The sequence below is a fragment of the Dioscorea cayenensis genome, chromosome 4, assembly GCF_009730915.1.
Source record: "Dioscorea cayenensis subsp. rotundata cultivar TDr96_F1 chromosome 4, TDr96_F1_v2_PseudoChromosome.rev07_lg8_w22 25.fasta, whole genome shotgun sequence".
NCBI lineage: Eukaryota > Viridiplantae > Streptophyta > Magnoliopsida > Dioscoreales > Dioscoreaceae > Dioscorea > Dioscorea cayenensis.
Genome location: NC_052474.1, coordinates 21,723,782 through 21,845,067, shown reverse-complemented (window position 1 = coordinate 21,845,067; position 121,286 = coordinate 21,723,782). Strand labels below are relative to the sequence as shown.

General features: G+C 32.7%; 14 protein-coding genes across 24 annotated transcripts; 7 read left to right on the top strand and 7 right to left on the bottom strand.

The window, feature by feature from the left end:
* The first annotated feature begins 1,432 nt into the window (after positions 1–1,432).
* LOC120259438 (fimbrin-2-like) lies at positions 1,433–11,632 on the top strand. The gene is made up of 14 exons (XM_039267038.1): positions 1,433–1,644; positions 1,723–1,896; positions 1,971–2,197; positions 2,285–2,456; positions 3,620–3,658; positions 3,882–3,950; positions 4,079–4,195; positions 4,838–5,052; positions 6,196–6,351; positions 6,468–6,667; positions 6,861–7,018; positions 10,087–10,183; positions 10,965–11,056; positions 11,170–11,632. Exons 1-14 carry the CDS (start codon positions 1,558–1,560, stop codon positions 11,350–11,352), a joined length of 1,986 nt encoding a protein of 661 aa, XP_039122972.1. The 5' UTR covers positions 1,433–1,557; the 3' UTR covers positions 11,353–11,632.
* A 3,412-nt stretch (positions 11,633–15,044) lies between these two features.
* On the top strand, positions 15,045–26,217 carry LOC120258404 (type II inositol polyphosphate 5-phosphatase 15-like). Its single transcript, XM_039265792.1, is given in 13 exon segments — positions 15,045–15,964; positions 18,199–18,451; positions 18,591–19,395; positions 21,067–21,191; positions 21,336–21,420; positions 22,610–22,754; positions 22,944–22,981; positions 23,086–23,353; positions 23,549–23,672; positions 23,748–23,922; positions 23,925–23,981; positions 23,983–24,108; positions 25,483–26,217. Coding segments are annotated over 13 exon segments (3,363 nt in total). The 5' UTR covers positions 15,045–15,159; the 3' UTR covers positions 25,840–26,217.
* A 2,515-nt stretch (positions 26,218–28,732) lies between these two features.
* On the bottom strand, positions 28,733–30,212 carry LOC120258785 (acyl transferase 9-like). Its single transcript, XM_039266220.1, has 2 exons — positions 29,799–30,212; positions 28,733–29,566 (listed from the first exon to the last, which is right to left on the bottom strand). Exons 1-2 carry the CDS (start codon positions 30,210–30,212, stop codon positions 28,733–28,735), a joined length of 1,248 nt encoding a protein of 415 aa, XP_039122154.1.
* A 4,482-nt stretch (positions 30,213–34,694) lies between these two features.
* LOC120257885 (ras-related protein RABA5d-like) lies at positions 34,695–37,190 on the top strand. The gene is made up of 2 exons (XM_039265175.1): positions 34,695–35,082; positions 36,854–37,190. The coding sequence occupies exons 1-2, from the start codon at positions 34,752–34,754 to the stop codon at positions 37,168–37,170; spliced, it is 648 nt and encodes a 215-aa protein (XP_039121109.1). The 5' UTR covers positions 34,695–34,751; the 3' UTR covers positions 37,171–37,190.
* Positions 37,191–39,627: 2,437 nt separating this feature from the next.
* Positions 39,628–40,423, bottom strand: LOC120259252 (auxin-induced in root cultures protein 12-like). The gene has a single exon (XM_039266828.1). It carries the CDS (start codon positions 40,403–40,405, stop codon positions 39,692–39,694), a length of 714 nt encoding a protein of 237 aa, XP_039122762.1. The 5' UTR covers positions 40,406–40,423; the 3' UTR covers positions 39,628–39,691.
* Positions 40,424–42,891: 2,468 nt separating this feature from the next.
* On the bottom strand, positions 42,892–47,627 carry LOC120257896. Its single transcript, XM_039265188.1, has 3 exons — positions 46,982–47,627; positions 45,423–45,710; positions 42,892–43,176 (listed from the first exon to the last, which is right to left on the bottom strand). The coding sequence occupies exons 1-3, from the start codon at positions 47,567–47,569 to the stop codon at positions 43,141–43,143; spliced, it is 912 nt and encodes a 303-aa protein (XP_039121122.1). The 5' UTR covers positions 47,570–47,627; the 3' UTR covers positions 42,892–43,140.
* A 1,676-nt stretch (positions 47,628–49,303) lies between these two features.
* Positions 49,304–62,533, bottom strand: LOC120258391 (UDP-N-acetylglucosamine--peptide N-acetylglucosaminyltransferase 110 kDa subunit). 9 transcript variants are annotated; one of them, XM_039265771.1, is made up of 15 exons: positions 62,186–62,271; positions 61,154–61,297; positions 61,008–61,065; positions 60,249–60,322; positions 60,082–60,155; positions 59,944–60,008; positions 57,728–57,820; positions 57,549–57,650; positions 57,270–57,434; positions 57,066–57,154; positions 54,983–55,104; positions 53,540–53,727; positions 52,133–52,417; positions 50,463–50,610; positions 49,304–49,990 (listed from the first exon to the last, which is right to left on the bottom strand). In XM_039265771.1, exons 4-15 carry the CDS (start codon positions 60,314–60,316, stop codon positions 49,638–49,640), a joined length of 1,752 nt encoding a protein of 583 aa, XP_039121705.1. In that variant the 5' UTR covers positions 60,317–60,322; positions 61,008–61,065; positions 61,154–61,297; positions 62,186–62,271; the 3' UTR covers positions 49,304–49,637. The 9 variants fall into 9 exon arrangements, with proteins under 9 accessions (XP_039121705.1, XP_039121708.1, XP_039121704.1 ...); XM_039265774.1 differs by having other exon boundaries at positions 57,549–57,646; positions 60,251–60,322; XM_039265770.1 differs by having other exon boundaries at positions 60,249–61,065.
* A 991-nt stretch (positions 62,534–63,524) lies between these two features.
* Positions 63,525–74,877, top strand: LOC120258929 (ALBINO3-like protein 1, chloroplastic). Its single transcript, XM_039266409.1, has 12 exons — positions 63,525–63,975; positions 65,529–65,639; positions 66,931–67,005; positions 68,035–68,095; positions 68,471–68,544; positions 68,645–68,749; positions 69,257–69,364; positions 70,773–70,876; positions 71,986–72,213; positions 72,300–72,441; positions 72,529–72,666; positions 74,386–74,877. The coding sequence occupies exons 1-11, from the start codon at positions 63,604–63,606 to the stop codon at positions 72,661–72,663; spliced, it is 1,515 nt and encodes a 504-aa protein (XP_039122343.1). The 5' UTR covers positions 63,525–63,603; the 3' UTR covers positions 72,664–72,666; positions 74,386–74,877.
* Positions 74,878–75,883: 1,006 nt separating this feature from the next.
* LOC120258889 (zinc finger CCCH domain-containing protein 25) lies at positions 75,884–79,315 on the bottom strand. Its single transcript, XM_039266351.1, has 4 exons — positions 79,108–79,315; positions 78,727–78,836; positions 78,431–78,624; positions 75,884–76,554 (listed from the first exon to the last, which is right to left on the bottom strand). Exons 1-4 carry the CDS (start codon positions 79,278–79,280, stop codon positions 76,102–76,104), a joined length of 930 nt encoding a protein of 309 aa, XP_039122285.1. The 5' UTR covers positions 79,281–79,315; the 3' UTR covers positions 75,884–76,101.
* A 1,892-nt stretch (positions 79,316–81,207) lies between these two features.
* Positions 81,208–84,431, top strand: LOC120258890 (zerumbone synthase). Its single transcript, XM_039266352.1, has 2 exons — positions 81,208–81,352; positions 83,434–84,431. The coding sequence occupies exons 1-2, from the start codon at positions 81,222–81,224 to the stop codon at positions 84,230–84,232; spliced, it is 930 nt and encodes a 309-aa protein (XP_039122286.1). The 5' UTR covers positions 81,208–81,221; the 3' UTR covers positions 84,233–84,431.
* Positions 84,432–91,170: 6,739 nt separating this feature from the next.
* On the top strand, positions 91,171–95,116 carry LOC120258896 (BTB/POZ and TAZ domain-containing protein 1). Of its 2 annotated transcripts, XM_039266360.1 has the most exons (6): positions 91,171–91,411; positions 91,521–91,657; positions 92,604–92,913; positions 93,949–94,271; positions 94,353–94,494; positions 94,974–95,116. In XM_039266360.1, exons 1-5 carry the CDS (start codon positions 91,268–91,270, stop codon positions 94,492–94,494), a joined length of 1,056 nt encoding a protein of 351 aa, XP_039122294.1. In that variant the 5' UTR covers positions 91,171–91,267; the 3' UTR covers positions 94,974–95,116. The 2 variants fall into 2 exon arrangements, with proteins under 2 accessions (XP_039122294.1, XP_039122293.1); XM_039266359.1 differs by lacking the exon at positions 94,974–95,116 and having other exon boundaries at positions 91,172–91,411; positions 94,353–94,735.
* On the bottom strand, positions 94,924–102,147 carry LOC120258784 (protein ROS1A-like). Its single transcript, XM_039266218.1, has 17 exons — positions 100,869–102,147; positions 100,661–100,751; positions 99,782–100,541; positions 99,458–99,537; positions 99,061–99,145; positions 98,842–98,933; positions 98,649–98,717; positions 98,487–98,523; positions 98,310–98,392; positions 97,703–98,149; positions 97,571–97,607; positions 97,419–97,476; positions 97,201–97,340; positions 96,494–96,559; positions 96,249–96,363; positions 96,121–96,159; positions 94,924–95,045 (listed from the first exon to the last, which is right to left on the bottom strand). Exons 1-17 carry the CDS (start codon positions 102,145–102,147, stop codon positions 94,924–94,926), a joined length of 3,600 nt encoding a protein of 1,199 aa, XP_039122152.1.
* A 2,828-nt stretch (positions 102,148–104,975) lies between these two features.
* LOC120258916 (protein-L-isoaspartate O-methyltransferase-like) lies at positions 104,976–112,370 on the bottom strand. 2 transcript variants are annotated; one of them, XM_039266387.1, is made up of 5 exons: positions 112,221–112,261; positions 109,375–109,446; positions 109,015–109,285; positions 106,433–106,597; positions 104,976–105,413 (listed from the first exon to the last, which is right to left on the bottom strand). In XM_039266387.1, exons 1-5 carry the CDS (start codon positions 112,236–112,238, stop codon positions 105,169–105,171), a joined length of 771 nt encoding a protein of 256 aa, XP_039122321.1. In that variant the 5' UTR covers positions 112,239–112,261; the 3' UTR covers positions 104,976–105,168. The 2 variants fall into 2 exon arrangements, with proteins under 2 accessions (XP_039122321.1, XP_039122322.1); XM_039266388.1 differs by lacking the exons at positions 109,375–109,446; positions 112,221–112,261 and adding an exon at positions 112,262–112,370.
* A 4,899-nt stretch (positions 112,371–117,269) lies between these two features.
* Positions 117,270–120,819, top strand: LOC120258783 (protein terminal ear1-like). Its single transcript, XM_039266217.1, has 6 exons — positions 117,270–117,954; positions 118,041–118,206; positions 118,304–118,756; positions 118,934–119,056; positions 119,917–120,058; positions 120,189–120,819. Exons 1-6 carry the CDS (start codon positions 117,270–117,272, stop codon positions 120,510–120,512), a joined length of 1,893 nt encoding a protein of 630 aa, XP_039122151.1. The 3' UTR covers positions 120,513–120,819.
* Positions 120,820–121,286: the final 467 nt, after the last annotated feature.

Here is a 121,286-nt window from a genome sequence, read left to right as displayed (position 1 = left end):
TGTCTCATAAAAAATAGAATAACACACACATATGTATATATTTTCTCTCTTGAGTTCTCATGTACAATTTTAATGTGTATTTGTTTTTTTTATAATGTGTATTTGTTCTCATGTGTAGTCTAAATAAAAATTCTCTCACGCTCTCTTTTTTCTCTGTATACATATATATTTGACAAATGTGGATAAGCAATGTGTTTTTTTTTGGGAAAGAGGAGCGGGGCGAACCCACTAGAAGATAAGCAATGTGTTAAAAACAAGTACAAACAAGAGGCTGAGCTCTATAACATATGCACCCTCCTCCGTCTTTGAGTGTTGAAATTAAAACCAACTTTTTCAGTAAAACAAACACTCTATATATGAGATTAAATGCAAATAAACTAAATGAGTGTTGAAATTAAAACCCACTTTTTTCAGTATTATAAACACTATACAAAGAGGATTCAATGCAAATAGATTAAATGTTCATTTATGGTTATTTGTTATAGTTTGGTTTGAGAATCCTGTTTAAAAGGAAAGGAAAAGGCAAGAGCACAAGAAGCAAGTCAATGTCCACCAGAAGGTTGGTAAGAGTGAAGCAGATGGTGGCCCAAGTCCAGTTTGGTCCATGTGACACCACCTCTTTTTGCCATTCTATTAGATCCTCTTCAAATGCAATAAAAAAGAGTGTCATTGTCCCATTAATCCCATCATTAGCTCCAAAGCAATTAAGCATGCCTTGTCCTCTCTAATACAAAAAAAAAAAAATCTTAATTAACATTTTCCTTCTTTTTCTTTAATGTAATTAAGCATGAATTGTGTCCTTTGCTTCAAATTTTAATTAACAACTAATATTTAATGTGTGTGTATATGTGTATATATAATTTGTTATTATTTTTTTTTTATTTTAGGACATTTTTAAGTGATATACACAAAAAAAAGTTATATTTTATATATGGAAGAGTTTTCTTTTTCCTATATATCTCTCTCTCAAAAAATCACCTAATTGCAAGTGTACTTTTCTAGAAAACTAAATATCATATATATTTCTTTAAATTCGATTTAATCATTATTAAAAGTTTTTAAGAATTAAACATAACTAATAAAACCAGTTTTATTTAAGAATAAACATATATAAGTCATTTAGTTATACTTAAAGGAACATACTTAATTACGCTAATTTTCAGGGTTATACAGGAAAAAAAACTCTACTGAAAACCTGAAAGTTTTGAAAATCAGGGAGTGAAAAAATATTTTGAATTTTCCAGGGGGAAATTAGCAAAAAAAAAAAACTCATTCAAACAAAGCAAGCCTTTTAAACGGTGCGATGATGATGATTATGATGATGAAATCGTATCTTGATGAAACGGAAAACAAAGTCCTAATTTTGAATCTCAACGAAATCCGTTGGCGCTTTCCGTCGAAAACTCACGCTTTTCTCTCTTTTCTTAGTACTACTACTACTACTCCTCCTCCTTCTCCTCATCAGCACTGTGCCCCAGCCCCAGCTCACCATCCCATCATCACACCACCTCCTTCTCCTCCTCCTCTTCCTCTCCGCCGCCTCCAAGAACCTCGGCAATGGCGGGCTTCGTTGGGGTCCTCGTCTCAGATCCATGGCTCCAGAACCAGTTCACCCAGGTCGAGCTTCGCTCTCTCAAAGCTCAGGTAAGCATTGCATCTTCTTTTGATCGCAATGGCGGTGGTAATGGCGGTGAATCCTTACTGGGGGTTATCTTTTTGTAGTTCTTGGCTATGAAGGATGATGGTGGTGGTGGTTTGAAGATTGGTGACCTAGCTGGGAAGATGTCGAAGATGAAGATCGGGGGTGATGGGATCAGTGAGGGAGAGAGGGATTTGTTTGTGAAGAGATCGTATGAGAATCTTGATAGCGAAGTGGATTTTGAGCTGTTCTTGAGGGTATTGATGTTTTAGATTGGGTTTGGTTTTGGTTTTTGATTGGTTTTTTGATGTTTTTGTTTGGTTTTTGGAAGGTTTATTTGAAGACGCAAGGGCAAGCTGGGGCGAAGAACTCGTCTTCGGCTTTCTTGAAGGCTGCCACTACTACTTTGCTTCATACTATCAGTGAATCTGAGAAGGCTTCTTATGTCTCGCATATTAATAATTATCTAGGAGAGGATGTGTTTTTGAAGAGATATCTCCCTATTGATCCGCTCACTGATGATCTGTTTGAGATCTCCAAGGATGGAGTGCTTCTGTGGTGATGTTTCTTTTCATTTTTGCTTGCATTTGTGTGTTGAATGGATAGAGATGAAGTGCTTGAAGTTGGTTTTGGTTGTTTGTTTAGCAAGCTTATCAATCTGGCTGTGCCCGGGACTATTGATGAGCGCACGATTAATACGAAGAAAATGTTGAATCCTTGGGAGAAGAATGAGAATCATACCCTTTGCCTCAACTCTGCCAAGGCCATTGGATGTACTGTCGTCAACATTGGGACTCAGGATCTCGCTGAAGGGAGAGTGAGTGAATCTTTTATACTCTTTATTGGTGATATTTAACTCGATTCTTTTATTCCCTGAGGCCGTGAGAATTTGGAAGGAGCCTTTTCTGTTGATGTGGATGGAAGTGAAAGTGACAGTCCAGATGGTTTCTCATTGAAGCTGCATATAAGAGAAATAAGAATATGCTTCTTTCTTTCCTCTGACATTCTATGCATAAATTTTTTGTTTTTGTTTTTGTTTTTGGTGATCTAAAATGCACAAATCACTTTTACTGGCATAGGTAAATTTTGCCATATCCATTTTCTTTTTTCTGATTTTAAACTTGCTTTGAACGTTATTGCTGTGGAGCATATATAAACAAAAATGTAGACTTAGTTAAACCTTTTGGCATTGATTTTGACAGAATTTTTCACACGATGGACTAGGTATGTTCTTATGTACAACATACACATTTTCTAATTGAATGTGTGTGTTGTTGTTCACTGCTAACTTTTAGTAGTTGGGCATCATGGAATGCTGAGGTATACTAGTTGAAAATAACAAACTATTGTAGAATTTTATATTGGTATATTACTATATGAGGATCACAATCATTTGTGCATTGAACTCTAGACAAACTAGATACCATGTACACAATCTGTAGTTCAAGACAGTATTCCGGAATAACATAAAGTGCATCCAGAAAGGTTTCTCCGTCCTCTTGATCTTTAGGAGGAATATTAGCCATTTTTGTATTATTTAATGTTAATACTCTTTGCTGGAAACATAAAGTGCATCCAGATGGTATTTCATTAATCGTCGTGGCATGAACTAAATTCGTCAAACTAGTAACACTCTTTGCTGGAAACTATATATCATGGTGATTTTGAATGATGTATTGTTGATAAAATTCCGTTTTTTTACATTGATCACTTCAGGTCTCTGGTGCTTCCTATTTATTTATCATTATTATTATTATTATTATTATTATTATTTATTTATTTTCTATGCTGTTTAATTTCATGCTGCAACCTGTTCTCTGTGTTTGAGGAATACAAAACTAATTGTAGCTTAATGTTGTCCTTAAATTGATACACTAGTTTATTTTCCCTATGATTTTTTCCTATTGCTTGAACTGTTGACTTTCATTGTCACTTACTCTATTGTGGAACACTAATAGTTGTTGTCTTTTGTTCTTTCAGCCTCACCTAGTCCTTGGCATCATATCTCAAATTATCAAGGTATACGCGTATGGTGACTTTGGAACAATTTTTTTATTTTATTTTTTTGTGGTTACCATATAGTATTTGTAAAGATGATAGGAAATATTTGGGATTCAGCATTCTAGATGATGATAAAACATCTCTGGGGTATCCTGATTATATGCTTGTTACTCATCATGTTTGCTACTGTTTTATTAATGAAGAAACTATTAACAAACACTCATGGTCTTGCTATCATCAGATTCAACTTCTGGCAGATGTTAACCTTAGTAGAACGCCCCAGTTGGTCGAGTTAGTTGATGATAGTAAGGTGGGCTATCATCTCCTCTGTTGTAACATGTAGCTTCAAAATTTTGTCACTATTCCATTGGTTTGTGGTGCTGAAGTCTTATCATCATGTCCTTTATACATTAGTATTTAAATTTCTTAGACCTACAGGATATAGAGGAGCTGATGAGCCTGTCACCAGAAAAGATTTTACTCAGATGGATGAATTTTCAACTTAAAAAAGGGGGTTTCAAGAGGCTTATAACAAACTTCTCATCGGACGTGAAGGTTGGTCAATTCAATATCTGCAAAGCTAGGGATTCTTGTTATTTTATCTTTACATTACCTTCATTCTAATGCATAATTCCTTTTTCTGCACAGACCAGTGTGCATGTGCGCATGTATTTTGTAAGTCTTTTTTGTGGAGTAATTTTGAGAGAGACAGCTTTATCCTTGACAGTTTTCTTTATCTGGTTTCCATCCAATTGTTCATAATCATACGGTTGTATTTGCCGATCAGCTTCCTACATGAAGTTTTGTTAAAACCACATAATGTGGCATCTTGATAGTTTTAGTCTTCTTTTTTGCCATCATAATTTATCTGATATATTTCCATTATTAAAAAAAAAAAATATAAGGTGGCAGTCTCAGCAAAAATAAGCCTGAACGTTGGTTCATTTTTAACCTTGTTGGTTCACGGATGTGATGAATATTTATTAGTTCAAAGCATCTTGCTTCTACTATGGCAGTGGCTTTTGTCTTTTATAAATGATCTCAGCTCTACCTTGTGATGAAATCATTTTCTTCTCATGCTTCTCAGTCCATAAGCAAGACAGACTTATAGATTGATAAACAGAAATATGAAAATTGATTGTGAAAATTCAATTGATTGTGGTAATCATGGTTTTTCTCTTTGCGTTTTTTTCCCAGGATGCTGAAGCCTATACTTGTCTACTAAATGTTTTGGCCCCAGAACACAGTAATAAATCTTCCAGCATGACAGTGAAAAGTGCTCTAGAAAGAGCCAAATTAGTACTTGAGCATGCTGACAGAATGGGTTGTAAAAGATACTTGACCCCAAAAGATATTGTGGAAGGCTCACCAAATCTAAACCTTGCATTTGTTGCTCATATTTTCCAGAAACGGTAAGGACGATCTGTTTAGTCCATTTACTGAATGATATTTAACTACTTAAGTATTAGGTACTCAACATAACTTGCCTAGATAAATGGCGAAATGGGTTGGTAGATCTTATGCTTTCAAGCTTTCAACACATAAATTAGTCCTGCTATCTGCATAGAGAATTATATTTCATTGTTTCTCTCAATTTATTTTTTCATTATAGAGCATTTAATATTTCCTCTGTGGAAAGTTTCTCTTAGTGACCGAGTAGGCTGACTTTTTATTACCAACGTGGGTTACAGACTTTGCGCATTTTGATAATGAATGACTTGATGATATATAGGTAATAAAAGCAGTAATATGATGAGGCCTTTGTAAGACTTGAGATGGAGATGGGTACAAAAGTGCGACAGCTTTAAAACCCTAATAGATTCTCATTGGTCTTGACACTCTTATTACCCTTCAAAGGTACACAAACACATAACTATAAGCTCAAAAATTCCTAGAGCTGTAGGAAATCCACCGCTGTTGGGCCACCCCAGGAATCCCATGTTAGATTTGGGTTATTTGGTTGCTCTTTTATAAGTATGAGATCTACCTCTTTTATGTACTAAACGTGTAATTTTACTCTATTTGTCTTGTATACTTAATGACCATTTATATATACCAGATAAATCTATCATGCTATTCCCATGAGCATTGATGCATTTGTATTTCTTCTCTTTCAATGAAAACAGAATTAGAGCTAGATCTTTAAAACCTATACATTTGACTCAGGGGCAAGCATTTTATTTTGTTTTTCGGAAGTATTATCATATACGCTTGGACACTCGAAGATTTGGTAGGATATTTTGACTATTATTGCTTTGGCGCCATTGAATGCCTCTCTTTAATGATCCATCTGCTAATTGTGAGATCATGTTCTTGGATGAAAATTTGTCACTCATCAAGTATCTAAAAGTTGTTCCTTGTATTACAACTGTAAACTATACAAGTACATTCATTTGTTGCATGCCTAGTCTAATCTGTATTTGGTTTGTTAAGGAATTTTCTTTTTATTTAATCTGAGTCAAACCAAAAAAGGTCATTAAAGTTTGATGTTACTATGACAATTACAGTCAATTGCTTTGTGGCTTTGCTAAACTTATGTTATTCTTTGTATGTAGGAATGGGTTATCTTCACAGATGAAGCAAATATCATTTCTAGAATCAATGCCAGATGATGCACAAATTTCCAGAGAAGAAAGATCATTTCGATTATGGATCAACAGTCTTGGCATTTCAACTTATATAAATAATGTGTTTGAAGATCTTCGAGATGGGTAAATTATCTCTATCTTGTATTTTGTACTTGTGATTTTCTTGAGCTAAGTACAAAGAACATTCTAGTTGGCAGAATCATCTGGCCATGCTTATTCATCATTGTATATCTTTGCAGATGGGTCCTTCTGGAGGCCATTGACAAAGCCTCACCGGGGGTAGTCTGTTGGAAGTTTGCTAATAAACCTCCTATCAAAATGCCATTCAAGAAAGTGGAAAATTGTAATCAAGTTATAAGAATAGGGAAGCAGTTAAAATTTTCGCTTGTTAATGTTGCGGGGAATGATATTGTTCAAGGAAACAAGAAATTAATATTAGGTAAGTTTCCATTCCTCCGCTCAAAATTTTATACTAGCACCTTAATGTGATCGGACTGCACCTAAAAAATATAAAATAAGAACTTGGTTTTTAAAACTAGATTGATTGTTCAAACTTCCATTGGCAGTGATATTTTACAGCAACATATGCCTCTAATTTTAAATTTTCTTCTGACTCATATATCTCCCTTCAGCTTTTTTGTGGCAATTAATGCGGTACAACATCCTCCAACTTTTGAAGAACTTGAAATGCCATTCTCATGGAAAAGAGATTACAGATGCAGATATATTGAAGTGGGCAAATTGCAAGGTTAAAGATTCGGGAAGGCACTCTCGAATGGAAAGTTTCAAGGTATTATACATTTCTGATTTGTGCAAATTCCATATAGAATTTCTCCCATCAAAATTTTAATGTCAATTAGAAAAGTAAAAATTTAATATTAAGTTTTTAATTTTTATGAGTATTAATTTAGTCAAAATTCAGTCAAACTTGTTAGAACTTTTCTCTTCAAAATAATTTCCGTTCAGTCTTAAGTCCATTATCCTAGCCCTAGACGATAACACCCTAAAAGAACTTGAGCAAAAGCTTAGTTTCTAGAGAATTATGGTGTATGAGTTGCACTCACTAAATCACTATGGATAAGCTCAAGGGTATTGAAGATCTAGTGTGAGATTTATTAAATGGAACATTGTATGTGTTCTCATGTTGACAGTAGTCACATTCATGATCCTTTGGTTAGAACAATGAAGTGTGCAGCTCATAGACAAGATTTTTAGGAACAATCAACTTTAATTTCTCCATACTAAGATTTCCAAATCTAATATGTCAAAAAGAAGCTTTATCATTAGTAGACACTTATAGCATAATTTTATATGCGCACCTCATATGTATTATTTGAGTCTTATTTATGGTTGGTAATTTTTATGGATGTGATGAGTACCTGGGCTACTTGAACTCTAATAGGTCCTGTTTGACAAACCTATTAGAATCTCAAAGTTAAAATTAAAATTAGAGCAGATTTTGGGACGCATTTAGGATTTGACCTTGGGTACCTGAAACCCAAACCTGCATATATATATATATAGCAATTATTTAAGCATTCCATATATATACCTGGGCTACCTGAACTCTAATAGGTCCCGTTTGACAAACCTATTAGAATCTCAAAGTTAAAATTAAAATTAGAGCGGATTTTGGGATGTGTTTAGGATTTGACCTTGGGTACCTGAATTCCAAACCTGCATATATATATATATAGCAATTATTTACGTATTCCATATATATACCACTATATATATATGTATCAATGTATGTGCATGTTTATATAATACATCTATCTATATATAGAATATTTAATTAAGTACTATTATTATTTGAAAATCTTTAGCTGCGTTACTTCAATATAAATACTTGCTTTCTTGTAATCTGTATATTATTATTTCAAATATGTGTTTGTAGAAATTTTCTCATATTCAACCCAAACTTTAAAAAAAGCAATTATATTTAATTTTCTTCTATTATTGCGGAGTGTGGGGTTTGAAATCTTGAATATTTGAGGTAGTTTTTTGTTTCTCATTTTTTTATTAGTCTATATGTGTACAATATTTGTTTGAATATTATAGTTTGTACTAATTAGTTGACAATATTTACTAGTTTCGAAACACCATCTTCGTCTCACCCTCTCCAGTTCAGAATGAGGTCTCTGTGCCTCAGGCTCCATTCGTCCCTCCACCTGGTCAGCGAACCACCAGTTTAGGGAAGAACTAAGGCATTGAAAGACCTTCCCCTAATGCTTCCCTTGCCGTGTATTTTATAATCATGACTTGTAGAGTTTTAGGAATTCATATTGATTTTGTTCGATAATTTGATTTATATAAATGCATTGCATTATGTATTTTTTATATTAAAAAATATTCAGTAATTTATAACTCTTTTATTTAGTGAAGAAATTTTGTTTAAATTTTTTTTTTTTAAATTTTAAGATTGATATACTAAAATTTGCTAAGGTTATAACGATGATTATTTAAAATAAACTAGTGTTAATTTTGGAAAGAAATATGATTAAGTTTTTTCTGCTTTACATATTAAATGGAAACCGGTTTAGTAGGTTTGTGACGGGTTTCATATTCGATGGGTTTAAAATTTAAATAAAAGTAATAAATTGGTTTGGGATGGATTTGGATTTGGGAATTGTATTTTTCATTATTCTCGCGATTTTGTCATCCTGGTCTTATTTAATCTAAAAAGTCAAAGCTAATAAGATGCGAGACTCAAAACTTATATTATTTTAGATCCTTATTTATTAAATAAATTTTTTGTAGGACTATTTATTATTCTAATATACTTCTTTGTACATGTTAGTTTATTTTTATTAACTACATTGTAAACTAATCAAATAATAAGCTCAAGTTGATAGGATGAAAGATTTAGGTTCATACAATTAAATTCATATTTAATAAATTAATTGATGTAGGGTTATTGGTTAGTGCACCAGAGCTAGTGCTAGAAGTTTAGAGAACAAAGAGATCATTTACACTTTTATTAGTGTGGACGACATATGCTTGTAACTTGGAGACGTTCTTCAAAAACTTCACATCTTTTGGACCAAAGACAACTTAATGGCCCATGTTGATGGCATTTACCACTGATAAGATATTCTTTTTCATACTTAGCACATTAAGAACACTTTGGTGAGTGATAGGCTCCTTATGCTTCCCTTTGAAGATGATTGTGTCTTCCTTTTTCAGCGGATGGATAGTGTTGTGGGTAGTGACAATTGTTTCATTGTCTTCATACCCTTGAAGACTAGCAAACTTTGTTTTGACACCGGTGAAGTGGTGAACCACAACCAGAATCGATAATACAATTATTATAAAAATTGGCTGAGGCCAATGCATATGTAGCCGTAAAGGCATTGCCCTAGCGCTCCTACTCGTTACCTTCTTTCTTCACAATGTTTGCACATTTCATCTTCATCCTATAATATTTTTTAATACGCTCATATTTTTGACACCTATAACTTCTGCCGTGCTTCATTAGAAGACTTTCCATTTTCTTTCCTTGCATCATTCTGTTTTACATATTTCTTGCTGCTTAGGAAAAAAAAACGCCTCTCTTATATTAGAAAAGATAGAACTTTGGCTATTTCCTGAGCAAAAGACCCTTCAAAAGCAAACAGATTCTCATGCTTCACAATAGATGGCTGATTGGCTCACCTTCGCACCAAGGAAACAATTAGGGAAACTAAAGGTTACAATGCAGGAAAACAACAATAATAATTAAAAAGAGCGGTTTAAATTTTAACACAGATCTGCTATCTTATCATGATCTGACTCCCTCTTACGTGTGCTTAAATCTTTACAAAAAATTTCAACTTTTAGCTTGGAGGGTGATTGTTGATGGTCTTTCTGAAACTGCAGGACAAAAAGCTTTCCAATGGCATTTTCTTCCTGGAGTTGCTTACTGCAGTGGAGCCTCAAGTTGTGAATTGGAGTCTTGTGACTAGAGGAGACAGTGGTAAGCTATGTAAAATTCAGACAGAGACAGTCCTTTATTTATTTCTTTTGCTTTCTGGTTGATGGCCATCTCCTATTATTATTATTATTATTCAGCATAGAAATTTAATATGATTTATATGAAGGTCAACCATATAGTCACATTGGAATCAATAGATAGTTCTGACAATCTGTTACATTTGGTTACATGCTTTCTGAGATCTGCACACATTGATTATGCTTTTGAGATGCAGTAACAATACTACTGTTGTGTTTGGCTGCTAAAAGGTGATTCCCCTCTGTGGCTTAAAATATGCTAAATCTTGCCATAATAGAAACTTGGAAGTTCATCATAATAATATAAATGAGGTGTTGATTAACTCATACATTATCTGGCCTATTACATAACACATTATCGTCTTGTAAGTTGCCATGCTGTGAGCTTCGAAGACTCATGGATGAATGACTGGTGCATTTCAGCAAAAGATTTGTTTTTGCAGATTGCCTTGCAAAAGGAAATATTAGATTATACAAATCCTCATGATGGGATGGAGTTATCCAGAAGAGTTGTACTTATTAAAACTTGGCTTCCTCTAATGCAGTTTTAGTTCTTGGTCTCTGCCAACAAGGTTTTCAGCCTCTCTTGAGGCACTCTTAGTGGTTCTACTGTAATTATCTTAGGGATCTTGAACTTTGGACATTGTCCACTGCTAACCGCTAAACTTTGAGTTTTACCAATGAGGCAAGTATGTCATTGAGAATTTTATGGTGTTACAAAATACCTATCTTTTGTTTTAATGCAGATGAAGAGAAAAGAATGAATGGCACTTACATTATCTCAGTAGCAAGGAAGCTTGGATGCTCAATTTTCTTGCTTCCAGAGGACATACTGGAGGTAAATCAATCAATGAATTATATTTATTTATTATTATTAAAAAAAAAAAAGTCTTTGAGTTCTTTGTATAGACTAATAAATTTGCATGCAAAAATGATGGCATATTTAACCAGGTGAATCAAAAGATGATGCTTACACTGACAGCAAGCATAATGTATTGGCATTTGAAGAGGCCAGTCGAAGACCGAGCAATGTCATCCGACAGCGAAAATGGGAGCTCATCTGAAACCGTCTCGAACTCAAACATCGATGATTCTGCATCCGAGTCATCCACGGATGATACAGTGAGCAGATAGTTGCAGATATCCCGGCAACTAAGATGATGCCACAATCTAATTGATCACCTCTGATGTATATTCTTTGACCATTTATTCCAGATGTTCAGAACCACTGTTGCTGCACATCAGTTATGCCCAAACCCAGAGTTAGTGGCAAAGCTATTTTGCTTGTACTATGTTGTATCAAGTCTGTTGTAATTGATGGGTGGATTATTTTTACTTGCTGCACTGCATTCTGATAATGTATTCTATGTACTAACCAAAACATTCTCTGATTTGTCACTAGTTTTCCTTGTCATTCCTGATCAGGCACTCTCTTCAAGATTATCAGGTATGGATTTCTTTTGTTCCCTTAATCGATTGCTTAAATCTTCAATATATATATATTGTACCGGTAATTTAGGAACGTATCTAGATTTAAAAATCTAGATTGTTTCACAACAACTATTAAATCATCATCTAATGGCGGTTGTTTTAATAATGAAATAGTAACCGTTAGATTGGTGATCTAACAGCTATATAAGGACGTCCTGAGATTCATTTTCTGGAGACTTTCTAGATAATTTTGGAAAACACTGTTCATCTCACCTTTTACTGTACACTATTTATAAGTATAGTGTTGTTGTTTATTAAATAGTACAGAATCGTTGGATTAAAATTCAACGGCCCATAGCAATGTTCATAGATTACGAATATGTGAACGTGCGTAGAGGATCGATGCTCTATATATGTATTGTTACCAAATAGTGAAGAGTTGTTTATATTGTGTTTGAGAATGCTTAGTAAGCATGCAGTTACTTGCAGTTTGTGCAGGACAGTCATGTGATGGCTGTGGCTTATATTCAGAGAGAAAATTCAAATGGATTTTTTTTAAATTAAAAAAAATATATATTTTCTTGGTATTTGGAGGTACTATGGTTTATTTTTAAATTTCTAATTTCATATTTTTATTATTTATAGTTTTAATATTTATTATTATTTACCGTTAATAGGATTTTGTTGATTGTATTTACAAATTGCAAATTATGGAATTGAGATAATATATTTGTGGACATTTTCTTGTGCATTCTATTAAACATGTAAATTAATATTGAAAATAATATATATTGATTTTAATTTAAAAAATTGAAATAAATAACCAGAATAATCTTTGCATAGTTGTTGCTAATGTCCTAATCATCCATATGACATGTGAGCATGCTAGATCCTATCCTCTATTATTGGAAAAAAAGAAATGTGATATTTGAACTAACTCATAAATCACTTACTAATATTAGTAAGCATCTTTAAATGGCGTGTCGCCCTGTGTTAACCAACTACACCACGCCACCCTCATTAAAAATCATATTATTATTATATAAATATTTTAAATTTTGTTTTAAAATTATAATTTAACCCTCAAAATGAACCTTAAATTTTAATTGCCATAATGATCCCTATATATGTTTGTGTATACCCTTGAAAATATCTATAATTTTTTTTTTACACAGGACGATAAACATCACGGTCTCCCCATTGGGGAAGTCAAGGACAGACGCCAGAGCATCGCTCCACAGCATCTTCACTCAACCTCCATGAAGCTCTTGGGGACCCGATACCACTAGGCTATTAGGCCGGTGGTTATCTATAATTTTTCTACTTGACCTCCCAATGCAATTGTAATTGTAAATGTTTTTATGTTTCTAAACTTTGTTTGCACAACCATGTTGACAAAATTCATATAAATTCATTAAAAAATATTGATATTTTTTTAATATTAAATTAGTCAACTGTGTTGACAATAAAATATTGGAAAGTAAATTTTTTTTTCCCTTTTGATACATATAAAAAATTAAGGATATTTTTCAGTGCATGTAATACCAAAAAAATAACAAATAAAAAAATAAATAATTGTTGTAATTGAGAAACATATTAATTTTATATAGTTTTGAAATGAAAGAACAGAAGATAAAAAAAAAAGTAGGGCATTTTGTTGTTGAATGATTGAATATTGCTGTCCTGGTCCCTGGTCCACTGCCAGTACATTTTGACAGGTGTGCTTTGTGGTGGTTATGAGTTAGGTCTCATTGTTTGGAATTCTTGTCCCACCCCCCCCCCTCCTTACCTTTCTTTATTATTATTATTATTATTATTATTATTATTATTATTAAGAAATAAGTTATATATATATATAATAATATAAACAATAATTTAAAAAAATATATTTTTAAATGTGTTTGAATTTGTAAAATTATAATGAGAATCATCTTCACAATAAAAAAATGGTATTTTTCTTCTTTATTAATTCAGGGTGAATGATCAATTTTATCTCACAGTAATGGATTTAAGTGCTTTTCTCACTTTATATAAAAAATATAATAAAAATTTTATTATATAAAATTAACCAAAAATTTCAAAAACTTCTTAAAATCTTTCAAATTTATTAAATCATAAAAAAATAAAAAATAATATAAATCCAAATGCTCCTCAAACTATTTAAAACTTTTATTTTTAATCCAAATTAAAGTAAAATTATAAATATCCCATGTATCTATCTTCTTAAGATATTGATAGCACGTATAAAAATATTTTAAAAATAAAGTCAAAAAAGCAAATGGAAAGAGAGAGGGAGACTATGGTTAGCATGGAAATATACAGGGAGTTTATAGTAATTTTCGCAAGATTAAACCAATCATGCCAAAGAGATAAATACTTAATTAAGACTGATTTACATTGTCAATGATATATTACCAACAAAATGAAGTTTTTAAATATATTAAATAAATAAAATAATAGGAATGTCATGTCTGCTTAAACTGAACATTATTTTAATTTTAAATATTTAAATATGGCAATGCATGGTTTACTAAATTTTTTAAATAATAATAATAATAATAAATAAATAATTACTTATTGGCACGTTCGTTTTCAATGGAGAATGATTTGGTTACCAAGTCAACCGTGCAACGCCGTGCTTTCTCTGCATTCACTTTTGTTCTTGTTTCATGTTATCATGCTTCCTTTCTTGCATATACACCCTTGTAAAACTTTATTATTATTTTTATCTTCCAAGATTTTAATAGAGTTTTTACTCGTATATCCCTAAATATTAAATGACAGTTTAGTTAGCGGTAATATAGACGTTTAGCATTGCACTGATGCTAATCTAAATATTAATATCACATTACCAACTTGAGAATATTACTCACCAAATTCAGTGTCTATTTTAAATTATTAAATATAAGGTAATCTTATAACACAGTAATGTATTATTCCCAATAATAAAAATTCCCAATTAAATATCGTTATATCAAATTACCATAATATTTTCAACCATATAATATTTTCATTGATATTATTACAGGTAATCTCATTAATGTCATGTATAACTTTTTAAAATTTTTTACTAATGGATACACTATTAAAATATACTATAAATTATATAAAAACTGATTTTTTTTTTATTAATAGTACATATAGAATTTTATTTAAATTCCCAAATTACTTATACTAATGATATATATATATATATATTTTATTTATGTATGATGAATATAATTATTTTGTTTTATTTTTTTGAAAGAGTATATATATATATATGTGTGTGTAAAAATATCGATTTAATTAATATTTAAAATTTTTATAATTTAGATATAATAGATAAAGATAAGATTAATTATTGTAGAACTATATATATATATAAATTTTTTTTTAAGGGTCTCAATGGAAAAAGAAGATAACATTCCCATTTTGCCCTTTCTCTCTCGCAAGTTCTCTTCTTCGCTTCATCATCGCCATCATCATCTTCTCCAACGCCAATCGGAAGATTTCTAGGGTTTCGATCGCATGGACACGCGGATCTCCGTCGAAGACGACGACCTACTCCCTCCATTGGACTCCTCTGAGCAGCACCACCCCCAGCACCGCCGCGCAGTTTTGTCCTACAGCCAGCCTCTCTCTCCTGTCCGCCCCCCCGCCGCCGCTCGCCGGAATCACAGCCTCGACGATGACCCCCTCTTCACTGACCATTCCTTCAATCCCTTCTCCAGCAACCCCCAACTCCCTTCTCCTCTCGCTCCTCCTCACCTTTATTCCAGCCCCTCCCTCACCCTCGACCGGGCCATCTCGGAATCTGGAGGTGGGCTTGGCGTCCTTCCTGAATTCATTGGCAGAGGCGGCGGCACTGGCATCTTCAAAGTCCCCACCCGCGCTGCCATCCACCCCGGCCGCCCTCCCTCGCTTGAGCTCCGCCCCCACCCACTTCGCGAGACTCAGGCCAATTCTTTCATCCGGACTATTGCGTCGGCCGCTGGATCCCAGCTCTGGGCGGGGCTTGAGGACGGTGTCCGGTACTGGGACTTGAAGGATGTGTTTGAGGGGTGGGGTGGTGAGGTTTTACCTTGCAAGGTCAGGAGGGGGGATGAAGAGAGCGCGCCTTTCCGGGAGTCTTGTGAGACGCCTCCTACTCTTTGTCTTGTTTCTGATGCTGCTAGTGGGTTGGTTTGGACCGGGCACAAGGATGGCAAGATCCGGTCTTGGAGGATTGAGGAGAAAATCCCTGGAGGTGCTAAGGATTTCTGTCCTTTTAGAGAAGGCCTCTCCTGGCAGGCACACCGTGGCCCTGTTCTATCCATTGTTATCACCTCCTATGGTAATGATACATGTGAATTTTACGTTTGAGCAGTGTTTTATTTTTCTTTTCAGTTAATCAATGAGAGCGCTGATGGATGAATGAAGCTATGCTTTTGAGGAATTATGCTAAGTGCTATATACATGTGAGTTCACGCTGCAGGTTGTGAGTTGGCAAAGAAGTTATTTTTTGAGTTGTTAGGTGTGAAACTTTTAAGTTGTTTTGCCATGTTGTGAGATTCATTGCTTTCAATTATGGTATTGAACAAGGATTCCCTCTTGAGAAAGCTTGCAATTGTGGACTTCTAGAACCAAATTTTAATTTTTAGTCTTGCAGATGGAGTTTTGGTTCCCATATTAGGTTTCGGTTCTGGAGTTTTGCAAAAGTGGACAAGAACATGCACTGATTAGTTCTGTTTTTGTGAATTCTTCTTTCTAAACCATCATTATTTTTCTCGCCCCATCAATCCATGTGCTTTAGTTTCTTCTTTGCCTTTTACCTTTACCAACTTGAATCACCTTAACCATTCGTATGTTCTGTTGTATTGTGATGTTTTATATGTAAATGCTGAGCTATATTCCAATCTTATCATTATTGAGATTCATATATGCTCTCACAAGTGTTGGTTCTAATAGTTTCCATATGTGCTTTGCAATCATCTCAAGTTTCTTGATAGTAATTTACTTCTTTTGTAAGTCCACTTTAGGCTTCTTAACATTTTTCTGCTATATGCATCAAGAAAATGTAACCTTCATATAGAGCGAGTGAAGAATATGACAGAATTATTTTTCTAAACCATTATTTCTTCGTTCTAATTCCAACAGCAAAGACTCATTATCTTGGGGATCACTTGAATACTTTGTATTATCAGATAAGATTTGCATTTTGCAGTAAACCAATAATGATAAATCCAAGTCTTTTATTGAATTGCTGATTCAATGAGGCAGGTATAAATTTAGTTCACACTATTTATACAGGACTTAGAGCTGGAAAAGGTTTGTCTGCAAAGAAGCCTGATAATTGGCTAAGACTGAGATTAAGTAGTTCTCATTAGGTCCAATTGTTTTCTTTAATCTCATCTTTCTTCTAGTCCTTTTCACCTCTGAGTTTTTTTTTTATTATTTTTTTTTGTGCCTTTTATTGCTTTTAAAAGGAATAGATGAGTAACGTGAGTTCTTTCAAATTTCAAATCTGAAACCATATGAGCATTTACAAATTCAATTCAGTCCTTCGGTATGTCAATTAAGGTCTTCATTGAATGAAGATAGTAAGTGCCCATCTTGTTTTGTTACCCATCTTCCTTTGTTCTGGTTTGTTGGATTCATTTTAGTATACTTTTACTCAGAGACCCTATTTCTGTTATATTAGAAATTGAGGGTACTTTCAACTTGAAGTTAAACTAAATTCACCTCCAATCTTACTCGCATGGAAGAATTAAAAATTGACTCTTTTTTTTTTTGGGTAAATCAAGAACGTAAAAGATCTTCACTAATTCTGGATTCCTTAAATCTAATGGATGATGCATGGTCAAAAGAGTTTATGTAAGCCTTAATTTCATTAATTTTCTTTACTTGCATAAATTATGAATTTACTTTGAACATCTGTGACTACTAACATGTTCTTAGCCAACATCTGTTAAGTCTTTTAACTCTGCCATCAGTGGGATGTCATCCAATTAGCAGATGATTAATGGTTATATAATTTCTCGGCACCCTTTTGATAATTTATCTTGACTTGAGGTACTAAACTTGCTATATGATTGAAGGCTTGAAGCTACTCCTATACCGTCACTCATCACTCATGACCGGTCTTTAGAGACAATTATTAGTTATTGCCTTTACAATGTAGGTGTATTTAGTTGACATTTGCAGGAAGTAAGAGTCTTACTTTCATCTTTTGTCTGCGATATACTCTTCCTTTTTTTAATTTTTTTTTGGTAAACCAAATTAATTTTCAAGAGTATTAGTGACGATAATGTGAACTTAACCCTATCTTGTTTGTTGGCAATGGCAAAAAATTTTCCAGCTCATGAGTATTTTATATATATTCTATTCTTTCTAGTGTGTTATACACCTTAAATTCCACACTGGTTCGTATCTCAAGGTGTTTGGTTTGATATTAGCACAAGCTCTTTACTCTATTTTTTTTAAAAAAATTGTCGCCAAGTCTTTGTTGTGTTCGTGGCTTCGTGTTCTGCTCCCTTAGTGTATCGGTTATTCTAATGTAGTTTTCCTTTTGGTCACAAAATCTTTCAGGTGATCTGTGGTCAGGATCAGAAAATGGAACTATAAAGGTCTGGCCATGGGAATCCATTGAAAAAGCTCTTTCTCTACCAAAAGAAGAACGGCATATGGCTACTTTAGTAGTGGAAAGGTCATATGCTGACCTTAGGAATCAGGTCACTGTTGGTGGTGTCTGTAACTTGCCTGCTATAGATGTGAGGTTCTTGTTGTCTGATAATTCTAGATCTAAGGTATGGAGTGGTGGTCACCTCTCCTTTGCCCTATGGTAGGTCATTATTCTATGCTTTTCTCATTATTTTGTTTTTGATAAATAACCACTACTATCTTGTAATTATTATTTTATTTGAGATGACTATCCCAGCTACTTTCACCCTATGAAAAGTAAGTCTTGTTCATCTCTGTAGGGATTCTCGAAGTAAGGAACTTCTGAAAGTGTTTGGCATAGATGGCCAAATTGAGAATAGGGTTGAAGCCTCAGTAATGCAGGATTTGTATTCAGACGATGAAATGAAATTGAAGATTATTTCGTCATCAAAGAAAGAAAAGGCCCAAGGTGCTCTTGGCTTTTTCCAACGCTCACGTAATGCCTTGATGGGAGCAGCGGATGCTGTTCGGAGAGTTGCAGTCAAGGGAGCATTTGGAGATAGGAGAGCTGAAGCCATGACCATCTCGATGGATGGAACAATCTGGATGGGCTGCACAAATGGCTCAGTTGTCCAGTGGGATGGAAATGGGACTCGGCTGCAGGAGTTTCAACATCATTCTTCTCCTATCCTTTGTCTTTGTGCTTTTGGGACACGGTTGTGGGTTGGTTACCTTAATGGCAGTGTCCAGGTGTTGGATCTTGAAGGAAATTTAGTTGGAACATGGGTTGCACATAGCAGTCCAATTATAAAAATGGCAGCTGCAGGTTCTTATATTTTCACATTAGCTAGCCATGGTGGTATCCGGGGATGGAACCTAACTTCACCAGGCCCTCTTGATGGTATCTTGCGAGCAGAGTTGTCCAGCAAAGAATCATCATACACAAATCTAGAAAATCTTAAGATATTGGCTGGCACTTGGAATGTAGGTCAAGAAAGAGCATCTCATGATTCACTTATATCTTGGTTGGGATCCAATGCATCAGAAGTTGAATTGGTCATTGTTGGTTTGCAAGAAGTGGAAATGGGTGCTGGCGTTCTTGCAATGGCTGCGGCAAAAGAAACTGTAAGCTATTTCTGCTCCATCTTTTCTCACTATTCGTTTTTGTTGCCTCATAGGTACACTCTCATATAGAATTTTTTTCCCTGCATATTGCTACCCTTGTTAATGTAAGTAAGTGGAAAAAGCCAGGCACCAAGAATAATGTTTTGCACTATGATTTGGAAAAGTTACAAAAAGAATACACTTCTATTGGTATTCATCTAATATTGTGGGCTAATTTTAGTTTCATTTCAAATGAGGTCACAATTGGCTAATTTGTCCAATCTACACCCTTTTCCTTTTCCTTTTTTTTTTTATTCTTCATACTGCGCCCTTTGTGTGCCTTTCCATGCGCATTCTTCATATTCTGTCCTAGAGTCAGCCTTCTATTTAGTCTTTTATTAGATTTATCTTGTAAATCATGAAATTACTTCATAAATTCAACCAAAGACCTAAGTGTTCCTTCTTGTTCAATCTCTGTCCCTCATTGATAGGTCATAGGTGTGGCACAAAATTATTTATGTAGATAAGTGACCACAGGCCAATACCATAGTGTGTTTGGGCATTTGTAACTTCCAATGCTAAGCTTATTGTTCATGTCACATCAAGGACAATCATGAAGCACCCTGTATATAGTCTGCCTGCGGGACACCTATGTATTACTCATTTTATCCTATGATACTGTACACAACACATTCTTAGGAAGCTACTTAGAATCTACCAATACTGAACCGAATCTGATTATGTCTTGTGTGACCCATTGAATCTCAACTATTGTGGCACTATTGTATAACTTTTTCTTGTGTTACATGTGGCTGGTGATATTATTTACTCTTGTCACATGCTTTGTGATGACCTTGCTCATTTTTGAGGTTTGGTTGCCTTTGTATTGTGTGCTCTGCTTCCTCCAAAAGTAGGCGCCCACGCTGTTTGCTGGTCTCACGATGTGCTTGTGACTATACAATTGAGCAGTTCTTGAATTTGGGGTTTTCTATTGCCATTTGCATCATAGTGACACTCTGCCTTCGTGATGTAAATATTATATGGCATATGATTCCCATTCTAACGACACTTTTCCTTGTGGGCGATGCACACCAACATGACTGACATTAGAGCCCATGGTGGTGCGAGTTGGAGTTGGGGTTGGAATAAGTTGAAATAACTGGGATCTGAGATTTTGAACTTTGATTTTGGTTTGAAGGCTAAACTTTATCCCAATTTGACAGAAATTTGACTTAATATTGATTAAAATAAACACTTTGTAAAAATTATATTTACAATTAATGGTTGATTCTTGTCAATAAATAACATTTTTAATTATTAATTAATAATTTTTTTCATTTAATGAATTACATTCTGTGAAAAGAGTTATTCCTACGCCTAAGTTATTCAAAATTGGTATTTGGTTTGTAGAGGTTTGAACAAGTTGAGGCATACAGTATATACTTACTGTGGGCCCAACCAATCAAGGAAATTACTGAAATGAGCAAAGGCGAAAGAGTAACTAAAACTACAATGCATTGTTTAAACTTCTTGAATGCATTTAGTCTCTTTAAAATGCTGTACCAATCTTCAAAACCCAAGGATTTTGTGTGATAATTTGGTGCTTTGGCGTATTATCTAATTTTTTTTTCCTTGGGTTGATGTTTTGTTCTGTTTGTGATTTTGGTACTGAGGGTGTTGCTCTCATTTTAGGTAGGTCTAGAGGGCAGTGCTAATGGACTTTGGTGGTTGAGTGCAATAGACAAGACTTTAGATGAGGGATCCTCTTTTGTGCGCATTGGGTCCAGACAGCTGGCAGGGTTACTTATTGCTGCATGGTGAGCATCTTGCTTGAAGCCATCCCAATATCCTAATGCTCTTTCCGATTTGAGTTTGTATGATAGTCTTATGGTTCTGTAGTTTGATTTTTTCTTTAAGGCATTAACCATGTTGATGTTCTACCCATGCAAACGTTCCCTCAGGGCTAGAAAGAAACTTAGCCCATATATCGGTGATGTTGATGCTGCAGCAGTCCCTTGTGGGTTTGGGCGAGCAATTGGCAACAAGGTATAACTTTTAGTGCTGTTATTCTCAAATGCATATTATTTTTATTGTTAGAATGACAGTTTGAAGGAATTTACAGGAGTTAAGTTTAGAGTTGAAGCATGCTTCTTAGTGGTAATTCATCATGCAAAAATCAAATAACATTAAATGAGTTTGTGCATGGAAATGTTTTTAAAGCAGTATATGTTTGTTATCAGGAACTGTTTTTATAAGACATTATTGCTCTGTTATTTACATACAGCAAAAGAAAGCTTCCTTGTTAGTATAAAATAAGGTAAAGCTAGCAAAACTTCCATATCATGTCAGATATGAATAGGGAGATTTTTCCTGACCAAGGGCCAGTTTAGAATGATTAGATTTGGTATATGGAACTAGTTGGGATAGTATAGAGAAATGTAATCTGGTAGTCATTTAGATTTGCTTTTTGTATTGTTAGATTTTAATCAAACCTTGCGTTTGCATTTCATATTCTGGAATATGCATGACATGCCTTAAAACTGATACACATATCAGTAGCAACATATATTCACCTCAATACTCGGTGCGGGTCTGAGCCATCAAAATATTGAGATAGCCTATGATAATGAAAGTCAATTCCTTCTATACGGATCAGGGTGTAACCTGTTTCTGTATCACACTTTGTTGCCCCACATTCCTGGATGTTTTCTTCCTTATTCCAGCTTTTTCAAGCTAGTCTAATTTCAGCCTTGTGATCTGATAAGTGTTAAACAAATCTCCACTTTGCCAGATTTGTTTTGGTTTTTCAACATTTCTCTCTTTCTCTATCTAGACCAAATTCTTTCTGTCATATGTGCGTGCACACATACACACTCACATGCATGGGCGCGCATGCACTTTGATGTATGTTGGTTGCTTTCGATGGTGTGTGCGTGCGTTCATGCACACACATGCTTTCATTTTATATGACTATATGAACTCTGCTGATAAGGTTTCTAGACTCTGATTCATTTACTTGATGGTTTGTACATTATTGGTAATGTTTATCTTGTGACAAATGATTATTTTTCAGATTCCTTTCTTTCAGTAATATCTTGGAAAGCCATTTTTGTCATCTTTCATTTTTTTTCTTTGATTTTTAAGCTATATGCTTCTGGTTTATTTTTGTTGCTGACATGATCTTCAGGCCATTTCCATTTATGCATCAACATCATATTTTAGCTGTGTTTTGCAGGGTGCTGTGGGCTTGAGGATGAGAGTGTATGACCGCGTAATGTGCTTTGTGAACTGCCATTTTGCTGCTCACCTGGAAGCTGTTGGTCGAAGGAATGCTGACTTCGATCACGTATATCGAACAATGACATTCAGCCGACCATCAGGTCATCTTTGTCTCTTGTTTTTATTTTATTTTATTTTATGAGGTTGCTTCAGCTTTCATCCCTCGTCATTTGTCTGGGTTGAATTGGATTCTATTATCTGAATTGTGCAATATATAATTCCAATCAGTTACAAGCATGTGATAGTTGCAACCTGTTTGTACTCATTATTTTTTGGCATCTTTGGTGCAGGTTCATCCTCTGCTGCTCCATTACAGCAAGGAGCAAATGTGGGTAACTTTCTGATAGTTCTGTGCTATAACGCTATTAACATAGATTTTTTTAATGAAATGGTTTAGTTAATGATGAGGTATATATACTTTTATGATGACAGGCCACTGGGTTCCAGTCCAGTGATGGGAGACCTGAGTTGGCAGAAGCAGACATGGTTGTATTTCTTGGTGATTTTAATTATCGGCTTCATGGTATTACTTATGATGAAGCCAGGGACTTTGTGTCTCAAAGATGTTTTGACTGGCTCAGAGAAAAGGATCAGCTCCGTGCAGAAATGAAAGCAGGCAAAGTCTTTCAAGGAATGCGTGAAGGACAGATAAAATTCCCCCCTACATACAAATTTGAAAGGAATCAAGCAGGTCTTTCAGGTATGCTTCTATTGTGATGGATTTTTACTTGGTGTGTGCTGTTCTCTTTTACGTTTAATTCTATGAAAAGGAACATTCTGAAAAGCTCATCTCCAAATCTAAGTTTGGAAAACTTCTGCCATTATGTGCAATTACCTGTGTTTTATTTAAAAAAAAAAATGCAGTATTAACAGTGGTTTACATTCCATTTTGAAGGATATGATTCCAGCGAGAAGAAACGAATTCCTGCTTGGTGTGATAGAATCCTGTACCGTGACAGCCGATCATTCTCAGTAGCTGAATGTTCACTAGAGTGCTCTGTTGTTTGTTCAATCTCACAGTAAGCTTGAGCAGTGCATTCTTTTCTGAAAATGTACTCATGATACTCACAGTATTAAAATTATTGCTTCATCAGGTATGATGCATGCATGGATGTGACAGATAGTGATCACAAACCTGTAAGATGCATATTCCACGTGAAAATTGCTCATGCGGATGAGTTGATTAGAAGGAGAGAGTTTGGAGAAATAATTTTTAGGAATAAAAAAGTAAGATTTTTGCTTGAAAGACTATGCAGCGTGCCTGATGTTATTGTGAGTACGAACAACATCATTCTGCAAAACCAAGACTCTTCCATCCTTCGGATCACTAATAAATCTGACAAGTACAAAGCAGTGTTTGAAATCCTATGTGAAGGGCAGTTTACCACCATGGAGGATGGACAAACATCAAAACCACTTGTGAGAGGCTCTTTTGGCTTTCCTCATTGGTTACAGGTAGGATTTTATGTTTTCTCACTTGTGCACCAAGTGGTCATCAATTAGTGCTGCTTAGAATTTTTGCTTGCTTAACATCCATTACTTATGAACACAGGGTGTTCCGATACTGTTTTAGATAATATTCACAAACATCTTGTCTTTAATTGATTGAATAGACTAGTGGTTGCAATTTGTGTTGGGTCATAACATGTTTGTGTCAAGCTTAAGGCATTCGAAAAATTACTTCCGATAAAGACATTTTGTAGGTCTCTTTGATTTATATACCCCTGTGGATATAAATCCATATTTGTGTATATACCTTTGAAAAAATGCTGTATATTATCCTTTACCCTCACAAAATTGCAGTTTGTGTGCAAGTCTGAAGTTTTAGGCCATATCTTTCTGTCTATCTATGCTACAGGATTCAACCATATTTCTGCTCATACTAGACTTCATAAATGACCGAAAAGTACTTAACTTTATTAAAGTCCACATCTCTTCATCCATTTGATTTTTTTTCCTGGTATACATGGAAATGTTAAAATTAAGGATTTTTGTGGGAATTCATTTTTTGTACAGTAACAGGTGAGTGGTAATGGAGAACTTCACTCAGTACTTGTGCATAAGATGAACGTTTGTTGTCGTATATTAGTAATAAACATTTTCATGGTCTATAAACAAATTGGTCATACATGCAGAAAGCCCATGCATAACTTGTACTCAAAAGTTTGCACATGAACTTTTCTTATAAAGTAGTTTATGTTACATGACAAGGATAGTCTTTTGATGTAGTGGTTGTGTCAAATTTTAACTCTACATAATATAAATAAACACAATTCAATCCGTTGGCCTGGGCAGAGTCTGTATAAACACAACTAGTTGAAAACTAACTAAAGCCATGTTACCTCCTCGCTGGTTGGGATTTCTCTTTCTGTCTCTTGAGAGAACTAATGAATTTAACTTTTTTCATACATCAAAAGTATTTATTTATTTATTTTTCCTTTTCTACATTGTTTGTTTGTGAGAAAACAAAAATCGAGATATTATTCATATCTGATCACAGCCTATTTTATTGCAATGACTAGCGAAAGAAGCAAAACTGTGAGACCTTTTATTCCACTCAGTATTAGTTATCAGATAATATGTTTTGATTCATAAATCTTGTTTTATAATTGAAACGTTGTTGCAGTCACAATGGATCTCTATTTGATTATAGTTATTATCATATACTTCTTTGCTTATATATACATCTATAACAAAATCATTTGCAAGCATGTTATGTTTGTGTTGGATTTTACATCATAAAGCATGCCCAGACTCTTTATCTAATTTTATTTTACCTTCAAACATTGTTATGAGGAATCACCAAAAGATGTTGATTTTTTTTAACAGATTCTTCCAGCTACTGGTATAATAAAGCCTAGTCAAATGGTGGAAGTTTCCGTTTGTCATGAGGATTTCTTCACAAAGGAGGAGTTTTTAGATGGAATTGCTCAAAATTGGTGGTGCGAAGATACAAGGGACAAGGAAGCCATATTACTAGTGAAAATTACCGGTTGTTGCTCAACTGACGCCAAAACGCATCGGGTCCGTGTGCGCCACTGCTTATTAACCTCAGCCTCCAGTACAACAAAAGGGGATTCCGAAGGCACAGGCACCCAATCAAATCTCCTCCACAGGGCCGACTTTGTACACTTAAGCAGCACGGCCGATGTGGTTCATGACTTGAGCCACTTGCAATGTTCTTGAAGTAAAATACGTTAGGCCGGAAATATTTCCCTTTTCATATACAAGTCGAGGAGAAGCCGGAGTGTTTAATTTCTTTCTTCTCCAGAGTACAGAATATGCTAAACCTTGAACTTTCTTATGTACATACACCGTCACATGTATGGCCGGTTTATATATGTCCCTAGAAAGAAAGAAAAGAAAGGTGCCGGAATTTGCACAAATTTTTCTCATTATTCATTTTACTGTTGATTCTTTAGTAAGTTGGTGTTGATCTAGTAATTGTAATATGGTGTTTGTTTGAGTTTGTTGAAGAACATGCATGAGTGGTGTTTTCATGTAATTGCTTGTAAAGTCAGCAAAGTTTTAAAGAGTCTTTTGTTTATATCTTTTGAGGATTTTGATTGAAAGCTCAAAATGATGTCTGTCTTTTTTTTTTCGCCTGTTTTCAATGTGTGTCAGGTTGCAAAATCATGTATTATTGTTGTTTTTTTTTCCCAAATGTTTATTTTCATTTTTATATGTTTTTTTTTTAATATGGATGCAGATAGAAATGAATCAAAATACAAAGGGTGTGTGTGTGTGTATGATAAAATTTCATGAACCAACTATTTCATAATTTAATTTCATCAAAATAAAAATAAACATAAAATGAAAAAAAATTGTAAAAAGAAAATGCAAGTTATATTCTTCTGATTAATTAATTACCTTCATCTCCAATAAACTTCAACCCCCACAAAGTTCATCATATATAAAGCACCCCAAGTTCCTAATCATATCTTAATTACCAACACATGCAATGGTTCACTCACAAGTTAACAACTCTGCATGCTCAGTCTCACCACAAATGAATGCAGTTCCAATATATACTTAATTGTTTTCAAGATGTGGGGAATGTTTACTGTGATCAGGAGAAGGTGAAGGTTTACGTATATATGTGCATGGGGGTTAATTTGCATGCATGGCACATGCACGTGATTGCCATATTTTGGTGATCAGTACGTACCTGATCCAAAGCTTCTGCATGGTTTATTGTTGAATTTAATTTTTGGGAAATTAATGTGGGTTTTCAGTTTAATTGTTAAGTTAGTGATATATATATATGTATTCAACTAGATTGATCAGAGGAAAGAGTATTTTAACTAGATTTTGAAAAACGGAAGGCAATAATAAAAGGTTCTATATATCAATAAAAAACATTAGGTTCACATGTACAGACTAGCTAGCCATTAATCCAAAGTCAAAAGGGAAAAATTCCACAACTTTATATACATTTTATATAATTGAAACATGTCTAGTTAGCATCAATCAGTAGGTATTGACCTGGTGTAATTAATACACTGGGAACTAATTAAGTGAGGTGCATCTACAAGACTACAACAGCAACAACTCTGTGATGGTCAATGGAGAACACATGCAAGAGGGACGGCCAAATGAATAACATATATGTTCTATACATACATACATACATACATACATACATACATAAATATATTTATAAAAAATTATAATTAATGGAAGTGCACATTTAAGGACCTTGGTAGGTAGGGTTTTTGCCATGGCTAGCTATATACAAGATGGACATGGACTTGTGCAAGGTTTTGATATATGTAAGGGAGCTTGCCCATCCATTAGAGTGGTAGGGTTTCTAATGGAGATGATGATGATGATGATGATGATGATAATGAAGAAGAAGAATTAGAAGTAGTGGTATCACTACAAGAAGATGTTGAATTAGAAACCGTAATTTAGCAACATACTTGTTTTGTTACTAATAATTAGTAATTGATTAATAACGAATTAGCAATCAGTTTCAGTTTTACAAACGGAATTAGAATTGATTAATAAAGTGTATATATGAAGAATATATATATATATATATATATGTCTATACATGTATAAAGAGTTAATTAATAAAGTATATGAATCTGCTAGATATATAATTATAGAAGAGATGCACATATAGTTTAGGGATTAGATATTTTGAAATAATATTTATTAAAAATAATAGAATTGAAGAAGGGGACTCCTCTCCTCCAACATGTTTTGGTGACAAGATCTAGAGAGAATAATTAATGCAAAAATAGGCAACATTAACTTGTTATCAATATAATATGCATTGACTTGCCGGCATGTAGGAATTTCTTTAACAATATTGTTAAGTGTTCTAATTAATGCATGATATGCACGTTCTCACCACTCTCTTGCTGGCTTTCAGTTGACAAATTAAAACTCTTATATATATATATATATATATATATATATGAAAATGGCCATGCATGTTCTTGACAGGAGGCCGGCTTGTGACAATTGTTCCAATTGTTCTGATCATCAATTCCTGGCCTCCTTTCTCCAAAGAAGCTCGCTTTACGTATATATATATATATATATATATAAGGGAAGTAATTAATGAATGAAAAGAAATAAACAAATTAACAAGCATCACAATTACAATAAGATTTATAGAAAAGACCAAATAAATAGGTTTCATTTGGTTTTATACCAACCTATCAAATTAAGCGTGAGTTCAAATGTAAGTTAAGCTGTGTTTGTTAACTGCACTGCATTCTAGAGCATACAATTCACATATATATATATATAAGAAAATTTGATTGTTGTAGAAGCAAAGTACTCCACGTATTTTCTCTTTCCATGACTTAGAAATATATAAACATTTTAATTCAGTTAAACTAAAAAATCAAAGAAGATCACTAATAAAAAAAAACTATAATAAAAAGTATTATAAATATTTATTTTCTTTTATATATATATATATATATATCTTTCCAAAGCAATAACATGCATCTTTGTATGACCATACATATATAAAAACGTATAAAAAAACAAGTATACAAAACAAACTTAATTTAGTCACACATGCATCTTCAAACATGATCGATCAAAACGTCCAAATTACTTAACTCATCATCTCACTTTGAAATGCATGCAAGTGTTCCTTTTTAACACAACGAGTGATAAGCCTAGCACCATCCTTGTATGCAGGAGACCTTAAAAGCACACAAGAAGCAATGTCATCACTCATACTCACTGGTCCAATATACATTGGAACTCCCCATCCATAATCAATCTCACTGAACCCAACCTTTGTCCAATCAGAAGCATAAACATATTGATCATACTCATTCTTTTGCTGAAATGGATCCATTTCCATTTCTCCCTTTAACCACTTCATGTACTTTGCAGGAAGTTCAGTTTTAGCATCTTTGATCATGTCCACAATGTCAACAATTGAAGAGTTCATTATATTTTCACTGCTTGCTGAAACTGTCACCGGAAAAATACAGTTTCCGTAGTAACCTTTTCCGATTTGGTGGAGGAGATGGCGAGTATTTGCGGCGAAGGTGAGATGGACTTTGAGTTCCGGTTCTGGTTCGATGGCCTTTGTTCGGCATTTCCACACTTTGGCCATCATGATGTCGAATTTAGAGCAATTTAGGCCTGTTTGAAGATGATATTTCATTTTTAGATTGTCAATGTATTGATTGGAGATGTCGAAAGTGTTGTAGATGAGTTTTTTTGCGGTGTTGGACGATGGCGGAGGTCCGGGTTTGAGGTGTTTAAGCAATGGTAGTTTTTCTCGGCACCAAACTGCGGGTCCTATCACTGGTTGTCGGTATCCTCTTGCGAGCTCTCCTACGGCGGTGATGAACTGTGCTGCTCCTATTCCGTCTGCCACCGTGTGGTTGAACCTTAATCCGATCACATATCCTCCGCATTCGAACTTTGTCACCTAACAAAACACATAGAATGAATAAGATTAAATTGGTATCAGAGCTTGATCTCTTCTATGGTACATTATAATGAAAGAACCAATAGGTTTGTTTAAGTGGTAAGGTTTTGGGTTATATAAATGATTTTGAGTTCAAATCCTTGTATATGCGCGCAAAAAAAAAAAAGAAAATTTACTTAAAATGCTTAAAGACCAAAATGAAAAAAAATTATAATCGATCCAAGAAATGTACCTGCATCATCACAAGCGCACCAATGGCTTTAACATTCTCAGAGAGTGGAAAGGGGAGGATCTCATCCTTTGAGATCATAAGAGGAAGCTCGAGATATCGAACATCTTCGAGTGTACAATTGGCAAATGCCTCAATGAACAACACACCATCTCCTGTGCAATCAACCTCAAGCTCACCGGAGTCCGACTTCACAAGCCTTCCGGCGAGAGGGTAATATAAAACAAGTGCTTGAGATAATGCCTTCTTAATAATCACCGGTGTCGTATTGTGGCCGTGTTCGAATACATGCAATGTGTCTACCATTCCCCGGTGAGACGGGTATCGGTCTATCCACGAAAGAGAGAGCTTACCGGCCGGAGTTGGCTCTCCAGGGACTATCAAAGTCTCTGATGATTTCTTTACTGAGTAGCCCATAATTAATTGAATGAATGTTTTTTTTGCTCTTTTGTATGTGTGTGTGAATTATTTGCAATGCAATGTATATATATGGAGAAGAGTTTGTTAGGAGTAGTTAGAGAACCAAGTGGGAGCAAATTTGATTGACTTTTGAAGCATACATTTAATTGTATAAATTATTGGAAAGCTGAGCTTGATCTCTGTCATAGAATGAGATATTAATTCTAGCTACATTTAGATAATAAAAAAGATGAGTGCAACTTAAAACATTTTTTGAGCACTACCAACAATTTAATTTGATTAAACAATGAGAGTTGAATTGAGGGAGTTTGAATGTGCAACTTGATGATACTGAATTATTTCAAGTTGATGAATGAAAGATGCATGTATCTCAACATCCATTAGGCTTGGAGAAGTCCTACATATATTTATATGTGTGTGTATATATATATATATATTTAGAAAATCACTCGAGTGGCCCATTAAAATACCAATTAATTGGTAACTAATATACTCTCATATAAACATATTAATCTATTTATATATCTTTTATAGTTAAAAATTATTGTTTTTTAATATATTTAAAAAAATATATAAATTTTTTGACAAAATGGAGATGATATTATTGATATTATTCACCACGCAAGAGGAGAGATTCAAACTCCTGATTCATTGTTAGGTTTATACGAATGCTAGCTATTTTAAAGTAAATTAATGCAAAAAAAATGATTAATAATTGTTTACTTTAAATAAAAAAAATTAATTAATTTTTAATTATCGGAGTATATAAATAAATAAATCAAAATAGTATGAAGGGATATTTAAGAGATATAATATTTTTTATAGGAATATATAATTAATTCCCCAATGCTTCCAACTAAGTCCTATTTTTTTTTTTTAATAAACTTTTCAAATTAACTAATGATTAAATTATAGTATTTATTTTTGTTTAACAATAACTTCACAGATTGCCAACACTAGCATGATACTAGTTATTTAGTCAATAATTTAAAATTTAGAACTAATGATACATAGAGGAATGCATGATCTATTTGTTATAATATATATATATATATATATATTTCTTTTGCTAAACCTCATCTGTGGACGTTCGTAGAGTCGTCCGCAGATGATGTACAGTACTTTTCATAGGGTTGGATGGCTGTGATTGATTCATTTACTGTGCTGAGATTGATTGGACGGTTCAGATCAAAACACTGTGCATCCCACTTTTTACTGTGCTTATAAATAGTGCACAACATTACTGTTCACAGAACAGTGTGCAGCCGTTGGATTGAAATCCAACGGCCCATATCAACATTCACAGATTACGTTTCTGTGAACGTTGACAGAGGATGCATCCTCTTCTTCTTTTGCTTGTAATCCGTACATAACAATTATATATATATATATATATATGGCTAAACATCATCTGCGGACGTTCGTAGAGTCGTCCGCAGATGATCTCGATCTTTCATAGGGTTGGATGGGCGTGATTGATTCGATTCTTGTCTCTGAGATTGATTGGGACGATTCGGATCAAAAACACCGTGCATCCCACTTTTTATCGTGGCTTATAAATAGTGCACGATGTTGCATTCGCGAGCGATTAGTGCGGCCGTTGGATTGAAATCCAACGGCCCATATCAACGTTCACAGATTACGTTTCTGTGAACGTTGACAAAGGATGCATTCTATATATATATATATATATATAATTGTTATGTACGGATTACAAGCAAAAGATATTACGGATTACAAGCAAAAGAAATATCTTTTGCTTGTAATCCGTACATAACAATTATATATATATATATATAAGGAAAACATCATCTAGGGACGTTCCTAGATTTCAAATTTAGGGATGTTTTTAAATCTAAGCCGTTAGATCATCATCCGATGGTTGATTGATTATATAAACACTGCACACCTTTTACTGTTCATGATCAATGTACAACACTGTAGAACGCGGTTTCTACTGTTCATAATGATAAGAGCCGTCAGATTTTCATCCGATGGCTACTATGGACATCCCTAGATTTGAAATCTAGGGACGTCCCTAGATAATGGGTTCTCATATATATATATATATTTGTGAATATATATATTCAAATATCAATCTCACTCAGTGTATGCCGTCACGCTTCATGTTGTTTGGTAGTTTGGCCCAGTTAATAGTTGGGCTGGGCCTCCTGAGTTGTTATTTATTTATTTTAAAAATTAATCAATAAATTAAAAATATAAAAAAATGTGCAATTGTTTTACAAAAAGTTCCATAATATATTTAAAATTAACATTTTTTTTTTGTTTATGTACATCCGATGATGTTATATATGAAAAATTAAGAAGTTTATATTTATGTACATATTTGCACCATAAAATTTAGAAGAATATATATATATATATATATAATAGCGAATTATAGTAAGCAACAATTTATACTTATAAACATATATATTGTATATATATATATATATGATATAACTCAAGTAATGAGATAAATTAACGGAATAATGAATGATAATAAGCAAATAAATAAATAACACATAAATTTATATGGAAAAATCACGTTTGGGCAAAAATAAAAAGGAAGATGATTCCACTATGTTTGAAAAATTGAGACAATTACAGTGGATTAGTTTGCTAAACTCAATTTTTTGTTTTTATAATAAAATTTTAAAATATATTTAAATAACCCTAAATCTATCATAAGTCTTGACCTAAATTCAATCAAGCTATGCTTAAATTCCTAGATAAATCCATACTAAGGGGATTCTTTTCGTCACACCAATGAAAATCAGTGACGAGCTATTCCATTAATCTAATCTCCCAATTACTGGCATTAATCCCTCAAAAAAATTTATAATTATAAAAATTATATAAGTTGCACTATAAATTTTTTGGATTAGGTCAAATAGAAGCTGGATCACAAACTCTAAAGATAAATATTGGCGTGAATGAAATATTTACGGTATAAAAATTGAGTATATTTATTTAGAAAAAATTAAATTATTATATATAACCTTTTTACGCAACAACAATAATAATAATAATAATAATAATAATAATAGAAAAGGTAAGATTTAAAATAATTATAAAATCTAAAAATCATTGCAACTCTACACGTAAAGCTCCAACTATCACGCCTACCTAACATTATCATTACTTGTCTGAACCAATTGGTATAATTATGCAATATTAGTTTATATCTATGTAATTATAAGATTTTTCAAGGTTGTATACGCAAAAGAAATACTTAAAAAAAAATCAAATATTAATCAGATCTAAAGGGTTTAGAACCAAACCAGGCTGTCCTCGTCCTACTCCCATTTCCCACCACCAATCCAACAACCACCAACGAACCTCTTCTTTCTTATCTTATTTGATTTCTAATAAATAAATAATTATAGAAAAAAAATGCTTAAAAGTTCATAGATGTAAAATATTCATAAAATTCTGAGTTTAAATACTATTGAATATAATGGTGGTAATAAATCTAAGTTACGAATGTGGATTTACAATCACAGTCTGTTTTTTAGTTTATTCCTAATCCATTTGATAGCACTAGTTGTATTTGTAAAAAAATGAATAAATTGTAATAATAAATAAATAAAAATGAAATTCCTTTTAAATGCCACCAAAAGATTCAGACAATTTTACTTAACGAGTCACCAGAAAATACCAAAAATGGCCCCATCAATCTCGCTCCGAGATTAGCTTTCTTCAATTGATCACAAATCTCGAGGCAAGAAGCAGTGGACGGATGGATTCAACCACTGTAGAATATTACAACAAATCGCCACGTGTCCACATGGGAGCGACCTCAGTCGTCGTGCCTTCACACCCACCCGTTGACTGTTCTCACTGGTATTTCTTTTTTTAATTAATTTAAAATTAAAATGCCTTTTTCCTTTACCTCCCTGAATTTGTTGATATTTATAAAATTCCCTTTAAATAAGTCATTCTTTTTGTAAAAATATCTCTGGCCTAAAATATAAAACATTGAAATTATCAAAGCTAATTAAATAGCATTGTCAAAAACACTTAGGCTAAATAATTAAAGACACTAACATGAGTCTATTTTGTGACAAACAGTAGTGTGTACTGAATGTTTAAATTTTTGTTAAAAAAATTAACTCATAAATGATATTACATCTATGAAATGAGGATGTTTTCAAGACAATAACTTACTGTGCATATTCTTTGATGGACATATATTTAACAATAATTCACTCACAATAGAGATACTAACATATATTTATCACTATTATAAAAAAATAATAATAATTTTATTTTAAGACATAATTTAATATTTTTATCGTTCTAAAACCTTTGGTAAAATATATTTAATATTGAGAATGTGCATTTAAATTAGAAAAAAAGCATGAAATTATAAAAAGAATGGGGGCCTTATATACAAAGGGAACTATTCGGTTGGTTTTAATTTTTTCAGGGAGGTATTTGAAAAAAACGTGAAAATATAAAAATGAGAACTTGAGAAAAATCCAAGCTTTCTCAGCGCCATTGATCGCCATTGAAGGACCTCGGAGGTGAAGAATGGGGGAAGACGAAGAAGGAGAGGAGTATCTCTTCAAGGTGGTGATCATCGGAGACTCAGCGGTGGGAAAATCCAACCTGCTCTCAAGGTACGCTCGGAACGAGTTCAATGCCCACTCCAAGGCCACCATTGGAGTGGAGTTCCAGACCCAGAGCATGGAAATTGATGGCAAGGAAGTCAAGGCCCAGATCTGGGACACTGCTGGCCAGGAGCGCTTCCGTGCCGTCACCTCCGCTTATTACCGCGGCGCTGTCGGCGCGCTCGTCGTCTACGACATCTCGCGCCGCACTACCTTCGATAGTGTCGCCCGATGGCTGCAGGAGCTCAGCAGTAAGTCCCCGATCACCACTTTTGTTTCTTTTTTGTTTTGATTCTCTTGCTGCTTGTTCTTTTGATTTTTGAAAAGTTTTATCTTGGATGTGGATTGCTGGGATCTGGTTGCCTAATTTAGTACTTTAAATGAATGACATTTTAGGGTTAGATCTGGTCGAGGTTTGGATTTTTCATCTAGTAATTGTTGTGATATTGCTATTGAGGAGATTTTTAGTGCAAATTTGTTCTTGTTTCTATCAAGAGTACAGAACAAAGGTGTTGAAACTTTTACTGATTTTTAGATAAGAGTAGTTGGTAAATTCAAGGCCAGTTTTTTGCTTTGGAAGTAGACTTGTTTTGAAGATCTAAAGATTCAAGTGTTTTTTCTTTTGCAAAGGAAAAAAAGTAATTTTTTGAGGAAGGATTCACTTTGCAACTCATACCATTTGTGAAGGGAGCCTGCTAGTGAGTAGTGAGTGAAAAGTTGAGATGAAGTGATCAGCTATGACTTATATTTTGGTAATGTTTGGATCTGTTTATTTCCCTGGCAGAGGAGGGTTCAAATGAATGGTTCTCCACTACTTAGATGTTTGTGATGAAAATGATAGATCATATGAATTTTAAGACATGTTTGCATTTTTTTTTTTAAAGTCTTTTGTAATGAATCTTTCCCTTTTCCTTTCCATTATCTTGTTCTCTGTCTTCCATTTATCTCTTTTTCTTCTTAGGCTCAATTGAATCTCTTTTTAGTCTTTCATTGTTTTTTTTTTCCTGCTTATGTTTGTTTTAGCATTTAACTTGACGATGGGAGAATCATGACATGAGATGTAAAACCATTGGTAGTGTGATAAAAATTAATCATTTTATTAGCAATGTTACCCTTGGGCAAATCTTTGTAGAAGTTTTATAGTTCAAGTGTTCAACTTTTATTGTTCTTTTAAATCCTTCTAGCATGGCCATACCGGCTTTTTAAACTAGTCTGAAGATGATTTGGGTACTTTATTCTATATGCCTTAGAGTTGTTTGTGTGTAGTTTACTTTTTCATTTTAACTTTCCAAATTTAAATTTCCTTTCCAATGAGTTTTGTTCAGTTTTCTTCATCCATACTGTCTATCCTCTACATTTATACTTAGGTGCTTCCATTATGGTTTACTCATGTGATGTCCTCATAATGACTTATGTTAACATTTTATTTACAATCATAAACTAGTTTACGCAAACCTTTACGTTCTCATGCTTGTTAATACCACCTGTTGGTATTTCATACATTTTATATATATACATTTGTATTTGCCATGTGGTTCAATATCCCCCATCTTTAACATCTGCACGTTTTCATGTTGGTGTTTCTTTTGGAGCTGGGTTCAGGATGGGGATCTCCGGTCAAGTAAAACTAGGGAGGGACTCCTTGCTCTAAGTCCTACTCTCGCCTGATATTATATATATATAATTAAAATTACTTAAGATAATAATTATTCTTATTAATAGCAGTTCGGGAACGGGTTTTCTCCCACCCTGAATCCGACATGTTGCCTTCCCTACATTTTATATGGCCTATGCCATCATCCCATATTTTACCTGGTTCTATTACATATATGTTTTAGTTTTATCAACTGAAATCAAATTATTATGTGCTTATTTGTGTTTATTTGTAGTTATTTGAACTCCCAAGAATTTGTGCTTTACTGTTTCTGTTTTCGATTGCATATGCTAATTAAATTTTTTGTACATATTTGTTTACGGACATGACAAGTCACTAAGAATTAGATATAAATTCTTCATTTGCAGCTCATTCTGATACCACCGTTGCAAGGATGCTTGTTGGAAATAAATGTGATCTAGAGAGTATTAGATCTGTGTCTGTGGAAGAAGGCAAAGCCCTTGCAGAGGAAGAAGGTTTGTTCTTTATGGAGACTTCAGCATTAGATTCGACAAACGTGAAGACCGCATTTGAGATAGTTATAAAAGAGATTTATGATAATGTGAGCAGAAAAGTGCTGAATTCTGATTCATATAAAGCCGAGTTGTCGCTCAACCGGGTGAGCCTCACTAGCAATGGTACCGACGAAGCAAAACAAAATTCAAGCAGGTTCTCATGCTGTTAGAATTCATCTATTATTTAAAACATTCATAGAATTGCGAATATATAGCCAAGCAAGATCATCTTATGAGTTGGTAAGATAGTTCTACTTATTTCAGACTCTATTTTTTTCATGTTGGTTGAGGTGTCTTCATGATGAGTTATAGTGTAAGTGCAGAATAAGGTTGATGTGTTATTTGTTGTAGCTTATAATGTTTCAATTGATGATAACATGCTTTTTTTCTGGTGTGTGTGTTGGGAAAATATGAAAATTGCTTATATTGTGTGCCTTTTTTTTTTTTAAATATAATTTTTTTAAGCTGAAAGCCATGGGAATGTTGACCAATACTATATTTCCTTTGCTATGATGTTCTGTTACAAGGATTATTAGTAGGGTGATATATATATACACACACACACATATATGTGGCAAGTTTTTTATGATTATTTGATGTGGGATTATTATTTGTAGGATTTTTTTTTTAATAAATATGTACCCGTGTAAGATCTTGGCATTGCACATATACCCTCATAAATTTCTCTTATTACACGTACCGTTGCAAGTTTGAGTTTCTTGCATGTATATGTATAGTGGCTCTAATTAATAATTGATTATAGAATAAAATTAGTAAGTCACTTTATAAATAATTATAATTAAAAAAATGTTAAAAAGGAAAAAGGATATCCAATATAACTTTATATAAGAAATTTAAATATTTAGGGTGATTCTATAAAGTAATGTTTTACGTGGGGAAATATACCCTTTTTTTTCATGTTTGTACCGGATCTCACATCTAAGTTACCCATTTGAATAATACCTTTTATTCTAATTTTTTTTTATTTATTTTTATATTTCTAGGATTTTAAAATACATAAATCATGTGAATGCTACCCTACAATTTTTTTTTGCATGTAATTTCTAAAAGTTTAAAAGTTTGTATGTAAATTTTCAATAACACTTTATTTATAAGTCAGCATATATTTAAAAGAATTTACTTTTTAGGAAAAATAGACATGAATGCTATTTTTAGAGGCATATTTTATTATAAATATATAAATTTGTTTCCAATATTTTTCAACGAAAACACTTGACTTTATTACATGTCATTTGGTGGCAATATTACTTATATATATATATAATTGAAGAATAATTTGGAATGAGTAAGATACTTTGAAAATAACCTTCAAAGTATAAGAATTATGGAGTCAAAATAATTTTCTAGAAAAAATTAATTAAATTAACAAAAAAAAAAAACTACTCATCTCTCTGAGTCGCTCTCTTCATTTAGCATTGTTGCCTGCGGTTGACGTATTCTATTATATATAATTATATATACATTTGTTCCAATATTTTTCAATGAAAACACTTCACTTTATTACATGTCATTGTACTTTTTGATGCCAATATTTCTTATATATATATATATAATTGAAGAATAACTTGGAATGAGTAAGCTACTTCCAAATTAACCTTCAAAATATAAGAATTATGGAGTCAAAATAATTTTCTAGAAAAAAATAATTAAATTATTAATTAATATGTTGATCTGACTTGAAAAGTTCTGATTTAATGAATTAGTCTTCACCAAGTCTTATATAAGCCCAGAGAAATTTTCTCTCAAGTAAACTCAATTTTGTCAAAAACAGTGCATTTATCAAATTAATTAATTGTTTAAAAATGTTAATGAAATTTGTAGCCATCAATCACTCTAACAAAGAAAAGGAGCTCATTCAAATTTGGATGCTGTTGTTCTTATCCTATCCATGATTTCACAATCATCATCAATTACTAAGAACTTAAGTGTGATTGATATATTCAAGCCTTTTCAATGGACATGAATGTTACAAGCACTTAATATATACATCATTCAATTTTTTTTTTTTTAATCTTGTTATTATATCATACAAATATAAATAGTTTGACTTAATATTAACTATAACTTTATAAGCACTCAAGTTTAATCCCTTGTTAATTTGATCATAGACTGTTATTGTTTAAAATTCCTAAACTTTGGCCAGATTTAATTCTTAAATATATTGAGATAATTTTTTGGTCATTAAAATAATTTTATTAAATTTATTTTTAAAAATATATTCTTTCCGTCATGAGATAGTGGAGTGATAGAAAGATCAAATAACTAAATAAAAAAAATATATTATTCTTTAATTTTATTTTAAATTTATTAAACTATTCATCACAATTTGAACTAATTTAATTTCTTTAATATATATTATTATCAATTTTCATTAAACTATTCTTTCCCGATCTCAAGATCAAATAAATAATTAAATCTTCAAACTCACATCAAATTTCTTGGATCAATAGCCACAGGAGAAAATCCACTATTTTAATAATAAAATAAATAAATAAATATAATTAAAGCCAAAATTAACACTCAAGAAACAAAAATACAAATAATAATAATAACAAAATATTTAAATGCTTTTTTATTATGTTATTTAAATTGACGTTGTGTTTTTAAAAAAAGAAACGTTCCAAATCTAGCAAATAACAACAACGGAATAAAAAAGCGCGCCCTAACGAATCAAAATAAATAAATAAAAAAGAGAAAAAATTCAATAAAAAAAAGAACACGGGCACGAACCTTCGATAACAAACGATGAGAACCGGCGGCGGATGGAGCGGAAGACGGCGGTGCCGGCGCCGGCGACGTGGGCGTCGACGTCGCAGTGGTGACTCGCTGACCTTTGGTCAAATCAAGCTTGGACATGGATTGCAAGTTATCAGGCAACATCTCGTGCTTGTCCGGCAAGCCGGAGGTGACGGAAGTGCCGACTTGCCAGACTTGATTGATGGAGGTCAAGCCTTGAGGGAGCTTGAGCTTGGCGAAGAGGGTGAGGTGGGTGGAGGAGGACTCGGATTGGAGATCGGAGGTGGGGAAATCGATGGGGGAGGGTTTGATTGGGGAGTAGCCGGTGATGTTGAAAGTTTGGGGTTTGATGGTGGGATCGTTGAAGGCGATTAGGGCTTGAGAGCCGATCATGGTTAGGGAATTAGGGTTGATGGCCCAGGCGATCCAGCCGGAAGAAGAGGGGGGAGGGGCGGTGAAGGCGAGGGAGAGGGAGGAGGTTGAAGGATCGAAGGTCCAGTGGATGGTGGCGTTGAGATGAGGGAGAGATGAGCAGGAGACGAAGGTGCGATTGTTGGAGAAGGAGAAGGAGGAGCAGGAGAGAGCCATTGAAGAGGAGAAGAGAGAAGCGAAGGAGAAGAAGAAGAAGAAGAGAAGCGAGGTTGCCATTGTTTGATGGTGGGTGAGTTTCATGAGTGACTTTAATTGGTGTGTGTATATATATATATATATATGGTTTAATTTTCGTATAGGTCCTTATAATTGTGTATTTTTTTATTTTTTATTTTAATCATTCTAATATTTTTAGATATAATTAAATCCTTATATTTGGTTGAGTTGGGTCGTTCAAGTCCACGGTAATATTTTTAGGTACAATTAATTTCTTGTAATTTATATTTGCCCATCTACATCACCTAACTTGACTAAATATGAGGAATTAATTGTATCTAAAAATATTGCAAGGACTAAAAAGACAGAAAGTACATAATTACATGGACCTGTATAGCAATTAAATCTATATATATAATTTAGACAATGAAAAATTGTTAAATTTATCGAAGTCTGGATCAACGGGTTTTGGTCTAGTGATACTAGTAATAGTGACTCGACGATAAAAATTATTTTATAGAGAATTTTATTGCATAGTGTTTGAAATACGCCTGATATAATATTGCAAAAAATGAACCCCCAGCTATGGGAACCGGATTATAGTTCAGTTTCTGTATTTGTTAGGTGATTGGTGTTTATGTATGAACTAAATGATTAATTTTTTTTAGTAATTTACTGCACTTGATTTGTTCATTTTGTTAAAAAAAATTATTAGAAAAAATTAGGAAGTCTTTTAACTTTATTTCAAATATATCTCTTCTATATTCACATTTTTACAAATAATAATAATAATAATAATAATAATTGGAGAGAAAATTAGTGAAAATGTATTTCATATTTACACTACTATTAAAAAAATAGGAAATTATAATTAAACAGAGTATTTGTAAAGTAATAATAATACTTTAAGAATATACAATTTAATTTTTTGAAAATAAACAATAATAATAATAATAATAATAATAATAATAATAATAATAATAATAATAATAATATGAAGGAGTGTTAGTAGGAGACCAAGGAAAAGGGTAAGGTAGGAAAGAGAGTATATAATGATGAAGAATGAAATGAAGGCAGGTGAGTGGGTGATTAGGGAAACTAGTGAAATTTGGTAATAACAACTAACAAGGTTGCCTAAAATGACATTGACACTCTACCATAGCTATATCATTATTTATATATTTCTATTAAAAATTAATTATGAGTTAGCTTTAATTTAAAGTTTACAATATTAGTATTATCTAAATAAAAGAAAATAATAAAACACTGTATATGTGATATTCACTCTTTAAAAGTTGCACTTGTTCTGTTGTTTTAATCTTAGAAGTAAATTTTGAAAATAATTAATTGTAAAGTAAACTTTATTAATATTTTTTTTAATTAAAATAAATAAATCATCTAAAAAATATTAAAAATATAGCTATTGCAAAAAACAAAGTTATAAAAGTTAAGATAAAAAAAAGTACGAAAAAATGAATCATACAGAAATGGTTAGATGATCCAAAAGAGTCGGTAGACGAAAATTTTTATAGAGTTATTTCTGTTAAGCAAAAAATTTTAAGTTTTTGATAAACCCCAACATTTTACAGAATATTTGTTATTATTATTGAGTTGAGCCAGCAGTCAGTTTGACCAAAGTACTGAACTTTATTATTTAAAAAAAAAAAACGAATGAAAATTAGCTTCAAAGATATAGGGACTGACGTTGATTTTATTTAAATACTAACCAATCTTATATGATCCAACAATTATGGCACGCGTTGTAAACCAAGTACCAACCAACCAACCAACTACAAAATCTTCATTTACATTTTCTTTGAACATTTCTTGCTTTTTTTCATCTTTCTATATCATATGTATATATATATATATATATATATATATTTGTACAAACAAGGATCACAAGATTGTTTCAACATATTTCTTTATATATATATATATATATATATTTGTACAAACAAGAATCACAAGATTGTTTCAACATATTTCCTTTTCTATTCTTTTCTCTCTCTCTCTCTCTCTATATATATATATATATACAATCAAGACTATTTTGATAAATATGACTCCGCATAAATTTATAAAAAAAATTAATTACAAACAAGATTATTTCAACATATTTTCTTTTACAATCAAGACTATTTCGACAAATTTAACTCCGCATAAATTAATAAAAAAACTTAATTACAAACAAGATTGTTTCAACATTTTTTCTTTTTGTTTCCTTTATCTTTTCTTATTATATATATATATATATATATATAAACAGTCAAGGCTATTTGGACAAATTTGAATCCGCATAAATTTATAAAAATATTAATAGTGTCACATTAATTAAGATGTACAAAGTCCAACAATAAGTTCATGGATTCAAGAAAAAACCATGCAAGATAAAAGAAATTCATAACAAAAAAACAATAACAATGTTTTTTTTTTTGCAATAAATCAATAATATGACTGGTTCATAATTTCAATACAAATAATTTTTTCCCCCAAATAATTCACATTGAGAATAATCAGAATGTACAATGTTACAAAAAGAAAAAGAAAGAAACAAAAAAAAAGCCATCTGATTTGCATAAAGCACTGTCTATGTTACAACAATACAAACCCAAGAGGACAATGGTTACAACAGTGGCAACATATTTTACTTCTGTTTTTTTGGACAAAGAGAAATAGAGAACTAATATTTGAACAACTCTTTCATCTCTTTGTTCTTATTATTACTACTTTTTTTGTTATTTTTTATTTGGTCTCATCATGAGCCTTGAGAATTGAGATAACAAAGTCACTACTCATACAACATCATCTTTCCTTTTGACAAAACGACCCTGCAAAGAAGAAGGAGAAGAAGAAAGAATTAGAACTGATATCATGAATGATTTTCCCATCAAACAACCTTTCAACAATCAAATGGTAATATTTCAAGTGTTAATATAAACTTTGTTAAATTATTTGTTTGAATTTAAGTGTTGTTCATGATTGCATTGTCTAAGATAATTGCTAAGATGCAAAGAGGTTAAAAATGACAAACAACTTACAAGCTAAGTCATATTATTACTATCAATGAATATATGAAAAGATTTAATTAAGTTGGTACTGTTCTATATAAGAGCATGAGTCATTAAATGTAGATCTTTTGTGTTATCTCTTATTATTTATAATTTATGGATGTTTTGTATTATCTCTTATTATTTAATCTTTTGTGTTATTTCTTATTATTTATAATTTATGGATGTTTTATGAACAACAGGCACAAATGACTTAAACGCTTTATATTATATATTATCTAGTTTCTTTTTTTTTTTTTATAACATTCATCAACTTATTTTTTTAGTTGTAACTTGATCGCAAATTCAATTAGATTCTTTTTGTGTTTCATAACCAAAAACTATCCATATATGTATACATAGGACCTGTCTTTTAGAGACATTGTTAGATTTTAAATATAAAAAATGGCCGTTGGTAACTAATGGATATTTTTCATTTGTGCATAGTACTCTGCAATATTCAACAATATTTGGTTATAGAGCAGTACAATAACTAATAGTAAAACTTATACACCACTTTTACAAATAACCGTTAAATCATGATCTAATAGCTGTGATTAAATATCTTTAGATTTTAAAAAGCTAAGTATGTACTAAAAACATACACTATATATATACACATGCATTGCAATTAGATATGTATTTTTGTAATTTATTCTTTCATGTAATTTATTTCTTAAATATTTACACTCATCTTATGTGGGTATCCTTATATATGTACCACTATTTGGTTAAATATTGGTTATTAATCTAAACCAAACTATTTTGCATGAAAAGAATGACATGAGACTGTTCCACATCTTTAAAAACCAATACAAAATGAATGCATTGCAACTTTCAGCCCATCAAACACTTTAGCTTTTAGCCTTCCAGATTTAATCATTATGTCTAAAGTAACCGTTCTCATTTTGTTTTGGACCCTTCAAACAAAACCACTTTTATTTTGGTACCTAATGAAATATATTTGTTTATTCTGGGCTTGTCCATACTTCAAATGCTAAAAAAAAATAAGCCTGTAAATATTAAAAGGAATAGACCTATATAACTGAGGAACCAAAAATATATTTTCACTTGAAAAGTTAAAACTAACCCATGAAGTTAATTCATCCTCTCAATATCTATAAAATAGACGTGTAATCTGCTTTCAGAAAACTTGAAGGAATAGGTTTTTATATATGTTATTCAATAACTAAAAATATTTAATTGTGTTTATTTATGATGTTATAATTATAATCTTTCAAATTTGTTTATAACTATTACATATATATATATATATATATATATATTTGTTTTGTTTTGTTTAGAAATGTACACCAATAATCTTCATTGTAGAAGGTTATATAAACAAAACTAACATTAGAGTCTACATTATATATGATATGTCTATATATATACAATATTGTTTTAAAATTTTTTAAAATTATAAAAATTTTGAAACGGGTCAAGAAATTTGCCTAATTCTTCTACTAATGATTGTAAATACTTCAACAAACATGCACGCAAAGGATTAAATCCACCATTAGCTCCTAATCTTTGAGTCATGGTTTACCTCTAAATTTAACAAAAATATTAATTTCCATACTCCGATCTATTAAATAGCTAGTTGGATGTGGAGCTAAACCTTTGGGATAACTTGGCAGCTAACATTTTACCAAATAGCTATTTAAAATAATAATTATTATTAAAACAATTTGTTAACGTGCCATGTCATTTTTTTTAAAAAAAATCAAATTAAAAATAATTTATTTTTCCAACAAGCATGCTTACATGGGAAATGTGCCAGTGTGTCTGTCTAATACTATCCCAAATGATCACCTCATCAATCATCACCAAAATAATGATTTAATAAACTAAACAGCTAAAACAAACCTCTTTTTAAATAGTTTAACATGTGACATTGTAACAGTAAAACATGATGCTGAGAATATCAAAAAAAAAAAAATGATGAATGAATGAACTACGTGATCAGTGAATTAAAGGAACAGTATTAATTTCATGCATGCATGCATGCATGCATGCAAACATACCTTCATTCTGGGACGTTTCTCAGCATTGAGTTTACGGACCTCATATCTAATGCGTTTGGAGAAGAGCCTGTTTTGTCTCTTCTCTTTATATCTCCTCACTCTCTCTTCCCTAGTGCCCAACTTTGTTTCTTTCCTTTTTGAGGACTCTTCTTCCTCTTCTTGCTCTTTCTTGGTTTTCATTACCATGCTTTGTGCTTTCTCATCACCAATCTCAGGCACCCTCCATGCACTACCTCCTCCTGCTGCTGCTGCTGCTTTTCCCCCACCTCCTCCCACTTCCACAAAGACCTGCATTATATTTCATTTTTATCATTAATTTGTATGTTAATAATCACTACTACTTGTACTTTCATTTTAATTTCTTCTGCAAATTAATCTAGCTATATATATATTATTTGATTGAGTAAATGTAGCTATGCATGTTGAGAATAAAATAAGATCATTGTTTGTTTTAAAACAAACACAGAGAGATGGGAAAAACACATAAAATTAATAGACAAATAATAGACAAACAGTACAAGAATCATACTTGTTGCACTATTAATTTTCAGATGTTTGTTTAGAAGAAAACTTGAATCCATCCTTAGTGCTTGACCTCTGGTTGAGGAGGATAATAAAATACTAACTATTAGTTATAAAAATAATAAACTAATTTTTTTTTGTATTTATCAAAGATCGATGATTGTTAATTACTAATATTAAAAGTAACTCTCCTATATATATATAATTTTTACAAATATTAAAAACACATGTGGGTCTATCACGTCCACAAACTCATTCCATTTGAGAGTCAAAATTAATATATATATTACTTTGGAAGACAAAACAAAAAATACTTGATTTTTATTACTCATGTACTGTGGTTAATTATAATCCAATTTTTAGAATACTAAACCTATTCAAAGAATGATAATAATTAACAACAAACCATCTATACATTAGAAAAATGGTAATTTTTTTCTTTAACAAGTGAGATTAAAAAATTAACTCTCTTTCACAACATTGGTTATGATGAATGGTTAATCCACTTTATCAAGATAATTATAATAAACAAAGAACACACTTCTGGAATACTTGAGAATCTAAATTATTAATTAAATCAAAAGCAAAAATATCTAAAATCTATTCTACAAAACTCCAAACTCTCCAACCACACCAACCATGTACATGAACATGTACAAATTTTTAAGAGTTAATAATTTCATATATATATATATATATATATCATACAAGTACTAATTTTCCCATTTCAAAGATGTCGGACAAAACCGTACAAATAAGTCCAGAGAGGTCACGTGGCCAAATATCATTGGCCCACAACGTCAATAATACAGTCTCCCTTCTCTTCTAAACCAATCAAAACCTCAGATCCACCATTAATATATATATCCACCCTAGAATATCATACCTAAACCAAATCTCAATGCAATAAATACACGGTGGATCTTATTGACACGTATGACATTTGCTCACCTGCTTGCTAGCATTCATTCACACAGACCAAAAGATCTCAAAAGCAAAATTAAAAAAATAAAAGAGAGAGAAAAAGGAAAACTCACAGTGGTGGTAGAAGGAGAGGAGAGGGTATGATAGACCTCAGGAACAACCTGATGGCCGGAATTGGCATCAATAAACAAGGAACCCTTATCGGACCAAGCGGAGAGGATCTCGTCATAGTCCAGCTTAAGAGAAAGGCCCTGCGGGACAGCACACCAGAGATCAACATGGCTTGCGCTAGACGCTTCTTGTTCCGACGCTGGTGACGGAGATGAAGCGGAGCAGCAAAAGACCCATCTTTCACGGCCGCGAAGAGCTCGTCTAGCGATGGCGATCTCGCCGTCCCAGTTCATGGAGGAGGAGGATGGGGTAGAGGTGGTCTCGGAGACGGCGATGGAGGAGGAGGCGCCGAGAAGGGAGGTGAGAGATGGGCCGTCGCCAGGGTCAAGGAGGGATGTGACGGGAGGGTCACGATCGTGGTCGATGGTGGGCGGCGGGGGAGACATGGAGGTGGGAGGAAGAGGAGGAGGAGTGGGAGAGGGGAGGGAGAGTTGGCGGCGGAGGCTGATGAACTTGGGCTTGCGGATCTTGGATCGGGAGCGCTTGGAGGGCATGGAGGAGCGGGGTTGAGGGCGAGAGAAGGAGCACATTGCGGTGTGGGGGGAGAGGAGGGATGGGGATTGATGATGATGATGATGATGATGATGATGGAGAGGGGAGGGGGAAAGGGAAGGAGCTTTTTGGGAATTTTTGGGGGTGACGTGGAAAAGGAGTGACAGGTGGGAAAAGGGGATTGGGGGAGGGTTTTGGTTATCCGGATTTCGATGTTGGTGGGTTTGGGGATTTGGGGATTTGGGGATTTAGGATCCGAATCCGATAAGGAGGGGGAGGGGGTTTTGAGTCACGAGGGTGGAGAAAATGTTTCACGTGAGATTGGAGGGTGGAGACTTTTAGTCTTTTATTAATGAATGATGATGATGATGATGAGCTTTTGGTGGTGTTTCTTGTTGTTATTGTTATTATTATTAATTTTTTTTTAAGTTTGGTGTTGTTTTGTAATTTTTTTTTTAAAGGAATTTTTTTTTTTTCAAAAGCGACGAGCACATCCTCGTGACTCTGTTTACTGTTATACTTATCGCTGATAATGATACTAAACTTTCTCTTATCGTTGCTTTGTTAGCTTTCGGGCTTTATTTTTCCTTCTCAGATTTTGAGACTCTCGTTTCTTCTTTTTTTCTAATAAATCGCTGATTTATCCATTTTTATTAAAAAAACGACAAATGACATCCTTATAAGAGTGTTAAGAGATAGAATGGTATGGTTGTTTAACAACTTTTAAAAATTTATTAATTTGGTCAAATATCACATTGAATGATCAGAGTTTGATTATGTAGACGTTAAGAAGATTTTTCAGAAGCATATTCAATGTGTGTGTTTTGAAGGACAAAATTATTATTTTTTTAAAAAAATATTTGATTTTTAAAATTAAATTTCAATTATTATATTTGTCATTAAAAAAAAAAACTAAATTTCAATTGTAATATATATATATATATATATATAATAAAATACGCTAATATTTTTTTTATTTAATCTAACATTTCTCGGGTCCATTAAGATAAAGTTATGTTAAAGATAATGGTAAGTTCAAACAATAAAGACTAGGTTGAAATCTCAGTATTTTATTATGAAAAATCAGTAGATGAGGGGATTAAAAAAACAAGAATTATACTAAAGACATTTTATTTGTTTAAAACTATATTTTGGTATAATATTTGAGAGAATTAGAGTGATTTTATGTTAGACGATTAAAAAATCTGGTACAATGTATATATATATGGATTAATATCAAATAATTATTTTTGAGAGAAGATGTAAAATGTTATACTTATCATAAAGTGTCTGACGTGGCAAGTTGGACAAAGGAGGGCCCACTTTGCCTAAAAAGATTAGATTACTAGTAGAAGTGAAAAAGACAGTGAGAGGGAGTGCCACCTTGTCTTTTTATCACTTTTCTAAATCACTTATTCAAGCCACAATTCAATAATAGCAGAGAGAGAGAGAGAAGATAAATATAAAAGGTAGGTCCCATACTAGAAAAGAATCAACTGAATATCTCAGCTCCCATTACCCTTTTGCACTTTTCATGATTCCACGTCATCAAAAGTTCCAATAAGTCCGGGTTTTGTTGGGAAATTTATGTTATATATTTGATTTTTTAATTATTTATTAAGAAAAAAAAAAATATAGGACCACCTTTTTGGACTCATTGTATTTGATCTATTTATTTAGACATTATTAGAATCAAGACATGATTTCAAATGATTTTGGTTTATATATGGTTATATGATACCAACATGTCACTTATGTTGAAATCTAAACCAAAAATAAACAAGCTACAATAGAATTATAAGAAATGAAATACTCTCACTGTACATCAATCACTAATGGTCTGTTTATAAGAAATAAAATCTGTTCATTTACTGGATACAAATCTAGAATCCTAAAACATTAGCATCAACCAAAGGAAAAATTCGAAAAATTCGGAAAATTTCGGATAATTCACTCCCTCAGAGCTTGGTTGATGCCTGCATTTTTTTTTCCAGGATAGTTGGTGTCTGGAACTCCGAATTTCAAAGATTTTCGGTGAGTGTCGAGCCTTCTGAGGAAACTCTTTGTGCCGATGTATCATCATGTTTGATTACGCAAAGCGAATGCTTATGTGGTTTCCGGCTTCTTAGACATGGCGATAGCTTTCGCCATATTTGATTTAGCAGCATCAAGCAATGGATCTAACTGGAGAGCCTTGTCGAAGGAGGCTATAGCTTCATCTAACTGGCGTCCGGCCACAAACACGAGACCGAGATTGTTGTGTGCTGGTGCGTATCCGGAGGAGAGTTCCAGAGATTTTGTAAGGATTGCCTTTGCATGTTCGTATCTTCTCTGTTGACGGTAAAGATTTCCCAGGTTAGACAGGGTGGCGTGCACGTGTTGTGGTGTCGACAATGAGATAGCTCGCTTGTATGCTTCTTCGGCCGAAGATGGATCGCCAGATAGTTGCAGACAGATACCTTGAAATACCAACAGAGATTTAACTTTTTGCTTCGGCTAAAGAATATATTTGTTTCAAGGAAAAAATAGATGTCTACACAATTGAAAGCAGAGAAGATTTAACTTCAAAACAATAGTTCATATTTTGCTAAAAGATGACTAATTTAGCACTGGCAATGTTTTCCTTGCAATAGATCGAGGCCGGTTTATGAATGACATTAAAAAGAAATAGGTATAAGTGCAACTTTGTCCTTGAAGTAAATTGCAGAGTTGAAGCAACAATTAATTGGAAGAACAAATAAAATCTTAGGAATATTAGATAAAGCTGAGTGGCAAAGAAAAAAAAATATTAAGATCCACATAAATGAAGACAAGTTATTGAGAACATGCTCCAGGTGATATCGAGGCTTTGAAATCTTTTTATATTAAGAAAATAGATAAATAAGAAAGCTAACCACACTGAAAGGAAGAAGTGAGTGTGTAAAAACATACCAAGATTGGACCAGGCATAAGCACATTCCTTGCGACGAGCCAATGCAGCCTTGAGGAAGCGCACCGATGTCTTGAACTGTAATCTATATAAATAGTGCAGACCAAGCTGATGCCATTGCACAGAATCATCAGGATCCTCCTCAATTGCCTGTAAGATATCATTTTAAGCAGAGTCCTCAGAGATGGATCACAATTATTTAAAAGAAGCTATATGTTATAGTAGGGAAAACAGAACAATATCAATCATCTATGAGTGATATTCTGAATTATGATTTGGAAGATACATAATTTATCAAGCACTTCAACATATAGTTTTGGTAGTCATGAGGATACCATAAGCATGTAAAAACATTTACCAAGAGAAAGCATGCTAAGAGCAACAAAATAATAGTTCTCTGTACATTATTAAGGAATATGATAGAGGAAATTTGAAGTCCATATTTTTTAAAAAATTGGTAAATAATAACCTTTTTCCTTCATATGTTATGTGCTATCAGTTTACTTGCCAAAGTCGTACATTACATGTAAGGCTGAAAAAGGATGTTATATTCAACAAGTTAAAATGTCCAGCACGCATTTTGTTTAGTCAGTCAATTGGAGAAGAGTCTTGGCGTAACTTGTGCTCCAAAAATTTTAAATAAATAATTGGTAAGAAATAATTGGTTGGCCCGCAATTGGATCTCACAAATAAAAAAATAAAAAAAATAAATAAAAAGGTGAACATCAATTTCAATGATAAAATTCATCAAGCTTTTCTGCAGTGTTTTCAAGATGCAAGGTCCAATACATTAGACATACTTATAACTTGTTCACGATAAATCCAGATTAGATCCCTTCAATAGTCTCAAGGAAGGATCTAATGAAATGAGAAGCATATCCTAATCCATCCCCCGAAAACAAACCATTCACACCAAAATGACAATTTGATTTTCCCAAAGTTAACATATCTAACAAGGGAAACAATGTCTTGAAAACAGTCAAAACCATCAAGTGAACTGATAGCTTGGCATATGATTTGTTTGAGTCCTAGGATCAGGAGACCAATATTGGTCTCTACATCATGTTATGAGTCCTAGAAAGCTATATGATTTGTGTAGTATCATTTAATAATATGGCTATTTATGCGTGTGTTTTGTTAGGTGTTTATCCTATTTTAGTTAAAAGCTAATCACGTCTTTTACGGTTATGTTGATAACCCTAATTCTCATATTCTCTTTATAAGCATCTGGAGACCATTATTTTGTAATTGGGAAGACAACTTTCGAGTTTGGAGATCTATGAATGAATTCTTTGGTGCTCATCTTTGATTTAGTTGGTTTGCTTTGTATCTAACAGATTAGACCATGCTTAACAAATCCATGATGGCAACTAAAAACACAAATTCTGACCGCTATAGCAATGAAATTCAATTCTTTTATATCATGAAATGTGAAATTCAAAATAACTAAATTAAATAAATGTGTTCTTCAAGAAAATCACGTACTAACATGATATAGAACAATATTATGAAAGAACTTTCCATGTTTCTTGATACACCTTATGGAGGAATTGATCACTTATTTATTTTGAAATCTCTTGACACAGAGGAAAGTTTAGATTATTAATTTCACAACACATCTACTCAGCTTTATATATTGACAACACTAAAGGTTAAAGCATAGGTAACTCACTTGTTTTAACACGTAGAGAGCTCGCTCTTCTGTCTCTGCCAAGTCCTTTGATCCAGTTTCATATGCAGCGGAAATCTCTTGTTGAGCTCTATGGGCCATAGCTAACCCAGCCCATGCTGTGGTAAGATCAATTATTGCAGGGTCACCTTCTTTCAGTATTGAATACATTTCATTTGCTGCCCAGGAAAGCTGTTCTGTTGAATCCTGATACCTTTCGGCATCTTTGATACGATGAACGGCAATGGCATACCGTGCAGACATTTGACTGGGTTCCAATTTTGCTACCTGGAATGCAGTATAATGAACATGGCATGATTAAAAATAAATATAAATATATGCACCAAAGTCTTAAGAAAATAAATATTCAATATCATGAAGAAAGCTTTCTAAATTCAGAACTTCTGTTCACATCAAGACTATTATAAAAAAGTAAAAGAAAACAAATTAAAAAAATGCAGGATGATGCCCAACCCTAATGCATGGTTTAGGTCTGGAAGTTGCCTAAGAGTTGCATTTTCATGAACTTAAATGTCAGGTGTAGTTTGGTGTTTTTAGATTTTGATCAGCAAAAGGGTAGCAAATCTTGTGGCTTCGTTTTTTGAATTCTCTATTCTATTTGTCTTCCGCCAAGCTCTATAATCTCTATAAAAGGAAGACGAAATCTTTATGAATGCTTTCTTTAGGGTGTGTGTGCTTATCTGTGTTTAAGTGAAGGAAGTGAGAAATTGGGGGTGAAATGTCACTTTGATGAAGTGGGGGAGTTGAGTGCAACCTAACTTCCATCGTTTGTTTGGGGGAAACAAGACGCCATAACGTTAAAATCTACAAAGACTGTCACTTCCCTTCACTTTCATGACAGACTACAAAACAGAGAAATGGAGCATCCCCCACTTTCCCCCAAACAAACTAAAATAAATAAGTCAGCACACTTTCTGACTTTTCCCACAACGCAGGATGATGGCCGGCCCCCTTATTTCGCATTCAAAGCAAACATGGCCTAAACATTATGCTATTTTTGAGAGTGTGATTGTCATTTTCTTCTTCTTAATAATTGCTTAGGTCCAGTAGGTGTGATTATCAAGAAACCTGGGCACAACCGCCTAGGTCATCTTGGATCAACTCTTACACTGCACAGAGAGGCTCTGATGCTAAGCTACCACATTGATACAGGACGACCTGGGCATCACCTAGAAGTTCTAGACAATTGCACCTAGGGTTTATAGGCAATTACACCTGAGTAAATATACAATTTAAAAACCATTACTTGAGCATTCAAGATCAACCACCAGGAGGATATATAAGAATATATGGATCAAATGAAAGAAGATAGAAATTTAAAATTGCAACTTTGCAAAATGATATATGTTCTAGAATCTCTAAACAATGTTGATAGGTATATGTGAATACCTGCTCTAAGCACTTCTTTGCATTCCTATGTTCACCGGCCACATCGTATGCGTTAGCAAGATTCACCCATAGGGGCCCGGATTTTGGATCAGATTTTATGGCTGACAGAAGACACTCTTTTGCAACAGCGGTAGCTTCAACTTGATGCGGATCAGCTCCTTCACTCGCACAAGCACCGGCACCTGAAACTTTAAGGACCTATATCAAATCCACTATAAAGAATATTACTCCAACTACTGAGTACCAAATGATTCATTTGTTTAAATAATGACATTATAAAAGATTTCACACATATCATCAACAACCAAATTGTGGAAGATATAATTCAGGTGTATACAAGACCAAACCAAAAAACAAGTCCTTGTTGAATGGACATTAAGTCTAGGTCCAATAAGACAGTTCTGACAATCCATTTATCAACTACCAGAAGTCCACCTCAAGGCACCCACACACCTATATATACATGCACAAAAGAAGCATCCTACTAGTCTTCTGCATCTTGTAAAGATACCCATTTTGCACAAATGTCCTTGTCCAAGCAACAAGTAACAATCACTTTTTCAAACTTCATAATGCAGAAGCAGTAGATCATAAGAATCTGATGGTAGACAAAGAATTAAGGAAAACATCAACAATGTTATACAATACAGATCAGAGTCCATATTAACTAAATGAGAGAGATTTTCCATAATTAAAATATGTCATTATTTTTTACCAAAGCTTTCCATTTCATTTATCATATCACCTCTCACACTCACATCCCAATTTGAAACTATGTTAGCAGAATTCTTAACTATGTTCTTCCAAGAAAGTTCAAAATACATTATGTTATCAACAAGCTAAACTTGAAACCATCTTTACTGCTGACACATTGATCCCTGACTCAAAATATATGGCCCCAAAAAATTATCCCCTAACTTGTAGATCACAGCACACAAGGACTCAAATATACAATATCAAAAAATTAGAAGAGGGAAATAAAATAAACAAGTTAAATTTTATAACTGGGAAAGGTAAATATGCATGAATGCTTGATTCCAGACGAGTCAACATGGAACGGCATAACAGTGGACAACGGACTACATTACTGATGGAGATAAACTCATATGAAACTAAATCACCAATTTTAGGCAAATTTAGGTGTGACAATATTGCTTAAGCAAAAAAAATAAACCTTAGAAAACAACCGAAACCACATTAACATGGAACTAAGCCATTAAGTCAAGAAAAATTGAAATCAGCAACAATAAGAAGACATGTATAGAAATTATATTTGTTCCAACAGAGGAAACAGAATAATAATAATAATAATAATAATAATAATAATAATAATAATAATAATAATGCCAATTTCTAGGAAAATCTAAATGTTAAAGATCTCATAGACAGAGTACCAGATGAACAAGTTCAAAAGTAATACTATTCTCATTCCAGAGTTCATACCTGCAATTACTGATCCATAGTAACACAAAAGATAGACTGCATAGTTCACAAAGGCGGCAGGATGGTTGTGATCCTTCAAGATTAGATCTTGGAAGCATTTTCCAGAGAGTTGCAGATTACCACTGGCAAGGAAATTCAACTGTTGTAACAACAACAATAGTTCCAGGAAAGAAGAGAGCAGCAAAAATCGAACCAATTTACAAGAAGTTTCTAAATTCAAGTAGATTGTTTTTCTGCCAGCATTTTTGATGTGCCTCTGTTATAACCCACTAGCATTACACCAAGACCAAAGATGAAGATGCACATGCACAAAGTAGCTAAGACACAACCATTAATCATGATATGATGGCATGCCTCTTTCTAAATACTTCCAGCTACACTCACACGAAAGCACATAACATAATTCACAAGACATAAGATAAGTATGCAACAACTGCTAGCCTAACTTATTAGAGAAAAAAGAATTTATTTCCTCCTCCATATATGATCACATCTCATTCAAAAGCAAATACAGCAGAAACAACATCCAAAAGGCCCAATTAAAAATAATGTCAATTTTTTATATTTATATTTTATACTAAACTTAGATATGAAATTATTAAATATATTTTTTTATATATAATTAAAAAGCAAATGTTTGAATATTTACATTTTGGGTGTTGTGTAGCTCAATGCACACCCAATTCTTTCTAGAAATGTAACTTTAAATGAAAAAGTTTAGAAGTCCTACTTCCTAAATTTTACTTTTCTAAAACACAACAAACACGTCGATATTAATTTCCAAATCAAATAACTAAAGTACCTGAAGCTATAGTTTCTAAAATTTTCAATTTTTAAAACTCACCCATATCCATAACCATTTCAGTGCCAATACATGCACCTTTATGGTAATGTTTGACAGTAGGGACAAGACAAAAACGCATAAGCCAAAGCAAAATTATTATTCCTATAGATATTTGATTTGATAGACCATAAAGATTACAAAAACAGACATTTCCAATCACAAAAATTGCCCTTATCAAATATACAATTGCTTAACTTTTAAATTTTGAAAAATATGACGTCAATTAATTTTTTTTCAAATTTAAATCATAAATAAAAAAATATATTATTATTTAAAAAGTAAATTTTGATTAAAATATTTTTAATATATATATATACACCAAAATAAACCTAAGATTGTAATACGCATACATTTGCAGGGTTACATATGTAGATATTGATAATAATTTTGTCTTAGATATACACTTTTCTAGGGCTTTAAAGGGGTATATATCCAACTACGAATATACTGAGGCTATATATGAAAACAATCATGTTAAATTTGAATATAATAAAAATATTCTGTATATATAAGTTTGTATATCTTACAATCAATAAAAATATGTATATTTACATATACGTTGAAAGGGTATGTCCAAATGTGCGCAAAAATCATGGTTTCTGGGATATATGTGTGATTACATTTTTTTTTCACATGGTTTCTGGGATATATGCGTGATTACATTTTTTTTCACAGATTTATTCATAAATTATTTTTTAATAAATCATAAGTGCTAAATGAGTTTTTATAAGGGTACATACAAAAGAGAGGGTTAAATTGGAAAATTAGTTTGTCCCTGTGATCAGACATATTTATCCTGCGGTTGAGAAGGGGGTAAAAAATAGGTGATTTTCCAATGAATAGAACAATTTTTTTTTTTTTGGCAACAAACAAAACAAACAAGTAGTTATTTAGTTATGTTCTGCTTTGATCCCACATACCAAACAAACCTATATGTTCTGTGTCACTACGAACCAAGCATCTCAATGTTTGAAGTTTGAACAGCTTCTCACTAAGTGTAAAAAAAAAAAATAGAATGACTCTCCAACCAATATAAAATATAATCCTTTTTAGAGAGTCTAAAAACGGAAGAGTTTCACATATAATGAACTACGTGCATTAAGCTACTTGACATGACACAAGGTATTAAAGATGATCTGAATTTGTCATTGAACTTGGGTAAAAGGCTAGCAGGAAAACAAAAACAGTTGGAGTTGAAAGAAGTTAAGACATGCTGAGAATAAACATAAATATTTATACCTTTGAAGATATGCAACACCAAGATTTGCAAGTGAATCTAAGTAGTCAGGGACAAAAACCAAGAGGGATGATAAAATTGATATGGCACTCTGTCAAGACGAACGAAGTATCAGAGGAAGAAGAAATAAAAAATAGAGGGTTGGTATTTCATATGAGCAGCATTAAATGTTAACATCTGAAATGCTAAAAATCATTCACTGGCACCTGCAAACGGTTGGTCCTCATAAGTATTAAGCCAAGTGAGTTCCAAACAGCTGCTTGCTTGACATCTGACAGCACAGAATCTTTCATTTTGGTCAGAATTTCTTCTAATTCTTCAGCTTCAAGTTCTTTGTCTGAGTTATCCCCTGAATTTCCTTGCAAAATGCACTATGAAGGACAATATGCAGATTTAAGTACAAGAACTTACTGTTATGTGGTTTTTAGTACAGCTAATTAAAGAGTTATGGCGCCATAAAAATGTTTCAGGATAAAAAAAATAACCTGTGCTTGATGTGTCAACACTAAAGACAGCAAATCAGGCCGGCGAATTTCCTCTTCGTCCCGTAACAGTATCTCAGATGATTTTTCAAATGCTGAAACTGCCTAGAAATGATCCAAGTTGAAACAATATGACAGTAATTTCCATATTATAGATAAGTTATAATGGAGACAACTGATACCTTCTGCGGTTGACCCAATCTTTGATGCATTAGGCCAAGTATAAAGTGAGCATGGGCATTTTTTGGCATTTTTCGTGCAACATGAACCAAGCCCTAATATAAAAAATTAAAAAATTAAAATAAATTGATATATTAGAATATCACCACCAAAATGGTGAGCAACAGAACAAGTCCCCCCCCCCTATGGATTGAAACTCATGTAGCTGCCAAGCTATTTAGTGAACGTAATGGTTGAATTTGCCTGGTTATTTTCTACCTAGTGTCAGTTTTATCAAATGTCTGCAAGTTGAACATGGAGAAAAGGTTGAGTGGAGTACAAGTAAAGACGCCTCCTGGAGTAATAGTGAAGTCAAATGTAAAATAAGGCCAAAGTGTTTGAACCCATAACATTATATAGAAGGCATTCATTGTAATCAAATCACATAGCTTGCCCAAATAAGTCAAGGAATCCAATATCCCTTTCATGAGAAGAATTATTAGGCATTAGATATTGTGAAGCAAGAGTATAGAGCAACAACACAATTAAAATTGAAGTTATTTAAAAAGATGCTTTATACTTTCACATTACATGAAAGCTGGATGGCGACTTTATACGATTGCCATCAAATTGGAAATACATCTTCCAATTTGAGGATCACAGTAAAACTTCAGCTACAATGTCATATACCAGCTGAATCATATCAGGTCATCACGCTGAACAATGTCACTGAAAGTATCTGCCATCAATTATCAGAATAACATCCTCATCCCTGACACAAAATGTTCTCTTAGGCTAACAATTCTTAATTCCTGCAATAAATCTTATCCAGCCATAGAGGTTGACAAAAATAAAAATGAAAAAATAATACATAAGAAATCTGTAGATGAGGAAAAGGAAGAGTAAGTTTTAGTTCTTTGTTTTCAATAGAGCCTCCTCTTAAATCCATAAAACAGGCATTGACATGATAGTAAACCAACATTTACATGAAGAAGATATAAATAAGACAGAGAAGATGTAAACTTTCATTAGGTTACCTTCCAAGTTAATTTTTGCCACAGCTATTGAGCTACATATTCTCTAGCAAATTGGCATTAGCCCTACCATCCTTTCCTATTCAATCTTGTAATAACCTTTATCTATCAGAATTCTTTCTAACTGAACTCTTTCATCATATTTGGCAATACTCACAAAAGTTAGTTTTCTTTCCCCATTCTAACTCCAATTTGTAGTGATTATTCAATTGCAAAACCTTCCAGGACATCAACTATGTCTACCCATCAACGTCACCCTGATATTTTTGTAATAATCCTTATACATATACATAATATTTAGTCATCAATTATCTTAATTTGCCATACTGCATTTGACCAGGAAATTATTATTTCACCATCCTATTGGATGATAATTCAAGCAAAACATTAAATTTTGAATACCAACAAATTATTCTAAATAAAACATACCAGCTTATTTACCGAGCCTGATTTCATTAATGGGAAAGCTAAAGTTAGTTCTTGTGATTGTACTTGAAGGTACTAATAACTTCTACACCTTTTCATCAAATACAATTGCACTTTATATAATGACCTGAACAATTGGCAAAGACTGTCAAGTTTTTCATGCTTCACATCAAAGCACTATGGTTCATCGTTTTAGAAAATACAAACACAAACCTTACCAAATTTCAACCCCAATAAATTGTTAACCATAATCAAGCAGCAGCTCTAGCATTAGCACCAGAGTTTTAGTCTGCTTCATTTCATAATGTGGCACATCAACCTTATAAGATCCTCTAAATTTCAAAAACAAGCTACAACCAGAATCCCATAAATCATCAAATTAAAGACAAGCTGCAATCAGGTTGCAGATCAACAAAACAATTACCATCATATGTGGATCAATATCTAGATGCCAGCAGGTAAGAAAAACAGACCAGTGACAAGGTTAAAAAATGAGGAACTCATTGATAATAGAGGATCCAATTTTATATCAGATGATAAAAATATCAAGATGCAAGAATTTGGTCAATTGCTAATGATAGAGGAGCTTCCAATATTATGCAGATCTACAAGTAGATTGAAGGTTGTACCAGACTGCATACTTGACAAGTTCCAAAAATTAATATGAGGTAGTCAACAAAGTGTTATAAGCACATAATATCTAATATTATTGACAGAGACCAAACACATTCCACTCCAATACTTGAGCATGATATGCAATATGGTGAAGAAAAACTCACAGCTTTTAGGCTGCCAACTTTCTCCTCCCGTGACATAGAAACCACAGGGCATTGTTGATCGAGATCTGTAATGAATCCAAAGGTGAGATGCAGCTACCAAATAGAGTATTCCTTTCTCCCTAATTGAATAATCATTACCTTCTCCTTCAATTACATCAGCATCTCTGGCAATTACTGTAGTTTTAACTAAGCTGCTATCGTCATTGTTAGTCCTGAATAGAAACAATTACCGAATTACATCAATTAAAAGAGCATGAGACACAGATGAAGAATGCATAAACTTCAAAAAGGATATATATACACACACCCAATAGTAATGATGATGATTACAACAATGAAATGTGAAGGTGGTAATTAGGATCCACTGGTGCATTCAGAACTGCAGACAGACAGCAGCAGGATAGAAGATTAACTTACAATGCAAAAAATCTGAACTAATCACATAACTCAACCTTCTACAAGAATGCCCGCCACTTACTGGTTTCAGTCATTTAATTGATAATAAATGTGTTCCAAATATGAATAATGCAATACAGCAAGTAAAAGACATAGTAACTCTAACTAAAACTTGTTTGAAAAAAAAAAAAGAACCAGACTAATCGGAAGTAGAATATCTAAAGATGAAAGATGGAAATTTCATATAAGGGACAACCAACAAATACCAACTTTCTCCACAAACCATGTTTTGGAAATCATGTTTACATCAGAATAGAATATAACAGAATTGCAAACTTAAGGTTACACTAGAGGATAAGGAGGCATGTTGTCAAAAGACATGAGACAATGAGATAAGAACAATGAACGTTAAACTTGGTATTTACACTAATAGAAGAAAATTTTATGAATCGGAAAGCTGCAGAATCTGGGGTACACAATTCGAATAAATGGTTGGATAAAAATAATGGAAATATAAAATTGAAATGGAATACCTTTAAAACAGCATGGATTATAAAATTTAATGATAGAAAAGGCATTCAAACTGGAGTCAAAGATAAAGATTAGATAGTGCCATTGGATCATAATTGATGTGACAAACTTATACAGTAACCCCTGGAACCCCTAACCTCCTCCTTGACAACTCCCAATAACTGTCTCCCATGCATTTCATCAAAACATCATCATCTGGTAACAAGTTTACCAAGTCAGGGAAGAAAACATGACTAGATTTATACCATGCAAGAGTTTCTCCACTTCACAAGAGAGTACGTACGTATTAATGAATGGAACAGATTAAATCTTCAGTTCTTTGCCTTTGAAAAGGCTGTGTCTCAACAGTTCATTAGCACAATTACCAATCAAAATCCCATAAGATTGACTAGGCTTGCATCACATGTTCACATCAAGTTGTCAACACCTATTATACATTTCAAGCAAATACTTATAAGTTGTTTAAATATGATGCTTTAATTCCCATTATAAAAATAATGACTCATGAAAAAACAACATTCTGCCATAAAGGCAACATGCCATAAACATCAAAACCGATACAACCAATTTGTCCCTTGTCACATACGACAAGGGTAGACGAAGAAGAGCATTCCACATGCCAAGCTGATGAGGAACCAAGGTCTGTCAAGCAAATAGACAGCAGAACAAAAGTCCAGAACTCATCTCTTTAATCAATAAACGTCACAAACCATTTATTGGATTCACAAGAAAAAACAATTCAAAGCTGCAACCTATCGGGTGTTTGGTGAGGGGATAAGCTCCCATTTCCTTTCTGCTTCCTTTCAGATGGACAGCATAGTTACTTACAGAACTTAGAGAAACATACATATTTGGATAAAAGAGTGAAGTTAGCAGTGCATGAAATCCATATAAATATGTTTTCATCTCAATTAAACCAGTCCAAACTAAAACAAGGTGCGCTATCACTGAAACTCTGGATAGACCTACTGTTCTTTCCAACAAGATCACTGATAATATTTTATTTGCAAGATTTGATTTATTGCATGAGTTACTATTGAAGAGAAAAAAATAATTGTTTTCAACCACTTGATCACATGCCAGAATTTTTCTATCAATCCCAGAAGTGCAATTTCAAAGATTGAGAGAGAGAGAGAGAGAGAGAGAGAGGAAAAAATTAGTTTGATTCACTCTTAGAACCTTAGAATAATCACGCAAAGCTGAATCAAATTCCAGAATTGGAGTTATTAAGCTCAGGCTCTCTGAAAGCATGAGAAGCAGCTGCAAACATTCTACAAGAACAATTCAAGCATTCCATACAAGCTCTGCCATTTACCTGGTGTTCGAATCGGGATGGGAAATGAGCGTGCAGTCCTCGCCATCGCTCTCAGGTGGATCAACGTTGAGGTCGGCGATCATGGCCGGCTTTGAAGGCTGTGGCTGCGGGGGCTGCGGCGGTGGCGGCAGTATTTTCGAGGCATCCTCAACTTTGGGATGCTTCCACGCGGATTGCGATCCATCAGGACTTGGCTGCGGGATTGACATCTCCTCCGGGATGCGATCTCTCTTCTCCCGGCTCGGAATCGGAGAAGGGTTTGGGGACGACGATGGCCGGCGTTCGAGAAAGCGCACTTCCAGAGTTCCGACGGGAAGTGCGGAACTGTTACTTCCCGGAAATGATCGATGTTTTCTTAGGTTTGATGAAGTACTCACATTGGTCCCTGAAATATTTGGAAATTTACAGTTTAGTCCTTAAACCTAATAAAATAAAATGTTATTTTTATTGATAAAATTATAAAAAATGTTTTTTTATTCATTCTTTAATAGTAACAGTGCATTATAAAACATAAATCAATAAAAAAAAAATTATTCCTACAAATTAAATCAAACCACTATAACCAGTGCATCTTTATATCCATTTGTCCTTTAATTAATAGAATATGAATGATAAGGAATTGTCAATACATAAAGGTATAAATTTAAAAATAAACAAAAATAAATAAATAAGCCACCAACTAATTGACTGAAAATTTTACTTGAAAAAATATATATAACTAATTTTTGTCTAAATTTGTGAAAAAAATTATAATAAAATCTCTTATTGTTATAAATATTATAATAAATAATGAATGTCTACTGTAGTAAATATGATACTGTAACAGCTGCTCAAGTGGTACTTCAATCGTGTTACTATTTTACCTACTAGATATTTTAAACCGTCAAATTAAATAGATCATGATTATTCATTCAACTCTTAAAGGCTTATAAAACTTCGTATCCAAGTAAAGTATAAAAAATAATATTAGATCAAATCATAAATGAGAAACATTTCAAAATCACAGTCTAATTCTCCCAAGATACTTTCAGTGACCAATATTGTGTTGAAGGGATTTCTATATGGTCCAATCACTGTCTATGATTTTTTATTAACTCAGAATTCTTAGTTCATTTCATGACTAGGAGAAAAATCCATAATTAAATTTTATAAAAAAACAAATAATAAATAAGTTTCCAATAAAAATGAAGAAAAAACAAAGCACACATGTGTTCCACGAAAAAAGCATTCACACCCCCCAACATTTCCATATTTCAATATTATTTTAATTGGAAAGTTGACCAAAAATAATAAAAAAAACTTTTAAATAAATGAAAAAAAAAAACCAATCATAAAAACCAGATTTTTTTTTTCATTCGCCGCCGTGAAACCTTCTCAAACACTAGAAACACGGCGAGAAATCCGAGCAACCACCGTCAATGGCTTCTCTTCTCCACTCTTTCCAAACCCTACGCTCCCCTCTCTCCCTCTATCCCTCCTCCGGGGGCGCCATGGCCGTAGCTCCGCTCTCTCATCGACCACATCTCGGTTTCTTCACCAAAAGTGACTCATCTTCTCCATTTCTTCGCCGAGATTGTGTGGTGGCGAGGTTTAGTCCTGGGCCTATGCTTCCTGACCTTGAGAGTGTTGATGAGTTGGTCCGTGAGGTGCTTGGCCGGGCGGAGGGCGTTATTTACACTATCGCCGATGCTGCGGTTTCTTCTTCTGATGCTGTTGCTGCTGGTCAAGGTTCTAAGCAGAGTGCGGATTGGCTCTCTGGCATCACCAATACTCTTGAGTCTGTGTTAAAGGTTAGCGGTTATCGAGACTATGGTGTTTTGGATGGATTTGATGTTGTTTAGCTTCGTTTTTTGGGAAGTATGTGATAGGTTCGCGTTTGATTTCGCTGTGGATCATGTTTGGTTTATGATTAGAATTAGGATAACTTGTTAATGATTTATGGTTTATAAAATCTTAATTTTGAACAAAATCATTCAAAGTGTTCTGCTTTGGCATGTAAATTTGAAGTTTTTTAATGAACATTGTTGGACAAGAGTTGAAGATTTGTAGATTGTATTGATAGTTGTCTATCAAGTTTGTGCCCACTTGTAGTTGAGGATGGATAAAATATGTTGGTATGCAAATAGTTTTTGTTAATCAGTTCATGAAATTTGATTTTCGAATGGGTCAATATTGGTTTATTCTAATTTGAGCAACTCATGATCTGTTCAAATAGATTTGTAATTCTTAAGAAGGAGATGTTACAGGAAGAGTAGATACTAACTATAGCAATCTAACTTTTGAAATCAAATCAATGTTTCTGCTCATTTGCTAGAATATATTAAGCCTATATGGTAGATTTAGAAGCTTAGACTAATTGACTTGAGGGACCAGCTTTAGTCCACTCAAGTTCTGCGTCAGGATTATATAGCTTCCCTTTTTTAAGTGCAATGTAAGTGAACAATCAGTTTGCCGACATTCTAACTAAATTTTTTCCTAACATTTTTGGATTAAATAAACTTGACAATATGTTATGTTTTAGTTATTAAGAAAGATACTAATCTGAAATATTTTGAGGTTGCAATTCTATACCAGGAAACAATAAGTTGGAAGTAATAATTGGAGCAAAGCAGCTTTTATAACTGGTCTTTACAATGTAACACACTAAGGACTTGTTTGGTTAAGATAGTGACTTAAGGTTTGAAACTTTAAAATTGTTTTGGAGGGAAATTTTTATATAGAGTTGATTGAACTTTAACTCCATTAATATTAATCAAAATAAATATTTTAAAATTAAATTTTATTTTTGAATTGATAATAGTTGTTTATTGAAGTAATTCAATCTTTTTTAAAAAAGGTTGGTGGAGTAATGTTTGTTGTTTAATTGGAGCTTTGGGGCAACCCACAAATTAAGCCCACAAACAAACATTGTGTAAATGCATAAATGTTTTTTGTATACAATTAGTATAATGAAAGGCATGAGAGTATGTATCTAGTTTCTGATATCATCAAGGCCTGTTATGAACTTGTCCTATCTCCTAGTCTAACAAAACATGACATATCATCTCCCTTAGATGACTAGAACCTGGCAAATGCTTTTTTCTAATCCTATGCTTTTTGCCATTGCATATTGTTTTTCTTATCAAATATGACTCAATTAAAACTGTCAACTTTTGAAGTTCATTACTCTTGACAGAATGAGATACAAGACTACTTTTACGTATGACTGAGAAAGATTTGTAGACATAGTGAGTGTTTTACATGTTAGTGGAGTACTTTATAAATTATTTTTTCTGTGAGATTTTAATAGTTAATGGGCACTATTGTATAATAGCTGCCTTTGTTTATAATGTAATTCTGACAGGTCCTGAAGGATGCGCTTTCAGCTTTGCATGTTCCATATTCTTATGGTTTTGCAATTATTCTTCTTACAGTTATCGTAAAAGCTGCTACATTTCCCCTGACAAAGAAACAGGTTAGTGTACCATTTTAACTAAAATTGATTTTGCCGAGTCATTGTTATGTTTCAGTTATCTATGGGCTAATTTGTCATTGATGTTGAGGTTTTGTTAGTATTACATCAGATACTTGCCTCATCATAATTATTTGTGGATTGTATAACAGAAATTTATCGTGACTGTTTGCGACGCATGATTGTTTCCTTCAAAATAGATTATGTCTTTTGAATTCCTTATTTTAGTCCTGCATCATGAACCTTTTTGTTCTCTTTTGAGGTCTTAGCTCTCCCTTTCTCACCCAGAATCTTAAGTTTGCCTTCTTGATGTGTAAACTATCAATTTTGAATTTTTCTGATAGAAAAATGCAACAGTCAATCTGCAATTATACTCACCTCAAAGTTCAGTCTTAACATGGCCCAATTTATTTCAGCGTTTCACTTAAGGATACTGGTTATACATTAGAAATCAGCGTTCAGGTAATTTGTAGGGGTTTTTTTTTTAAGCTTAGACAAAAATGTATTATTCTGATGCCCTTGCAAATGCGATTCACTTGCCTTGTCCTTAGTTCAATTTGAATTATCCTGCTTGATTACATCCTTCTCAAGAGTTAACACTATCAGAGAGAAAAATTTTTATAGTGATGATTTTGGTTTTGGGGCTTTTAAATTGATTTTAGGTTGACTTATGGAATGCTTCATCTTCGTGATCTTCATTTTTTATTGTGGTTGATGCTGTTGTTTGGGACCCTTCAATGCTTGCGATAATTTTGCATAAATGATAAACATTATATCATGGCATCAACATATTTACTTGAGTAGATTTTATTGGTTTATATAAGTGGTCTTAATGTTAAAATTTCAAATTCTAGAAATTAATGGTTACATTTGGGTCCTTGAAGATTGCCCTAAATGCATTAAAGAACTTTTTAAGTTCAATAAGAATGGATCAAGTGTGAGTAGGTGCTGATTACATGGATGAAGGTGGTGAAGAACCTTTTTTTCGTGGATTGACTTTGATATAGTCTTCAAAGGAACTTGAGTCTTCACCCAGGTGGTCAATGTGCATAATAGTATTTAGGTAAATCAATTGAGATTGATTTTCCGTATTGATTTTTTTATTATTTGTTTTTGTACATTCCTTAATTGTTATTCTTTGTTAACAAATGATAGCTATTTGAAACATCACTTCTAGTAGCATTTAATTGACAAAGGAATTCCATGCTACAGTTGTATGGTATGTTTGGCACAGCAGCATCTATAATGAGGCCATCATCCTTCCTGTTTTTAATATAGCAACCCCTGTTTTCAGGTTGAGTCAGCATTAGCTATGCGATCACTGCAGCCCCAAGTGAAAGCTATCCAACAACGTTATGCAGGAGATCAGGTATTTTGTATTTTTATAGCAAACTACCCACTATTATGTTAGACTAATATCTTACTGTGAAAAAATGAACTGGGCTTAATTATTGCTGTATCCTAGAGGTACAAAATATTGTCTCAGCAGATTAAATTTATTACATTACTTTGAAATACTACTTCTGCCTATAAGTTGGATGTTCAAATGAAACTACTTAGTTGAGTTTTTTAGTTAATTGAAAAATCTTAGAACTTTTGGCTTTCTTGAACAACCTGGCAGTGTTGGTTCTCTTTTAAAAAAGGTAAATTAATAAAATAAAAATTTAAAGCTATCATTTGGAAAGCCACATTGAAACACCGCCTTTAGTTGCTTCCTTAGCAACTTGTATGTTGTGGCTATAGCCAAAGTTCGGAACACCTACTTCATTGCACATGGCCCAAAATTGGGTTAGTTTGCAATTAAATTTCATTTTGGGTTATTTTGCAATTGTTTTTGTTTTTGCTTTTTTCTGTTTTTAAATTGCTCTTTAAAGTAGTATGCATATTACTAATTAGCAATCTCTTCAGGCTCATTTTATCACTATTAGCCTTTCAATTGTACATATTTTACCAAGCAAATGAGAAACTTTTATTAATTGGATATGCTATATGTGGTTACATTATGCTTTATACAGGTTGTATAAATTCATCCTGTATGCTTTGGAACCATTTTGTGTAATTACATTCAAGATAGTTATTATAGCTATACTTAGGCACCTTGATTGGCAAACTCTTCTTGGTTGCTCACTGTTTAATGTAAACTATGTTGGGATCTGGATGCTATTTTTAGTGAATTAATGGAAAGAAAAATGTTTTGACTTTTGGAAATTATAAAACTAGTTGCATTTTATCTTATGTTGATGTTTCTCTTGTTTGCCTCATGCCCCAAATATGCCAGTATTGTGACAATTAGGGTGATCTAAAGGCACAGTACACAATCACTGTTGTCAAGTTTTAATTGACTTCTGTAATAACCTGGATGTGTAAAGTAAATTATTGACTTCAATTTCCATCACAGGAAAGGATACAACTTGAAACTGCTCGAGTGTATAAATTAGCCGGTGTGAACCCTTTAGCAGGTCATTTTTCTAAACCCAATAAAATATTTTGTGAAGTTTCCAAAATTTTTGACCTGGTTATAACATTAATTACTTGCAGTGATTCATGAGTGATGTGTTGCATTTCTATATGTTTTATCTTTGTAAGAATGTTAAAATTTAAGTTCACTTGTGATTAGCTAGGATTTTGTGAGGTCATTGTAGTATAAACATTTTTATTGGTAAATTTGTTTGAGGTTTAAACTTTTATAAAATGCTAGCTTGGACACATCTTCACATGTAAATTTCTAGTAGCATGTTGCATGCTGGCACCATAATTCTTTTTAGTTGTTTATAGTGGTTGATATGCTTTGAGCAGAAAATATTTCTATTTGATCAAGTTGTTTATTCTACCAGGGTGCCTGCCTACCTTGCTTACTATTCCGGTTTGGATTGGATTATATAGGGCTCTCTCAAATGTGGCTGATGAGGTTGAAAGTTTGAATTATGTTTTCTGGTTATATAAAAACTACTTTGTGGCATATTTCTTCCTATATAAATGCCTAATAATTTCTTCTTTTCTAATTCAAGGGACTACTAACAGAAGGCTTTTTCTGGATACCTTCCCTCTCTGGTCCTACTACAATAGCTGCTCGGCAAAGTGGTAGTGGGATTTCTTGGCTTTTTCCTTTTATTGTAAGTGAATTTGATATCTTTTGATGGCCTCATTTTATTGTTTGAGTGTTTTAGACCATTATATCTGTTAACATTAACATTATATGTGTTAGTAGAATCAGTACAATTAGTTCTCTGAAATCTTGTTTTTTGACTTTCTGGTATTAAAAGAAAGTATGATATGTAACTGATATCAATTTATTTTTGATAATTAAGTAGAATGCAAATGTTGCATGGATAAATGCAAGTTTGTTTTAGTATCACAAAGTTAGTTGGCTTGAGTTCTCTTACTCAACAAATGAGGATTTAGCGACGACCGCATATGTCATACAAAAATGACAATTCCTTATTTATTGTGTAAAACCTTCATTGATGTCAATACTGTTTGAAGGACATTATTATTATTATTGTTATTATTATTTTCTTATTCTACCAAAAGATTGTCATTTTCTCCTCTCTATTTTTTGATGGAGTTATTATCTAGAATTAGTGGAATTAATTGCAATCTCTACTTCAATCCTTTTGCAGGATGGTCATCCACCTTTGGGATGGTCAGACACTCTAGCATATCTTGTTCTACCTGTTTTACTCATTGCTTCGCAATATATTTCAGCTCAAGTCATGCAGCCATCACAGGTAATTAATTGTGTTCTGAAATCTAAACAATGTCATTTTTGGTAGCCTATTTACTCTGGGATGCAGGGAATACAACCCTCTATGATATCCTATTTTATGATTTAGATGATCATTCTACTGGATTATAAGTCCATAACAAACTTTCTTGCTATTTTTGCTGAACACCAGCATTATAGCGCTGATGATTCATGTGTATGTTAGGCATGGTAAACTTGACAAATATGGATTTGTTTGTTCTCTAGCACTGCAGTAGGAGCTCCCTCAAGCACATGTCCATGTGTTCAAATTTTGATTTTCTCTGTGACTAACATGTCATTCTTGTCATGCCCTTGTCATACTTGAGGCTATAATTTAGAACCTTTAGTTGGGAAAGCATACAAATGAAGTTTGGTGTTATTGTGTTGTTTTAGATTGTAATACCTTGATAATGACACTCGTGACACTCTAAGAAGTTTTTCTATCAATCATGGTTTTATATTTCAGTTTGGTTTTGACACTCATGACACTACAAGAAGTTTTTGTTTCAATATGGTCTTGTATTTCAGTTTGGTTTCATTTATTCTTCACTAACTTTGTAGTATTTTCAAATGTATTCTGATATATTAAAATCATCAAGAAAATCATGTGGGGCATTTCATGGGAGGTCATGTGCCTTTGCTAGGATGGTGCCACATGCCCGCATCAACCTCACTGTCATCTCCTTTCCAATCTTTTTCTGACGAGTTTCCCTCTGCATGTGTGCATGCAGAATGCCTCTTCCAGCCATCTGAATGTTCTACAAACTTGCTTATTTTCATGCCTTAATTTGTAAACATGTTTAGAGTTCATTCTTCTGCCTCTTCTTCTATGTGTATCAGTTCAGTAACTAGAAATTGCTTTAATGTTCCAGAAACCTTTAAGTGATAAACAAACATTTCTTCTCTTCACTCTCTGATTCTGGATTCAGTGCTTCTTGCATTGAAGTAGATAGTGGGTTTAATGTTTAATTTAAGTGATTGGGGCAATTAGGTGGCTTCCTGGATTTTTTTGCACGATTATCTGTGTTACTACATACTAGGAAGTGCTGAAATACTAACGGTTCTGTAGATTTTTAGTTTACTTGAAATCATTGGATTCTAAAGTTATATTGTCTAGAGCAACCTCGGTGCTGTACTACCTATGTTGTAATTAATTTATTGTTGTAAGGGAATGAATCCCTTTTTCTTATATATATATATATATATATATATATAAATCATTGGATTATGCAGAGGTTAACTGTCAAGCGTAATGCTTGTGTTATATGTCTTCTATGATAATTCTTGTCATCTTTTTATCTTATTACATATTATAACTGTCATATTTATAACCTCTTGTTTGTGATTCTAAGTGAATCATGGAGCTCAATATTTTTTATGGATCTTGTCAGGTTAATGATCCTAGCCAGAAGAGTGCCCAAGCTGTAACTAAGCTCCTTCCATTGATGATCGGTTACTTTGCTCTTTCAGTTCCTTCTGGTTTGAGTCTATATTGGTGAGCAGGTGTTTAATCTATCGTGAATGGGTTATTTTGCATTGTTTGCTATCTTACATTTATACCACTGCAAAAAATTATGCATATACCCTCCTGAAGTTTCCTCTTTTTATATCCTTGAAAATTTGAGGTTCCTGCCTATATAGCCTGATGATAGTTAACCATGTGTTATTACACAATCATTAAATTGTTTTATAAAAAAGACATTCACCCCTCACTTAACTACTTGCGTATTTTTTTTACGTGTATTATATAGATAATTGTATTTTCAAACTATAAATTTATATTATGAATGGTTATATCTCAAAATGCAAAAACAGAATTCATGCGAAGAAATAAATATAACTACTATAGTTATATATGAAATGCTAAATGTTCAGAGATGTACACATAAAGGGCATAAAGGGCAATTCACTTATTTTTAATCCATTATTATTTGACAACAGACTCAAGAGTACACATGTAAGAATCTCAGTTTTTCAGCGCTATATATAAAAGGAGAAACATTATTAGGCTATGTGTAATTTTGGGGGTATATATGTTAAAACCCCTTGTTTTTGAGCATTACGTGCATCATGTGATACTCAATATGTGATCTTCAATATTACATCTGTGGTGAGATTTATTGGTCGGTTCATGATTTTTTATTTTTCTAAACTGTTTCATAAAACATAAATATGGTTGTTTAAAAGATAGTGGACTTCAAAACCAAACTTCCCTTGAAATGGTCTTGGATCTTCAAGTTGTTCTAGGTGAAAACCAATTTCAGATTAAGGTAAACAGGTTCTTATCCTTAAAATGAAAAGTGGTATGCCATATATAGTTGTTCTTTTATGAAATTGACATGGATTAATATTTGTAGAATTTATCTAGGTTAATTTTGATCAGATTTCAAATTTATTTACGAGCATGTATACGGAGCACTCAATTCCAGCTCTCTTGAGTTTTTAATTTTTTTATATGATAAGATAATTTGAAATAAAATTGAGCTGTTTTGTTGAAGGTTCTTTTATGTAAATGACTTGTTTGTTCATAATTGATATCCGATAAATGAAAATCTGTCTCGCACTTTTGAAAGTCTCAAGTCCATTATCATTTGCACTGTCCAGGCTTACAAACAACATTCTGAGCACCGCACAGCAGATATGGCTTCAAAAGCTAGGTGGTGCAAAGAACCCGGTCAAGCAGTTCAGTGATAGAGCTGCTAAGGAAGAATCCTTCAACATGCAGAGCTCTCTGTCTGAAATCCAGAAATCTGTCCAGGATCTTGAAATTGATAAATCAAAGGATAGTCAAAGAGAAAAGGTAAATTCAGGTGGATTGCAGCCTGGTGAAAGGTATGTATAGGATCTGTCTATGATAGCTCACTTTTAGTTACTGCAATATTTGGGTTATTATATCTTAAGCAATTTTTTCTATGCAGGTTTAAGCAAATTAAGGAGCAGGAAGCAAGAAGAAGGAAACAAAGAGAAGAACAGAGATTAAAAGAGGCAGAGGAAGTTTCTTTTGTAATTAATGATCAACAGAATTTAGATAATAAACTAGTTGAGAAAAAGATTGAGCAGGTAGAAGATCATATTTTCCTATCTATTGGAGAATTATCAAATTTGTAATTGCTGTCCACGTTTCTAAATTTATTGATCCCCCTGCAGATAAATGGAAATCCAAAACCGACTTTGGAGGAAAACAATTTAGAGAAAGATATACCTGTGGAAAGCGATGGTGAGTCAAATAATCATGCAGGTCCAAGAGTAACGGATGAAAGCAGTCCTCATGGCGATGCATAGAAGGTATTCTCTAAAATTGATTGTGGCTTTATTGCATTCTCTTTCTACATGTTTATGTTTTTGTATTCATGCTTCAAGTGCACGATGGTGTTTCTGAAATCGTTGACATGCTTTTGTTCCGGCGATTGTTAGTGTATACAAAATTTGTTGAAGATCATAGTCCAATTGCATACCTTTCTGTTTATCTTTTTTCCCTTGTGTAACACTTGATGCAGTATCCTTGTTCTAGTAAATATGACTGCTGCAAAAGTTTAGCTATATAATGAATTGATATGTTCCGCTTTCAACTGGAGAAGCAAACACAGTGGTTCAGTATTATATCAGTGTTGCAGTTGCCGATATTTGATCATATTTATAACCGTGGAAATTTGTGTCAACGGGGAACTGTTGTTTGATCCTGCTTGACAAGAAGCAAATTGGAATATATGAGTTATGCGGCCATCCTATGGCCTCATCTGCAGAAAACAATTGTGCTCCTGCATCTTATGGATTATAAAATTTGGGACTTGTTAATTAGGCGGTGCTTTTCGTTTAATCTTTTTAAAAATTTATACCATGTGTAGTAACACTAGAAAAGCTTTGTTGATGTTCAACCAAGAGGGATATGGGAACTACCATCTGCAGCAGGTGTGATACAGTTTAAGTTGGAACCTTATATAGATTGTCTTGGATCAAATTTGACCATGAAGGACTTGGCAATCATGTACAAAAGCAAGTAGTTACTGTAGTATTCTGTGTTGTGTTATGCTGAATGAAAGTGAGCAAACTTACTGGAACTTTGACCCAGAGAGAGGAAGGCAGAAAGGGGTAGATATTATGGTGGAGATTTAGAGCTAGATAGAGTCAAAGGAAATAGATCAAAGACAGTTCCAATGCAATTTTCTTGTGTCTGGAATACCATCTCTTGGTTTTATCCTATTGGGTGAATTAGCCATCTGTTTGCTGTTGTACGATGGTTTTAGGCCTAAGCCATCTACTTTTGCAGATTCACTTATATTTTCAGCCAAGCAGACTGATTTTTGCTTTAGATTTTTTGACAAGAGATCTTTGCTTTAGATTTAGGATATAGTCTAATCTTGGTATAAGATAAGCTTAAGCCAGGAATCTCTAAATAATCCTACAATGGCAAGAGTCCTGCAGCAGAAAAAGAAGAATCTCCCGTTTGTATTCATAAAGTTTTAAGAGGGATGATTGATAATGGAGCAGTTTGAGGTCGGTGATGTTATGCTACATCACAAAAGTTCCTTTTATTTGTTTGCTAGCTAATTAATTAAATTGTCACTTGAGGCTTGATTCTAAACAACAATCATGTCTAAAAGAAATGCTAGTGTGAAACACACAGATAACCATCTCTCATGACAAATACATTTTGGATTGTTACGATGACTCTATGCATTTCCCCAAACCACCATTACATGGCATCTCAAGAAATTTTGTAGACTTTGAAGTTGTAAGTGGTCCACTTTTCCTGATCTAGAATTTAGTGAAAAGAGCGTTCGGATTAATTAATTTTAACCTTTTACATAATCTTTCAAAGCACTGGAAATTCTACCTAATTACTGATACATTGTTTTGTTCTTCTCATATGTCGGTATGCACTTTCGTGATGGATGCTGTGTGTGCATTCAATTATTCTTATGGCATTGGTCTGTTAAAAAGTTGCATGTCCAATTATTTTATCAGTTGATATTTTCTCTGATCTTAGATTTTATAACTGTTCAGTAAGAAAATGGCGTGGAGCCTAAATTGCAAGTATTCACCACCAACCTGATCCCTATTCATGATGTTTCGGACTTGGAAAATTCAAGAAACAGAGATGGAATTTGGGTGTTCTCTTTATTTATACAATGGATAATCTTCAATGACATGGGACATTCTGCTCACCGTGATCGACTCTGTCTCAGACGTGAAAGAACAACTCTGTCTCAGACATGAAAGAACGGGAAGTGGACATAATATGCTGTACGATATAATCATGAACTTGGCAAACATTACATGAAACATTAGTGATGTATTACTGTCTAATTATGTTCTGAGTCACCAAGTCAATGAGTTGTATAACCTTGATGCTGATGGTTTTTCCAATGGTTTTGGTAAATCGAACTCTTATTGGAGTTCGATCTGTAATTCATCAGTTTAGTACGTCTGCAGAATTCTAACTTCAAAGATGAATAGAACGGAGGTTTCTATTTTCCTCCGCTATGTTTTTTTTTTATAGAAGTTTTATAATAATTGATAATTTTCTGTGGAATGTTTGAAAGTTGTGCATGATTCTGTATTCGCTTAAAATAAGTGCATGATCATGTATCTTTTTTTTTGGTAGTTCAATGTGATATATAAACAGAAAAAGGAGTAAACACAAAAGAAACCTATAAACCATAAACCTGATAGCCTTATTTGTTTCTCATAAATTAGTAAATAAATAAAAGAAAACTATAAAAACAATTTCTTTCTTGGTCTCTTGATTCACATCTAATTGAAATTATTCTAAGCAGCAAAGACATGACCGGAAGTTGGTGCAGCTTAGAATAACAGACAAGTAGTGAAAAGGAAGACCGAAGCAATGGCAGTCGTGGCCACCTTGATGCTGCCTGACCCACTGTAATCCTTATAATGGTCAGTAACTATAGGATTATCTGAGGGAGGGTAAGTAGCATTCGGTGCGCCAACAGGAGCGGCATCAGCATCCCCGGTTGCAGGGCCATCGTCGGAGGGTGCAATATCACTTATCAGATCACCACTGGGAGGCACCGCGGCAAAAGGGGAGAGGGCACTGTTAGTAGGTTCATCAGCGGGCTTGGATTCATCTGCGGGCGGTGAGGGAGCTGGAGACTGGGCGGTGATGATGGTGGCGAAGGCGAAGAAGATGAAGGCCAAGATGAGGAGCTTGTTATTGTTGTTAGCCATTGAGAAAGTTGAGGCAACGCAGAAAGGGGAGGGATTGGATTGTATATATATATAGTTTTCTTTGGTGATTTGTGGCAGTTAATAACGGTTGGTTGTTTTGTCTTTTGTGGTTGGATGAGAAGCATTGGTCATTGGCTTCTAACAGATCCCTTTGACCTTGTTGTCAACCTGTAGAAAATAGAGCAGATATATATATATAGTTTCTACTTGCCACCCCCAAGAAAATTATTGACATTACTTCTCCGGTTTCTCGGCGTATGTAAATGTTACATATATAATATTTTTATTTTATATGGAAAAAAAAAACCATATATATGTAACTCTGATTTCACACATTTTCCCATTGAATAGCCAGAGTTTAATATGGGTATTCTCCGAAATGATTCAAGACTTTCATATGAGATGATGATCAACAAGATACATGATAATTTATCCACTCAATGTCCAAAATCAAACATATGAATACATGAGTAGCAGTTGATTAGAAACAGAAATTTCTCGCATGATTTGGTTCATTGTAAAACATTTACTCTACCTTTCTGTTCTCCTCCTTTGATGTCCTCTATCTTCTCCCCGATGAGGGGGTGGAGAGTTCTTGTCATGCCGTGAATCCCGTGATTGCTTCTCAGTTCCTCTTCTACCTCGATCATCCTCATGATCTGAATCATGTCTGTGCCTTCTTGAGCGATCCTCGGTTCTTCGCCGATGTCTGTCATCATCTGAATCCCTTTCGTGCCTTTGCTTTTCAAAACTCTTGTACGACCCTTGTTTATCACGATCCTTCAAAGAACTCAGTCCCCTTTGTTTCTCCTTGCTATTATCTTCATTTTCATTTCTTGCAGATAAAGACGACCGTCGGTCTTTAAATGTTGCATTAGGCTTCTGTTCATCAAAAGTCTTGTGGCTCTTAGGAGGGCCTTCATACTTATCATTATCCCATCTGGAATCGCTGTCTTTGGGACCCCAACCAGTATTCGCACTTCGCTGAAATTATACATGGAGAAACATTAGTAAGTAACTAAGAAAGGCATCATGAAGGAAAACACTAGTGAAGAGCCGAAACGATATTACTTTATTTTATTTCAAATGCATTGACCAACCACATTTTTAATTACCATATTTTGATCCTCATTAAGGTCTAGAAGTGCGAAATTTCTAGTATACAGCAACAAGGAAAATAAGATTGGCACATTTGCCTATTAGACGATTGTTTCTTGAGGCAAATAATATTAAGGTCACAATCACTCTGATGGATGTCAAGGCATTGGAAGACATGGAAGTTCATAAAGAATTTATCAATGAACCAATGTTTCACAGAAACTTCTCTTGGCTAAACACAATGAGTTTCCAAGTAACCAAAGTTGCATGGTCTGATTACCATTTCTTCTAAGCATAGACAAAAGCTGTTCAAATTTGGAAATCCCTGCTTCAAGAGAAGAATCATTTGTGCAGCTTGGTTATGGCAAATGTGATAAGAAATGAATTGCAGGTAAACCGAGGGGGAAGGATGGCATAGTGGCATATCAGCTGAAATTACTGTATTGATCAACAAGTGAACTAAGTTGACAAGAGTAAATTGGTGTAAAGTACATACTGGAAGTGTGATAAACAATATGGGCCATCAAAACTGTATTGATCAGAAACTAGAAAGGCAAAATATACCAGAACCCATTCACAGGATGCAAATTGCATTGGTAGTGCTCAGATGGAACAGGGACATGCACAAAGAAACTACATAAACTTCTAGATCAATGATTTAATTTTTGAAGGGAGAGTTTTTTCATTCAAAAATTAACTAGTAGGGGATTCAACACATTCACTGAGTTTCAAAAATAAATAAATAAATAAACAAGCTTATTCCCAAGTTACAATAAAGAAGAATCCCATAATTAAGTAGTAAAATCAAGTATTTTAGAACCAAGAAAGACTAGGAAACTACAAGATTATTGAGCCTACTTTATCCACAGAAAGAAGATCTGCTCTGTTCCAAGAATACTAATTCTTTAGACGAAATCACTACCGGAATCAAATGTTAAGACTGGCACTCAATGGTGCTTTGTAAAACATTTAGGAAACCTATAAGCTTCAGTTAATCATTAATGAGACAATTGTTGACAAGTTAAACTTATGGAGAAGAAAACATAGGATGCACTAACAAAACAAATATTATTTTAGTTCCTACAAACCAACCAAATTGCATATCTGCCCACCAAAATCTTGATACTCAGATTGAAAGAAGTAGATATATAAACTGGTGGAAAAGTAATACATTATCAAATATAGAAATTTTATCAATAGTATTGCTGTTGCAGACAAGCCCAAATATCAGAAGGTGTATTCATTTCAAAATCATTGAAAACTCCTATAACTATATAAATAAGAAATTTTGCTTGAAGTAATTCATTTGAAAGGATTTTTGGACACCAAGAAGGTTTCATTGGTTCAGAATGGTATTTGTTCTATTTGATCTACCACACCATTGTTGCTGTTGTGCACAGACAAATGAGCCTTTATCTCCGTTGTGTTAGTCATTAATTGTTTTCCCAAAGATGTTTGAGCTTACTTTTAATGATAGATTGTTCTCAAACAGGATAATGACACACGAAAGATAAGGTTAACAATGAATATTAAACAGGCAGTTCGAAGGTAACATACTAACATGTCAATGTTTTCCAACCCAAATCAATAATGTCCTGCAAGCAACAGATAAGTACTAATTATTGAATCTTTCTACTACAGAGAAAGGGGTAGAAATGGATAATTTTAGGCCATGCTTGGTCTACTGACTGCTCCAATTTGATTAATAAAACCCAATTTCTAAAAGAAGCCTATAGGGATTTTCAAGAATAAAATCACTAACCTGTTCATTATGAGAAAATTTGCATGAAGCTCCCCTGTTACATTCACCTCTTTGAAAAGCACGGCAGACCCCACGCGCCTCCCGCTTCCGCTCTCTCTCTTCATCATTTTCCTCCTCTTCCTCTTTCTTTTTGTAGTTACTCACATGATCCACTCTTATAATTCGACCAAGAATCTTCGCCCCATTTAGATTATCTACAACAGATTATGTGGACAAAGACAATTGCAAAATGTCATTAAAAATTTCATTTTTATTACTTCTCTTAATCAAATTAATAGTTATAGCAGACAACAAACCTACAGCGAGGATCGTGCTCCTCTGGTCCTCATATGCAATAAAGGCAAAACCTTTGGACTTCCCACTACTCTTATCTCTCACAAGATTAACATCAACAATCTCTCCATATCTACAAATTCATCAAACAAGTCATAAATCACAAAAAATCTCAAGCAGACAGGCTCCATTTAGTATTTTTTTTTTAAAAAAAAAAAAGCAAACATTTTCAACGACATATATGCAAATTGTTCACATAAAAGAACATTAAATTCAGAATCAATTGGATCAATCAATGCATTTCAAGAAGGCAATAAAAAACAATGGTAAATCATCCAAACTCTAAAATCACAAAACCAGCAAGAAAGTGAGTGAATGAAAGAGAGGGAATGAAAAAGGCTCACTGGGCGAAAACAGCGAGGAGATCGCCTTCGGTGAGGTCGTAGGGGATGCCGCCGGCGAAGACGTAAGCGGAATCCTTGTACTTGGCGTGCCATGAAGCCTCGTCGGAGATCCCAAGCGAAGCCTCGGTTGAGTTTATCTTCTGAATTCGCTTCACAAGCGTGAGAGGATTCATGACGACACTGAAACCCTAGTTCCCAAAATGGAGCCCTAAATGATGCAAGACTATTATTATGTTTTAGTCCTCGGATATTTAATTTAGAGCTTTTACATAGATACCCTGTAAAAACTTCAAATTAAATAGATGTTTATTATTATTTGAATCCGCATTCGAAATCAATTATTTAAATAACTCAAGTTTCTAATACTAAATAAATGATATGTATGAAAGAGTTGCATAGCTCAATAACATCATATTTATGTGCATTATTAACTATTGAGATTTTAGAGTATGTACTAATATTGCATATTGTCTCATTTTAGTTGATGGTTATTACATATACATATAGTTTGGAATAATTCAAAATTATATTGGATTTTAATTGATTTAAATTAATCCCTCCTTACTTTCTAAAGAATAAAAATAATAATAAGTAGGGATGACAAGATTTGAACATGTGATATTTTGTATTCAGAAAAACCGTGCTACCAAGTTGCACTACATTCTTTTTTAAAATTGTTGTACAATGGTCATTGTTCAAAATCTTTGTTTTATTTTCAAGATAATTTGCTCAAATGTCTGGAAAGAATAAAAAATCATGATTATGAAGGTCATAATAACAAAAGCCATGGGAATTTTATTTTAATCTACCAGAATAATACGCTTTATTTTTTTATTAACAGAAAGAAAAGAAAGAATAATTGAATAAAGAGAGATCTATTAGTTATTCATTAAAGTTAATTCTATTTAATTACCAAAGTTAAATGAGGATATACAGGCGGGAGACATAGAATAAAAATTTGTTTATTTAATTAAATTTTTAGAGGCTCATTCAAGATTTATGAGCAACTACTCAACAAAAAATAAAGAGTTTTAATTTCCTCTCATCAAAATAGGGATAGTCAAAAGAGAAATTTTCACTATTCGTGGATGAATTGTAAGAAATATGAAAAAAAAAAAAAAAATGAGAGCTTTAGTTTCCTTTTTTCATTGAAATAGAGATGGGCAAAAGAGGGATTGTCACTAATTGTGGATCACTCCTATGGGATATAATAATTATATCAAACTTGAAACTATGACTATAATATATATATATATATATATATATTTTCAGAAAATACTATTCTTCTAGTTTCATTTAGAAATGTAGGGGATAAGACCTTCCAGTTGATAAGTGATTATACAGTGCATTTATTAGCAGAGTGTGACCTTTTTTTTTTTGGAGGTTTATATATATAAATGATTTACTCATTTTCTATCTTTCTCAACATTAGTTTTATATATAACTAATATATTATTAGTTTAGTGTTTTTCTGGTAGGATTTCATTTAATGCCCACTGTTTTTTTTTTATGTTTAAGAATTCTATTATTTGATTAATAACAAGTTTTTCTTTAAATTTATTTTATTAAAAATCTAATCAATTGAAAAAAAAAAGTTAATAGTTATATTTCTATTAAGCACTTATATTTTTATTAAAAAGATAATTTAATAATACCACAAAAAATAAACTTGAACCATAACAGTGCAAGTGTACAAGTGTCAATTGTGAAACTATAAAATATTAATATTTAAACCACTTGTTCACTGTCTCTTCCAAAGTGATGCCTTTTTTTACAAACAGTGGGTGGAGGTCCTATTAGAAATTTAGAAGTGAACTTCATTTGATTTATTTATTATTTTATTATATTTATTAAAAAATTGATTTTTTTTTTCCTTCTCTTTTCTTAAGCTTTTGTTTTATATTATATTATATATTATTATGCCTTTGTTGGAGAAACATTGTGTGGAGTTTCTAAGGTAGTGTAGTTATCTTCATTTGATCTATTTATTATTTTATTGTATTTATTAAAAAATTGACTTTTTTTCTTCTCTTTTCTTGAGCTTTTGTTTTATATTTTATATTATATTATATATATATATATATATATATTATTATTTTATCACATTACAGTCAATGATATTGCCAAACTCTTTCCTTTTTCAGCTTTGTGACTCTGAGAGAGAGAGAGAGAGAGAGAGAGAGATCCAAGAAGAGTTTCAAGCCATGTCTAGTGGTGGAGAGGCATCTTCAACCTCCTCACAAAGGTAGACACTCCCAAAGATTTCTCCTTTCTCCTCCATGTTTTCACTTTTCTATTCAATTAGTCTTTTTGAAGTTAAATTTGTGTTCTTTTCTGGTTTTCTTGGTCTCTAATTGCTGTATCAACAACAAAAAAAGGCATGTTTTTTTTCTAAAAATTTTAACATAGAATCTTTGTTATTGTTGTTCAAGTGAATCTGGTTTCAATATGTTTTGTAAAAGCTAAGATTGCAAGATACCAAGTTTGTATCAGAACTCTACTTGGAAATCTCTTTTTAAGAATTTCTTTTGTGTTTGATTTTTTTTTTTTACTGTAATCTGGAGGGGAATTCCTGTGTATCTAACCTTTTGAGTAATAGTGAGATTTTTCAGTGGTATGCTACGAAGGAGAAATAATATTCAGATAGTGATACACAATGATTTGCAATGGTTTCTTGATGCTTGCCTTTGTTTATGCCTAAAAAAGTCATGCTGTTAGTGTTCTTAGTGAAATTACACATAATTCACTGCCTGAAACCATGTAAAGGTACAAGTGTATGATGTCTTGCTTCAATCTGTGTCTATGCTTCTTATTGAGGGTATAAAGACCACCTCTGCTTAGTAGTGTAGCTAATAACAAAAGTTGAATAAGATAAAGAAAGCTAATTTGAAATGAAGAAGAGTGCTTTTAGGCCAAATGTGGGTACAGTTTGTGATTGGTGGCGTGTGGGGTTTAGTTATGTATTAGAGAAGAGGATAAGGAGATCGACTACTTTGAGCGCTATGGACTGAAGAAAGAAATCATAGATCAGAGGCTTTCATCATAATTATATTTTGATGTGAGGATGGTGAAGCTGCTATACAAAGTGGAGAGTGTCCTCCAAACATTTTTTTTTTTTTTTGGAGTATTTTTGTTCATATAACTTAGCATTCGAAGATGAAGGTTTTGTGTCTATGTGCGCTTCCAATTGTTGAATTAAATAGTGATGTTAACTTGATTTATTATGATTTCAGTCTTATTTTGTCTAAATCAATGGCATTTATGTGTATTGCTTAGTGTTTTTACTTGTAATTTATTACTAAAATTTGGTTACACTTTTGAGCGATAATAATGCTCTACTTTTTTATTAGTTCTGCACTGACTGTTGATTTTAACATGTTATTGAATCACTTTACAATTTATAGAAAGATTGCCACAAATGTCTTTCTAATCCCCATTCAAAATGGGCTCAAATTTTTGAACATTTTAAATCTAAACTCCTTATTAAATGTCATTCAGCTTGAAGTTGGGAAAGAGCAACTGTTGAACAAAAATTAGTTCACCAAGTCCTCTAAAATGCTTTTCATGGGTCAAAACATGCATGCACTCACACATTAATGCACAAGTAAACACACACTTGCCGACCATTTATGTACATTTTTCTTTTCCTAATCCCCTGACAAGGCCAATTGTTGTGTTCACTTGAATGCTACAAGCTGCATACTGATGTTCTTACTATGCATTTGTTATTTATGTATAAATATTGTAAATAATTTATTGGTTCAAGTTGTTTCCAGAGGAGATGAAGTGAGGAAATATTTTAAAGTTTTGTATCTTGAATCAGATTTTGTGAAGTTGAGATTATGTTGTTAAGCTCTGCAATTTTTGTAGAATTGTAGTTCTTGAAATTCTTTTATATCTTTTGTCCATAGAATCATTGTATATTTATACTACAAGTGAAAATTATATAAACTTTAGCCTTTACCTTTCATACCCTTTTCTTTCACTTTATCTGTCACATTTGAATGTATAGAGTTCTTAGAGATTTGAAATCATGTTCTCCTATTCAAATCCTTTTATGAAGTTTCTTATGTTAATTTCTTAAGAACATGGATAGCATAGCCTTTCTTTTTTACATTAATTTTTTCTTATGTGATAGAATGTTCAATTTATTTGTGTATCTTATCTCAAAAGAGCATCAAGATTTGGATTTCCATTTGTCTATTTTATCCTTCAATTTGTAATGTCTTGATACTGATTTGCCTCTAATTAAAATTTCGTCTACTCGAACACTGCTGTTGGTGGTAGATATGCTTGACCCTTATATCTTCTATCTATTTTTTCAAGGTTGGAAGGCAAAGTTGCTCTTGTAACTGGCGGAGCTTCTGGTATCGGTGAGGGCATCTGCAAGCTTTTTCGGCAACATGGTGCTAAGATTTGCATTGCTGATGTGAAAGATGACCTTGGCCAAGCTCTCTCTAAGTCTCTAGGCGGCGACAACTATGCTGCCTTCATCCACTGTGATGTTACCATCGAAGAAGATGTTAGCCGGGCAGTTGACTTCACAGCTGAGAAGTACGGCACCCTCGACATCATGATCAACAATGCAGGGATCACAGGCAACAAAGTGATCGACATACGCAATGTGGACTTTAACGAGTTCAAACGCGTGTTGGACGTCAATTTGAGTGGTGTCTTCCTCGGAATGAAGCACGCTGCACGCATCATGATTCCACAAAAAAAAGGTTCGATAATCTCCATGGCTAGTGTGTCAAGTGTTATCGGTGGTGCAGGACCGCATGGGTATACGACTTCAAAGCACGCGGTGGTGGGTCTCACCAAGAGTGTGGCAACAGAGCTAGGAAAGCACGGCATCCGTGTGAACTGTGTCTCTCCTTATGCAGTGCCGACAGGTCTCTCGATGCCTCATTTGCCGGAGAGTGAGAGGTCTGAAGATGCACTGGAGGGTTTTCTTACTTTCATTAGCAGTCATGCTAATTTGAAAGGTGTCGATCTTATGCCGAATGATGTAGCACAAGCTGCACTTTACTTGGCAAGCGATGAATCTCGATACATTAGCGCGCTGAACCTCATTGTCGACGGAGGCTTTACTTGTGTGAACCATTCCCTGAAAGCTTTCGAGTGATGCCGTCTTCATCGCATAATGTTTATGTGTGTGCTTGGCCGACAGTGATCGTTTTCGATGTTTTTTTGTAGGTTGTTTGTGTGATGAATAATAATATGAACAGTGGCAGTACTTTGATGTTTTTCAGAGACTGTTTTTTAGAAATGTAGAAGGAAGTGATTTCAGTAATACTTGTGTTTCTTTCTTCACTTGCTTTAAATTTATGCTTAGCTTGAAATTTATGAACATTCTGAACATTTATTCACTGATAATTTTTTTTTAAAAAAAAAGATGTAAATGTGATGAAAGTAAGCATTATATATAACATTGCTATTTTTTTTCAGAGTATTGTGCTTGAAATTTATATTTCCACTTTCATGAAACTTAAATTCTAGAGATAATACATTTAATAATGATGTTAATAATAATTCTTTGTAGCTTGCTCCTTGTAAATCTTTGACTATTTATCCTGACTTTGAATTGTCACCAAAAAATATAGAAAAAGGGGAAAAAAAGGTTGTACTCTTTTTTTTTTTTTAAACATTAGTTTATTTCATATTATTTCTAATAGGGGTATTTGTTTTGTATAAAAAAAAAGTATACCCTTTTCCATCAAAGAAATTGATTATTTAATATAAAATTAATAAAAAATTTAAAACTATTAAAATTTTAAAGTGATTAATAATTTGTTTCCATGTTTTAATAATAAATACAATAAAAGCAACTTGTATGAATTTCTAGAAATATACAAATAATACTTTGAAAAATGAATTAAAAAATTAAGTATTTGTTGTGCTTAAGATGCTCTTGATGGAACTAATAACAAGTATGAAGAGCATTTGCTAAGCCATATATAATGCCAAATTTACATCATCCTTAGACTTTTATTATGTTTGTTATTGGGTGATTTGTCTAAACACTCAATGACAGGTTTTTTTTAAAAAAAAAAAAAATTAACTCCATTATTATTGGAATTGACTAATATTTCCTTAATATTTTTTTTATAAATTTAGAGCAAAGAAATTAAAAAAAAAATTAAAAAGGGTATTGTGAATTATCTCTGCATGGGATTGCTTCTTGGGATTATATATATATATATATATATATAAGTTTGGACGGAGATATTCATATCTAGAATAAATGATATCCACATGTGATTGCTTCCACGGAAGGGTTTTATTTTGTTTTGGACGGTGGTTATATATTTTTTTAAAATTAATATTAAATGAGTAAAATATCATAAAAAAAAATTATTTTTTTTAATTTTTTTTCTCATCTAGTCAATTATGTGAGACTTTAGACTCTTTGTAATTTTTTAAATTTTCTAATAATAGTATTATTTATTTTTCTATATAATTCTTAAACTTGATAATAAATGAGTAGTGAAATGTCATATAACAGAATTATTGCAAGGATAGAAAGCAATATTTATGTATATCAGAATAACTTATGATTATTATAATTAGTAAAGGGCCTAGATTTCTAATTTATTATTACCAATGCCATTAATCTTAATAATAGTGTTAAGAGTTTCTTTAAAAAAAATTAACAAAGGGGGCAAGCCCTTCATTAGTTGAGAAGCATGTTTAGCATTAATATCTTATGAGCCCCTCACTTTAAGTAAAGTTTACGCAAAGAGTTCAAACTTTTACAGAGTTAATATTTTACATGAGTTTCGAATTTATACCATTTTTCTTTTTTCTCAAGGGATTCGAGTTAGTACATCTATGATTTGACCACCACCAGAATAGGGTGGTCTTGGGCAATTTTTTTTAATAACAAAAATAACAAGTATTATTAAAGACATGCACATGAGGTATGAATTTAATTTACACTTTGTACGGGAAAAAACGGAGCTCGGATTACAAACATAAACTCACAACAGGAAGCCTACTATCAGCATCTAACGGGATTTGAACTCATGACTTTTGAATATTGTCCCATTCTAATACTATATTTATAGTGGGACAATGCTGTTAGTTTATAGACTCCTTTGGTGCCAAAAAAAAAAATATATATATATATATATATATATTTATCATAAATTATATTATTGATTTTTCTATCAATTATAAATTTAGTCTACGGGGTCATGTATAAAGTTCAGCTGAAAATGAGGGACTGATATATGGAGAGGTTACCAAAGTCAATGGGCTGAGGACTTTAAGTTACTTTCCCTTTAAAGAAGAGAAAAAAAATCATTTTGATATATCTTTTCCGCCTAACAACTTAATCATTCACATCTATCTATTTGTTTTAACACAAAGGAAATATATATATATATATATATATATATTTTAATTAGACTTTAGAGGCTATTGATTACTTAATTTTTGAACCATAAATTGGCACGATGGTCAAATGCAATCTTTTAATGTGTATAAACATATGCATGTGTTGATCATGGTGGGTTTAAATAATACTATGTGGGTCTAATAATAAAGACTTATCTATTAGACTTAACAACAAAGCTTACATGATCATGGTGTATAAACTTGATTTATGTCGACAAACATTTAATAAGAAAATTAATTATTTTTCCAATTAATCATATTTTGTTTTTCACTTATTAAATATAGCGTTCAAGAAAAGTAATGAATTTAATTTAACAAGCACAATCATTAATGCAATAGATGCAAAAAAAAAAAAAATATTTGGATTATTTGATTTTCAATGAATGAATACGAAAAGTATAGAGTTGATTATCTTATTGTTATTTTTTTTTTTTATAAATGTGACAAGCACATATACAATTAAAGACGTATGCACAAATAAAAAATTTGATTGTCCAACCTATACATCTTCACCTAATAACACTGGTTTAGACTACAAGTCATCACTCACAACTGAAGACCCGTTATTACCACTTTGTCAAGTAAAACTTGAATTTGAGCCTTTTAAATCTTTTTATTAACGTTTTATTCAATAAAACTAATCCCGTTGGGTTATGTTTTTTTTTTTTTTTTAACAAAAATAATAAAATGGATAAGCTGCTATTTATGCCTGATATGATATGATATTGGATTCAACCAACCAACCTTAAAAACTAAAATTTCCAACTTTGATTTTTTCAAAAAAATTTATTTATATTTACTATATTGTTTGTGGATGGCTTTTAAAGTAGTTTGTTTCTTTTGCTTTATGTGATTTCCAATCACTTGCTTGTTTATTAAATATTATCCATTTTTGCCAATGTTGGTAGAGTTTAATAATAAGATACAAAAGTCCCATGTGAGAGGTTGATAGGGCGAATCATATCTCATGTATGATGTATAATGACTTATCTGTAAAAGTAAAAAAAAAATATTAATTTTTTTAATATATATATATATATATATTAGAAATGGCCTCAAGTTATTTTATGAATCAATATGGCTTTGAGCAATCCTATCAAGTGCTCCATCCGCACAAAATATTGACTTGTCACTAAAAAGATTTTCTTTTAGGAATTTTTTCTATTATATTATTTTTTGTTAATTTATTAAATTTGTAAGTTTAAAAACAATGGTTGCCCGTCCAATATTAATCTATTCTCTAAGCATAAATATATAAGATTAGTATATAAATTAAAAATTTCAAATTATTTTGATAATATTTAAACAGAAAGTCACTTGACTCTCATATAAAAAATAAAAATAAAATAAAATAAAAAGTTTCATTCCCTCTTAGTAATTAAGGTGGAATAACAATAAAAAAAAAATTTAAGTTGAATTTGCCAACAAGTACTCTCACAAGTGGTCTCACAGAGTACACTTATTTATTTGATTCATTGAATGCAACCTACTTCTTTCCTCACACTTGTCTTTTTTCTCCCAAATTTATATACCAAGCATCTTATGAATTAAAAACTACCCTGACTAAAAATTTAACTTCATGAGAAGTTTAATAAATTAACAATAAAATTAAAAATTTAGGCAAACACTTTAATTATTCAATTTTGGAGTATTATTAATCTCTTCATATTTCTAAGATAAACTATTCAACATTTTAACTAAATTTCATATGCCTAAATTTTGGAAACAATAATCATAATAATAAAATGTTAAAAAACCACACAAAAAATAAAAATTGTTTTTGACCTATTTTGTAAAATAAAAAATTTGAGGGTATATCAAGAAGTTTTATTTGCCGAAAATTTTATTTCCCGGATGACCAAATCTGATTTTAAACTACTCATTAAAATAAATAAAATAAAATTAAGATTTTTTTTAAAATTAATAATAATTATGTCCCCAAGGTTTGGGTTTCTCCAAAAGCCAATCACATGGGACAACCTTAAACCCTAGTTTTCAAAATTTTCCTTTTTTTTATTTTTTAATTTTATCTCAATCCCAACTGCAAAGGATAGATCCACTTGCATTAATTAATTAATTATTTATGTGGTCCATAAAATATATGTAAATACTTTTCCTTGCAAGTAGAGAAAAAAATATGGTACAAGGGCAAAAAGTGGCAATAAAATAATAAATATCTCCATTGCACGTGACCCTCATCAAGTGTTTTATAATCACAATAGTAAACTAAATTTAATTACTTGGCCATAACTAAATTTCTTTTGAAATAAATAACTAAATTTCTTAAGTCTATAATTTGAAACTAATAATAATAATAATTCGATGAAAAACACACAAAAATAAAATTAATTTTGACTGATAATAATAAAAAAAAAGGTATATCAAACTACTTCGCTTTTGGACAAGAAATTGATCATTTGTAAAGAAAAATTTTCTTCGGATTGATTAATTTTTAATTTAATTATTACTCATTAAATGAGAAAATTTTTGCATCATACTAGAACTGCTAGCTTTGTTTTTTTTTTTTTTTTTATGGTTTTGGCATGAATTTTTTTATTATTAATTTTCATAAGTTAATGTAGCAATTTTTTAATTAAATAAATAAAATTTGAGAATCAGGAAATAATTTATCAGTTCTCACTATAACAGATAATTAATAATGAATACTGTTTTAATGATAACCTGGCGTGGTTTGGGTTTCCCCAAAAGCCAATTACATGAAACAACATGAAACCCTAATTTTCAATTTTTTTCTCCTTTTTTTTAATTTTAATTTTAATTTTAATTTCATCTCAATCCCAATTGCAAGGGCTTCTATAAACCCAATTGTATTAATTTAAAGTGGTCCTTAAAAATACAATAAACACTTTTCATTGCAAGTAGAGAAAAAAAAAATTGGTAAAAGTGAAAAAGTGGCAATAAAATAATAAAAAATCTTCATCTCATGTCCACGTGGCGCTCATCAAGTGGTTCATAATGACAATGATATCAAACCTAAACTTAATTATTAATAATAAGCTACCAAGATATTTCCCTCTTCCTCTAAAGCTCCGACAAAAGTGGGCCCCATACTTAATTGTATTTGGTGGGCCCCGTATGCCACGTGGGGTCAGCATGTCAAGGCAGTTGGATGAGGCGCTGAGGTGTACGGATGAGAACGAGGATGGGAGAGTGCCACGTCAGCGTAGACACTTGAGCTAAAGAGGCGCTTCCAGCCACGAAAAGCCGCTTTATAATCGGCGGTGGGGTCTTTGGATACCGTATACCGTATCAAAATACGCGTACACGTAACTACGCGTCTGTTCGGCGATGAGATGCCGTTTAGATCGCCACGTCAGCGATTATATTTATATTTTCCCTTTTCGCTTTTGCTCTTTTTCGCTTATGTACCCTTGTAGAATACCTTAATTATAAAAGGCGCGTTTTTTACTTCCCGCCCCTGGAAAGTTAATAAAATTACTTGTCACTGTTTTATTATTTAAAATTTATTTGACACTTTAAAACAACTTTTGATGTTTAATACCTTCTCACCGGCTTGGTTATATATTCTTTTTTATAACTAGTTATAACAATAAAAAAAAAAATTTAATAAAAAGCTTGTGAATTTTACATCAAAATTAATTGCATGTCTAATATCTATTGATATGTATTATAGCCGAGATTTTATATAATTAAAAAGTCAAATAATTATAATCTTATCTATATAATAAGTATTAATTAACATGAATCCTAAGATAATATATTAAGTTTCAATGTATGATATTAGAAAAAAAATCTGTAATATTTCAAATATTCCATTTTTTTTTTTGATAAAAGTGGATATATTCCCCAAAAATTATAACAAATAATTGTAAAAATTTACATATTTGGACAAAACAACAATTTTTGCACAACCTGATCTTTATTATTAAATATGGCTTTACATATATTATTTGATTAATAAAAAATAAATCTTCTTAATTTTATGAACCGTGATTTTATTAATATAATTAATAAATAATAAGTTCCAATTTATGGCATTCATACATATGGCATGACATCACTGGTGTGGAAATAATATCTTCTAAATGATTCAATTTTCCTGCGACACAGATATTACTTTCAACATCAAAACCTAATTCAATTCCCAAAAACATAAGAATTCATTTATATGCCTTACGTTTTACCAAAATATCTTCTTGATTTAAAACAAAATTAATATCAAAAACCATCTATGTCTCACAATAATATATACATATAAATTTATTGTTAAATAATATATTTTTTTTATGAAAATGTAACAAATACTGTCTCTGCATTATAAAAAAATGTTAATAGACAAACAGTTACATCGTCTTAACGAAAATATTTTAAAAGCTAAATTAAATTAATAAATTTTCTGCTATGTAACTCTGGAAAGAAAAAAAAATGACATCTTTCACAAAGAACCCATAAACAGTATTATTATATTTTTTTTTTATCTATATAAATAGTACAATATATGCACAATACTGTAATAACGGGTATTTCAAATAATTTCAATAATATTAAACAATAAATTAAGGGTATAAAAGTAAATTGGCACTTGGCATTATGGAATTAAACTATTTTTCAGGGTTATAGCTGCAAAATATCCCACCTTCAGGATGGAGTGATGGCTTCCTCTATAAATACAAGCATCATCGAGAGATCTCGAGCACCATTGGAATTTGGAAGCCTCGTTCGTCCTTCCAAGTGATCCAATCTCAGAGGAAAGAGAAGCAGAGCTACGAGCATTGGAGAGATGAAGATCCTCCCAGGCACCATCGCCATGCCGATCCATCTCGTCTCGAAGTCGGAGGGAGAAGGAGACGGCGAAATCTTAGGTCCTGATGTGAAGATCGTGACATCAGGGAGGCGGAGCATCTCGGTTGATTCATCTATTCTTGTATGTTGTTTTTTTAATCTGTTTTCTTTGCATTTGGTTTTGAGATGATTGAGGATCTCTCTGATTCGTTGTTGTTGTTTTTGATCTTGGATCCATGGTTTCAATGAAGGCATCTGTGTCTCCGGTGCTGCAGAGCTTGCTGGAGCGGCCTTTGAAGCGAGGGCGGAGCTCAGCGAAAGTCATTCCAGTTCTTGGCGTTCCTTGCGATGCTGTTCTCGCCTTCGTTCGCTTCCTCTACTCCTCCAGGTTTGTGATCTCTGATTCTTTTCTTTTTTTAATTTTTTTTTTAATTTTTAATTTTTAATTTTTCAAGCTTTGTTCTCTGATGATGGAGGAGGAGAAGAAAGGGATTTTTTATTCTGACCAGCTTGAAAAGTTTGAAATTACTTCTCACCTCTGTGCTTGTAATAATTTACAAGATCAAGGGGTTTTGTGAGTAATAACTTTGATATTTCCTTTTCTTTTTTTTTTTTTTTATCAAAAAGAAACCTTTGTAAATTCATGAATCTTGCAAAGGTGTATACTGGTCCCAATTTCAGAATTGGAACTCCTTGTTTTTTTTTTTTGTCTTGCCTGCGAATTACATTTAAAATTTAAATCATAATTATTTTTTATTATTAAATAAAAAAAATCTTTTTTTCAAAGTTAAATTATATAAATCTGTAATTTTGAAGTTTAAGACTAATGTGGATGTAGTTAACTATGTGTCATATTTGAGTAGGCATAACGTCAAATTCATGTAGTACAAGGAACAAAATGACATAGTTTTTTTTAATCCTTGTTTTATTATGAAAAATCAAAATTTTTTTTGTCAAAAATAAATAAATAAATGAAAATTTCAAATTCAAAGTAAGATTTCTTGCACACATACTTTTTTGAAAGTTTCCCAATTTTCCTAGTCAATGTGGGACTGCATGCCATTATTGCTCACGTTTTTCATTGCTGGGTCTTCTTTTGTCTCCCTTTGACATCATGCATTACACTTGGCACTGCTATCATTTTTTCTAGTTAATTAATTTATTTATTTTCTATTCCTTTTCTTTTAAAATAAATTATTCAATTTAAAAAATAAAAAAAATTCTGTGCGGCGAGGCGGTGTGTGGTTAGTGGTTGTAGTTTAATTAATTAAATAATTAATTTTTATGAAAAAAAATGATTTGGATTGAACGGTTGGGATTGATTGGGTGGGCAGGTTTTCGGAGAACGAGGAGGAAGTGGACAAGTATGGGATGCATCTGCTGGTGCTTTCACACGTGTACCAAGTGGGGCAGCTGAAGCGCGCGTGCGAGGCTGGGCTGGCGGTGCGGCTCACGGCGGAGACGGTGGTGGATGTGCTGCAGCTGGCTAGGCAATGTGATGCCCCTTGGCTTTACCTGCGCTGCATGAAGTTCTTGGCTAAGGACTTCAGCTCTGTGGAGCAAACTGAGGCTTGGCAATTCCTCCAGGCTAATGATCCTTGGCTGGAGCTTGAGATCCTTCAGTTCCTTCAGGAATCTGACTCGGTTAGTACTAACTAAAGTTTTCTTTTTTTTTTTTCATAGTTCTGCATTTTAATTTTTGTTTGGCAACTTGTCTTCATGTTAATTGTTTAGTTTGTTGGTTGAAAGTTAGCATTTTTTTTAGTGGTTATTGTTGGGTGACCATGGAACTCTTGTGATATGATTGTGATTTTATTGGAGAAGACCAGCTGTCTGTGTCCTTTCCTAAGGTCTTCCAATGTTGGTGCGTTCTCCCCCACTTCCGCCTGTGTCAGTCTCATGTCCTGGAATTTAATAATGAAGACTTTATCTTTTTCTAATACTTGTCTCAAGTTCTATCTATGTTTTAACTCTGGGCAGTTCCATTTTGCATTGGATTCCTGAATCAAAATCATTGAACATGTGTTTGGTGACAATTAGATGTAAAAGCAATTAAAATGTATCTTTGATAATCCTTTGTCTGTGTTAGGCGACTATTAGATTTAAAATAATTTACATGGATCTTAATAATTATGTGATAAGCTAGCCCAGTGTAGCCAAGACTTTTGGCTGCTAAGAAACAAAGTTGGGTAAGTTAGCTAACTTAGCTTTGCTTCTAGTATGGACAAACCTAGGCCAACAATAGGATATTAGTATGTGAGACGGCAAGGCCATTTTGCTACTTTCGGTTCTTTGGAATCTTTTTGATGTGGCGTTGCTCTCAATTGCTGCTTTATTAAAACATGCCCATGAAGAGCATGCTTCATTATTATTTTCGACGGAATGATGGAGACAAATATGCTTGAGCATCTCTTAAAATGCCTTTGGGTTGTGCCCATATGCATAGTAGTTGCATGTAAAAAGTAATGCTACTTTTATTTAAAGCGAAAGTTTAGCAATCTGGTCAGTACAAATTGCATTGAAATAAGCAGGAATGTAAATAAGCCATTTTGCATGAACATGTCTGCAAATACATATATATATATATATATATATATATCATTCTTGATCAGCAAATACACATGATTGAGAAAATCAAATTACTTCAACTAATAAGATTGTTCATGCTACTTTTTGCAGAGGGTGAAGCGGAGAAGGAGGAAGAGAGAGCAGGAACAGGTATATATTGAACTAAGCGAAGCAATGGAATGCCTTCAGCACATATGCATAGAAGGCTGCACAGACGTGGGGCCTTGTGATGGTGAGCCACCAAGCAAGAGCAAGGGCCCCTGTTCCAAATTCAACACTTGCCAAGGCCTGCAGCATCTCATCAAGCACTTCGCCGTCTGTGACCGCAAACGAACCCCGGGTGGCTGCTTTCGCTGCAAGCGCATGTGGCAACTCTTTCGTCTTCACTCGTATACTTGTGATCAGCCTGAACCTTGCAAGGTTCCTCTATGCAAGTGGGTATCTCCCATAGATGAGACCTGGACTTATATATTCATATCCGTGTTTACTGATTTGATGGTTTAATTAATTTACAGGCAGTTCAAAGATGGAATGCAGGAGGTGAAAGTCAAAGGAGGTGAAGGGAAATGGGAGATGCTGGTGAGGAAGGTGATTGCTGCCAGAGTCATGACTTCACTGGCCAAGAGACACAAACATGAACCAGTTCATGAGTATTGAGTACCTCCTCTCTGTCTCCCCATCTCTCTGCTTTTACTTTGTTTTGGAAGAAAATAAGTGCCTGAGTTTGTATAGTGCGAGTCTTTTTTCTTTCTCCACTATTGTGAATATTCATGGCTTGTATTTCTTTTGCTTTCTAAAATATGGCCGCTTGTTGTGTTATATTGTACTCCCATGAAATCCAAACACTGTTAATGTGTGAATGAAATGAAAACAGTGAAAGAATGCTTTTATGAGTCTATATGATATATCACAATGGAATGACATTGCAGAACTAGGAACCATTCAAAATAGTGCTTCCATATGTACATAGTTGATGTCATTTCTCTGCATTCAAATGTACTTCATCTAAACTCTTAAAATGATTTTAGGGCATTGATAATATGAAATAGGATTAAAGAATTTCTCTTTCCAACTTGATCAGCATGGTCAGTCCTTGTTCTCTGGTTTTGACTTTTTCTTTGTTGCTTGACTTGCAGGAACATGTAATCTTTTATATAGAAGTTCTACTCTTCTTGTTTCTCTGTCGAATCCCCGGACACATACTGTTCCTGTAAAATTTCAAAAACTTTTTGGTAGCATAGCCTTCTACAATAATATCAAGATGCAAAATCAGTGTCAACTTCTCTAGTTGTGTTACTGGCATGCATGATATCTTGTCAAAAACAAAAACAAACAAGACTGACAAAATATGATATTTTGTCAAGACAACTTCTATTACTATTTTGTGGCATTGATTACATTTTCTGAGGTAGATGCTTGTGACATCTGGATATTTAGTGAAACACTAACCCAGTTATGATGCTTACAAGTTGTGTCAATTATTTTCATGGACATATAGTGCTGTCAAAATTTGTCGAAATTTACCTTTCATTAGTGACGACAAAAGGCATTTATCAATTTTATGATGTCGTGTTTGGTGGAGAAAATATCATAGTATAAGTGAGTTCAAAATGCAGGAAAAATCCTAGTCTAGATCAAGGTCCATCTGATTGAAGCCTTTGTATGTTACAGCTGAAAACTTAATTCTCAGATAGATACTAGTGACATCTGGATATTTTGTGAAACACTAACCTAGTCATGATGCGTGCAAGTTTTGTCATGAAAATACATATAGTGCTGTCAAAATCTGTCGAAATTTACATATCATTAGTGAAGACAAAAGGCATTTATTAATTTTATGACGCCGTGTTTGATGGAGAAAATATCACAGAATTAAGGGAGATCAAAATGCAGGAAAGATTCTTTGCAACATAGCAATGAAACATAACATCAATCAACTATATCCCGGCACCATTAGACGATATTTTCCGTCTAGATTCATGCCTTATGGTACAATAGAAGGAAAAGGCTCTCTATATAAATGATCTATGACAACATTTACTGACATTGTCTTTGTATTGAGATCGATCTAACCAGCTTTGAGCTAACTTGAAGCTTTGTCCGAAAAAGTGAAAAACCCGATTTTAGTTTATTCTTGGTTTAAGTAGTATTAGTCTCACAACTTCAGCAAATTCTTAATGTTGTTCTTAGGGATAGGTATTAATATTTATTAGACATCATGAAAGATATTTCGGAATATAGATTTCTTCTTTTCTTGAAAAGAAATAATTGTGCTGTTCATACCTTGACTCATGCAAAATTGTATCTCCTCCGTCGTCAAATCTAGCATAAATACAAAGTCATTTGTCAGCATTTTCATTAAAATTCTAGCTAGTTTTCTACTTAAATTAAAAGGTGATAAGCTTCATAACCTCGGAATATTGTCGAAATGCCTGTTCCAAAGTAACAAATTTTTCGCCTTAGGTTCCACAACCAACTCCTGGGAACAACAATTGGGTCTTTACTGGACTTGTTATCTGCAAAAACCTGCAAGAGAACAATAATCAGATTTTCTTTAAATTATTATATCATTCTTTGCAGGGTTTTTATTGAGTTGCTAAGTGAATATCACATAAAAATTTATTATTGAAGGGGAAAAAAATATTACACCACTTACCTCATTAACTTGAAAATAAGTTCCATTGAGTGGAAACCTTCCTCTCATTGCTGTTCTGCATGGTATCTGCAAACAATGATATTTTTTCTATTAGATTATGAAACTATGTTTTTTTTAAATAGTGTTTACTTTAATTATCATATTCTAAGTCATAAATCACTCTTTGCCAAAATTCTTGTCCCATCATTTTTTATTTATTTGCAATACTTTGATGTAAAATAATTGTCAAAGAGGTTCAATGAATCGATTATATTTTCATGATGTGACTAACCTAGTTGCAAATTGATGTCAAGAGAAAATGACTTAAGGAAAGACATGTGTGACAAGAACGGCCACAAATTTTCATTGCCAATAGGATCTCTACATCTTGATAGGAAATGAGTGAGTATAAAAAAAAGAACAAAAAACAATAAAGAGAAGGAAGACAAAAGTAAATCATGGTTTGTTGAACACTTAATTAAGAGCAAGAAAGAAAAATCTTATGGAAATATTGACAAGTAGCATCGTATGCTTTCTTTAGAAATGTGCTTCATTTCTTTTTAAGCATATTACTTTATATATCTATATTGTATTAGACTAATTCTTTGTGTTAGATCCTTAATTTATATATATGCATTCTAATATAGTGTTACTTAAGTCATAGTCATTGTGTGACTAGAAAAATTAGAAAAATGTTGATATATGTTGTTAAAGGTGCAAATCGTTACCAGAAGCGTGCCTCTAACTGTTTCTGATTTAGCTTCTCGTATGCTATTGCAACGAAAGCAAGCTTTGTTATCACAGAGTTCATCGAAAGTTTGAAAGCTGCAGTGGTTTACTGGTGGTTCAGTTGATTCTGCGTTTTCACCTATTAATTGCAATCAAAGTAAATTAAATATAGCTTGAAACATGCACAAAAATTTTAGTTCATTGACCAAGAGCTTGCCTGGTTTCCATATAGCAAATAAGTATCGATACTCATCATTTTTCTCTAGTTCATCCATCTGCAAACCATTTAAATTGCAAATTAATCAAAATTAAAAATGTCTTCTAATAAACTAAAAAAGAATACTACATCTAATTTGGTGAAAAACTCACTCCTTCCAAGAGAGGGTGATTACTAGGGAGCTCATAGCTGAAAGGATAAATGTTAGTAGTATTTATCAAGCATTCAAATTCTTTACTATAGTACCTCAAATTATATTTATTAATGCACATGTAAATACGTACACATAATGCTTTGTTCGAAACTTGTTCACACTCTTTAATGCTGGCATCAAGAAGGAAACAAATGGTGTAGCAGTCAAGGCTAGATTTGAATTTTCAGCTTCTTCAGATTCTGTATTCTTTGCTTGATTTATATGCTCAAAATTTTGGGATGCACCTATCAAATTAAGATCAAGTGTATCATCTTGATCTAAATTGTATGAGCAATCTTCAAAATAATTGCTTTGATTCAGTTCAAGATGTTCAAATTCAACTGCAGGTTCTGGTGAAAATGGTTCTTCAATTATAGGTTCACAAGGAATATAAGTCAATTTCTTTGAAACCTGGCCTCTTTCCATTTTAGCTATCGACGATTGACTTGAACTGGTGAAAGGATCAATGCTTGATATGCTAGAATATACAGAGTTCACGGAACTTTTCTCTTCTGGTCCAGTAAGCAACTTTTTTGCACTGCATTAATCATGAATTTATTAATACTTTTGCTTTCTATGTTGTATGAGACAAATTTAATTTAATTGAGTGCATTGACCCTTTATACATAGGATCACTTAAATTATCACTTCAGTTAGATTATATTATGGTTTATAAGGCAAAGATTTCAGTAGCGTACTTAGCATATGCACTTGCAAAATGTTTGCATTCATTCCTCATTGGGCATGCATTACAATTTGGGTTCTTCTTAGTGCAAAACACCTGAATGGACAAAATATTTGCATCAAAATACCATTTTAAATTCAATAAATGTAGAAAAAGATTTTTTGATTAAATAGTTTTATAATGGTTATACCTTCCCAAAAGTGATCAATTGATAATGTAGTTCATACCTGTCAAGCAAAGGCCATTGTTAGTCTTAAATGGTTCTTAATAAATATTAATTGTTTACATTCATTACTTTCCAATTAAAATAATCTAAGTGTTAATATAATTAATCTTTAGAGCAAGAACTCACAATGTTGGTTGATCAAGAGTCCATAATCGAGGCCAAAGGTACTCTTGAATAGTTCCCATGATTGGATATCTAAGAGAGCAAGGGAAAGATAAATTTGATCAATGCCAATCATGTAATTGATTATCAATAAGATCCAAACATACTAGTATGATCAATACCAATCATGTAATTGATTATCAATTAGAATACGTACTGGTCTATTGCATGCAGCTGAGCTGATTCAGGTAGTGGTTGAAGTGGTATCCATCCCAATCTTACAAGTATGCGAGCAATATTTGTGTCAACCTGACCAAAGATGAGAAATTAAAGTACAATAAAAAGTTAGAGATAAATATATGTGTGTGTGTGCGCACGCACGCCCATGTATGTGTGTGTGTGAGAGAGAGAGAGAGTACTTTGATGAAAAACATACCGGAAATGCCTTAAAGTGAAGTGCTAAAAGGCGAACACAATCGACACTTTTAAGTCCCAGTCCATCTATACTTTGGAGATACTCCCTAAATGCACAAAAGCACTTTAGTTTGATATGTTTTGAAATAAAAAATATTTCTAAATTGTCTAAAAGAAACTATATTTGATGCTTGAGTTTTAATAAATATAGCCCAAATAAGCTATGCTTCAATCTTTACCTCAGTCTATAAAATTATGGTATTCATGACAAAGTAATTTGTGTTTGTGCCAAATTGTACTTAGTGCTACCAAACTTAAGCACTCAGTTAAAGGCTTGTTTTCTCAAAGTATTTAATGATTTTATGTAACATGACTCATTATTAAATGATGCAAAATAGCAAAAGATTAGTTGATCTTACTTTGCTTTGTCAGGAGAAATATGTCGTAACCATTCTAGATCGATGCTTCCATGGTCTTTAGCCACTCGATTAAGAAAATTCTGCAGGAAAACAATAACTATGACTATAATTTTTCATATCTACATACAAAGTTGCTTGCTAATGAATTATCAAAATCAAAATAATAGCAAAATTTCTTTATTTTGTTTAGGTCAAACAAATCAATAAGTCACTACTGTATCGATACATTAAATTTCAATATAGATTTCCAAAAATGAGCATGCTCTCTAAATCTTTTGTTTCGATTCTAATATTGAAAATTCATAAAATGTATAAGAAGAGTACCTTGATTCTTGTTGCTAATATATTATGTTGTCCTCGTAATCGAATGGCATCTGCAATTATACCTACATCTGCTTGACTTACTGCCTCCCAATCTGCTGAGTCCATGTAATCATTGCTTCTCTCCTTTGAGGGAAGATTGTGAGATATCTCTTTTCTCAACCTTTCCCAATCAATGTTATTATTATTTTTACTATCAGCTGTGGACTTTTTTGCTCTTGGTGTCATCTTTGAATTTTTACTTGACATTCTTCTAACTTCTTTTAAATGGAAATCCGGAACCTTCAATGCTCCCAAATTCTCTCCTAGAATTTTAGGATGTTGGATTTCCTTTTGGAGATGCTCACCTTTTGATCTAAAATCTGTGAAAGAAGTACTTTTGCTAGCTGATACAAGTGATTCTTCGCTTAGAAACTGACAACGAGAATAATTTCCAAGAAAATCTTCTATATCTGAGCAAAATGATGATTGCATACAATTTTTGCATGGAGCAACTGTGCTACAATTAGATAGAAACTTCTCACTGTCTTCAATTTCAATCGGAATTCGTGCCAAGTCATTTGTTGAACTGAAAGCAGTATCTACAGAGTTTTGTGAGCAACTTACATCTTCTTTTGTATCATCAGCAACTTCACCACATTTGTCTTTCTTCTCTATTGTAGAGATGCTTATGCCAATAGATGATGCCTCAACTGAATGAGATTCACTTGCATTTTCTTTTGATTTAAGAGGAAATCTTGCAATGAGATTCATGAAGGACGAGCTATGGAGTCAAAACCAAAAGCAATGATTAGGGGAAAAAGCATAAAAGTAAGGATAACATAAAAATTACAACAATTATATATTATATGTGTGTGTGTTTCATTGCAGTATAAAGTTTACCTCGACAAAAGGTCTGAAACATTTTGTGTAAGAAAGACACCAACTACAGAATCCACTACTGATCCTTTCCACTTTGAGAAGCGTCGATTTCCTGTTCAAATAAGTTACATTATTTAACATTCATTTCATTACAATTGAAATTATCATTCTAGTGTTGGAAAAGTTGCACATCTTGTTGATATATAAAATTATTTGGGGGTAGTAGTACCTTGTATGAGACGTATCTTAGCAAGAAATGATTCTGCATGCCCTTGGAAAATTCTTCTTTCATTCTCCCACCATGTCTTTGTCTCGTAATCAAATGTCCCATCCTCAGGTAGTTGTTCATTACTTGCAAAACAGTTCCACAACCAAGTATTTTTTGGATCCAAAGCAACAACAAGACGATATCGATTAGGTTGGCGCTTATATGGAACCATTGCACCAACTCCAGTATAAGGAACAAGAGCACCTTGATGATTATTGATGCTCTTTTGCCGCCCATTCTTATTAACATCATGATTTAGATTTTGCTCCAAAGAACTTAATGGGTGCACATAAGGTATTAATGCAAGTTCTTGATGTTCAACAGGAGCCCGTTTTTCTTGGATTTGTCTGACTTTTACAGGAGTTGAGATAATTGTTGTTGATTGTCTATAAACATCATTGGATTCTATATCGTTTAAGCTGAAGGTTTGGAATGATAAATCGAATCTCTTATTTTTCACCTCAACTCTTCTAAATTCCAACACATTTCTCAACATTTCCAACATGGTTGGAGTCATCAACCTATGAGCAGCAGCAAATGTTAAAATTTTGTAACGAAGAAAAATTGTTGGAGAACTTGCTTCTTTTTCTGTCCTCCTCCTTTTGTGAAACTTGGGAAATGAAGAAAACTTTATGTTGCCATTCAAGCATGTTGTATTGTTCGACAATGCCACATTCAAGTCAATTTGGTAAGGTGAAATATGTTGTGTAGGCATGAAAGTTTCATTTTGGATTCCACTCATAGCACTCTTTCTTCGGCGAAAAGATTCTAATTGCTTTTTCAACAACTGCCTCCTTGATAATGGTGTAAGTAAGTTTTGTTCCTCTTCAAACTTTTTACAAGTATGAGTTGAATCAATTCTTGAATGTGTGTATATATATTGAGAATTCACATTGTCCAACTTTAAACTGTGTTGAATTGAAAAACCTCCATCTATATTCTGTTCATCAATACCCTTAAATGCAGTAGATTCATTTGGATGTATTGTCTCACTAGCAAAATCATCAGCGTGTTTTCTCTTTCTACCATTTTGTCTCTTGCCAAGTTTTTCTTTCTTCCTAACTGACTTTGGTATCACCAAATTTGTTCCTTTGAGAGGTCCATCATTTTTATAAATCTTCGATGTGATTTTCTTTCGTCTAGGTTTTCTTTTTCGAATCTTCTTCTCTAAAATGACTTCATTATTTTTGACAAAATCGTGGTTCATGTCTTGGGAATTTTCTTTTTCATCCATATTCATTACAGTCTTCTATTTGGTTTGGCTTTACAATCACTTTGAAATATCACAGTCCTCTGTTTTACCAAACATAGAGTCATGCTTTTGAGAAATAAAATGATAATTATAAAAAAAAAAAAAAAAAGAGCATGTCCAGATTGGGTGAACAAATTGAAAATGAGATTTTTGCCAATATACATCAAATTGATAGATAGGCAAACCTTATATTAGATATAAATTAACTAAAAAAAATACATATTAATAAATCAAAAAAATATAAAATCATGAATAATCTACTTCATTCTCATGAACAAAATGTAGTTTAAAAAATATTTATTGATAATTTTTTGATCTAATAATTCATAAATTGCATGAATTTCACAATCAAACAAACAAGGAAAATGAACAATTTAAGAAAAGAAAAAAATATATCATATTGACTTCCACTCATAAAAAACCGAAATTAATGTAAACCCATTACTCACCAATGAAATCTTGGAAAAAAAAAAAATCAAAATGAATAGTGCTTGAGCTACGGCATCAAAAGGTGAGAATAAGAAAAACAAAAAAATTGGAGAAATGGATTGAAACTAGAAGAGAAATCCTGAATAATCTATGTCATTGTCATAAACAAATATAGTTTAAAAAACATTTTTGAAAATTTTTTTAATCGAATAATTCATAAATTGCATGAATTTCTCAATTAAACAAACAAGGAAAATGAACAATTTAACAAAAGGAAAAAAAATATCATATTGATTTTCACTCAAAAAAAACCGAAATTAATGTAAAACCCATTACTCACCAATGAAATCTTGGGAAAAAAAATCAAAATGAATAGTGCTTGATGATGAGCTTCGGCATCAAAAGGTGAGATTGATAATAAGAAAAAACAAAAAATTGGAGAAATGGATCGAAAACTAGAAGAGAAAAGACTCCATAAATGTGATGAATTAATTAATTTTAATTAATTGTAATTAATTAATTAAGATTTATTAGTTGGTATCATTATGGGTTTTATCTTGTAACTGCTCAAATATTTATATCTTTCGTTTCAATTTGAACCTTTTCTTTTTACTCCTTATTCTATTAAACTTTTTTGGATTATTATTATTTTTTTTTATGTGATAATGGTATCAATACTATAGAGATAATATAGGTGTTTTGTTTTGCACATATGCCCCTAGGTAAAGCAAATATTATATATTTATTTAAAATTAATTTTTTTGGCTCTCAACAAAATTAATTTTTGAATAAATAAATATAAATATAATGATTAATTAGCAAATTCAAAGGCATGCAAAATGGCATATTTTTATGTATGATCCATAATTTTATCAAATTGTTAATTTTTAATTTGGATTCTTTTATTTTTTAAATAGTGATTTTTCATTTTTTTTTTTTAATATAGTGGTATCAATACTAGTTATTATATAGTTCAACTATAAAATTAACATATGGCTTTTATATATTTATGTCCCACTGAAAATCGTATATTATATATCAAAAAAATTATATCATAAGATATTTGTTGAAAAAATGCATAAATATAAATATATTGATTAATTGGTAAATTCATTAGATTTTAATTGCAAAATGGCATATTTTTACATGTGATGCAATGGATATTCGAAAAGTGAGGGAGTAATGATTAATATCACTATTTTAAAATGGATAACGAAAAATCTTGTATTTAATTCACTATTAAATATAATTTGAAAATGAGCGTTGATGATATGATTTTATGTTATGAAGAAATAATTCACCATGAGTTACAAATTTCCATAATAAATGATCATTCATTATTCATTTAATTTCAACGTTTTGTTTTAATTTTCTCCATTGTGATTTCTATAAAATTTTAGCTTATTATAACATTTGTAATTTTTTTTTTTCACAATTGAGACAAGCACAGTTCATTGAAGGGCATGCATCTTCACTCGGACACAGGTGCGAATTGTAAGCTTAAATGTACAGCCGGTCCAACAAAACTCGAACTCAAAACACTCTTAACATCTCACGCTAGTCTTATGAGATATAAAATTTAATTTATTCATTTAAACGTTTAAGTTTTTACGAATACAAGCCTTAGGATATAACTTATTTTTTATTTGGATATAACAAATACATGTATAATACGATTTGAGATAACATTTACTTTTAAATTTAAATATTGTTACATTTGCATCGGTAGTTTCAACAAGATTTAAAATTTAGGCTTAAAATTGAGTAAATGTATACCCTTCATAAGTTTATCTGATCATAATATCAAACAATCCCTCATAAATAAAATTAAATTATCTTTTAAAACCACTAAAAAAATCTAAAACCAAATCTAATCTAATCCTCAATATATAAATTAAAAATTAACAACATAATAAGATCATCAAATTGCACAAATAAATGTACCATTTTGCCATTACAATTCCTTGAATTTACTAATTAATTGCAATATTTATATTAGCTCAGGTTTTAAATCTCTACAATAAGATAGCACTGAAGAGCCAACAAATATTTTGCATATATATACACACATAAATTTAAAATAAATACATAACGCGTATATATATATATATATATATTATAAGGGCATTGATGTAAAACGCCAGCAATATTGATTTCACAGTTAAATTAAAAGAAATTTTTATATAACAACAAACTTTGAATTTTTTATTTTAGAACTCAAAAGAATGTCAAAATTAAAGTCTTCCAAACACATGCAATGTATTAAAACTTACTAAAACAATTCATTTTTCTAATTTTAGTGAAAGACAAACAAAGACATTAAACAAATTTATAATATGGATAGAAAAAAAAAAAAGTAATTCAGAAAGACAATGACAAGTTAGAAATACAGGTAAATAGAAGCACTGATGCAACCACTGAGAAACTAACTACTTAAAAACATCCAGTAACATGACTTATGCAAACTTGAAAGATGAGGATTGTATGAAAGTTTCAGACACAATCAATCTTATGAAACTCATCAATCAAGCTCACACTAATATCTTTAGCGTCGTAAAATAAACCAGTATCAGAGAATTGTCAACTTAACTGAGCTTCTAGGCTTGTTAAAGGTACGTACCGAACAGACATCTCGCTGCGAATGCTTACAGAACCATCTAAGTTCTTGTCCACCACCTTCAGATCCTGGAAGAGATCACCAACAGGTATCACCATTCGCCCGCCGGGCTTCAATTGGTCGATCAGAGACTGAGGGATTTCACGGGCTGCTGCGCCGACATGAATTGCATCGTATGGTGCAGAATCAGGCCAACCGAGCTGTCCATCTGCAGCCAATAATTTTTCGAATTGACAAACTTTAGATATATATATATATATATATACAGAAAGTTCTGAGATGAGTGAAAAATAAGATAAAAGAAACATTTGTGAATGTCTGCATGGTTTTCATTTAAAATAAACTTCACTAGAAGGACATCAATTTGATTAAAAAAAAATGATCACCTATGATCAGTATTTTTATTTTGTGGAAGGGTTACCGATTTGTACAAATATCACTGAGAACACACATAAAGATATGATTTGCTTGAAACTAAATGCAAGTGAATCAAACTTTTATGCAAATACAGATTCTTTGGAAAAAAAATAATAATAATGGGGAATTTCAATGAAAGAAACTGTTGAAAGAACATGTTAGCAAACTTACTGATCCTTATCGATATTACCAGCGATCTGCACCGCAACTTCAGAAACTAAATAATGAATGTCTAAAATCCCAACAAATAAGACTAACTCCAATTGTGAAAATATTTAGCAGGGATAGAGCAGTGAATCAGCTGATCACAAATGGGGAAATAAGTGAATGTATAACATAGCCTGTAAAGGCTCCCATCCTATATTATACAGATCGACTTCTAAAATTATCATTCCATTTACTGATTCCTTCCATCTGAATTAAGACTTTGAGGATAGACGGCAATTGGTGGCAAGGGAAAGTGAGAAAAAAAAAACTCACCACACAAGTGTAATAATACCACACTTAATCATCTTAAGACCTGATTGAGCGAGCTTGCGCATTTGATGACCTTTCAGGAAAACAATGGTTAGGAACAAAAGATGCATAAAATAAGGCTCAACTATTCAAGGGACTCATTTCATACCATAGAATTCAAACATGTCAACTCTCAATCAAATAACTAAATATTGTGATAAAATTATAAACCCATATCTAATATAAACTCTGAAGAATCAATGGTTCCTCAACTACACATTCTGAACAAATGCACCTGAAAGGATAGGACTTAGGAGGAAGGCTCCAAAGTTATGGTTTAAGCTGAACACATACCAGCAAGTTTAATAGAGAGGGATCCTTCCTTCAAGAATGCTGCTGCTGAACTTTTATTGATATTTTCAATTGACAGAGCAACCAACTGAGGAATGTGCTCCACACCAACAACCAGGCCTTGGGCTCCCACCATGATTGCAAAACATGCAGTCAAATATCCAGTCCCTACACAGAAGTAATTAAATATATATATATATATATATATATGTATGTATCAATATATTCCTCAATTTTTTTTAACAAGAAAATAGAGTTCATGCCAAATTTTAATAGCACCCTTAAGTAGACTAAATATGAACCAAAATTTTTGATACATCAATTTAATAACTCAATGCTTGATCAGTGAAAAATTCATCTCATAGATAAGAGACTATTATTTATCAATATTCTCCTCACATTTTTATATTTTAAAATTAATTATCAACTATTAAAGTATTTATAAAATGTTACATTTTGGCTGATTTTTAAATCTTTATATTAAGAACTGCATGTGCACTTTCATACCAGATATATGTGACATGTGGTCCCTTGATTACCTGTGTATGCATGAAACATTTTAAAAGACTGTTTTGCACCATGATAGATTTGTTAAAATGAAGATTAAATCTGTGCTTCGACTAAAAATGAGTGGAAGTAATATGTCAAAAAAATGTGACTTAAGGAAATGGGAGGATCCGATGCAAGTACAAACCAACAATTAAATGAACCTAGTTCTCAAATAAGTGAAATCTGCAAACTGCTTAATTCTGTTCACATGCAATCCTATTCAATGATGAAAGTCTTGTAAATTACACAACTTGTATTACTTGTTTGAGTTAACTTACATTTCTTCCATAAATTTCCTTATAAAAGCTTCCATGTTTTGTAATTACTCAAAAGTTTTGAGGAATTGCCTATTATGAATTAAAAGTCATAGTTAAGCCAACAGGCGTTAAGGGAAGTAACCAGATAAAATCAGCATACTAGCACATCCAAAAATTTAAGCTTCACGAAAAAAATTATCTGCTATCACACACCACAAACTATCATCAAACATATGTCAAACTGTATAATCTTGAAAATAAAAGGCATGCTATCACCCAGAGGAAACTTTGAGAAAACTAGAGAAGATAAAAAGAACTGGTGAGATAAAATATTCACGAAGAAGCAAGAAACAGCTTACAAAGAACGATGCACACTAACTCTTCTGCATCAATCAGTTCTCTCTAGTTTTTCATGATTTCTCATTAATAAATTTTTTTCCATTTTTTCTTGGTTTTATATCTAGAAGTTTACCACATTCTAATCCTTTCAAACACTAATCATAATTCATAAAAACTACAACAGAAGAAAAATTCAGTTTGAGAATGTCCAATTTTTTAAGAGATCTTTGCTCGTTGGCAGTATGTTCTAAGAGATCTCCACCAACATGGTATATTTCTGAAGTTATAAAACTTAAGCATGCCATGATTAATGTGTATTATCCAATACTGTCTTCCATAAGAGACAGAATGTTGTAAGAAGCCATGACCATGAGATAAAAATCCATCACAGTCCTATTTTATTTTAAAAAAAAAAACTATTGCACAGAATTCTTAGTCATATTTATTATATATCGTGGAACGTCACACATGTTTATGTGACCTTGAAAATATTGCCTTTGTTAAGGTACCACAATTATTTACTCATATACCCCCAAGTCCCAAAAAACAACAGACTTTTAACAGGGAAAATAAATCCAAAAATTACCTCTAAATTGAGTTTTGCATGCCGCTCTTGGAAAGGAGGAGTTTAATAAATAAAACAGCATTTTGGTCATTTATCTGATGTAATAAGATAAAAACAGTTAGCTAAGGTTACAACTTGCCAACTCATGGGCAGGAACAAGTGATGGGGGTTTGTGGAATATGCAATCCAATAAATATATCAATGGTATAACAGCAAATATGGGTTTTCAAGGGTCATACCAAAAAAAAAACCACTTAACTATGAGAAATATTCCACATAAAAATCTTCAGAATGCCATTTCCCGTTATGCCCCCAGACCATGACATGTCATGATGATTAGATTATGGGAGTTCAATTGAATTTTCACTCCAAATCCATTAAAGAATAATGAATCACAGAACAAAATTTGCAAGAGAACTTATACTTGTAAAGGCTTAGTAGAAACTAAACCATTTTAAGTGTACATCTTAAAAACCATAGATTTTATGACAGGACATGTTATCAATCCATAACTAAGTTGTATAGCCTATTAAAGGATTAAGCCAATCAGAACCATCATCTGGACTGTAATGAAAAGAAAGCAAGCGTCCATAATCCACAATTCATTTTTGAGTCTAATCTGCCCCATTTCATTTCTTACCATCTTAGACAGTAATAAATGGAAAATAAGAAGTGTGAGCTAGAACTCCCCTAGATAAACAAGAACCAGAAACTCTTAATACTGCCAAAAAAAATTATTAAAAAAACGCTCACAAGATGCATCTTCCCATATCATTTTATATTGGTTGTACGAAGAAAAGTTAGTGCTAAGAAAAAGAAGTCACATGATCACAAAACACTGATCCCAAATGAAGATAATAAGTGCAAATAAAGACCTGATCCAACATCTAGAGCACGCATGCCTGGCTGCAGATGCTCCTCCAAGAGTTGAAGACAAGTAGCATGCATATGAGGAGCTGAAATAGTCGCATTATAACCAATTGGCATAGGACTGTCATCATAAGCTGGACATCCAGAAGGTGCAAATTCTCCTCTATCAATAACGTCCATTACTTCTGCCACTTTTCCAGACTTGATAATGCCATAATACTGCAAATGCTCCACTAGTGCCTTGTTTTTATCAATTGAACCTCTTGACCGGAAATGCTGCCAAAAGAATTGCCCACAAACCAAATTTCAATAGGACAAAAACAACACTTAATATTACGTCTAACAAGGAAATATTAGAATAGTGCCTGACTATGCTGGGGCACAAAAAACATGGTTATAACAGATATTATAGTTGCCAAACCCATATAAGAACTCGCCTGCATAGAATGAGATAGATTATGAGTTTCTTGACAAAAAACCAGCCATTTTAACCACTTATTCTGTTTGGGAGTTAAATGGATGTGTCAAATGGAATCAAGTCAAAGCACACCAACTGAAGTTTATCAACCAAACTTTACTATAAGAAGACAGCCGCACAAGATGCCATTCCAAGATCAGTTGTGCTAAATAAACTTATGAAATAAAGGTAAGCTCTCCATATAAACTACAAGAGGCCATATTTTGCAAGAAATGAAGAAGGGAAAAACCAAAACTGTTCAACAAAACCAACAGAAAAAGATGCACCCATTAGGAAGATTCATCCCATCAGCACCAAAAGATTAACCAAGTACTGGTATATAGAAAATTCAATAACAAGATGAACTAAATCTAATAAAGGGGAACAGTCAAATAATTTAATAGTATAATCAAGTACAGCTGATAAATGACAGAATAGCACTAACTAATCAGAACTCATCCGAAAAGTAATCTAAATTGAAGTGACAGAAGGACTCCTTTCACACTACTCAGGTTGGGCATGCAATCAAAAACCAGATAAAATTGGACCAAGAGAGTATAAGAAATGAAGAAACCATCTCAATACAAAAGAAATGGAAGTGCTGGTTGTCAATGGCATTGCCATAAGGTTTGGTCACTTGGCTAAATTTGATGAAGGTATGGTGAATGGTTCATTTCAATTTAATGGGGGCACATAAAATAAGACACTCGTGATCATCTTTGATGCCATTGAATATTAACACTTTTAAATCATTGGTTCCGAAAAATGCATTATAGGATCCTTCTAACTATATCCACAATGCACAAAATGCCCATTTTGAACTAACATCTTGACTTAGAGGAGCACTAACCATCATTTATACTAAAATATAATGCTCTAATGCCACAAGGCCCACAACAGATATTAGTCATAAGAATAAACAACATCCAGCTGAAACAGTGGCATTAAAGCACTTGCCATTCTTAAAAAGAATTAAAAAAATATTAGGCTTTAGACAATGTATAAGTTGATTAGAAACAAAGAACAGAAGTAGACATAGCATCTACTCAATTCAAGTCGCATTTCACACATAATGGCATGACCAGGATTGAATGGAGATCAAGTTGCTTTGGCAAAACTGAAGAAATAAAATGCAACACTAGCATTGGGGGTATTGATAAACAGGCTTTGAAACCATCACAGATAATAACAATAACCCCTCCTCCTGTAGTAAAAGTAACCAGTCTTAACCTGCAAAGACAAATTTACCCATTCTATACTCTCCCACATGCAACTGGACCAGCACCCTCACCAATATTCAGATGAACTTGATACAAGTTAATGCCATTGTTTTTACAGCAACAACCATCTTAAACACTAGAAGTATGCTCTTTGCATGCTCTAAGTTTACCATTTAATGGTTGTGCAACATTGTCGCATAATGTATTTTTTCTATTTTTTGGGTATTTGAACTTCATTTTATCATTCGTATATTTAGCTATACAGTAATAAACTTTATTTGTGTCGCCATGAACTTTTCTTTGTGTCAGGAAATGTCTTTACATCATCATTTGAGTTATCTAGGAAATGTCCTTTGCCTTTATTATTATTATTATTATTATTATTATTATTTAAGTGCCCATCATGCGTTAGTCCTTGTTTGCAAAGACCTTTTATCTGCAATTACACAAGTTACTTACGTTTAGCAAACAGAATGTGAAGTCTTTTGTAAATATTAATACTTGATTTTAAAGATATTGCGAACCTTTTCAATGACAAAACTATTTGTTGATCTAAGGAGTGAGACTATCAAATAGTTAGTCAAGCAAGGTCATGTTTTGAATCTGGATTTTATCATCTCAAGGAGTGTTGCACTAGATTATATAGAGACTCTTCAATCATAATCACTATTTTCATCAGCTATCCCAAATTTCCAACAGAAGAAGAGAAAACTTTAAGATGGAAACACAAATTATATCTGCAACACCCAATTGGTTCATTTTCATATGTTTGGACAATTAGTGCTAATGATCACAATCTTCTAAAGTACTTTGAACATTCAAGCAATATTATCACTTAAAACTTCAACACATGTTGATTGACAAGTGACAACAAGTTACTCACAGTTTTTGCTTGTAGAATAGTCAGCTAACATCAAAAAATGAAATCAAATTTACTAATACAACAGAAATCCTTATGGCCAAATAGAAGACCTAAGAAAGGTTACAGTCAGTTCCACAGATTTCAGACCTCCTATCCTAGTGATTTTTTTAATCCAAGGATGCTGAGTATTGGATCGAAATCATCAAATAAAAACACTACATGAAAGAAACAAATGATTAAAATCAAATTTGATCGATGTACTGGTGAAATTGCTCCCCAGCCCATCTCACCTCCTAGACCATGATACTATTTGCTCAATAACTTGAGAAATGATGATGCAGCTAATTTAGTGCTTATGCATTCATTACCAGCAAGACACAAATGCAAAATCCAATTACCAAGAAAGAAAATTCCACTCTCCACTCTCCACTCTCCTTGATTCCAAACAAACTAAGCATCAACTCTTCCCAGATAAACAGCAACAACAATAAAGACCAATTCAAATTAACAAATATACAATTCCAAAATTCAATCAAGCACTTGCAAAGCATCAAATCACAAGGCAGCAATGATTCACCAATACAAGAACCAAAAAATCTCTAACAAATGGGAATTAAAAGCACGAAACTGTGCTGAAGAAACAGGTCAACAGAGATCAAACAAATCAAATACAAGCAATGAGGAAAACATCAAGCCGAGATATCAAACCAAACCTCCATCTTGGAATGCTTGAATCCCCCGAGAAGCGAAGGATTGATCCAACGCGAGAGCGAGAGAAAGAGAAAGAGAGTGTGCGTCGAGCAAACGCTAGACTTTGGATGATGGTAATTTTATCAAATATTTAGTTTATTTTTTAAGATTAAAAAATTTAAAAAAAAATCTTTTTTTTCATACATACCCCTGCAAAATCCGATATTTCATTGATAGCATGCTTGACAATATAAACAAATACATATAGCGAGAGTGGGAGGTTGCTTAGTCTAAGAACATACGTAAATTCAAAATCTATGAATGTTTGTTTGGATCATTAAATCTCAATTAAACGGTTTTTAGATATAATGAACAGTAATTACTATATTTTTAAATAATAATACATTAAAAGATAGTATGTATAGTGTTTTGATCTGAACAGTTCAATTAATACTTGCAGTAGAAAATCTTAAAACCAAAACACTACACTATTACCAATGACAAATATCCACAAAATTTTTTTTCTTATATATATACACCTCTTTAGTAGTTAAGTATCGTTATGATATTCCTTGACTTATTTAGAAATGTTGGCGTATCTGATGTTGATAGCTTTGTTTTGTTTGTGTATAAATTATTTTGATCTAAAATTTATTTGATGTGTCATATGCTGAGTTGTTGGATTAAACTGATTATATTTATATTTATTTGTGAAAAAAATTTATAATTATATAATTAAGGGAGCAAGGTAATATTTTTGCAGTTAAAAACTAAATTATTTTCACTAAAATTACTTTAATTTATTTATTATTTGTATAAAAATATGATATGTTTTATAGTAATAGTACTAATAATACATGCTCAATGACACAACTAATGGATAATGTAATACCATTGCTTAATTGTTACTGTGGTATAGTCTGATGATTAAGATACTTGACTTCTATCTTGATCGAGAGTTCAATCTCCTCCCAATGCATAGTTAAGATTTCAATGATAAAAATACACATATATTTTAAATGGGTAGCTTGTCATATTGTCACATAAAAAAATAAAAATTGCTCGGTCATTCCAACTTTTAATATATCCTCAATATATGAAGGACTGGAAAAACATATTGTTCACCTTAATTTAGTGGACATTGATGTGACAATATTGAAAATATATATGGCCATAAAATAATATTTTAATATATTTAATGAAAATTCAAATATAACTTAAAATATTGATTTGCAATTCCAAATATAAAAATTTAAAAAAAAACAATCATATAAATTATTCATGCAACAAGTGAGTTGAAATTTCCTTTTCTTCTAAGCTCCAACTCAAAAGTTTGGAAGTTGGGTCACATGATATACTCATATTTATTATAAATATCTTTATATATATATATATAAGAAAGGAAAAAGTGCAATAAGAGGGACGCGTGTGGGCAAGAAGTCCAATTACCACAGCATAAACAGCTCCAAGATAAATATAAACAATGTTGATGAAAAGGTTCTATTTTTGAATGAGCAAAGCCTCTCTATTCACTTTATAAAAATAATAAATAATAAATAATAAATAAATAAAATAAAATAAAATAAAATAAAAGAATGGCATGACCATGCAATGCTGTTGCTGTTTAATTATTTTACTGCTATGAATGACAGAAGCTTATGCATAAAACTTTGAAGCACAAGAAAGAGGGCCATGCCAATTTGTTCCATGCATTGAGCTTGCATGCAATGCAACATATTGTATAAAAAACAGTTGATAAAGCTTTTGAAGCAGCAGCAGCAAGCAACATGCATGTGATGGAATGTTTGAAAACATGTTGGGAACCCATTATTCCAACATCCTAAAAACAATTTATGGACATAAGTGATAACAGTGGGACCATCTATATATATATATATATATCAACATATAATTTGCATTTGCTTGAACAAACCATGCATGCATGCATGCATGCATGCATGCATTGTTGTTGCAGAAATAAGCAGAAAAATACAAGAAACAAATCTACAATAATTTAAAAAGAAAAAAAAGTTGTAAGAGATATTGTGTTTAAATATAAGATTTGCATGCATGATTTGAGTAGATGCAAACATATAGAAAGAAAAAAAGAAGATGAGGTGAAGGAATAGGAAGAAGAATAGGTAATGCTATTCTTGATTTCTTAAAGTGATAGCTATGATGGACAAGGCTACCATTTTTAATATATAGAATATGTATAAGGGGGGGATGAATTAAGGTAGTGGGAGAGAAAACCGAGAACACAGCAAAAGTGATGGAAAATAGTATTTCTTAATTATATATATATAAATATATATAAATGAACAAATAGGACTTTATATGAAAAGTAGCATTAGTTTGATGTATGTTTGTTGGAAGAGAATGTTTCTTAATTCTTAGTGGAGTTATGTAGTATTATAGGGAGTGAACGTATGCCTTTGAATTGGTTTTATTTTCGTAACCGTAGGGTTCATGCATGCAACGTCAATCTATATGTATGCGTAGACCAAGGAAACTAAATAGATCATAATATATAGTATATGTTTTTTTTATGTTTTTTAAAATTTAGAAATATTTGATGGTAGATCTAATATATATGGTTGCTACTTATAAAAGTAGTGTATAAAGTTTACTGTTAGTTTACTTACTATGTGAGATAACACTCATTGGAGATATCCTAAAGAATGAGTCCTCGTATATATATTGATTTTGCAATGATTTCTAATGTCGTCGTAAAAACATTTCATAGTAAAACAAATGTATTTTAATTTTAGTAATTTTTCATATGTTGTACATTTTGTATTGGTGGAACAACTTTGACCATATAATTAGAACAATGCAATTTAAAAATGTAATAATTGATGATTTTTTTCCCTAACTAACTAGTTTTTTATGAGTCACAAGCTTAATATCAATTAAGTGTGTTTTTGTATACATAAAAATCCAAATTTATAATCACTTGCTTAGACATTCATTTACTAACTTTTATTGGTAAATAATATATGATTTGACTTATTAGACTGATCATGAAATATCACCATTTTACTATTTAATAAAAAATTTTAAAATAACATATGAGAACATGAAAATCCAAATTGTTTTTTTTATCATGAGTTTTTTTTAATCTCTATATTATTCTTAATAATAAATATAAAATTTCAATTATTATTTCATGCGAGCATAAAAATACAATTCAACTATAAAAAGTTAATTATTTTGCATTTTTCAATGGTGGAACGGATTTAAAGGTACTTGAATTTGGTTGATTGAAGCTGATATTTAGTATTATAATGGAATTTAGAGATATACAGTCTAAAACTTTCCAATTAAAACATATATATATATATATATATAAATATAAATAAGTGATAAATACTTACGTAAATGATCTGATATCAATAGAATAGAAAATTATTGGCATCAAAATAATATTTTAAGAAGGTTTTGATAGTAATAGTAATAACATGAGTTTTAGAATAGAGAAAATAAATTAAACTAATTATAAAAATATTATTTAAAAAATAAATTTTAATATATAATTAGTTTTTTAAAGATAAAAACAGTAGAATATAGAAGGAAATCTCAAACTCCAAACAAATTGAAACCATTCTAATTTTGTTAAATAGATATTATTTGTCTATTCTTCGATGATTATAATTTAATAATTTAATTGGATTGTCATTTTGGAAAATTAATCCAATTTTGGTCTATAATTTATGTCCCAAAAGAAAGTGGATTTTCAATTTTGTTAATTAAATATTAATCTATTTTTGTAATAATTATAGCAAAAACAAAAGTAAAAAATTGGACCAAATGTCAAACCAATCCAATTGCACCATATATATGAGCTCATGCTCTGCAAAATAAATAAATATATAAAAATAAATAAATAAATAAATAAATACATGGTAAGCAAACAATCTCATGAGATCTCCTCGTAGTTTTCATGGGAGAGTATAGAGAGTCTAGAGCCACTAGTGCAATGACTATGACTTTAATAATTCATTAAACTAATTTGAGTTATATATATGTATTTCTTAAAAAAATATAAAATTACCGATATATCCTTGTGGAGTTTATATCTCATGCATATCAATATAAACTCTCTAGTTCATTTAATTTTATTATAATAATATAAAATAAATAAAATGTTCATTTATACATTGAATATATATTTTTTAAATATCTCACGCCATATATAAATATATGGATTAACATGAGTATTTTTTTTAATTTTGAGTACATACTAATTACAAAAATAATTTTAAATTAAAAAACTATAGTTATTTATATAATAATACTAGATCTACTAAAAATATTTGAGAAAATAAAAATTTCAGTTCATTTAAGCAAAAAAAAAAATTCACTTGTTAAATAAGATAACCCCTTATTAATTATAATCATTAGAATAATACAATACAGCTAACAAAGATTTTTTTTGTTTTTAGAAGAATAAAATTTTCATAACTTTAAAGTTGAAAAAAAAAATCAATTTTAATATGAGGATATATTTGTAATTTCCTTTTTTTAAAAAAATATATATATAAAGAATGTGAATAACCATGTCCTGAAAGGGGTAAGTATGTAATTTCAAATAAAAACAAATAAACTGTAAAAGAACGAGGATCTCGAGATGCAAGAAGGAGAGTAGAACGGACGGTGGATAAGCGATGTCGGAACCGACCCAAGAGTTACGGCGGTGGTGGTGAACCGTTACATCGAATCATAAGCAGCGCCGGCGTATCCCTCCCCCACCCCATCGATATTAAGTATAAAACCCCCCTTTCTATTTATTTAATAATAATAATAATAATAATTATTATTATTATTAATTTAATTAATTAATTAAAATTTATTTGTCATTTAAATTAAAACCGGTTTTCCCAAAACCGGAAGTTCAATAGTCTTTGTTCTCTTTCTCTCTCACTCGTATACTAGTAACTATAACACTCTTTCTCTGCTTTCGCTTTCGCTTTCGCTTCGTCTTCGTCTTCGTCTTCGACTTCATCTTCATCTTTGCATTAGGGTTGGGAGATGGAGAGGGCTGGGAGCTTGGATCCAAAGGCGGAGGAGTTTTATCCTTCGTTTAGCTTTGCTCTTGCAGCCCAGCCGATGGTGGCGCCCCAATTTTACATCCAGTACCAGCAGCCGGCGGCACCGCCGGCGACGGCGGCGGTGCCGGGGCAGTATGTGATGACAGGGCAGATGGTGGAGGAGGAGGAGGAGGAGGAGGAAGGGAGGAGAGGAGTGGAGGTGAGTTTTGTGCCGAGAGGAGTGTCGGTGGAGATGGTGAGAGTGGCGATGGAGGAGTTTGGAGGAGTTAGGGCGGTGGAGATGGGAGGGGTTGGGGAGGAGGGGAAGGTTACAGTGCATTTCTATGATTTGAGAAGTGCGCAAGCGGCGGTGGTTGAGATCCGAGAACAGCATGTCCGGCAGCAGTTGCGGTTAGGGCAGCAGTATGGTGTGGTACCTGGAGGATGGGGTGGTGCTGCTGCTGCTGTTGCTGCGGAGCAAGCTGGGGTTGTTTATTGGATGTATGGTAGTGGTGGTGGTGGTGGTGGTATGAGTGGTGGTCGGGGGTTGATCGGAGGGCAAGCAGTGTGGGCGAACTTCACTGATAAAGAGTTGGATGGACCGAACCAAGGGTCGCTTTGCATCCTTAATGCCGGTGGGCAGGGTTTATCTTTGGATGCTATCAGACAAGTGTTTGAATCTTTTGGTATTTGTTTGTTTGTTTGCGGAATTGGTTGTTTTGTTTGGTTTGTTATTATTGTTTGATGGTGATTCTTGTTTGCTTTTTGGTAGGTGGAGTGAAGGAAATGAGAGAAGTGGCGCATGGGCAGCAACAGAAGAAGGTAGTGGTAGTGGTGGAGTTCTTTGATACTAGAGATGCTGCCCGAGCATTGTCTGAACTTAGAGGCAAGCAAGTGCTTGGAATGCAGTTGATGATTGAATTCAATAAGCCAAAGAGGTATTTTTTTATATATATATATATATATATATATATATTGGTTATATAAGTTTCACAGAATAGAGAACTAAGAATTATATATAATCAATGGTAGCAGTAGTGGTCAACAGAAGAGAAGGTCAGGAGTGCAGCAGAACCTGCCATTGCCCCCAAGACTAATGGGCAAAACAAGCAACACAAACACTGGGCAGTCACAGAGATGGAGTCAGATCAAAGGAGGAAGAGGAGGTGTTACTGATGGTGGTGAAAGCATGAGGTTGATCAAAAGGACAAGTATTACTACAAATAGTAATAGTGGAGGTATAAGAAGAGGCAAGAACAACAACAATAACTCATCATCATCATCATCATCTTCATCCTCATCTTCATTCAAGCAGCAACAACGTTGGAAGAACCATTACCATGGGATTATTAAGATTGAAGAGTCTATGTTTCTCTTCAAGGAGGATGTTGACACTAAGGAATCATCCTCATCCTCCTCATCATCATCTCCTTCATGTAAAGATTCCAGAACCACTGTTATGATTAAGAACATCCCCAACAAGTACAGGTCTGCTCCTGAGCTCTTTCTCTCTCTCTCTTATATCTATCTATTTATATATATATATCATATTTGTATGTGTTAGTGTATGTATATAACTATATATATGTGTGTGTATATGTATGAAGTGAAGTGTTGAATGTGAATGTATGTATTAAAGTATTGTATTTGGGTTGGAGTGCACAGTCAGAAGCTGTTGCTGAACATGCTGGACAGCCACTGCATACACTGCAACGAGCAGAGTGGAAGTGGAGGAGGAGAAGAGCCGATGTCTGCCTATGACTTCGTCTACCTCCCCATTGATTTCAAGTAAGTCAAAAGCCATTGGTCTTCTTCTGCATTTCCAATATTAGCAAATAGAGAGTTTGTTATATCATACAGGACTCTTTCGTTTAGCTTTTCTTGAAACTAGAAATCCATGGTGTCGGTTGATTTCAGGTAACTGATCAATTCCTTACTTCAAATCATCTCTTCATCCTCTCCAAAACTTCAACCCCAAAAACGAATATATTTATATATATATGAGCATTAAAAGTTTCTCTGCAACCATTGCAGTGAAACCCCAAACCAGAAAGAGGAAAAGCTAAATGGTGCTTGTGCCTGGTGCTGCTTTCTCTTTCTCTTTCTCTCTATTTCTTATATCTCTTAGCCTGTTGTGTTGTTGTCTTTACCGTACACTGCATCGTCGACTTCCCAGCTGCAAGAATGCAGATGGAAATGAAGTGGGCTGGCATGCAAAGACAAACTCTCTCTTTCCTTTCTCTCCTAACCAAATCTCCCAAGGAAGATATGAGAGGAAAAGGAATAGCCATGGGGAAGGGAGCAAATAATTAAAGAGGAAATTGCAAAAGAGAGACACACCCATCAAACCCTAATAATCACTGTCAGGCAGTATTATCCTCATCATCATTACTATTAGTTATTAGCATTAGCATCAGTCCATCATCTGTGCAGGTCTTTGAAAAGACATATCAAAGCTCAAATAATGCCTGGTAGTAGTAACCTGTAAATCATACCCAGTGTGTATTACCCTTCCTCTAATCAACAACACTCCTTTGTTTCCACTGGTCTAACAAAAACAACAGCTTTTCTTTCCTTTACTTATTTTTTTATTGTTTTTCATCTTTCTTCTTGTGTCTTTGTTGTTGTTGTTGTTGTTGTTGTTGTAGTAACAAGTGCAATGTGGGGTATGGCTTTGTGAACTTAACTTCTCCGGAAGCAGCATGGAGACTCTACAAAGCTTTCCACATGCAACCATGGGAGGTCTTCAACTCTCGCAAGATTTGCCAAGTCACCTACGCTCGCCTACAGGTACTCACTTCATCACTGTTCTCTCTAGGGTTTTACTTACTTTGCTTTCTCTTTTATCATCATATGTTAACACAACAACAACAACAACAACAACAACAACAACAACACACTGTCTTCTTTTCTTCTCTAGGGTTTGGAAGCACTGAAAGATCACTTCAAGAACTCAAAGTTCGCTTGTGATGACGATGAGTACATGCCAGTCTTCTTCTCTCCACCACGTGATGGTAAACAACTCACTGAACCATCACCCATCGGCAGCCGCAACAGCACCAGCATTACACGCCTGCGCTCAACCACCACCACAACCACAACCACAACCTCGACCAAAGCCTCGTCCAGTGCCGAGGATGATGATGATGATGATGATGATGATGATGATGAAGAGTGCCCAGACAGCAACAGCAGCATGCTCTCTGAAGCCTTGCTAAACTTAACCACCATTTCACAAGAGTAACAACTGTAGCAGTGGTGTTGGTAGTAGTTGTAGGAGAGTGTGGTAGGGGAGTTTATTAAGCTGGGGAAGGAAATGATGATGACGATAGCTGTATCCAGGATTTGATGGTGATATTGATGGAGAGATGGGATGGTGATGGCTTTGCATTAGTTAACAAAAAAAAAAAATACATGAAAAAGCAAAAAGAAGGTATCTCTTCTCACCCTCTACACGGTATCTTCCTTTCCTTTCTTTCCAGTTATCATCATCATCATTATTATTATTTTTATTATTAATATATATATATATATATGTGTGTGAGGGGGAGGAAGGGTTATAGAAATGGCATGCTTGCATTGGAGCATGAAGAAGGAAGAGGGGTGGGGAGGTAAAAAGGGGAGGCTTTTGAGGAGACAGCCACCAAGAAATGGTGATTCTTGGAGGGGTGGTGGTTGTCTGGGGGGAGGAGGCCTTGTCTTGTCTGAGTTGGACAGTGGTGTGTGTGTTTGCTTAGTGCTTTGCTTGTGCTCTTTTGTTGGGCTTGTTACCTTTGTCCTTTTTATTATTATTATTGTTGTTATGGTTATTGATATTGTTAAGTAGGGGATTAGTACAATGTTGTCTTAAAACTAGTTTTGATAATTGTGGTAGTGGAAGTTTGACTAACTTTTTTTTAAGATCATGTTGGAAGAGCAGAGAAAGGAAGGTCTCTTTAGCATTAGAGAGGAAAAAGTATTTGGATGGATAGATGGATGGGATGGGAAAGAAATTTGGGTCAGAACTTTAACAACAACA

Excerpts from the sequence above, each read along its gene's own strand:
- LOC120259438 (XM_039267038.1), top strand. The coding sequence starts at position 1,558 with ATGGCGGGCTTCGTTGGGGTCCTCGTCTCAGATCCATGGCTCCAGAAC. Across the intron at positions 2,198-2,284 it reads AAGGATGGAGTGCTTCTGTG|CAAGCTTATCAATCTGGCTG; the intron begins GTGATGTTTCTT and ends TTGTTTGTTTAG. Across the intron at positions 6,668-6,860 it reads AAACAAGAAATTAATATTAG|CTTTTTTGTGGCAATTAATG; the intron begins GTAAGTTTCCAT and ends ATCTCCCTTCAG.
- LOC120258785 (XM_039266220.1), bottom strand. The coding sequence starts at position 30,212 with ATGGGCTACTCAGTAAAGAAATCATCAGAGACTTTGATAGTCCCTGGA. Across the intron at positions 29,567-29,798 it reads GTGCGCTTGTGATGATGCAG|GTGACAAAGTTCGAATGCGG; the intron begins GTACATTTCTTG and ends GTGTTTTGTTAG.
- LOC120257885 (XM_039265175.1), top strand. The coding sequence starts at position 34,752 with ATGGGGGAAGACGAAGAAGGAGAGGAGTATCTCTTCAAGGTGGTGATC. Across the intron at positions 35,083-36,853 it reads ATGGCTGCAGGAGCTCAGCA|CTCATTCTGATACCACCGTT; the intron begins GTAAGTCCCCGA and ends CTTCATTTGCAG.
- LOC120259252 (XM_039266828.1), bottom strand. The coding sequence starts at position 40,405 with ATGGCAACCTCGCTTCTCTTCTTCTTCTTCTTCTCCTTCGCTTCTCTC.
- LOC120257896 (XM_039265188.1), bottom strand. The coding sequence starts at position 47,569 with ATGTGCTCCTTCTCTCGCCCTCAACCCCGCTCCTCCATGCCCTCCAAG. Across the intron at positions 45,711-46,981 it reads CCTCTCCTTCTACCACCACT|GTCTTTGTGGAAGTGGGAGG; the intron begins GTGAGTTTTCCT and ends AATATAATGCAG. Across the intron at positions 43,177-45,422 it reads AGAAACGTCCCAGAATGAAG|GGTCGTTTTGTCAAAAGGAA; the intron begins GTATGTTTGCAT and ends TCTTCTTTGCAG.
- LOC120258391 (XM_039265769.1), bottom strand. The coding sequence starts at position 62,394 with ATGTCAATCCCGCAGCCAAGTCCTGATGGATCGCAATCCGCGTGGAAG. Across the intron at positions 60,156-62,185 it reads CATCCCGATTCGAACACCAG|GACTAACAATGACGATAGCA; the intron begins GTAAATGGCAGA and ends GTTTCTATTCAG. Across the intron at positions 57,435-57,548 it reads TGTTGACACATCAAGCACAG|TGCATTTTGCAAGGAAATTC; the intron begins GTTATTTTTTTT and ends TGTCCTTCATAG.
- LOC120258929 (XM_039266409.1), top strand. The coding sequence starts at position 63,604 with ATGGCTTCTCTTCTCCACTCTTTCCAAACCCTACGCTCCCCTCTCTCC. Across the intron at positions 68,096-68,470 it reads CGGTGTGAACCCTTTAGCAG|GGTGCCTGCCTACCTTGCTT; the intron begins GTCATTTTTCTA and ends TTATTCTACCAG. Across the intron at positions 68,750-69,256 it reads CTTGGCTTTTTCCTTTTATT|GATGGTCATCCACCTTTGGG; the intron begins GTAAGTGAATTT and ends ATCCTTTTGCAG.
- LOC120258889 (XM_039266351.1), bottom strand. The coding sequence starts at position 79,280 with ATGAATCCTCTCACGCTTGTGAAGCGAATTCAGAAGATAAACTCAACC. Across the intron at positions 78,837-79,107 it reads CTCCTCGCTGTTTTCGCCCA|ATATGGAGAGATTGTTGATG; the intron begins GTGAGCCTTTTT and ends ATGAATTTGTAG. Across the intron at positions 78,625-78,726 it reads GAGCACGATCCTCGCTGTAG|ATAATCTAAATGGGGCGAAG; the intron begins GTTTGTTGTCTG and ends AATCTGTTGTAG.
- LOC120258890 (XM_039266352.1), top strand. The coding sequence starts at position 81,222 with ATGATATTGCCAAACTCTTTCCTTTTTCAGCTTTGTGACTCTGAGAGA. Across the intron at positions 81,353-83,433 it reads TCTTCAACCTCCTCACAAAG|GTTGGAAGGCAAAGTTGCTC; the intron begins GTAGACACTCCC and ends TATTTTTTCAAG.
- LOC120258896 (XM_039266360.1), top strand. The coding sequence starts at position 91,268 with ATGAAGATCCTCCCAGGCACCATCGCCATGCCGATCCATCTCGTCTCG. Across the intron at positions 91,658-92,603 it reads CGCTTCCTCTACTCCTCCAG|GTTTTCGGAGAACGAGGAGG; the intron begins GTTTGTGATCTC and ends TTGGGTGGGCAG. Across the intron at positions 92,914-93,948 it reads TCCTTCAGGAATCTGACTCG|AGGGTGAAGCGGAGAAGGAG; the intron begins GTTAGTACTAAC and ends TACTTTTTGCAG.
- LOC120258784 (XM_039266218.1), bottom strand. The coding sequence starts at position 102,147 with ATGAATATGGATGAAAAAGAAAATTCCCAAGACATGAACCACGATTTT. Across the intron at positions 98,150-98,309 it reads TTTGCAAGTGCATATGCTAA|TGCAAAAAAGTTGCTTACTG; the intron begins GTACGCTACTGA and ends TGATTAATGCAG. Across the intron at positions 96,160-96,248 it reads CATTTCGACAATATTCCGAG|ATTTGACGACGGAGGAGATA; the intron begins GTTATGAAGCTT and ends TATTTATGCTAG.
- LOC120258916 (XM_039266387.1), bottom strand. Across the intron at positions 109,286-109,374 it reads TTGTGCCCCAGCATAGTCAG|CATTTCCGGTCAAGAGGTTC; the intron begins GCACTATTCTAA and ends TTCTTTTGGCAG. Across the intron at positions 106,598-109,014 it reads TGCTCTAGATGTTGGATCAG|GGACTGGATATTTGACTGCA; the intron begins GTCTTTATTTGC and ends ACTTCTGTGTAG.
- LOC120258783 (XM_039266217.1), top strand. The coding sequence starts at position 117,270 with ATGGAGAGGGCTGGGAGCTTGGATCCAAAGGCGGAGGAGTTTTATCCT. Across the intron at positions 118,207-118,303 it reads GAATTCAATAAGCCAAAGAG|TAGTGGTCAACAGAAGAGAA; the intron begins GTATTTTTTTAT and ends CAATGGTAGCAG. Across the intron at positions 120,059-120,188 it reads TCACCTACGCTCGCCTACAG|GGTTTGGAAGCACTGAAAGA; the intron begins GTACTCACTTCA and ends TTTCTTCTCTAG.